Below are 116,564 nucleotides of genomic sequence, written 5' to 3'. Positions count from 1 at the left end.
AGTTGTGATCTCCCTTCCAGTTTTGTAAGTTAACTTACAAGAGACAAAAGAGACAATAAATGGGTTTGCCAGCAATAAAGAGATTAGTACCAGGTTTCAAACCGCAGCACATGGCACCACCACATCCTGTGGCCTGTCTGATGTCCTGTCTCCTTTTAATAGAGCTGTTCTGTCAGATCAAGCATCCTTGTGAAAGCTGCAAGATGCCTGTTTGTTCTGATGCACCTTCAGAGCAGATCCAGTGCTCAGGTGTCAACAAGATTGCTCATCGTATGCAAATACTGAACAGTTCTTAAAAACATGTATTTGCTGTAACAACTGGAAACAGTTTACTACCTGTAGCTACTTGAACATGGAAATTAAACAGCCTTCATTCCTGATCTGGACCAGGATCACTGCTTTCTGCAGCTGACACTCTGGTTGTCCAACCATTTCTAGAGCAGCTCCCACTCCACACCAACACACCAACTCCTATGGCAACAGGCACAGATGAAAACTTAAAATAATCAAAGCCACGATGAACAGAAACACATCTCACTTCAAGGAGCTTTATAATGCAGGAGCCTGATTGAAGTGGAGAAGAGTCAAACAGGCAGCAAGACTGAGATGTGACAGTCGTTTTACCTCTGCTCACACGCCCGCATCGAAGGCACACCAATGACCTTTCAGCCAGTTCAGCAGCTGTCCTTTATCTGTGAAAGTTCAAGTCAGTTGTGCTTTGAATAAATACTTCCCCACAGTTTACACCTGAACTGCTGCATTCTACACCAGAGAGAACACACAGTGCCCATGCACAGCCCCGGAGCACTCTGAGTATAGCCCTTGCCAGGTTAACTCATGGACCAGAGGTCGGAGGCATCACCAGCACACACAGATGGCAGGCACACTCCCACAGACACCCAGGATGGAAAGCACAACTTGCTTGTAGGTGTTCAGCATTCAAGGTTACTACTGCAGAGCCCTGACCGAGTCGCTGTAGTAACTACTAAGAGTCTCTGCTAGGAGAAGCTCGCTACTTGAGTCGATGGTTGGATCCTAACAGGACTCTTCCAGAAGTACTTCAGGCAGCAGCTGAGCTTATTACCATTCACCTTGTTACTTACTTACAGTTAGCACTTTGTTCATTCTCTAAAATCCCTCCCTTAAGCTTTAACAGAAATTAAGAATAAGAAAATAATCCAGTGCTTAAGACAGAGACCAGCAACTGAGTTTTGTAAGGCTTTGGGCTGACTCTGACTGGAGCCCAGTGCTGCTTATGGGCTTTCTAGTGCCATCGATAGCACACTCAGTACAACAGCAGCTGTACAGATCACAGCAACCCTGAGGTAATAAAAGTATAAAGGAAGAGATGGAATACACATGAGAATGTGTCTGATAATCTTGCCACCTAGAAGAGATTCTGAGAAAGACACTCTTGCTAATTACACAACAGGAGCAGCAGTGGAAAAAAAAATAGTCAGTATATTTCAGTTTTTCCATTGTTTTACACACACACACACACTCTCACTCACTCCCCTTACTGGTATCCGTGCAGGCTTCCCTGCAGAGCCATCACTAGTGTTAAGAATCAGACCTTCAGTCTGTCTTTCCATCTGTACAAAGTGCAGTTGGAATCGATTTTGATCTCCCAAACTGGCTGCAGAAAGGAAAGGAAGCCTTTCCCTCCCCTTCTGCCTAGCACACTCCATCCTAGGTCCCCCTCCTTCTTCAGAAGTTTTTAAAAATTGAAAGCCCTAATTAAGCATGATCAATGATCAACTGGAGATTAGATTTGTCATCTTCCAAAAAAAAAAACCAAACAAAGAAGAAAAAAAAAAACCCCAAAAACACACAATCAATGCCTCACCCACCTCAAAAACAATAGTTCCATTTAAAAAAATAAATAAATAGTGTGTATATTTCATGCTGGAAAACAAAAAATAAAAGAAAAAGTCACAGAAAGGATTCATTTTTGGTTTTCCCTCCCCCAAACATGACACCAGGCATTTTCTCCCCCCTCCCCTGACGTAGACATGATGGTATATTCCAACCAGCAATGTGCATCTGTGTTGAAAATGAGTTTCTACTCCTGCACGGTCCCACATGCATCAGGGAGCATCCAGCTAGCTGCTAAAGCAGAGCAAAGGCTTGCAGGTTTTGGGTATGGTCCCTGCCTGTTCCTTTGGTCCTTCTGGTAAAAGGCTCCTTGCTGCTCCCAGGTCTCTGCTCTTGTCTGTCTCCATTAAAACGTGCACTCTGGTCCCCAGGCTTCCCCGGTCACTGGAGCTTCGTACCCAGCTTGCGCTGTCTGTTCCTGCAAGGGCAGCACACAGGGTGAGGGGAGAGCAGCAGCACCAGGTATTGCAGCAAAGCAGGGGGCAAGGGACAGGGGGAAGGCAAGGGTCTGCTCAGCTCTGGGCAAAAATAAAGCTGCCCCCATCATAGTCTGAAGGGAGTCCTTCCTACTCTCTGCCAACAGAGAGTGGTGAGGGGCTGGAACAGGCTGCCCAGAGAGGGGGTGGGTGCCCCATCCCTGGGGGTGTTCAAGGCCAGGTTGGATGGGGCCCTGGGCAACCTTGTGTAGCTCCAGGCCTGGAGGTTGGTGGCCCTGCCTGTGGCAGGGGGTTGGAGCTCTGTGATCCTTGGGGTCCCTCCCAACCCACACCAGTCTGGGATACTCTGCCTTAAGTGTATACAAGCTCCTCTGTGGATGCAACACTCAGGCCAGGGAGCTGTAATTCTATTTAAACAAAACACCCCCAGACTCACCTCCCAGATGCAGCAGTTAACCCTCAGCTCAGTGTTTCTTTGCCCTATTCTACCCACAGCAATCTATTAGGTAATTAATAATTACATCTGGCAAGTCAAACCAGATTCAGGGTCCCCCAGAGCACTCACCTGGCCTCTGCTCTCGTGACTGTGTACTCGAACCACAGGATGTTTGGGATGAGGCTGGTGTCTCGGATTAAAAAGAACTCTGAAATTGGCCTGGAAAGGGATAAAGTGGGGGAAAGGGGATATAATGAGACTTTCTCTCCACTGCAATTCTGATTAACAATATAAAAAAAATAGCACAAGAACTGCTCCATCCTTAACGTTACTGTTCTGTTACCTTTCATCTGGGAAAGGGGCATCTTGCTGATTTCATTAAAACCCCCTCATTTCTTGTCCATATACAATGTTTCCAGATTGTATTACAATTAAACAGCTTTACAATTCCATTAGTCATTAGACCCTCATTAAGAAAGGTCTGGCCTGCTCAAAAAGCTCCTCCAGCACTTCTACACCTCATAGCTTTAGTAGGGCTTTATATGAGATTCACAGAATCATAGGGGTTGGAAGGAACCTCCAGAGATCATTGAGTCCAACCCTCTTGCCAAAGCAGGGTCCCTAGGACAGGTTTATAAATGTAATTGCTTAAACTTCCTCTCTCCAGCACCCATACTGGAGGAGAGATGATCCTTCAGGTAGGTTCCATCCCCACACAGCAATGCTGAATAGAGCCCAGAAATTCCCATTTCTAACATCTGTAACCTCATTAATTCACATAACTCTGAGCTGCCTGGTTACAGTCAAGGCTCATACAGCTACAACTAACATTTTAGAGGCTTAATCACCTTTAAGTTTGTCTTGCTCCTGATGCAAGGTACAATTTTTACACCAACTCATTAGGAAAACTTTCTTTTGCAGGAAACTGTCACACCAGTGGAACCAGCTTGCTGCAAGGGACTCATTTAATGAGCAAAACAGGAGTCCACTAAAGGCAGACTGGCAGGAATAAAGCCTCCACAGAGTAAAGAGACTTACCACGCAGCTATCCTTGGGAAGAGAGGAGTTAGTATCTCCTGTGTGAAGGCAAACCAGGCTATGGCCATAATGCTTCCTGCCACACCTCCATATAAGACTTGGCTCCAGGTGTGGTAAAGCAAATAAACCCTGCAGTGGAAGAGAAGAGTCACCAGACAGGCTTTAAAACAAGAGGAGGCACGACTCAAGAGCTGATGTTTCACTGGACCCTCAGACATTCTGAACAAGTTATCCCCCAGATGTTAAAAGTGGGTATCTTATCTTTTTTATCCATTACAAAGCTGGTTAAAAAGGTGGGGGGGGAAATGTCTTGTCTGCTACAGCAGTTTAACTTAAAGCACTTTTAGTTTGAGCTTAAACTCAACAATCCTCCCCATGCTTCTTCATGTATCTTTGGATTAACTGTGGAACTATCACTAATTCCCACCAGAGACTCTTCCCAAGGGAGTAACAGGACAAGCCCCCTCCAAGCCACCAACACTGGAGCTTAGAAGCTTTTAACACCACAGACAGCATTTTTGTTATGATTTTGCTGCTCTCAAATGTGACAGCACAAAGGTTGGGCTCCCACAGCGTGCTTGCTGTGACTGCAGCTGTACAGAAAGCTGCAGCAATGCTCTGTTAGTTATCCCTGCACACAAGCTACAAGTCACATGCAAAATTCTTGTCACCCATACATCATAAAGCCATTAAGATCATCTTATCTGACCCTCTGCCTAGCACAGCCCACTGGATTTCCTCAAATTGTTTTTATTTGAATTAGATCATCTCTCTCTTACAAAATTGTCCTGTCAGAATTTTAACCAGTACTAAGGAATCAGCTCTAATTGTAGAGTCAACTGTGTCAACAGGTAATTGCTTTCCTATGGAAAACATGGCTTTATTCCTAGCCTGAATTTGTCTGGTTTCCAATCACTGGAGCTTATTTTATATCTCTGTGTGCATATATATATAACTATATGTATTTTTTAATCTACTAAGGGAAAAAAAGACATTAGCAAACTTTCCTTTCCTTCATTCATCTTCACACAGCCAAACCTTGCAAGTCAAACAGCTAGAAATGTGTTGGTTAACTAATGCCCAAGCCAAACAATCAGTTTGATCAACTGTAGCAATCCACATGCTGCAGATGCTGGTGTGCCAAGGCATGGTGTGATGCTGCCATGGTTAGTGCTGGGAAGAGGGCGAGGCAGTGAGGCTGGAGCGTGGCAATGGAGCCCATGGGGAACTGGCACAAGCTCAGCTGATCCTGGGTTTTTAGAAATGCTTCTGTGAAGCACCACACATGTAGCATCCTTCTTTGCTTATCTGAAGGGTCTCATGGCAACACAGCCGCTTCCACAGAGCTCTGACTCGTACAACTCGGTCGTCAAGAATTAGATCAGGAGTGCAGGGTAAGGAGGGACAGGTCTGCTGGCTGGTCAAGGCCACAGGACTGTATGAGAGCAGAAGACAAACAGTTGCTCCATACCTACTATATGAGACTAGCAAAGCCACTGTGACGAGGCAGATGGACAGCACATGTCGCCATAGTAAATCCAGAAACCTTGCATTGTTTGTTTGGTGCATTCTGAAAGAGATGGAGAGCCATTAGCATCAGTGGCAGGGACCTGAGCAGTCCTTATCTCTCTTCTCACTATCTCTCAAGCCCTAGGAAAGCTGTGCTCCAGTGGGGTCATGGGAAGCTCGGTACCATCCCAGCAGCAATCTCTCCCCCACTGGCAGCAGTCAAGGAGAAGCCAGGAAGCTGTGCTTCTCCCTCTCCAGCTGTTCACTGGGATTGCTGTGATGGAAGGCAGAACGCTCACGATGACTGCAACTGATGTGAAAGGCACATGCTGAGCATATGCAACGGGGAGCCAAGACATCAGAGTCCCTCCATCATCCACCAAGCCAGGAGGAACTGTGAGTGTTGTCTTCCTCCACACGTGGAGCCACAAGACAGAGCCATGCCCCAGCAAGGATTTCAGAAAAAAAAAAGCACAGCACAGCATGTAAAACCAGTACTTGGTAAGGGAGATGAGCTAAAACATCATGCAAGTGGGCAACAGCTATTACCTACAAGACTGCAGACAACCCCACTGACAAAACTGAGTAGACACATGAGAAAAGCAGCTCTTCTTTCCTCCTCCCTATTCTCCCCCCCTCTTCCCTCACACTGGTGGGGCATCATGGCTTAGAAAAAAGCCAGTTGGGAGACCTGAGACAGGCATAGGAAGCCCACCCAAACCCTTCAGCTTTCAGCAATGGTAACTACAGTCCTACATTCAGACTGAGAGACATGCTTCATCCACCCTAGCCACAGAAAACTGTGCAGTTCCTCAGGTTTAATGCCATTATGCCACTTAAGTGGCACACTGTAAGGGAGCCATCTATTTGAGGTGTTCCAACATATCAATAGCCAAAACCTGACATTGAATTTTTACCTTAAATAAAGGAACAGAAAGGAATAGACAGAGAAAAACCACATGAATTGGGAGTGGCTGGACGGCATCCCATATTTTGTGGTCACTGTTGAATGGGCTTCTGGGAAGAGAAGAAGAAAGAGTATGGTCAAGGTCTACTCTGTAGACAGCAGCTGGAATGCTCTAGATGTGAAGCCAGCCCACTCTGCTGCAGAACGTGCACATGAGTTGACAGGACACGTCTCTGCTCAGATGGCTCTGCCAGCCTCCTGACTCCCAAACATCCAAAGCCAACGTGAGGCAAAGAGGAAAATACCCTGTAACTCCCCCCCACACCTCCTCACAGTGAGCATTCCACTCCAAACTCAACCAACAGCAGGAGACCAGTGGGCCATACCATACCTTCACAGGGCCGAGGCTCCCGGATTACGTGTTTTATTAACCAGTTCACTCCCTCGTTGAATGCCAGCCCTCCCAAGAAAGAGATCTGTGAAGGCAAGACAACTCTTGTCATCCTATTTAAAACATCCATCTGCTTCCCAGGCTTCTCTCTGTTAACAAAACCCCAAGCCATATGTTTCCAATCTTCTTTTTCTGACTATCAGAGTTAAAACCATTAGCTCCAAAATTCTCTACCTGAGGAAGAAAAGCATTTTGTTTTCAGCCCACTTTGTCTGTTTGGCATCACACTGAGTATATGCAGCTTTTCAGCAGATGAGAAGGGTTTTTTTCCACAGAAAGAGACAACAAATGACACTGTAGAGCAACTCTGCTGGCATGCTTCCACCAGCAAGCGTGGAAAGTGACACTTAACAGGGTCTGTTTTAAGGGATTGTCTTTCCCCATAACCAACAGGGGGAGTGCCCACACTGTTATTTGGGTAAACAGCTTTTAAAAACGTGACTTTGTAGGCTTTCTGGCTTTTTCCAAGATGAAAATATTCATAGGGAAGTTGCTGTGTGCACTCTAAAATGAAGTCTCATTCAGGACCGAGCCAGACTGATAGCATTTATTTTTACTCTTTAATTACACAGTCCATACACCTCCCCTAAACCAGTCCTGCTGCTGTGCTCAAATTTCCAGCTGGTGGTGATACTCTGCCTCCTTCACACTCAGTCCCATTCCAGATGATGAAGCAATTTTTCACTCTATGTCCTGAGCTGCAGGTCAGGCTGCTGTTAAGTCAGCCAGTGTCTCTCTCCAGCACAGTGGTGACTTCCCACGTAAAGAACTGGGAGTCAACCTCAACACTTGCCTTGCTGCCAACACCTCACAAGCCCCTGTATTCAATAAGAATTTGTGCAACAGCTATGACAGCTTATTCTCCCTTTTAAGTCAGTGAGAAACCTTTGAATTGCCAAAATTTAACAGCTGCCCTTCCTAGCTATCATCAGCTTAGTAACCTAGAAGTCCCATTCCCAGGTCCCTTAAGCCACTGGTTCCCATGACACCATGGCCCTATATTAGAAATCTGCTGCCAAAATCCTTTTGCTGGCCCCATTTGATCTGTTTTCTGAGGGCAGTTGTTACAAGAGGTTTATATCTCCTAAAGGGAATTTATCCATGGCACTGGTTCCCAACTACCTGTCAGAGCAGACAGAAAGCATTGTGTATTACAAAAAAAGCCAGAAGTCCCTTATTGGGCATTTGTGCAGAAACATGAGTCTCTCCTGTCCCTGATATTTGATGTGCAGCTGGGAATCAGCCCTTAGAGACAGCTCTACTCCCTCAGGATTCCATTTGTTTTATTTCATATCCCATTTTCTGCCTCACCACTGTTCAAGGAAAACACATCCTACTGAGCTGCAGACACCATCTCCTGCATACGCTGCCCATCTTGCAGGAACCCACTAGTGCTATCATCTTACTGGATATCTTGGGAGTGTTCCCACTCTGCAATAGGATTCTTTAGTTCCTCAGACATCTTCCTCCATGGTTTTGGATACATAATGCCCAAAACACATGGCAGAGTAACAGAAGGGTCAGCAAAGGCTAAGCAGTCTCTTAGCCACGTACAGGTGAGAAGTGTCTCCTGCTGCTCTTTGACAGGATTGCCTTACCCAAGCTTGATCTTTAAAGATGGAAAATGAAGTGTGAATAGAGGAGCAGCAGGTGAAGCTGGGTTGAGGAGGACTCACCGTGTGAAGCTCTCTCTTGAAGATGATGAGTGTTACAAAGCCAACAATAATGAATATTGGACCGAGACTCAAGTAAGCTAAAAGCTGCCCAGAGAAATCACCTAGGGAAACAAACAAGAGAAACAAATCAGTTTGAACATCACAGGCACTTGCCTGCCACCAAAGCAGGGGTCGCTTGGTGCTGTGAATCACTGGGAGCAGAGGGGCAAACTCAGCGCTGCGGCACGTCTCCAATGCTGCTCCAGTGTGACAGCAGCAGAGGCAAGGCAGGCAGCAGTGCTCACACTCAGGCTGAAAAAGCAGGGATGAGAGGAGCTTGGCATCCTTCTGCAGAGATTACTGCTGGCCAGTTTACAACAAGGACCATGGGTGTGGGCCCAGAGTCACTTTAATCCATCATGAGCACAAGAGGCAGCGTTTTTCCCTCCCGCTGCCTCCCTGTGCCAGCAGTTCCCAGCAAACGCTCCCTGAACCAATCCTTTCCCACTCCCTTACTAAAATGGGTTAGTTTTCAGCTGGATCAGCTCCCTAAATCTATCTCACCATGTGTCTGCATGAACACTGGCATTAGCAAAATGGGGAGGAAATAAATAGCTCAGCATAGCAGGAGATATGGAACGAGACACTGCTTTTTAACCAGGAGCCTGCTGCATCACACAGGGAAAGCTTTGGGCTTCCACCCCAGAGAGCTAGTTATTCCCCCAGGGGGAATCAGGGAGCAGCAGTGGGACCTCAGAGGAGGTCATAAGGTACCTCAAAACCTTTATCCTGAACTATTACATACACAGAATTAGGCAAACAAGGTAAAGAGCAACTATGTCTCTTCAGTCTAAATTTCTCTTGCCCCTATTCCCTGAAAAAGGGCACAGAAGTATTTGGAGAGAAGGTATCAGCATAAATTCCAATAAAACAAAAAATTATCAGAGTAATTTTGCTCCAAGACCAGCAATCCACATAGGAGAGTAAGAACTATCCACCAGAGAACCTTTAAAGGCAGCAGTCACTACAAAAACATGGTATGACCCCCGTGAGCAACTTCAGCGACAGCACTGTCTATATTGGCTTGCAGAGACTAGTTCTTCTCCATCCCATCTCTGAAGACAAAAGGATCAGCCCCCACATAAATTTATCCTTCCTCCCTCCTCTCAAAAGGAAACAGGATGCCTCTGCATGGCTGAGCATTGGATTCATTCCTGGATCAATTCCACAGCGAGACACAGAGCCTCCCCAGCCCACACACCCTCAGCTCAGAGCAGCTCTTGGCAAAAGGGACTTTAACCTCAACCTCTGAATACCAGAGCTGATAAAAAGAATAGTTACCACACTACTACAAAGTTCACCCTGCTGATGTTATTGCCACCTAGTTGTAGGTCTATCAGGTACAGCACACAGATCTCTTGAATTCCAGGCTCTGGGTTAGATTTGGGGACCAGCAACAGCATCAGCAGGGATCAGTGCAGGAGTTTTAGCTTGCAACACCAGTGAAATGAGGAAGAGTTGGAGGACAAAACCCCCAAGAATACTGGGTTTCACTGGAGTGAGGTTCTGTCTTGTCTTTAACCTGAAAAGCATTAGAAGACATGGAATTCAAAACTTTCCTTGCACCATGTGGCAGGAAACCCTTGCATCAGGAGAGCTCCAAGTGCTCCCAAAGCAGGACAGCAGCATGGATGCAAGCAGTGGTACCCGTTACCTGGCAAGAGAGGATCGAGCCTCTTCTGGCCTTCTATAAATCACAAACACTCAGCAAAACAACTCCTGTCTTAAATGATGAAGGAATTCACAGGAGAAGCTACCAGAAACAACAACTACCCTGAAAGCCTTCAGAATCCTTCCCAATAGTCTCAGTTCCAGCACCACCAAGTGAAGACAGCTCATCACTGAGGAATCACCATGCCTCAGATCATTCACTCTGCTAATCCGTGGCACATAAGGGCGTAGCACTTCCAGACTAAAAGCTGTAATTCTGTCAAGGAGAAACCAAACCAGATTATTTATCTTGTCAGGGGAGTTCTATTCCTTGGGCAGACTGTGGAAGAATACTTAAGAAAGTAGTCTTTTAATTAAACAGCAGCAGCATCGAACTCAAGCTCTTCCATGATAACATACCCAATACATCAAGCCACCCAGACTCTGTGGGTGCACACCCACATTCCAACCTGAGGCAGAGAACCAGATTCTCCTGGCAGGCAGAGCACTGGGTCCTTTACTCAGTCTCAACACCATAGCTCCCCGAACACTTCAGCCAGCCATTTAAAGCAGAACAGAGAGAGCATTAATAATATTTCCTATTACTGTGGCTAACAGCAGCCAGAGAATCCCACTCTGAAGCTGCTTTTTTTCCCTAGGGAAGGAGGCAAATAAGAAGCTGCACGTGAACTGAAGATGGTGCTTTTGCTGCACCCCAGGAGCTACCCCAGGAACTCACTAATGCCACCCCACAAATGGACTTGCTTAGATGAGTGGTTCAAGGCAGAGCTGTGCTAACTGAACCAGCTCTGAAGTGATTGGAAATCCCCAGTGAAGAAGGCAGAGCGAGCTGGGAGAGAAAAGCCCAGCACAGCACTCCTGGGGCCTCAGAACGGGATGACTTGTGTCAGTCCTTATCTACGCTCACGCTCCGGCGCGCTCAGAGACCCATTCCCAGGGAAAGGGGGCTTGCAGGAGAGCTGACAGCTTGGATTTTAAAGCAATTCCTCCATCCAGTAAGAGCAGAGACAAAACCTCAGCAAAAATGCATAAGGAAAGTCCATTTTGGTTTTGTTCTGTTTAAAATCCTGCTTTTTTTCAAGCCCAGCCTTCTGCAGGCAGCATCTGGGGCTTGGGATGCAAGAAAGAAAGAACCCAGCTACCTCCTTTTTAAGCAGCCAAGAGTTAAATAGGTGAAGCACTATAGATAGCTCAGAAGCAGGCTATTTTTCCTCAGCCTTCATTCAGCATCTTCTTCTGCTCCAGTTCATCATTTTACCCAGCATTCTTTCAGTGGAAACATCCAAAGCTTTACCTGGATACGATGTGAAAACGTGAATCAACAGCACTTTAACCACATCCTACCACAAGATCTAGCTTTGCCACTGCCACTTCCTATTGAAGGATCTATTTGTGGCACTGCTGCTGGTGGTATGTCCTTGATGAGACACATACATGCAGTGTGTGTGTGTGTGTGTGTGTGTGTGTGTGTGTGTGTGTGTGTCACAAGCACTCACACCAGTAAATATTCATCCTGGATTGTCATTGCCTCTATTTGTGTACATCCTGGTATCACAACCTGTTGGACAGTAAAAATAATCTTCATGAGGCTTTAAATTATGGTATAAGAGGCATGAAACTTCTGTGGGAGGGTAAAACTTCAACCCTGCATTAAAGCAGCTGAACAACTGAGTGTTATCTGTTTCTTTCAACCAGAATTAGTTATGGAAGGAGCCCTGACTGGTGAGCTATCACCCCAAACACAAATCATGGGAAGGATTATCAGAACAAACATTCCTAAAGGAGCAACACGTGCTGCTGATACCAGACAGCAAGGAGAACTGCTGAGCCAAAGTACACACTCAGCACGAGCACCTTTGCTCTGGTGGGTTGATTCTGCTTCTCCAGTGCTGCCTGACTGTAGTAAACACCCTTCACAACTGAGAAAACAGGAAGATTCCCAGTCATCCTGCAGAGAATGGGTTTGGCACACCAGGTCTCTCTCCTTAAAGAATTTGTCCAATGTGAGAAGAGGAGGTCCAGACACTCCCAGGGCTTTAAGTATCCCAGCTGCACTGAAGAGAGGAAGTTTGGGGTTTTTTTCTTTTAATTTTCTCCAAATAATAATAAAAAACCACCAAACAAACCAGGAACTCAATGTTTCTCCAGTGAAACTCACCCTACAGACAGGAAGTCCCTGAAGATGAGTTTTAGGTCTGCAGCAGAGTCACCCTGTGAAGAGCAACGCGCACGGGAAAAAACAACCCTAATTATACACACACCGTGACAGGAGGCAGTTTGGTTGTTATCAGACAAGGAACCCTCAGGCTCAGCGTGAGCCAATACCTTCAGAGGGGTATCCAGTGCTCTGCAGCAGTCAAAAAGGCAAGGAGAAGGTTTTTAAGATCAAGACAAGTTGCTGTTACAGCACTACTGAGATGCAGTATGACATTCAGCCTGGAGAGGAGAAGGATGTGGGGGGACCTCACTGCAGCCTCCCAGTCCCTGAAGGAAGCAGAGGAACAGGAGGGGAATCAGCTTGTTAAAGGGCAGAGACTGGCAGGACAAGGGGATGGAGTGAAGCTGGAGGAGGGAAGGGTGAGAGGAGATATTAGGGGGAAGTTCTTTCCAGAGAGAGTGGTGAGGGGCTGGAAGGGGCTGCCCAGAGAGGGGGTGGGTGCCCCATCCCTGGGGGTGTTCAAGGCCAGGTTGGATGGGGCCCTGGGCAACCTTGTGTAGCTCCAGGCCTGGAGGTTGGTGTCCCTGCCTGTGGCAGGGGGTTGGAGCTCTGTGACCCTTGGGGTCCCTTCCAACCCAGCCCAGTCTGGGATTCTATGATTCTGGTGTCAGAGTCTGAAAAGGGACAGTAAACACAGAAAAGGCAAACAGAGAGGACAAAGATAACAAGAATGAAGTGGGAGCCACACAGAAAGTATCAAGTAACACAGATTTGCAGCTGAAAAATGAAACCAGAGGACACAACATTGCCATAAAGTCATGAATGACAGGGAGAGAAGGAAAGCAAGCACTTGGTACTGCTCAGTGCAGGTCAGAGAGCCCGTTGGATGAAGTTACTGAGCAGAGTGGACTTAAAAGCAGAGAAGGAAGAACCACCACATTAAGAGCTCAGTGCCAAAGACACTGAGAGATCCAAACAGAAACGGGTTCAAAAAGCAATTAGACACATCCAGAGTATAGCTTTTCTCCATCCATCAAAGGACTTCACAATCCTGATGCAATCACCAGCTGATTACTTGCAAGACACACAGAAGAAGGATTATTCCTGCCTACCTGCCAGCAACCCAACACTATGCCAGATCATTCCTTGGTCTCAGCAAAGCACCAGGACCAAAACACTGCTGAAAGCACTATCAGGATGGTATTTTTAAAGACTGTCCTCTTCAGCAGCATGTTTAACACACTGACAAGTTACACTGCCTTTGGTGGTTTCTTCTCCCTATGTTTAATCTTGACATTTAACTGTGGGTAGTATTTCAGGTAGGTCCCCAAGATCCCTTGTTTCAGACCAGTTTGCAGCTGACCACCACAGCGTTCATCCACTGTTTCACATTTGATCTTGCTCAAAGGTGACATGGTAGAAAACCCTGCAGAACCCAGCAGCTCCACAAGCAGTAAGGATGGGGGTTTGGTGGTTTGCACTGTGTCCAAATTACACCACTATTGATAAGGGACTGAGAGAGAAAGACAGGGAGGATAAAGGCTCTTCTGGAGACACATCTCCCCTTCACAATTACAAGCAGAAGCCCAAGATGTACTTCACCTGCCAGACAGGAATCAGCAGTGACTTGTTTCAGTAAAAGCAGGATCTATTTCTCCTTCTGACCCCTCTCTATCAGCACAAGGCTACATCAAGTCCACTGTGCTGAGCACGCTGCCAACATTGCTGTTTTATAAATAAGCATTACCTAGCAGCTTCATGGACCTGGCCTGAAGCTGTACAGAGGCAGAGCAGAAACAGCTTTTGAAATAAACTTAGAGCCCTTTCCCCAAACTCAGGTAGAAGTCTCAGACCTACCACCTTACTGCAACTCATTTTTCCAGGCCAAAATGAGAAAACTTTGTACCTCCAGCTAGTTTAAGTCCTTTCCCTCTGCTTTTTTCTCAGCCTTTCATGTTTTATCCAAGACAAACACAGCACATAACCCTAATCTTGGTGGTGATTCACCCCCTCCAAACAATCAACTTCCCCCCGTTTGCCTGTATAAAAGCACTCAACACAGAGAGAAAATAATCAGGTTATGTCGGATTCTTGAAGATCTGACAGATAACCCTCGTGCTGCAGCTGCAATTACCTTCACTTCCCAAGCCAATCCAGCAAACAGCACCCAGGACGCTCTGTGTACACTGCCAGGTTCAGATAAGGAGGTAAGATATCAAGATGAATGTATCAGTATCAGTGGATGGAAAGATCACTTCCCCTCCACCCCCCTTCCCCAAATTGTCACATTAATAGATTTGAGAAGGGGGATGGCATAAGAACATAGAGGGTGAAGAAAAAAAACACAAGGCAGAAAAGGAAATGTCAGCCTTTCACAAGGAATATCATACAGAAAACCCCAAACCAGCCATACTGGGAGGGAGCAGGGAGAAACAACCTATTTCCAGCACCAGATCTTTTTGGAGCTGTCACTTTTCAAGTCTTCTGACTAAATGGGTACTTCAAACCCAGAAGATCCCTGAGCTCTTGAGAAGCTTTAGGTGTTGCACTACAGAGAGGAGCTTTCCCCAGGAACTAAAAGCCCAGCTATTGAACCAGGCCACACAGCAACACTTCATGGCAAGCTAGGGACCTGCTAAGGGAACCAGCAAGACTGCCAACAGCGTCAGCACCAAGCGTGGATTCTGACCCGTCAAGACCAACACTGACACTCCACACCCGGCTTTTTCTTCCCCTGACAGAAAGCAGCTCAGTAAGCAGTGCCAGCTCTTCCTACCCCCCGCGGAACCAGCGCGGCGTGAGGCACCCGGGGGGCTGCTGACGGGGCCGCTGTCCCAGCACAGACCCGTTAGCTCGGGACCTGTCCCAACCCTTGGCCAGGCTGCTGAGCGCAGGGACGCGACACGGGACCCCTGTGACCACACCACGGCCCCTCCCTGCCCACCAGCACCCCAGCTGCCCACCACTGACTGAACCCGAACCCACCTCAGCCCGGTCTCTGGGAAGCCAACCACCATCCCCCCCTCCCCAAGGCCACCCCAGGGCTGTGGCTCCCTGTGATGCCACCAGGCAACGCCAGGGCCAGCGGGTCCTGGGAGACGCCAGCTGAGCCCCCCCAGCACCATCCATGACAGCCGGCAGCAGGGAGAGAGGGGACAGGAGGGGACAGGCGGCCCCGCCCGGGGTGGGACCCGCACCTCGAGGCCCGGGGGCGGCCACACGTGGCCGGGCGTGCCTGGGGGCTGCGGAGGGGGCCGAGACAACGGTGTGAGGTGGGAAAGGTGACCGGGAAAGGCAGACCCGGCCGCGGGGTCCCACTGCGGAGGGACAGGGCCCCGCCCCGCCGCCGCCCCCGGCTCCCTTCCCCGCCCGGGGCTCAGCAGCCCCCCGGAGCACGGCGCCTCCACAGGGCGCATGCGCAGCGCCGAGTGCTCCCCCCCCACCATGGATCACTATCCGGCAGCGAGTCCTACCACCCCCAGCGCGCACGCGCGCCCCGCCGCCTCAGGGCGGCCGCTCAATGGCTCACTATTTGGCAGTCGCCAGCCCGGCCCTTAGGGGTGCCGTGGAGCGGCGGGCGGGAACCGCCCAGGAGAGCGGCGCGGCGGCCGTCCCGGTAGGCCGGGCGGGGCCGAAGCGGAGCTTTACCTGCGGGATACTCGACGTGAGTGAGGGATACCGGCCGCCACGGAGCAGGGAGCGAGCACTCTCCGACTGCGGCCATCTTACCCGGATACCGGGCCGGGCCACCCTAGCCAATCGGAGCGCACTTAAGGGGCGGTACGACCAATGGGCGGAGGCGCGGAGAGCGGCGGCCCAATGACGCCGCGCGGCAGGTGAGGCGCCGGCCAACCTCCAGCCACCCAATTAAAAATCCAACCCGGGGAGCGGCAGGACCAGTAGCCTACTAACACCGCCGCCCAATAGGAGAAAGACGCAGGTAGCGTCAAAAGCCAATCAGAAGAAAGGCGGGCGTCATTGCCCTTACTCATTGGCGAGTGGGGCGATGCAGATTAGCCAATCACCGTCTTCCATTGCCGCTCGCTCTTGGCCAATCAGCTGCGGCGCTGGGGTAGCTGGCACGGGGGGCTGAGGAAGGGGCTCGGTGGCGGGCTGGCGGTTAAAATGGCTCCTGCCGCCCTGCGAGCCCCGCTCAGGGCCCGGCCCGGTGTGGGGGGAGCAGGAGGGCCCCAGGGAACGGCTCCTTCTCCCCCTCTCCCCGCCCCATCGCCTCACGGGCTCCTGCAGCCGTGCTTGCAGTCCCTGCCGTCTGGGGGCTGGTTTGGGACCGGTACCTGAGGCGATTCTCCCTCCTCACCCTCACTGAGTGACACCCGAACGGGCCTGGGCTCCTGGCCCCTTTTTGAGGGGGGAAAAGATCTCGTTTTACAAAGGAATCTTTCATTTTGTGAATGGTATCCGTTTATACCATTTATTTATTATTTATGTAGCTCCAGACACTGCTACATAACGACCGGTTCACTGAGGCGAACGTTTTGACCTGCCCCTACCCAGAGTGCCTGAGCAGCAAGAGCTAACCCTCTGCTGAAGATATTTATGCTTGCCTTTTAAAGGAAATAATTATAGCCACATCTCCTTCACAGCTCTGCGTGAACACGCACATGTGCAATTAAAGCATTAAATAACAAAAGCCCTCGCAGGATGCCAACAGCGATGAGGATACGGCTGCTGAAGCTCCCCACAGCCCCTAAACCACATTGCAAAGGCCAGGGAACACCTGAGCCAGGCAATAACCTTTTTTCTCACACCCCAAATACCTTTGGCTATCAAAACCTCCCAGTGTGAAGACCAAACCAAAATGAATCTGTGATCCCAGAGAATGCCACTTACCTGAGGAAAAAGCAGAACACGATGGGTGCAGCACTGCACAAGAGATATACAAGAGCTTGTGGAAGGCGAATACACCTTCACATCCAACCAGCACAATCAATTCCATCTTAAAAAGTAAAACAGACTTATATAAAAAAAATAAATATGCAAGAACAGCGCAATAAACATAGGCAAGGGGGTGCTTTTAATTTTTATATGTCAGGAAAGCACAGGGATTAGGATTTCTACCCCCTAACACGGCCACCTTAAAGGAAGGTTTCAGAACAGGGAGAAAACTCCTTTTTCCTGCCGTTGTAATACACCTGTTTCCAGATAGCAATTCTAATTATGTCCCATTAATTTCAACAGCCTCTTCAAAGCTGACACTCTTCCTGGCATTGGGAGAAGAAACATAGCATTAAAGTCTCATTAGTTGGAAAGAAAGAGCAAATATTTACCGCCGTTCAGTTCATTGCAGAAGGCTGCTACAAGGTAGCATGAGTGATTTACCGCTTTCATTATTCAAGTTAAATAAATCTCCTCCTTTCCAAGCTATTGAATATAGACTTAGGCTGGCAGAGTGGATTACATTTGATCTATGTACCATGACAAGTACTGAAAATTGTGGGCTTCATTGCTATATTCACCCACTCCTTCCTGAACAGAGGAAGAAAGTGTCAATACAGAGAGCAGCCTTTGCTCTGTTCCTCCAGCATAAGAAAGCACAAAGCAGCTCCGGAGATATAATGAGTATACAGTCTGACACCATGGAAACCAAGATAAACTCCTTTTAACTCTTTCCACTAGCCTTCAGGGTGTGGCATGAGACAACGATTTGCCTATTCATGAACATTTTATTTGCATATATCATAGTCAGTGACAGGCTGGCATTAACGCTAACAGAGGCCTTTTTTTATTAAATTGTTTTAAATCTTAATCACCGTGGAAGCAAACTGCCTATCTGATTCAATCTGGTTTCTGTAGATTTGAAAATGAAAGTATTTAAACACACTGTTACTACTTCAGAAGAATGAAAGGGTGAGTTTCCTGCCTCGCTCTGTAGATGGGCATCTCTGATACCAACCCACAGTTTTCACTCTGGGTTTCTTTCACACAGTTTGGAAGGCTGATGAGTGTGTTGGAAGGAGTTGGACAATGTTTAAAAGGTTCTGCTTTTTACTGGGATTTCTGTTATCACTTTATCACAGCCTGCTAGCCTCCCCACGCCACACCCAAACACAAATCAAACCACCATGGAAAAAGAAAAATCTGAAAAGTTAAACCCCATTGTTTTCAGCCACTGCTCAAAGTACACTGGAGCTGTCTTGGGTGTTCTACAGCCAGCTTCACCTATGGACTTGTCTTCAGTAGAACCAGGGAGACACTCCACCCAAACAAACCCCTTAAACTTACTTGCTGTGAGTTTAGCATTTTGACCCTAGGAAGAACAACCTTGTTTCATACCATCACTCTAGCACCAGGAGGTGTCACCACAACCATCACTTAAATTGAAAACCAAAGGCTTGAGTTTCTGGCAAGTTTTTTCCAGGAAATTTAGAAACAAAAAACCACAATAACGAAGAAAAGTTTTATTTGACTTGTAATGCCCACATCCTAAGATTAAAGGTATTACCAAAAAAAAAAAACAACAGGGAAAACAAAAAGCTGCAAAGAAAAAGAAAGCAGCAAAACAAGAACAATTTGTACACCTTTAGGAAATAAAGAAAAATGAAACAGGCACAAGTTTACATTCGTTAGATTCAGATATGGCAGAGGAATGTTCTACTGCAGAGGGGTAAATAAAATCCTGCTTCCCCACCTCCTTGTATGAGACAGCACAAGTCGTGCTCTTCAAAGCCACACTGATCACATAGATACAACAAGGCAGATTTCCTCTCTTTCATTAATGTATTTGTGCTTTAGAGATCATAAAGACCCTCCTGGAGCCATCTGGTGCAGTCTCTACAAAGATACTAAAGTACTGAGTATGTACTTTAACCACTGGCGAAGCTTGTTACAACTTCCACCTAAAAACTGAGAGTCATGCATATTTGAAATTCTGTCTAAGCATCAGAAACTACTGAAGGATTTTGTTTCATAGCTGCTAAGCCATTTTAAATCCCCATCAGGGTTAAAATCGTGCAAAGTGTCAGCCCAGAATGATTTAACCCCTTGAGAATAAGGCTTTATTATAAGAGAGGCAAATATCTTATCTCTAGAGATTCTACCCGAATACGTATCTCATCTGCTACTAATACTGAAGAGTTTCTGAGCACCCTTCAGAGGCTGCAAACACTTCACTTCTGCCTTTCATCTCAAGCTACGCTGGGATTGAGGAGGGAGACAGAGCAGCAAAGACACAGCAGGGGAAAGAGGCTGTAGAGAAGTTTAACATCCTCCCCAGTAATGGGAAAATCGGTTCATCTCAGCCAAGGTCCTCGGTTGTTGCAGGAGCAAATTAGTGTTGGCAGGTGGAGGGGGAGAACTCAACCTTCAAGAAGCTGTGGATGTTCTTGGAGAAGATCCCTCTTTACCTTCCCTGGGAGGGCAGCGTACCCCACGTGCAGTAACAGCTAAGGGAAAGCATAAAGCTGTAATAAAACTAGGTGGGGAGGGTGGTTCCCCTCTCCCCCCCATTGGATTGATTAAGAATTTACAATTTCTTAGCTTAAAAAAGCCACAGTGCAAGTTAGTGTTTGCTTCATGGGGACCCTGTTTTGGTATTCTCACCTACCAGGATGTGAAAAGATCAAAATCAACAGCCAGTGTTCTTGTCTGCACACAGAGCAGGCAGGCAGACCGAGCACCGAGACCAGAAGACACTCAAAATACTAAATAAATACACATAAAACAGCTCTAAAACCCTGAAATTAAACAGCATTGATCGTTTAGAATTACAATCTACCTTATTACAATAATCTTCACATTTTAGCATCTTTTTAACCACTACACAGAACTGCTGAAGTTACTCTTCCTTCTAAACCAGCCGCAGGGAGAGCACACACCACTGTCAACAGCCACTGGGTTCTGCCAGGGGACTTGCTGTCAGAATACACCGTGCTTTCAGGTCACAGTTTACACAGAGCCGGTGTGCCATGCTACCACATCATCATCCTCTGGTTCTTCTCTCACTGCACGCTGCCAGGAGCAAGGCACCTCAGAGCCCTGCCCTAGTTCCAGCTGCTGTCTTTTAAACCCTTCTCCTACCAGTGTATTCCCTGCAGCCTCACTGGGGTCAGCTGCTCGGCACCTCTGCCTGGTTTATGGCATTAATCTGGGCTGTGGGATAAGCCACATCAGTCTGATGTGCTTCCACAGCAGCAGATGTTACGTGCTCTACACTTACCCTCTTGCAAGCATCTTGTGAGCATTTATCTGCTCCTTTTACATCCTCCTGTTTACTTTTTTTCCCTGCTTACTTCCTTCCTGCTTTTACCAGCAGAATCCATGAGATAGCTGAAGAGGAAGAAGACATTTGTACTCTCCAAGCCCATGCACTGACTTCCTACTCACATGGAAAGTCCAGATTCTTACTTTTTTTAACTTCCCTTGCCAAAATATGGCTAGTTAGCACCTACACCTTTTACCTGGAACAGACAGAAGGGATAACCAGTCAGTCTGGAGAAAAAAAACAAACAGTGAAGGCTATGTTTTTGTGAAAGTCCTCATTTTCTTCTCCCTGAAGAACTCCAAATTCCAAGGCCAGGGTTTGGGGCTGAACCAGAAGACAGCATAAGCTGCACCCTCAGCCCTCACCAAGGATGCAGCACATCACAGCAAACCTCAGACAAAGGGCAGGGCTGCCTCAAGCCCAACACTCTGCACTGCCCCATCCTACCCTAGTACCAAACGCAGGCACGTCCCAAAGCAGCCAGATCTCCAGTGCCAGCTGTGCAGTCAGCATCACACCGTGTGATAAGAGCCTGCCCCAGCACTACGAGCTCTCACACACACATGCATTTGAGCTACACCCACAACTACACTGGTTCTCAGGTTTCTCAGACTATTAAGAGTCGTTTCCTCTCTAGCAGCATGATCCCAGCTCTGCAGCTACCTGCACACAGAACCCCTTCTGTACATGACGTCCGACATCTGTACCTCACTACCTTGTGTGTAACAGGAACAGGCACCACACTATACCAGTTCCCTCTGCTTGTGTACACCCCACACCTCCTCCCCAGAAAACAACCTGCTGCTGGCTCATTCTGAACTACAGCAAGGCACTTTGATGGCTGTTAAAAGACTTCATGCACGCACAGGCAGGATGCAGATCCACCCCCTCCTCACACTAACTCGCTTTAGGGGCAAACATAGACCTCAGCAACCTCCTAAGTGAGGATGACCACAGCACAGAGCCCATCATTTGGCCTGCAAAGAGCAGCAAAGGAACGGACTGACTTCCTTAGAGCTTCACTCTGATTACCAAAGTCTGCATTTCACTTCAGTGCTTTACAGAAGTATTTCTTCCTCCCTGGGAAAGAAAGCTTTGCTAGTCACATCGTGCACCTTAACACAGGTAAGGTAAAATCAGCAACAGTGTCTGTAGAAACACAGTAGAGAACAAACAATAATAAAAATCCCAAAGCAAACAAGCCTCCTTGAGAAGCTAAGGGTCAAGTGCAGAATTTGCCAATGATGTTCCTGCTCCCACACACAATGGTAAACATCAGGGATCACCTCCCAGAACACACACAGGCGAAACGGGTACATACGTTGCCCTATCCAAGAGAACTGGGCAAAAATCTGGGCCCAGGCAGTTTGTGGTTTGTATGACACATTAAAAAGAATAATAATAAAAAGAACAGGAAGGTGGAACAAATAAGAAATTCAAACCATAAGCTGGCAAGTGGTCCTGGATCCATCCCAGCATACACTACTGGCTACAAAAAAGCAGAAGGTCCCACCAGGATGCTGTGTGTTGAGATAGTCTTGCTGCTGCCATTGAGCACTGCAGGTAGTTTTATCCGTCTCTGGGAGGAAAAAAAGGTCCTTGTACAAAACTGTTTTCCTCCCCTGACATCAGATGAGCTCCTTCAGTGGCTCGTTGTCAGCAGGAAGCATGCCGTTCATCTCAGGGGCAGTCTCGGTGCCCAGATATCCCAAGAGGATCTCGCTGCGCCGCCGCGACAGCTGCAGAATGTCTTCTGCCAGAGACTGCACTGTTGTGTATCTCACGTTGTCCAAGTCAAACATGTCCTTCAGATACTGCACTATCTGGTGCTGAGAAGACAAAAGGAAGGTTTGCTGTAAAGAAACAACGTCCCACCTGCCAATATCAGCTCCCTAGACAGCAGCAAGCGGACAGCCTGTAAGGAACTGTGCAGATCCAAGCGGAGATCTGCTTTAGGCTGGGAGTTACTTTTGTGGCTAGATCCCCTCACGCCTCTGAAACAGGACAGCAGAGCTCCTGAAGTCAGGAGGGCAATATCCATGCAAGCAAGCAGTTAATTAATGCAACACAGCCTCTCATGAGATTATCCACAAGAAGAAGGGGACTTAGGCTTCGAGATCAAATGCATAACTTGTTAAGATGCCACGTTCTCTTAGATAACATCTTTCAGCATATGCACCCATAATCTCCTCCAATACTGATGGTATAAATTGATCTCATCAAACATTTTTGTTATCAGCTATGGAAAATCATGCTGGGAATTCTTATCAAGCTGAATCCAGCAATCTGCATCTCCAAACCAATGGTTTCTGGAAGCCTTTTGTACAGAGCCAGCTTTCTTAATGCCACATCCGTCATCAAACACACACCTGCAACTTTATGCCAGAAGACAGCAGGAGTCCCACAGAGACTAGGTATGGAAAAGCCATCTTACCTTGAAGAAAGTACAGACTTCAGATAGCTGCTGCTTGGGCCCCAGAAAACCGAAGGCTAGAACAGGACTGACATGCTCCGATACGGAGTAGAAATGAGAGATAAAACCATCTGGTACCTGCCACAGGGAAGGGAAGAATTGGTTGGTCTTGGTTCTCATACAGAATTAGCAGCTTATTCCATATCAACTACTAAATTCTGTGCCAGAAAGCACGGTGCTTTGCTCACTCAAGAGCTACTTAAGAGCATCTCTTCCTGCAGAACTACATTCATCTTTCAGATCCCTTGAAGGACAACTAGAGCTTTCTATCTTCATGTTTCTAAACTACTATTGCAGGAGGAAAATAACCAGAAGAAAATGAAAGGCAACCATCAAGCAGTCTTTAGAGACTATTTATAATCTCCAGACCAAGCCAGGAAGAGACATGCAAATACCCACAGCAGAGCTACTGCGTGACAGCAGCGATACAGCTTCCAGCGCTCTGGTTCCCCTGTACTATCTCACAAGGCAAACCCTGGTTGTACCATGTGGGAAATGAGTTGAAAGCTTGCCAGAGGCCACAGACCCCGTGGCAAAACTGGGGTTGTGAAGCTGCGGCTTCCTGTTCCCCAGGTCCATGAACTCATCTGCTGCGATGCTTTAGAAAAACCACAGATTTAAAGGGAACACATCAATAGCCTGCCAGCAGTCAGCGCCGAGAGGCACATGAGCCATTCACTGCGCTGCCAGCAGGGAAGCTACAGTGCAGGAGCAGCCCCTTGCTGCTTGGTGTCTGCAACCATTCCTGTGGTACTGAGAGCTGGGAGAGGCAACACCGGACAGGCAACGTTGGGTTTTGGATCCTCACGTTAAGAAAAGGGGAGAATAAAGTCAAGAGTGATGCAGTAAAACACTGGCATGGTACTGCAGCAGTGATGGCCAGACCCCAGTGCTCTAAAGATCAAAGAATGCAGTTCAGTTCCACCTTAAACCACTTGTTTGGCATGATCTAGGTGTTAACATTGCTGCTTCAAATACAATCAGATCCCTTCCCTTTTAATTAACTTTGCTTACCATCAAAAGCCTCCTTTTTGCTTTCAGAACTGACCAGCAGGCAGTTGCTAAAGCCTGCAATTAACAGAGAGAGACCATCGGTTACTGGGATTACTTTTCAGCAAAAAAGCACTTTACCATCACATTGCTGCCACAGTACCAAAGCAAAGGCCCTTCTGTGCCAACAACTCTAAAATTAAGGACAAAATCTAAGTGAGCTGCAAGCAGATTTGGCTGCTCCAGCCCCATTCCAGGAAAGCCAACGTGTTTTTGAAGGTTGCTAATATGACCCAACCTAGCCCAGAACACAGCCTGCAAGCAGACAGCTGTTAAAAGGTGCCTCCCAACCACCATCCCTTCAGCCCCTGAAACCAGTCAAGACTTAAATACACAGCTGGGGGCCAGGACTAGAGGAAGGAGCTGTTATTTGAGCCTCAGTGTCTGCTGAGGTACCACTAGAATGGATAAACCACCGGCACTTCTCCCTACATTTGATCCTCTTCTCCTCATTCATGAAAACACACGTCATCACCTTTTACAATCTCCATGGCATCGCTGATAAAGGCCTCTAGAGGAATTAAATCTCCTGGAGCCAACCAGATGCTTTCAAAGCTTTCCTATAAACAATTTACATGTACCAGAAGATTGTTATTCAGCCCTTCAGGAAAGCATGGTATTTCTAAAGAGAAATTTCAGCTCAGCCAGGACAGCTGAGGTGATACTCTGTCCTAGGCTTTGGCACTGAGCTCTCAGGCTCAGCACAGGGACCCCCCAGTTAACACACCGTCTCCTTGAAGCTGTCGGAGAGCCATCGGTTGCGCAGCACAGCCAGCACGGAGGAGGGTGGGTTCTCCAGATCCTCAAAAGCATCCATGAGGATGAAATCCAGCACAATATCAAAGAAACTCATGCACACCACCTGCCAGAGAGCAGAACAGTCTGTAAAGGAAATGGGTTTCTAAAAAAAAACAAGGAGATGGACTTAACCAAGCAGGAGGACTGAACTGTGTACGCTCAGTTCACAGCTCCTAGAGAGGAGCTGGCTGTGAGACTGATTAATCCTGCAGCCAGGAAAAGCCCAGCCAAAAGGCAAACAAATTTTACAGAGCTACAGACAGTAGTTTGTGGCCTCTAGAAAAAGTTGGGATTTTGAGTTGGAGTTCTGGGTTTGTATTGTTTCAACCACTATAGTGCTGACACTGCTGAAGGAAAGACTTGCCATGAAATTTAAACACCCCAACATCCAATCTTCCTCTGCCCTCCCCAAAATGCCTACACATTCGTTATCCTCCAACCCCTCTGCAGCTTCCTAGAGAGAACATCTTTACCAACCCCTCTTCCCTCCAGCTCCTGCTGTGTGGTCGGCCAGGTCTCTTGCTTCAGTGCATAATGCAGCATCTCCTCGTAGCTTTCCAGGAAAGCTTTGGGATTCTGGCAGAGAAACAAAACACTTCAGAAGGTACAACAGTTGTGGGCACATCTCACCAAAGTTTGAGCCAATGTCAACATCACTGCCTAAGACTGGCTGAAGTTTTAGCCAGAATGCTTTTTGTGTGGACAGAGGGAATTTATCTCTGAGAGGTGTGGATGGCCCCAGGTTCAGCTGTGGCTCAAAGCACTTCCCTCAGGGAAGCAGCTAGAGACACCAGTGAGCAAACCAAGCCAGTAAGGGACTAATGCTCTGCAAGCAAGGATCCTGTTTAGGGGATGCCCAGTGACTAAGGCAGTGATCTGAGAGCTTATTGTGGTTGGTGCAAAGGTCAGATTCTCTTTTCCCTTCCCTATGTTCCTTGAGATGACCCATCACTGATGCATAGCCTGTACCCCCTGTTCGCTCCAGTGAGGCACAGTATCAAAGTGTGCACAGGAGCTGCACAAAGTTGTTCTTTTGAGAGAATTTGGTTAAATGAGATTAAAAGCACAGGCATTTTATTTCTCTCAGTAGCCACCAGCATAGAGATAAAGTGTTCTCCTTCCAAGACATTGGAAGGAACTCTGGGATGAGATGAAGGAACAAGAGCTCACAAGGCACAACTGCAAGTTTGTTACATAAACTTCCTACCTTTTCAGCCTTTGTCATCAGTCCTATCACCATTTGCTTCCCCACCTCCCCAAAAAACAGTTGATTGCTTTCATCCTCCAGCAGCTCCTGCAAAGGGAACACAAGGGGTCTCCTGTGAGTGCCTATGCCCACACGAATTCTGAGTTGGGAGGGGGGAAAAAAAGGACAAGATACAAAGCAGCACAATGCTGCATACACCAGTATCATTAACCTTCAATACGCTGGAGTCTAGAAAACAAAGCTGCTCTCTCCAGGAAATGAGTTTAAAATTAGGCTGAAAGACTGGAAGTGCCAAGAATGGAGCATGGGAGAGACAGAGCACAAAAGCTGCTGTTCAGGCTCTAGACAGACATTGCCAGGATGCAGATCACAGTATGGAGAAGGAAACCTTGCTCCTCCACTTCAGAGGTTTGACTCCAGCCCAGTGAAAAGCTCCTAAGTGGGAGCAGCAGCTCCGAAATCACCAAACCTTCACTTCCCAGAACTAAACCCCTGCCAGTGGCCATGTAACCACCACTCAAGCTGGGCACGGGGACCAGGGGACCCTCTCCAAATCGAAGGGATCGGGACAGGTTTACAGAGTTAAGCAAGGAGCTGCTTCTGCTTTTCCTTGCTCCAGAGGGGCAAAGACTTTACTCATGCACTGAGGAGAAGGTGCTGTTGGCAGCAGCGTGCCCGGAGCTGCCCTCACCTGGAAGGCCTGCCTGACGCAATGCAGCTTCGCGAGGAAATCCTGGTCGCTGTAGCAGCCAAGGAGCTCTGTCCTAGAGGGAAAGGGCAAGGACTGCATAAGTTCCAGCTCTCCTGATGCCTGCATTCCCAACAGCTATGCCCCACTGAAAAAAAAACCCTAACTAATTCCCAGACTGTGTGTAGGAGAGAGCACTGATGGCATTCCCTCTGCACAGGGTACCACAGCCCTGCTGCAAAGGCTGTCACAGCACAGGACCATGCCAGGCAGCCACACAGGACAGGCACATTTCTTATCACTAAATTACCCTTTCCCAACACACACCCTGAAATCTGGGCTTAGTTCCCTGGGAAGTCCAAACCAGCAAGAAGGATGCTAAGAGTTTCCATGCCCAGAGGATTATTCTGGTTACAGGGTTGCTCAGAACCAAGCGATGTGTTCACACAGCTCAGAGCAGCCTCCACACAAAGACCCACAACCCCAGCTGGGCCTTTACCTCAGCGTCCGGCACGCGACTTTCCCTTCTTTCACTAACTGCAGAGCTTCTTCATACGCTGCCACAGGCTTGGAGAGGTGGAAGGGTATATCTTCAAAGTGGAGAGAGTCAAAGAGCTGCAGAGGCAGCAAGTGCACAGGAAGAACAAATGGATCTCGTTAAATATTTGCAAACACTTGGAGGCTGCATGCAAGCAGGATGTGCCACCTTCAGCTAGCGAGTTATTTCATGCAAAGCTACTTCTTTCCCCACCAGTTTCAAAGCTGTCTCAGCTCTGACACACACACACAGCTCAATATGCCCTAAAATTCATACAACTGAGCCACCCTACTTGAGATTTACAGTACTTTCCCAGCTGTTACGGCATGTAGATAGGAAGATGACATGGAAACGCTGGTTGGAAGGGGCTGCACCATGACCCTAAGGAAACAGCTCTTCCAGGAACCTCCCAACTTGGACTGTTGCTCCATGTTGTATCACTTTTCTCTACCAAGATAAGTTTGGCTCCACTGCATGGCTCCCTTCCAAGCACCTGCACTGCTACACACAGCTGAAACTTAAGTCACCTCTGCTGCAGAGAAGAAGGAGTCCTCAGAAACTGAGCTGTCTTCATCATCTGTCCGAAGCCTCAATGATCCATCGGTCAATGGAAGCATCAAAGTCTTCTCTGGAGGAGAGGAAGAAGTTGTATGTGTTGGAGTTTATGGACTCTCAGCCACTGTGCTCTCCCTCCAAACCCCCAAACAGCACTTCATCACCTAGCTTACAGGAAAAACCCATCAAATCAGAAAAGAAACTGGTCTTCTAAAGCATTTCAAACCCACTGCCATACCCAGATCCAGCAGCATGCTGTCTGACGGGAGCGAAGACCCGAACTCTTCCTGGAGGTGGTAGGCTCGGTGCAAGAGGGACTCCAGCTTCTCAGCAAACTCCCTTTTCTGGGACTCCTCCTTGAACACACAGAAATGCCACCCTTAGTTAGACAGCTGGGCAGGGACAGATTGACAGCACAGATATGGGAAGAAATTTTCAGTAAAATGGTTTTTTTTTCAGATTAAATAATTTTAAAAAAAGGAAAAAAAGTCAGGACACATTAATCCTACAATGCAGCTAATAACAGAGGGGAAGGGAAGCTTCTACACCACCTATTCTGGCTTTTTAGCTTTACAATTTTGTTTTCCTGTTAAAAAAAGGAAGAACAGATTTAAGAACTTTAATCTGCCATCCAGAAAACCGGGTATTTTAATGAGTTACAGATTACTTAATTCTCCTGACTCGTAAATTCAGCCTTATATCAAGAGAATGTCACATCAGAAACCCTGTACTGAATCCCATGGAGCATCCAGAACTGGATAACAGAGTAACAGTCCTCAAGTTAAGGTGCTGGGTGTAAGCAAAGTTTGCTGTAAGCAGCACGGGGAGGGTAAGAGGGGGAGAAAGAAAAAAAATAAGACTTACACTGCATCTTGCCTTCATGCCCCTGTGTCTGCATGAGTATCTCACCCAGAAGGCAGAAGCATTAACAAGAAGCATGAAATCTGTTTTGATAACCAATCAACTGGTTTTGTGTCAGTTTTAGAAATGCTGCAGGGCTCTTCAAGGAGAGACAAACCCAAGAGGATCCAGATTTGACTTGGATAAATATTATCCACCCCAAGACACAAATATCCCACATACTTACAACACCAGGCCCTGTTTGTAAGAAGCTGGGAACACTTTTTGCCAGCAAGAACTCCTGGAGAGTTGGCAGTTTAAGCTCCTTTCACAGTCCTGAGCTACAGCTGCTCTCTCCAGCTTTGTGACTGTCACTGACCCTTTCTAGTTTGGATGTCCTCTTAGCAGAGGTCTTCCCTGCAGAGTCCTCAAGTTCAAGACAAGGTGTTGTCCCAAAATACTTGTTTCTGTAGCTGTAGGCTGAACATGTTACACATCTCCCTGACCCATTTGCTCAGTGAGCAGGGGCATACTTAGCTCCTACCAAGTTACCACTTCACTTTACTCGTTAACACATGCAGGGACCTGGCCTCTGCTCCTCCACTCAGCTTCCCAGGATGTGATAGTGACCACCAAGACTTTCAAACATGTTTCAAAGTTACAGACACAACATTGACAGGGGAAAAAAAGCTCTTTCTCTCTGGTGCTGAGCTGTTACAGCCTTTTCCTACCACAGCCTCTGCTGCTGGAGGACTTGTACAACAGTGACTGACAGGATGCTGGAAGGTGGGTAGAAAAGCTGAGGGATGAGGGGGCGAGACTTATTAAAAAGAAGAAGAAATTAAAAACACCCACTCACATTGCATAAGGAAGCCAGAGATATAGACAGCTCTTTAAACAGAGTCTAGCCCAACTCTGCCCTTAATTTGGTCTTCTTTTAACCTCCTAATTACCACTTCCAGCAACCAGGCTGGTCTTGCAGCATTGTTCCTCAGCTGGTAAATGCAAGGGAAAAGCGGAGACCTACCTCTGAGATGTTCTCAGACAGGCTCTCTTGCTGTTTCTTGCTGTCCCAGGGCACAGGGGTGCTGGTACTAGCACTGTCCCTCTGCCTGATGGTCAGTGCCTGCTCCCACTTCTGCAGGGCCTCCTCAAACAGCTCCATGCCTGGCAATGCAACCAAATACAAGCCATGAGAGTCCCAGGCCACTTAGGAGCAAAGTGATACAGTGTGAGTCTTTGCATGCTCAGACAATCCAGTGAAGAAAGAAGCTTCTTCCCAACTGATAAGAAACCATAAATGTATGCTATTTCTCTCCCTTTTACGTGTGGGTTAATTGGGATTAGAGGTGAAGGAGAACATCCCAAAACTGGTTCAAACATCAGCCACGTTACTTCCAAAATACTGATGCCCACACAAGGTGAGCCCCTTGCTCCCAGAACAGCATTCTGGAAGCAAACTGCTCACTGAGAAAACAAATTACTTAGGAACAGATGGGATTTTTATAACAAGTGGCTGAGTTTAAGTTGGAAAGGGGAGAGTGCTTCCTACCAGAGCTCTACGCTGGGCTGCTGATGCTCTGCACCAGTTTACACCCTCTTTTTGCTCTCAGTGATAAACAACCCCCCCATGGGTGATGTCACCCTCATGCTTGTTTACCTTGAACATAGAGGCTTTCTGCACTGGAATCACCAATGGCTCCAGCATCCCCCACTGCCTGGGCTTCCCACATCCCTGCTGATGCTGGTGTTGGACTCGAAGAGTTGACCACAACCATCTGCAGGAAAGCAGCAGAGAGCAGCAAACACCTCCTGAATTGTCTCCAAAGGTAGCAGCATGAACACCACACACACCCCTCCACCAGTTAAATCTGAAGGATAAGCCCTTTCCCTTCCCCACTTATGCTCCCCCTTACTGGTACTCCTTGGCCTGGGGAAGGGGAGGGTATCAAGGGTTACTGGCCTGCTCCCACCTTAGTTGACACTATGCTGCAAACTGCTGATAGCCCCACAGTGCTTAGAGGGGAGGGGAGGTGAGAAGTCATCCCCTTCTCCACCCAGCACCACAGTGGTGTCTTTGAAAACACAGAAAATTGTGTGGGAAACACCTTCTCAACCAATTTACACTGAAGCTTCATTAGGAAATGGCAAGCTGTGCAAGGTGAGCACTGATGGACAGCCCAAGAAAGCGCCAGAGCAATCAGTACAAAGGCACAATGAGTTTGAGAGAGGGTTCACTGCTTACACAAAACCCACTGGAAGCCAGGAGAAGCGACCAGATAGCAGCAAAAATCTAGCTGAGGACTTCAGCCAAGGGGATCCTCACTCTTTGTAACCAAACCTTCTCCTGGGAGGGCTGAGTGCTCAGATCCACACAGCAAGTTGTCACCCTTCTCTAATTTCATGCCAGTGCATAAATGTCTTTTAAAGGGCTGGGTTCAAATGCTACCAGTGACCAGTGTTTTCCTATAGCTTAGAGAAAGATGTCCAAATGTAAGCTGATGCTAGGAAAAAAGCTCCAATAATGGGCTGCCAGATGAGTCCTTGCCCTGCCTCCATTGATTAATCTCTGGGGAATGTTAATGAATCACCTCCAGATCCAGAACTGCAAGTCATGGGTTCCCTGCTGCTGACTTATTTACTAGACAGCAAAGAGGAGCCCCAGGAAGCAGAGGAGGGAGCAGGCAGAAGCTGCAGCAGTGCAAAGGATCAGCTGTTTGCCCCTCAAGTAACGTGAGAGCAGTGAGGGCAGTGTCAGGACACTCAGCTGCCACACGGCAGAGGGGGTACAGGACAGACCCCTCTCCCTGTGGATATCCCCTCCCATGCATCAGCAGTGGAAAAAGGAATTTGGATAGATTTCATTGTCTAAAGAGAAACAGACTTCAGCAATGCAAACCCCAGGGAGAAGCCACAGGGGAATTAAGTGGACGTGAGTCCCTGCAGGAGTGGGGAGGCCAGAGCTCCACACAGCTTGGTCCAGATTGACATGTCCCATCATATCCCAGTTACCCCAGGGGAATACTGGTGCAGGGCTGCATTCCCAGTGCTGTACACCCAGTGCTGTGCCGGCACTGCCGCCTGCTGGAGACACACTGTGGCCAACACTGATTTTCTAGTGCTCTGAGAGTACTGAACAGGCTGACACACAACAGCGCCTGTATACACACATTCGGGTGCTGCTGGCCAGCAGCTCCTTTCAGAGGGGTGACTCCTGCTCCCCACTCCTGCCCCAGCATTGCCAAGCAGCCTCTGAGGCTGGGTGCTGTGGGGGGTGACACCAATGGGGTGTTTTGCTGTGGGTCACAGAGCACGAAGCTGCAGAGGTTCACTTCTGCTGCACACTGCTCCAACAGCAGCAGGAGCAGCTTTGAGCAATGGGGATATAAAACAGGTCTTAAACCCACAAACACTGCCCAGTCCTTCTGTGCTTGGTCTGACAAGAGGTGGCTGTAATCAGTAATGGCTTCTGCTGCCTGGTCAAGCCTGAATTACCTGTATTTATAGGCTGCATTTGGCTCTGGAGGAGATAGAACTAGGCTGGGTTCCCAAGCTGCACTGTTTCCTGATCAGAGCCATCAGGTTTTGGCAGTTAATTTGGTTTTAATGACCAAGCAGCTTGTGTGCAGCCCCAGCTCAGAAGGGTTGTGCTGGCACAGGGGCCACCCAAATGCCCACCGTGGAGGGAAGTGAACAGTCTCCCCATTGCTCTGAGGCCCAGAGACAACTCAGCTTTGCTCCTGGAGGAGATCACTAAGAGCCCTGAGGAATCACAGCCACGTCCCACACACAAGTCCCTCCTGCAGCCCATTGTTGGCCAAAGAAATGGGGTGTGCCCTGGGGAGCTTGGGCACAGGAAACTCTGCTCTGATTTCATGCAGGCAACCCCAGACACTCACTACAAGGTTAATACCAGGACCCACCCTACAATTATTCCACGACCTGTTCTGATCCAAAAGCTTTGGTGTTGTCCAAGAGCCAGTGAAAGCCCAAGGACACTGTGATCTTGTCACAGGTAGATGCACTCACACCTCCCAGCCCAGCCAAGAATGTCCTTACCGAGGCAAGGCTGTGGGAGGAACTGGAATGTTTGCTGGGCTCGATGGAGGAAATCCCGCTGAGTGTGTCATTGCTCTTGCTGCCAGGACTCTGGACTCTCTTGCTGGAGTATCCTGCAGTTGGGAAGGTCACACAAAAACCACAATTTTAGGCTGGGTTCACTGCAGTTGTGAAAAGGGAAGGGAACATCACCCTGCCAAGTGTGACCAGAGATGGGCACAGCAGCATCCAATACCTAGAATTGAGTCATGGGTCTCCTGTATGCCCTGTTTTGCTCTGAGACACTAAGGGGACCTGAGGCTGAGGAATGAACATTTATTCACCATTTATGGATGGCAAGAGACAAGCACAAGTGGAAAGCATCAAGGAGAAAAGTCCTTCAGCTTCCCTTAGGCCAGGCAGAAGGCAGACCTTGCTCCTTTGAGTTATTATTAATAATGCTTAAAGGTTTTCATGTTTCACAAAACAAATGCTTAATCCCTGAAGTGCTTTGCTGAGGATGTGAGTCAGTCTTACCCCCAATCAGCTGAAGAAGGTACCCCAGGTCCAGGAGCTGCAGCAGGCACTGCCTCCTCCCCAGCCTGGGCCAGCCCACTCCCCATCTGCTACCCAACCTCACTGGTGTGGCTGTGTGCCAGCACCTCTGGGTCAGGCACCGTCACAGCACCACCAAGATCAATACGCAACCAGGTCACCGCCTGCCCCGGGCTGTTGTTATCAGGGGATGGTGTAACAGGCACACAGTCTGTCTGCAGGAGGGGGATGGGAACTGTAAACCTTGCCAGAAACATCACTGACACTTTTTTTTTCCCCCTCACAAAGGCTTTGAGTTCAGGATCTCTCCCTTTTCTCCCTTAGCCCAACGCTCATGGCACCGCACTTCAGGCTCCTAACTTCATTCTGCATGGATACACTAAACCAAAGGCTTTGCTTTCCTCTCCCACCAGCTGCCAGGGACTCCCCAGCACTCCCTGCACACCCAAAATTCCCCAAAGGAAATGGCCAACCACTTCCTTTGGGAGGAGAGGCCAACCTTTCTTCACGGAGGAGACCCTTCTGGTTGGCAGGATGGGCACTGTGATCCCTCCAGGCTTAAAGCCACACTTCTCCGGAGCGATCTGCTTCTTCCGACGCCGACGCCGCTTCAGCTGGTGAGCTGCAAGAGCCAAGGCAACTGTCCCAAGAGCTGTAGCAAACAGCACCTTACGCAGGCCTGGAGAGAGCCGCAGCTGAGAGAAGACAGACTTTAAACACAAAAGATAGGAAAGAGCAACGGTGAAAAAACAATTCCACCACCCTTTTTTACTTTAAAGCAGTTTGAAGCATAGGACACCTGGGCATCCCCCTTCCCACCCCCAAAACACTGCCCTGTGCTACACATGTAAGACTTAGCAGCAGAGAAACTGCAGGGCATCATTAGGACAGAACCTGGAGGACTTGGTCTCAATCCTCATTACCAAAACACTGCAAAATTCACACACAGCCTGTAACAGATGCAATCCAGGTAACCCAACAGATGCAATCCAGGTAACCCAAATTCAGCTCTGAAGCCCTGGAATGCAGCTGAGCGTTATTGCCTCAGGGTCACTCTACTCTAAGTGGGAACTATTACTCCTCTTTAAAACAAAAGGGTTTTTTTAGCACCTTTGATGAAGAGAAAGGTTGGACCTGGGTGTTCTCCCAGGTAGGGATGTGGGGAAGCCCTTCTCTCCCCTCTTCAAGCCCTCCCCCTGAGCAACTCTCTCCCACCAGCCCAAACTCCCTGCACAATTCTCACAAACCTCCAAGCTCCCCATGATCACCCTGTCATGCTCCTGTCCCTCACAACTAACACAGCCAGCCCCCAAAGAGAAATCCCAAGGAACTCAACAGAAAAGCCTTTCCTGCTTGCTGTACCTGCCCAAACGTCGTGTAAACAAACACGGGGATCTCTGCCACGGTCATTGCCAGGGCCTGGATGATGGACATTCCCTCTGTCCTTCTAAATGCCATGTCTGCACAAGGATCTCGGTGCCTCCAGGAGCCAGGAAGGGGAAGGGCACTTGTGGATGCTGCGTGAGCTGCTCACAAAGAAATCCAACTTGTCTCTGACGTCTGGCTCCTGGGGTTGCCCTTCATCCAGCAATCCTCATCCTGCAGGAAGAGGAGAAAAACCAGGTGAGTGAAGGGAACATGTGACCTGTGCCTCCTTGTACTGCACTTCACAAACCACACACCAGGTCACTCGGAGCAGAAAGCTAAAGCCAAGTGAGGGACCTAAAGCATCTTCTCACCAACAGCAGAAATTTGTTTGCTTGTCCCACCAGCCCCAGGAGTCAAGGTCCCCAAACTGCTCTACAGCAGCAGCATCCTTGGACTTGAGAGCTGCTGGAGGCTGGAGGGAGGGAGGAGTAGCTGCATGGAGTGGCTGCACGTGGTTGGAGTGATTTTGTTTGCAGCTCCCATATTAAAAAGAATTCTACCAATAACCACACACACCATGTGCACTGGCATCAGCAAAGCTCACGCTTGGCTTTTCATGCATCAGGAGCCAACAACCAAAGGCTGCTCACCCAGGAGGCTCCAGAGCTGCTTTGAGTTTACGCAGAGCTTTGCTGGCCGTGCTGGGAGCTGGGGAGGAGGGACATGCCTCGTGTCAAGGACAAAGCTACAGAAGAACGTACAGACACCAGGAGAGATGGCCTTTTAAGCGCTACAAAGTTATAAACCCTTTGTCCCTGCTCCCTGCCCGGCCAGCCTTCGCAGCAAGCTGCCCCTGCCCCTGCCAGGGGACGCTGCTCTGGCCTGTGGCCGTGTGGGTCACACGGGGCTCTGCCATCAACCCACACCACGAGCTGAAATCACGCTGGGTGTCACAGTCATGCTGTGACACCCCCTCACCCCACTGCAGCCTGAGCCCAGGGCTGGCAGCGGGCAGCCCGTGGGTTGGTGTAACCCCGTCTGGGAACGGGCTCGGGGCGGCCGCAGCCCGCGGGGACCAGTGGCGGGGGGCAGGGCCCGTCCCCCCCCTCCCCTCCCCAAAGGGTAAACGCAGTGCGGGATGGAGAGCAAAGGATTGGAGAGCAAAGGGCAGGGAGCGTCGGGAACAGCCCGGGAAATCCCCCTGCCCGCCCGCTGGCGCTGCACCCGCGGCCAGGCGGGGAGACACGCACAGGACACGCAGCGCTGCGCCCGGCCAACGGGGCTCCCGCAGCCCCGGGCACCCCCACGGCCCCGGCCCTGGGGCGCTCAGGCCCCTCGCAGCCCCGGCGCGTCCCCCGGGGCGCCGCCCGCACCGCTCCCCCTTCCCCGCATCCCGGAGGTGTCCCGTCCCGTCCCGCGCCACCCCCACCCCCCAAGCCCCAGGCCCCAGGCCCGGTTCCACCCGGGGGTCCCCGTGCCCACCCCAAGCCCCACAAAGCGATGGTGCGGTCCACCGGGTCCGGCCACCGGCAGCCAGCGTGGGCAGCACCACTCACCGCGGCGGGGGGGGGGCCGCGCAGCCCCTCTCGGCGCCCTCTCCCCGCGCCGCACGCCATGGCCGCGGAAGGGCAGCGTCTCCTTCCCCCGCGCCGCAGCCTACCCTGAGCAGGGGCGGGGCAGAGCCCACGCCCCCACCCGGCCCCCCTCCAGCCAATAAGAGCAGAGAGCTGCCTGCCCGCTCACCAATCAGAGCGCTTCCCTGGGCCCGGCTCGAGGACCCGGCGCTAAGTACGGCTGAGCCGCGAGGGGAAGGGGCGGCGGGGCGGAGCGAGCGCCCATTGGGCGGCGGCTGACAGCTCCCTCCGCCGCGGCTGCCCGGCTTAAAGGGGCCGCGCCCGCCGCCCGCGCCCCGCCGCCTTCAGCCGCTCCCGGGAGAGGCCGAACCCCCGCGGGCCGCCGCCCTTTCCCGCCGCTCCCCTCCCTCCCCGGCGCCGCCGCTCGGCCGGTTGGGCCGGGTGCCGGGAGTTCGGAGCCGGCGACACGCAGCCCTTTTAAGAGGCCGCGGTGCGGCTCGGGGAGGGCATCGCTCGGCGCTATAAAGGGCGGGCGCGGGGCGGCCGCGGTGACAGCGGGGGCGCGGCGCGGAGCAGCGCAGGCGGCTCCCCGGGGCCGCCATGGATTTCAACGTGAAGAAGCTGGCGTCGGACGCGGGGGTCTTCTTCTCCCGCGCCATGCAGGTGAGGCGGGCGGGCCGCGGCGCCATGGCAACCGCGGCGGGGGGGGGGGGGGGGGAAGGGGTTCGGGCCTGGCCGGGGCCTCCCCGCGGCCTCCCGCCCGCCCCCCGCGCACGGCGCCTCTTGCTCGTCCTCGGGGGGCTTCGCTCCCCCGCCCCAGGAGCAGCCGCCGCCGGGGCGTCGGAGAGGCGCTGAGCGGCCCCCGAGCTAAAGCCGGGGCCGCCCGGTGAGGGCTGAGGCAGCGCCCGGCCCCAGGGGCGCCTGAGCCCCCGGCCTGCGCTCGGGCGGGGGGAGGACGCTGCTGGGGAAGGGCTCATCTCCCAGACGCGGCCCAGGTACCCGCGCCCAGCCCCGCGGGGGCCTCTGCCCTTCGCTAGGGAGGCGCGGGAGCGGCGGCCTTGCAGGTGGCTGCGCTCCGGCCCCCCGGGGGCTCGGGTCAGGGGGGCTCCCAGGCTCTGACAGGGCACGGTAGGGAGCTGCTGGGGCTGGGCAGGGGGCGTCTCGGAGCGAGGGGTGTGTGTGTGTGAATGGGGCGTCTCGGAGGGGCGGGTGTGTGAATGGGGCGTCTGGGGGTGTGAATGGGGCGTCTCGGGGAGGAGGGGGGTGTGAATGGGGCGTCTGGGGGTGTGAATGGGGCGTCTCGGGGAGGAGGGGGGTGTGAATGGGGCGTCTCGGGGTGTGAATGGGGCGTCTCGGGGAGGAGGGGGGTGTGAATGGGGCGTCTCGGGGGGTGAATGGGGCGTCTCGGGGAGGAGGGGGGTGTGAATGGGGCGTCTCGGGGGGTGAATGGGGAGTCTCGGGGGTGAATGGGGCGTCTCGGGGGGTGAATGGAGCATCAGGACCCTCCTTCACAAACGAGTTCAGGAGCTGCTTAGGGATGCAACGCCCAGGAAATCTGGAGGAGCAGAGTTTGCAGAGAGGCGGCTGCCGAGCCCAGCTGCTTCTTGGGCACCAGGAGTGGCAGTGGGCTCTGGGCTGGGCAGGAGGAGAGGGGCGAGTCGGAGTTGGTTGGGATCCTGCCTGAGAAGTGCAGTCCAGCCACTGGCTGGGCTTCTCCTTCCACCTATTGCATGGGGGAGGCTGCTAAGCAAACAGAGCCACGTCTGGTTCCAAACCTTCTGTGCAGTGGAGTAATTCTGGCTCTTTTAGGAACTGGTCCCCTGTAAACAGATATCACCTCCTGTAACTGTGCCAGTGAGTCATATGTTATGAAAAAGAGAGGTATTAACTACAGGTGCAAAACAAGGAGCAGATGGAGAGCTTAAAGATGCCGTTCTCATGCAAATGACCTTGGTGGCAGAAGAAAGAAAGAAATGCTGCAAAGAAATCTTGTGTTTAGAAATCTCATTGTAAGTCTCTGATAAGTGGCTTTTAAGCTTCGAGGCGTAGGAAGGAGACAGGCATGGGAACAGTGTCTGCACACAGCAACTCCAGAGCAAGGAGGCGTTTATAAATAGCGGCTTCTGCCTGCTACACCTACTCCACATCATCTCCTGTATGAATATTCATATGACTAATTACAGTAGTAATTTCTTGAGACAAAATGGGTGCTGGTACTTGTGGAGGGTGCACAGGTTTGGTTGTGTAAGGAGAGGAGCCTGGAAGGAAGCTAATTGGTGAGGATGGAAACCACTTTGAGATGGAATTGCTGGGGGAATGGGCTTGTTTGGGCTGAACCTGAAGAGTTGGGGTTCAGCTGTGGCTGAGCCCTGCACTGGCTCCACCAAGAGCCTCCACCAAGAGCAGAGGTCTGCTGTTGGCAGTAAGGATTGGGTTTGTAGCGCTCTCTTGCACAGCAGATCTTCCAGGAGGGGAAAATCAGACCTGTCTGGAATCAGCTTGGTTTTCTATAGCACTGGAGATGCTTTCTTCAGCTCCAGGCATTTAACAAAGTGCTGTTTTACTGGAACTGCAGCCACTGGGAGATAAATGGACTGGCCATTATGTGCTGTGCCACTCAGACAGCATTAGCTAGTGCTGTCTGGCTGAGGTGTCTGGCCAGCACATGAGAGCTTAACTCAGACTGGAAGAAGGGCTGGTGGCATTGCTCAGTGAGGGGAAAACAGGGCAGCACAGGTCAGTGCACTGCATCTGGGGTGACTTCCCTGAGGCTTAGGGCAGGAGCTGTCCTGGCTTGAAACCTATCAAATACAACCTGGTGTAGGTGCTGGCTGAAGGATTTTGGATGAGGTTTGACTTTACTCATGACAAAAAAATCCCCCAAGAAAAGAACCCACAACCTCAACAATCTACTCCCTCCTTTCTGTGGCTTTTCCTAGCTCAGGTGCCAGTTGGCAGGACTCCCAGCTGAGGAGAAGCTAGGCAGCTTGAAGGGCTTGTGTGTGCTCCTGGCTGGACACCCCTGTGCCTGTCTCCAGCAGGAGCAGGGCAAGAGTGGCTGTGACAAAGCAGCTGCAGAAGCATAACTGTCTTACCAGGCTTGTGTATGTGGCTCCCTGACCAGGCAGTGTCCTGGGGGCTTCATGGCACCTCTTAATGCTGCTTGGAAACAAACCAGGGATGAGAAGTAGAGGAGGGAGGTGGTGGTGAGCAAGGAACACGCTTCTAGGCTTGGGCAGCTGCAAAGATAAAGAGCTTTTGTAGGATCCAGCATCCCACTGGAGGATGTGCTGTACTGACACTTGCACCACCAGCCACAGCCATGGAGTGGATGTCCTCAGAGGGGGTGCAGCACGTAGCTCCCAACAGCTCCATCACCTGCAGAGGTACTTCAGACAGGTGATGCTCTTCATCTTCACTGAAGACTCAGGCCTTTCTCTTTGATCAGATGCACCTTGCAGGTATCAGGAAGTGGGTTTGATCCCAAAGCTCTGCTGACAGCTCCAGCTTTCCTCCAGCACTAGCACCTTTCCTTCCAAAGGTAGCAGGTCAGGTGTCTGCTCTAGGCAGGCTGCAAGCCAGACTCTGAGATGCCTGCAGATAATTGTAGGTGTCTGTCTCTTGTCAGGCCTGATGTAAACTGTCTCTGGGTGGAATTGCCCAAGTGAGAGGACAGATTCTGGGTGCTCATCCCACTGCTAATCCAATTACTGCTGGCACTGGGAGGTTGACTTTGCCTGTCTCAAAGCTCCTGAAGAAAGACAGGCTCCCTGTGTCCCCACTCTGGTGATAATAGACTTTTTCCTCTCTGCTTGCTGACCTTACTGGGGTTGATACCTTGGATTTTAAGAGTCAAGAGAACATGAAGTGACTGAAGAAAAGGGTTTTAAAGGCACCAGGAACAGGCCAGAGCATGTTTCCATTTGAAACGTGCCTGTTAATCCTGGAGAACAGTGTTTTTTCCTCTCCTGCATGCCTTGCCCATGAGTTAACCAAGCTGTCCTGTTAATGGCTTCCTTCTGTCCTCTAGCACAGTTTCAGTTGGCTCACAGCTCAGCTTTCCTGACTCCTGGTGACTGAGTACTTGAAGCACACTCTGTATCCTGTCCAGAGCAGTTGAAATTCAGGTAGTTTAGATACTGACTGTGGCTTCTTTCCCAATACAGCCCTGTACAAGGTGGAAGCAGATTTGCCTCAACCCATTCTGCTCTGCCTCTGAGCTCCACAAGAGCAAAGGTCCACAGCCTGGGCATTTTGGAGGCTTGAGAGAAATCCAGTGGCTCCAATCTACTGGCAGGTTCAGGGGACTATTCCTGCTTTAATTCTCCTGGCCCTGGCTTAGTGTTTATGATTTAAGGTGGAAAATCACAAGTAATGTCTTGCTGGAAAAACTGGGGACCCTGGAAGTGGCTCAAGGGTCTGAACTCTGCTACCAGGTGCTCTGCAAGGGAACTGCAGCTACCCCATCATTGCTCATAGAAGCCTGTGAGGGGAGAGGGATGGGGGGGAAAAGCCATGCCAGCCTGGAAGAGACACAAGTCAACTTGTGCTGCATTGTGAAAACAGCTGTAGTGTTGGCATAGCTCTGTGGGAGCACTGGGAATTTATTGGCCTCACTCCTAAGAGGAGAAAGGTGCTAATGCTCCAGCAGAGAAAACAACACTGCTATTTTAAAGCCTGATCCCCATGGCCTGGAGTCTCTGGGGTGATAGGCACAGCCTGTCTGACACTGTTCCTGCAGTGCAGAGGGACCCATCCAGCTCAGCACTGCTGAGCTCCTGACATCCCAGCAGTGTCTGTGCCAACTCCCTTGGGGAAAGGGGACTCTCTGCCCCCCAAAAGTGGATGCAGGCAGCTGCCCAAACTGCAGCCCAGCACAGTCTTGCTGCTTCTGGGCCTGTTGCCCAAGTGCTGCTCTCCTGATCTGTCAGCCTGCTGCCCCACACAGGCCCTGATAATGCATCTGGCATTTCTGCTGGCCAGCCAGAGGAAACCCAACCTTTGGCTGAATTATTGATGCCCTGGAATGCAGCACCACTCTCCTTCCTGGAGAGCCAGAGTGGCACTGACAAAAGGCTGCCCTGCATTATTTATCACCTCCCCAGCACAGAGAGGGGACTGGTGCTCAGCTGGGGCAGCTGCAGGGACGCTGGGCAGGATCAAAGGAGCCTCTCAGGATGCAGATCCTGGAGCTGGCTCAGGGCAGGGCTGTTGACCCAGCCATCAGGTTCTGGAAAACAAATAGGAGTAGTTTTCCTGCAGCAGGAAACTGCAGGTTCTCTGCCCACCTTGACTCCCAGCCTGTGCTAAAACCAGGACTCCCATCTGCAACAGTCTGGAGTATTGGGGCTGCAACAGACACCTCTCAGTCCTGGGACAGGAGGACACAGAGTATTTTTAATCCGTCTTTTTGGAGCCAGGAAGCACGAGTGGATGAGCAGTTCATCTCTCCCTCTGCATTTCTCAGCCTCACAGTGAGCTCTTATGTCTGCTCAGCAGAGAGGGAAGATAATGACATTTCTGTGAGTGGGGTGGGAACAAATTCCTCAGAACAGAAGTCCTTTATGGGGCAGTTCTGCTTGCAGTGCTGGAGCAGCCAGACTTCACAAACTGCTGCTGTTCTACCCTGCTTTTCACTGGGGACACTGGCTTGGGCAGCCACTTCAGAGGGGCTCAGACCTGTTGCCACCTGAAAGCTCAGATCTCCACCTGCTCCAGACAAGAGGAAGAACCAACTCATGGGATAAGGTGGTGGGACTTACCTCTAATCTTCTTCCCTGGCTGGGCTTTCATGAGAAGCTGCATCTGATGTCAGTGCAAGAGGTGGTCCTGCTCTCCCTGCACCTGATGGCAGGTCCCCAGTAGTGCTGAGCTCTCTGATCCATCTCAAGAGTCCCATTAGAGGTCAAGCTGAGCTGGATCAGTGACTCCCTGTGCACAGACAAGGAGGTAGAAATGTGTTAGAGGGGAGGAAATGAGCACCCAGTGCAGCAGCCTGCAGTGAGGCAGTCCCCACTGCCCCTGGGCTGTGCCTGGGACTGGGCTCTGGACTTGTGGGCAGGGGTGGGGGACATGTTGAGGGTATTAAGTGCAGTGACAGTCTCCCAGCATGTGAGCTACAGCCCCCTGTGCCCTTGTACCCCCACTTCATGACATCCATGCCTGCTTTCTAACTCTGAAATCAAGCCTGGATAGGAGATTGATTTCTGTCCTGACCCTCTGGAGCCAGAGGCTGGGATCCCTGCCCATCCTCCTGCTGGGGCACAGCCTGGGCTCAGAGTGAGCACAGTGGGTCCCCTCAGCCCCTCTGCAAGGCAAACAGCTTTCAGCCTGACCAGAGCTGCTTGGAGATGCAGTGTGTGAAGATAGCTAAGGACCCCAGAGCTGGAGCCATCCCAGAGGCTGGCAGCAGCACTGTGGAGATGCTGGAGGGCTTCAGCAGTGTCCTGACTCTGCAGCAGTGCTGTAAGAAGCTGACACATTCAGCTGATAAGAAACTGGGTTTAGGCCTGACAGCTCCAGGGCAGATGATGGTGCAGGAGAGTCTAAACTGCAGGAAGAAGAGCTGGAATTGAAAGTGAGATGAGACCTTAGGAAAGGGGGGCAAGGGAGGCTGTGCTGCTTGCATCAAAGAGTCTCTTGGCTTGTTTAAGAAAGCTCTTAAACAGATGACTGGAGAATTGGTGCCAAATACCTGGGAAGCCCCAGTTTGCTGCATGGCAGTGACTCAGCCCAGCCTGGCAGAGCCTGAAAACAGCCCCAGGCTTCCAACAGTGAGGGAGGAAGAGAGCTCAGCCACTCACACATGGCTGGTAGCTGTGTGTGTCCCCCAAAGACAACCATCTACATCAGGTACAGAGCCATACAGACACCCTCTCACCTTGAACCTGCTTTCAGCCATGTCCAGCCACGGGGCCAGGGCAAGACTGAGCTGAGAATAAACACCAGGAACCAGGAGCAGAGGAGCAGACCAGGGAAGCAATCCCCTGGTCATGAGTCCTGGGTCCCCACAGGGCTGCAGAGGGGGGAGTGTGACTGTCCCTGCAGCTGAGAACCCACCACCACCATCCAGCAAAGCAGATCACTGGCTCTAGCTCGACTCCTACCCAAACAGGTCACTGTGTAAACATACCCCCAGGGCTTTATCTCAGCCATCTGGATTGTGCAGAGCTGGTAACAGGACTCCTCAGGCTGTTTACCTGCCTCCTGTGCTGGTTCTGGGCTTGCTCCTTATCTCAGCCTGTTCCCAGCACGGGGCTGGATGGAGCTGGGGCTGTTGGGCAGCTGCAGGGACAGAGCTCACCACAAAGCCTCTCTGGAAGGGCAGCAGGAACAAAACCCATGAAGAAGGCATCTTGGCCCACCCAGAGCTGAGCTGTGGGATAGGGGAGGGGAGAGAAGGTACAAGGGGAAAATTAGACAGGAGCTGTGTTTAATGTAAGACTTTTAGCCAGGCTTTAATCTCTTGGCACCCAACTGTACCAGGTATTGTACAGTACCACAGCCTGATAACTCAACAGTGGCACCAGAGCCCAGAAACAAGGACTCTGTAACCTCTGTAGGATCCCAAGCAGCATAGCTGTCTATAAAGGGGTGTCTTAGTGTGGTCCCACAAGATGCTGGTTCCATCAAGAGCAGGGAATTGTGCTTAAAAATACACTGAAGTTGGCCAACTTCACTGAAAGGAGTGACTGGAAAACGGGGATGGGGTGGGAGGGAAGGGGCTCTTCTCCCACAAAACCCCCAAGGAAGAAATGGGGGTGTCCTGGCCATCTGATGCTGCCCCACACTGACAGATCTCTCATGCCAGATGTGGGATGACACTGCTGTCTTGCCCAGCCTGCTTCTCCCTGCTGCCAATTTTAACCTTAAAAGAACCACAGAGGGAGGGAGAGTCCCTTGCCAGCACAAATCTGAGTGCTGAGACAATTCAGACATGGCTGTGTTTCTCTCACCCTGCTTCACAGCATGGCCTAGAGGAAGAACCATTTCCTGGAAGCATTTTTATCTAAATCCAGAGTTTGAGCCTCCTGGAACCTCAGGTGCTCAGCTGGCAGCTCATGAGCAGGGCAGGAGGTGAGCTGGGAGGCAGGGCTGGGCAGTGGGTCTGAGCTGTCAGAGGGCACTCCAGCCCTGGAGCAAAAGAAGGTGTCTGATAACATGAGAAGCAAATGTGACTTGGGAGGTGGTAGTGGCATTCCTGGTCCCCCTGGGTTTGCAGGACAGAGCTGGTTAGGAGGAGGTGAAGGGAGCTGGTGCCTTACCTCCCCTGTAGGATGTCTCTTGCTCTCCTGATGATGTTCTCCAAGCTGTGTGCACGGTTAACAGATCCATCACAACAGGAGTATTTCTGTATTAAAAGTTACTTCTCCCAGAACCTCTCAGACCTGGGCTCTGTTTTTAGCCCAAGACTTGTTCCACTCCTGGGGAAACTCTTTGTCCTCTTCCCCTGAAGGATGCCTGGGCTCCAAGAATGACACCTTGGAGGCTTTTCAGCTCTGCTGAGATGAGTGCCTGAGACAGAATAAGCCTGGGTGTCTCCTAATAGCCCTAAAACACATTATCATTTTGCTTTAGAAGAACAGGCCTTTAATGACTGCCTTCTTCCTGCAGTTTACTGAAGAAAAGTTGGGCCAGGCTGAGAAGACTGAACTAGATGCCCACTTTGAAAACCTTCTGGCCAGGGCAGACTGCACCAAGAACTGGACAGAGAAGATCTTGCGTCAGACTGAGGTCCTGCTACAGCCAAACCCTAGTAAGTCAGGTTCCTCTGACTCTTGAAGGACAAATACCACTTGCAGCTGGGTGTTAAAAGACGTGCCCTCTGGCAGAGATCCCTGTTCCAGGGAGTTTGTGGGGGTTGGAAGAAACCTGGATTAGCAGGGCCTGTCCTTGCTTCCCTGCGTCGCTGAGATGACTGGCTGCTGCTCTGCACTGCCTGGGGAAGGAACACCTTATCCTGGTGCTGTCCAGCACTGAGGGCTGCATGGGGTGGGCCTGCCAGTTCCAGGGGTCCCTCCTTCTTCCTCCATCCTGTAAGCACTGGTGTCATCCTCACTCCAGGTGCCAGAGTAGAAGAATTCCTCTATGAGAAGCTTGACCGGAAGGTGCCTTCCCGGGTCACCAACGGGGAGCTGCTGGCACAGTACATGACAGAAGCAGCTAATGACTTTGGGCCAGGGACACCTTATGGTAAGTCAGCCTGGCTCATTAAAAAGCCCTGGTGCTGCTTTGGGTTGACTCCTGCAGCATGTCTCTTGAACAGGGCAGGTTGGCCTGTTCCCTCTGTGGCAACCTGCCTGTTCGTGTGCCAAAGCTAATGCCAGAGAAGGGTCTTCTCCAGCACAGAGGCAAACAGCCCACCTGGAGTAGGAAATCACTCTTGCTCCATGGCAAAGCATCCTCCATGCTGGGGGTGGAAAGGGGCAGGGGTCTCCCCATTCCTTGTACAGCCCTCAAGTCTGTCAGAGCCAGAGAAGAAACAAAGACACATGGATCCAGCTGGTGGAACTGGGTACAGGAGGCAGAAACTACTGTGTGCTATTTCTGTGGCTTTCTAAACTGGCCTGAATGGGGAGTTGCAGTGAATGGCTTTAGCTTTGTCCAGTTGGAGCATGGTTGTAGCTTAAGGAGGTGTCTAGTTGCAGAGTTTCTCTGGATTGAAGGGGAGAGCCATCCATTAACCGTGTCCTGCAGGTGGAGGGTGGAAACCTGTCTCCAGCAGTCAGTGCCTGGCCCCTTGACTTCACAGAACGTCTTTCTGCTCTTAAATTCTAACAGTCACCTTTTTTTCTGGGGGAATTTTGGCCTTCTTTAAGCAGCAGACCTGCAGAGAGGCACAACCTTAACTTCCAGCTGTCCTTGCCTCTGCCATGAGCTTTGTTACTGCTCTCCAAATCAATAGGTGTTCAATAGTGAGTCCTGCTGCAGGCAGCCCAGCTGTAACTGTGTCTGTAGCCAGCACTGCCTCATCAACTCATCCTTTCTGCTCTGGTGCTTTTTAATTTGCTGCTCTGTTCCTGCTCCTCTGTTTTATGAGACAAAGAAAGATCCTTCTGCTCAAGCAGATGTAGCAGTGAAAGGACATTAGTGGAGTAAGTGCCTCAGCAGATAGATGAGATCAAAGCTGCTCTAGAGCAGCTGAGAAGAGGCTTCAGGCTAAGAGCAGACTGTAGTTAGGACCAAGGCTGGTGTGGCACAGGCATAATCACCTTGTTCAAGGAGGGTACACTGTGCCTTTGTCCCCCAGCACTGGAGCCTGGTAGCTCTGGGTGGGTTGGCACTAGCCAACACAGTGGTAGCTGGTTTCTCCTGGAGTTGAAGGCTTCTGTCCCTGCAGGGAAGACCTTGATAAAGGTTGGAGAGGCTCAGAGGCGCCTTGGTGCAGCAGAACGAGACTTCATCCACTCTGCCTCCATCAACTTCCTCACCCCGCTGCGCAACTTCCTGGAAGGGGATTGGAGAACCATATCTGTAAGTACCCATATCAGGGAAGGGAAGGGGAAGCTTTGTGTCCCCCAGAGACAAGGAGGGCAGGGGGACACAGTGCTGGAGGACCTCGTTTCCCTTCCCTCCTGAGAAAGGAGGGCTTCATATCTCTCCCTCAAAGAATGTAAGGATAAGGAAAGACCAAGCCTAGATCTGCCCAGGGCTCCCTGCAGCAGGGAAGGGCTGCCAGGTGAGGAAGGGATCCCCTGCAGCTTGGTGCCAGGGCCCTGCCCAGGCTGCCTGGTTCAGGTGGTGAGCCTGCATCCCCGGCACCTGACGAGATGAACACGCCAATTACATCCCAGCAGCACTTTGTGCTAAGGAAACAGCTTCGATTGATAGATGATACCTTGTCCCTTCCCTTCCCCAGCAGCTCCTAAGCAGTCTCCTCTTACCCCCCTTTCTGTCCCTGTCAGAAGGAGAGGAGGATCCTGCAGAACCGCCGCCTGGATCTGGACGCCTGCAAAGCCCGGCTGAAGAAAGCCAAAGCTGCCGAGGCCAAAGCAGCGGTAACTCCTTCCCCCCTTCCCCCCTCCGTCCTCTGGCCCCAGGGCTTGGCTCACATGAGCAATGCCACATCTTCTCTGGACCAAACCAAATCAGGCTGCCCTACTGTGTCCTGGCTCTGGCAGGCATGGGTGGGGGTGTTGTGTGTCTGGCGTGCAGGGAACCGGGAGCAGGAGCCACGCGCCTGCTCCTCGGGTGTCCCCCCATGGCAGGGGTGGGATGGTCAAACAGAGAGTTTGGAGCTTCCAAAAGCTGGAAGCTTCTACTTGACCCAGGCTCCTGTCTGCTGACTGACAGGAGTTGCTGGGTGATTTGTGGTAGTAACTCAAAGGCTGCATCTTCTGAGGACTCGCTGCGTCCCTTGGGGGGTCTCAGAGCAAGCCAAGAGAGAGCTGAGCTGGGAGGTGTGCAAGGGAGAAGCACCCTGGGGCTCTGCAGCAGTCCCAGGCTTTCAGACCAGTTAGGATTTGGCCAGCTCAGCCTTCCCCAGGCAGGAGTGCCATGGGAGCCTGTGGGGGTGGCTAGGGTCAGTCTGTCTGTCCAAGGCCCTTCCTTCAGGGATTCCCCCAGTCCCCTTCTGAAGGGGATGGTGCCCCCAGTTAGTGGGAAGTGGTGACCATTTCTTTATCTTAAGCTGAAATCAGAGCAGGGATTCAGATACCTCCTGTGCTCCCTCCCTTTCCACCCTCTTTACCCTGCTTCCTACATGAAGTGATCCCAAAGCTTCTCACCTGCACACAGACCCTTGGGTGAGGGACTTCCCTGCAGCCAGAGCGCTTGGTTTCCCACTGGGACATCCCAGGCAGGACACAGAGCCAGTCTGAGCTTTCCAGGGCACTCACCCCAAGCCATGTTTCAGCCCCTCTCCCTCCTTGAAAGAGATGAGCAACCACAGCTCTTGTGGGCACCCATCTCTTACCCAGCTAAGCTTAAAGGTGGGGTCCCTGGCTTCAGGATGCCTCAAACTACTAAAAGACAAGGCACAAGTGGGTACACCCAGCATGGGGTGGGGGGAGAACAGCTGCCTCTGCTCTAGGTGTGCGAACTCATCACTGGACCACAACATTCCCTGTAACATGCCTGGAGTCCTGTGTCACCCCTCTCCATCCAAACCAGCCTGAAGCACCACACCTCTCCCAGCTCCCCCCTCTGTGGTGCCAGCTTGTGTTCCCACAGCTCGTGTCTCATGACTGCCCCTCCAAGCACGCTGCTGCCCAGCCCCTGAGCTGCTGTTGGAGTGTCTGGGCTTGTGCATTTCCCCTGGAACTCCTGCTTTGTCCTTCCTGTTGATGCTGGTTTGTTTACTAACCTTTTTGTTTTGTTTCTTTGTAATTTGCTCAGTGTGAGGGAGATGTGAGTATTGACTGTGCTAACAGTGCTGTGATATTATTTCCCCTTTAACACCTCTCATTGTCTCTTCCCAATTTAAAATGCCAATTTGTTACCTCTCTTTTCCCCCTGGGACTGGCCCTGGGGCATGTACTGAGCATGGGCAGGGCTGTGGCTGCCCAGGGAAGGTGCCCTAGAAAGATGGAAGTGCCCATCAGCTGCCTGCAGCCCCCTGGAGCATGCACTGTCCCACCAACACTGCCTGCAAGCAGTGCTCAAGGGGGGGCCTCCCAAAAAGACCCCCTCAGGCTCCTCCAGCTGCAGGCAGGAGGAGGTGGGGTTGGGTGGCCAGTCCCTCTCCTGGAAGGGAGGTGGTGCAGAGACAATGACAGGCAGGAGGTCTGGCTGTGGTGCTGTTCTGTCCCCCAGGCCCCAGGGCTCTGCCCGTTCCCCCCATCACAGGAGCTGAATGGGGAGGGGTGGGGGGTTCATTCTGCCCACTGCTTGCAAATACAACTCGTCCATGTGTGGGAGGGCAAGAGCAGCTTGCCTCCTTCATCCCATGTGCTATGACTACTTCTGGGGCTCTCTGGAGACCAGGGAATAGGAGGAGAGGTTTCTCCAGTTGCTCTTAATTTAAACAAACCAGAAACAAACAACAACATAAACCCATCAACAGCTACTTCTGTGGAGCATCTCCTCTCCTTGCAGGGAGGGGTCAAGCCTGGCTGTTGTGCTGCCCTCAAGCCTCACTGATGCATTTTATTCCCTCTATTTGGGTTTGCCTTGTAATAGGAACCACTCCTCCTTATCCCTTCCTCCAGCCATCCCCAAAACTCCTGGATGGTTTTAAAAGCAAAGTAATCTCTTCTTGTTGGGACTGTCTGACTGCTCTTCCACACCCCCTGGTCACTGATTCCAGCTCAGAGCCCAGCAGATTGGGTCAGTGTGTATCAGTAGAGCTGGGTGAGCTGCAAGGAGATTAACCTGGGAGAGGAAGTGTGGGGTGAGAGAGGATTCACAGCATAGCTGGGTCACAGCTGCCACGTGCACCAGCCTTGCACACTGACCTGCTGTGCAGGGGGATGTCCTGATCATCATGTCAGCATGGTGACCCTGATGTAAGCTAGCTGGTTGGCCTGGCTCTTTAGGTGATGCTACAGCTAAAGGCCATCCTAGGAGGAAGCCAAGACTTATCTTAGCTGAACTGAGAGACCATGTTATGTTATGTTTAGTGAGCCCACAGCTGTGGGGGGGGGGGTGGGCTGCATCCCTTGCACTCCCAGTGAGGAGAACCTCTGGAGCACTGAAGTCTTCCTGCCCCAGGACAGAGGTTTAGCTATGGAGAGGGTGGCTTGGAGGTTCTGTGACCTCTGGGAGGAAGACTCATGCACTGCCTGTGGCACCAGGAAGGCTCTGGGCTGGATCTGCCTTGGCTCTGTGCTGTACTGAAAAGACCTGAGCCTGTTAGGAGGAAACACACCTAGAGGCTTGGTGAGGAGAACAAGAAGTGTTTCTTTCAGAGGCACTATGGAGAGGATGCTGTGGTGCTGGTAAAGGTGCCCACTTTACAGGGACACTCCCAGGATGGTAGGCAGGAAGGGAGGGGAAAGAAGGTCCTGTCTGCTGGGCTGTGTCATGAGCAGCCCACAGGCTGCAAAGGGAAGGGACACACATCAGGGATTGTCCTGTCTCACTGCACTCAGCTGTGGGAGCAGGCAGCTGTAAGTTCAGGCAGAATTCCTAACAGCAGGAACACCAACAGCTTCCCACCCACCACTGCCCAGGCTGCTGGGACACCTCCCTCCCTCCTGCCATCCCATCAGATCTTGAACCAAGCTCCCAGCAGCCAGGAAACCCCCCCCAGTGGTCCCTTCCTCCACCCACTGCCCAGCTCCCAGCTCCTCTTCATGACCTGTACCTGACCCTCTGTTCCCCCCAGGCTGTGCCTGACTTTCAGGAGACTAGACCTCGTAATTACGTTCTCTCCGCCAGCGCCTCAGCGGTAAGACTGCCTCCCCCTGGAGATTGCCTCCCCCTAGATGTTGCCTCTCCAACCTCTTCCTGCCCCTCTCATCACCCAACTTAAAAACTCAGCCCCAGTGCTCTGCTGTTTTCAACATTTTAACCTGACCTGGGCTGCCTGGTGTTCCTCTGACAGCCCAAAGGGTGCAGATCCCAGGCTGCACGGTCAGGGTCTGGCACCTCTGCTCCTTCCCAGTTCCTCTGCCAGTCCATTTCCACATTTCTAATGAGGATCTCCTGAGTGGTTTTGCTGCTAGTGGAGCCATTGAAAGCAAACCCCAAAGGCCAGCCTTTCTGGATGGTTCCACCTCACAGGCACGACTGCCCATCAGTACTGGGGTGTCAGTGCTCAGAGGCTTCCTGGCTGGGGAAGAGAAGCAAAGGTGGAGGAATCTGCCACCCAGCACACCAGTAACACAGTGGGCTGCCAGCACAGGACTGTCTATCCTGCAAAGAGAGGTCAATCATTCTCTTTATCTCAGGGCCTGTTACACAACTGGGTGTGCTGGGGGTGGGCACCTAGCCCCTCATAGCATCTCTACTGCATAGCACCCAGCAGCTGCAGGCAAGTGATTGGCTTCCCATGCTGTCTTCACTGCTCCCCACAGCACAAGGTCCCATTTCTCGTTAAAATGTTGAAAACTGACCCATCTTGCTTCCTAAATAGCATTTAGAACAACACTGATGCCTGTTGATAGAACAATCTGGAAGTGGAAGGGCTGGGGAGTGGGATCTGCAGATGTGAAAAAGGACAGCCCAGCCTTCTAGCCAACAAAACCCACCCTAGAAACCAGTTGGATTTGGTTAATGGGCATCCCATCCCACGTGGAAAAAGAGGTATGTCTGAGCTGATAGCATCAGTGTTAGTTCCCAGGGGGATCTGTCCTGACCTTGGAGAGGGATGCTGGGATCAGAAACAGCTTCACACAACAGCTAGAAAAGGATTAACTGGCCTGGTGAGGAGAGTCCTGAAGAAGAAGCTGGTGCTGCTGTAGCAGTTCCTCAGTTTCCATCTCTCCTAGGAGAGCCCATAACTGGTTTCTCTCTGAATCAGCACAATAACAGACTAAAACTGAGCATTAGGAGAATCAGGAGAGAAGCTGGGCTTTCCCTGCCTCCAGCTCGCTCTGAGTAGACCAGAGTATCCTGACCATTCCCAAAGCAGACCTGAAGGCAAGTGTCTCTGTAGGATGCATTAGCATCTTGTAGAGCACCCAGAGCTCAGTTGAACATGCCTGGACACCCCCAAACTGCAGGCTGATCTGTTTGCTGTGTAGCAAAGCTGCTCTGGGGAGGAGATACCAAGCACAGACACAGGACAGGAGAAAGAGATTTTGGGGGGGTGGGGGTTAGACCACAGGCATCTACCCTGGCACTTCTCTGCCTGGCTCAGTGGTGCCTCTTCAGAGCTCTGCTAGAGCAGCTCTGACAGCAGTGGTGATGACATGGGACAGGCAGAGCAGGGCTCTAAAGCAGCCAGCACTGACCCTGATCCCTTAATCACCTGTGCTGGTTGCACAGCAGGGCCTCCTACCAGGAGTGCCTGTAGGGAACCTGCCAGCCAAGCCAGCAGCAGTCCCCACACCTTCCAAAACCATTCCAGAGGCTGCAGCTGCTGGTGGAAGGGCCACCTGAAGCCCAGCTGCACTAGCAGGGTGACTTGAACAACAATTAACATCCCTAATCAGCAGAACAGGGGCTAAGCCCAGACCACCCCCCAGCTCCACACAGGCAGGATGGCTTCACACCAAGCTCTCTAATCCCAGCATCCATCCCAAGGGCTCAGGTGCTGCAGCAAGGTAGGAGCTCTTCATGCTGTTGCTCTGCTTCCCTTCCAGGCCAGAGTCCCTGTGCCACTTCACTCTCAGCCTGTACTGCCTGTGCAGGGCAGCAGTGGCTGCTCACCTTGGGGCTGAGCTCTGCTCCCTTCTGGAGGGAGGGTTTGCTTGTGCCCAAGGTCACAGCTTTGCCTTACAGGTGAGCAGCAGGTCAGCTCTCTCCTGGACCACGTGCCCTCAGCAGGGCCCCCATTTGGACTCTAAATTCACGTTGTTGGTTTTGCAGAGAGGTGGATAACATGGTGCTTGTGGGTTTTTTCCCCCCCCCTCCTCCCAAAACAGGGCTGAGGTGGAGGTAGACCCACCTGGGGATAAGCACCCCCCTTGCTTTGGATGGGTTGGAGGCTGAGGGGCCATTTCTCCTCTCTCCCACACTGACCTGTTGGTTTTTGTGTACGTGGACTGCACCAGCCCCAGGACCCCTTTCCCTCAGCCCCTGCCCCTCGCTGCACACCCAGCACTGATCCCAGGAGAGACACGTTGAGTGCCTTACACAGGGGGCCTCTGGCTTGAGCTGGGGTGGGGGGAGATGGGTGCAGGTCACAGGCTGTTCTACACCCAGAGCTGCCTGAAGCACTTCTGACCAGATGGTGCTTCAGCCCAGGGGTGGATGTGGGTGAAGCTGGAGACCCCCCCAGCACTGGGGGTCACAGCTGGAGGGTGCCCAGCAAGGCCAACAGAAGAGAAACAAACCTGGCTATGAATTCAGTGGGTGCTGCAGCAATTAACAGGGCCTGAAATGCCCAGCAGCATCCAGGTTAGAAGACCTGCAGCCAGAGGGAAAGCTTCCCCTTGCCTCTGCAGGAAGCCTTCCTCCAAAAGCCCAAGATGTGCTGACAGAGGCCTCGTGCCAGAGCAGCAGCTCAGGCTGGGACCTGCTTCTCAACCTTCCACCACCCACCTTCCAGGGTGGGTGGGAGCTCTCAGCCTGAGGAAGGGAAGGGCCTTGTGTCCCCACACACAGCTGAGATTGCCCACACCTTACCTGAGCCAGCTTCTGACCTGCTCTAACAAAACACCCACCCAAAGGTCAGAGCAAACACCCAGCCTGGGCACACTGAGGAGGAACAGCCTGCAGGGACCAGCCACCATACCACCAGTCAAAGAGAGAGAGATGCCCATGGGCTACCTACCCAGCAGGAGCAAGCCAAGGCACCTGGCACCACACCTCCCTGCTTCAGACCTTCACCAGGGCAGGCAGCTCCTCCTCATGCTCCTTTTATTGCCTGGTGGAGCTGTTTCTTGATGGGCTTGGTGGGTTTCAGGTGGGCTCTGGTAGCCTGTCTGAGGGCAGCTGCTGGTGAGCAAAGCTCACCAAGGCTCAGCTGGGAGAGCTTGGATCCCATTGACCCGGGGTGATGTCTCCCCAGGGCTGAGGCAGGACTTGTCTGCTGAGGAAAGGCCAAGCTGAGGACCTCTGGGAAGGCTCAACGTGTTTTTCTGCCTCTTCCCTTCCTTTCCCATTGCTGTGCTTGGGTTTTGTTGTTTCACGTCCTGGAGCCAGATCCCAGCAAGCAGCTGGCAGCGTTGTGCTGCCTGAATGTGCCCCTGTGGGTGAGGAGAGCAGGAAGGAGCAGGGAGACGTCTTGCCTGGCTCAGAGGGAGCAGGAAGGAGCAGGGAGACGTCTTGCCTGGCTCAGAGGCAGCAAGAAGGAGCAGGGAGATGTCTTGCCTGGCTCAGAGGCAGCAGGAAGGAGCATCCTCCTCCTCCTCCCTGCAGCCACCTCGTGCCCGTAATCCTGGCTGGATTACGATCCCATTAACCTGAGCTCTCTGGACCAGTGGGTGAGGAACACTGACCTCCATCTGGCTTGAGCTCCTGGCAGTTCCCACTACAGTTTGTGGGCTCAAGCAGCTCACTTGCCCCTCCAAAACCCTAAAATAAGGGCTGACCTTCACCACCAACCTCTGCAGGCTTCAGAGGACGCGGTGGCCTAATCCTCCTCTTCCCAGAGCCCGCTGAGTGCAGTTGCTGTAAACAGGGAGCACTGCTGGGCTCAGGGGGGGCACAGAGTCACTCTCCCCATTGTGAAAGAGAGCTCAGGGTGTGAGGAATGAGGGGAAGGGGCAGGGGCTTGGCAGCTGCTGCTGGGTGAAGGGCTAGCTGGTCCCTGGAGTTGGCCTCTTGTGGCGGCGGCGCGGCCTTGCCCATCGGTGCTGCCGCCGAGCGCTTCTTGACGTCTCCCAACACTGATCTCCTTTCCTGTTGCTCTGTGGCCCCTGCAGCTTTGGAGCGACGAGGTGGAAAAAGTAAGTACCCAGCCAAAACTGGGCTCAAACCTTCTGGGTGTGCTGGGGGTGGGAGGGGGGGTGGGATCAGGGGGTGGCGGGGTGCTGCGGCCTCCTCCCTGCACACGCGCAGGGGGTGAGCTGTGGGGTGTTACTGGTGTTGGTCCCGGCTCCAGTTCCACAGCTGGATGGTTCAGTGGGACTGATGGCAGTTGGGGAAGAGCCTGTCCCTGTGCCCTGGCTGTAGGTGGGTGCAGGGGACAGCCTGGGCACGCCAGGCACACGTGGGTACTCGGGGCAGCGCTGAGAGCCCCTGCGCTGGGCTGGCAGGAGCAGAGGTGATGCTGTGATGTGGTTCAGCTCTGCTCCTGTGGCAAAAGGTCCTGCCTGCTCTGGTTTCTGCATGTGCCATGCATCAGCCTCGTGTAGCCCCCTGCCTGCTTCTCCTGGGGTCCGAGCAGGAGCTGTGAGCAGAGCTGAAGCCAGGCCAGAGGGTTTTCCCCAGCAACAGCCCCAGCTGGAGGAAGCGGCTCTGCAGGGGGAGGGGGATGTTTGGGGTCTGCTGTGGAGTTGACTGGGGGTGAGCTGAACTTTCTCTTCTGAGTGGATCCACACAGGCAAAGCCCCAGATCTTGTCTCTTTTCTGGGTTCCCTGAGGGGAGTGTGACTGGTCTGAGAACCTCACGGAGGGATGCTAGTGAACTAGAGACCAGGGTGAGCTCTGTGTGGAGCTCCAGCATGGCACAGAGCTTCCAGAGACCCCCTTCTGGGATCCCAGTGCCTTTCATTCCCCAAACTCCCCCAGCAGCCCTTAGCCTGGGGGTCTGAACTGCCTGGCACGTTCCTGCATGCTGTGCACGGTACCACCCTCCTCCTGCCTCCCTGTGAATGCATCCCCCCCGCTGACCGGCTGGTCTTGCACCAGCTCATCCTGTGTGTTAGCTCCTGCTGTCCCTCAAGGAAACAGGCTGCCTGTGGGCAGCAGTGAGTGTGCAAGGCTCTGGTCCTGGTTGGTTAGACCAGGGTATGTCAGTAAACTTCAGCCTTTGCTGTGTGTTGGAGAAGCACAAGCCTGGAAGGGACCTTCCAGCTGGCAGCCCCGTGGGCTTTAAGGGAAATTACACCCTGGGAGCGCTCAGAGCGATTGGGGAGAGGCAGCGGGAGGAGTCCCGGGCAGCGCTGAAGGGAGCCTGTCACCAGTTTCGAGGAGCTCTGCTGCCCCTGCGGTGCGGGGCTCGCTGGAGCTGGGGGAGGCACCGTGCTGGTGGCTCCTGTTACCGTCCCCTTCGCCTTTAAATAATCCCTCTCCTGCAAAGGAGGCAAGAAAATAGATCAGTTGTGGCTTAAAATAGACAAATCTGATTACAAGGCAGTCACAGTGTTTCTTTGTCCTGGGCTGGCTGCTCAGCAGAGCTGGGGATGCTGTTCCTGGATGAGGGGTGGGAATGGCCCCACGGCAGCTCCTCTGCTGGCCCTGGGTCTGCCTGGGGTGACCCTGCTCAGGGGCACCAGCGGCGTGGCCTCTGCTCTGAGACTCCTCAGCCCGCTGGGTCAGCTCCCTGGGGTCAGCTCCAGGCAAGTCACTCCTGTGCTGGAGCGGCTGGGGCACTCCCAGAGCAGCAAAAGCAGCTCTGTCACCCCTCTGATGGCTGCAGCCTCCTGGGGAAGGGGGTGCAGAACCTGTACCCCTCTCCTTCCAGCTGAGCACGTCACTTCTGTGCTCCCAGTCACCACACACCCTCCCAGGGAACAACCAGGGTGTTCCAAGGCCTGAACAACCAGGTGTTCCTGCTTGTCACCCCTTTGCCTCTGGCACAGGGAGGGGACAGCAGGCACCAGAGAGCACCCACCTGCTCCAGCACTCTGGAGCTCCTCTCCCTGCAAGGATCCACCTGGCCCTGCAGAGCTGGTGCACACACGCTGTTTGCTGGGGGAAGAGATGCTCTGTCTGTTCTGTAAATGGGGCTCCTGGAATTCCTGGTGCCTGCTGTGTAGCTGCCCTCTAGTAACCACTGTTTAATTCCTCCAAGCTCAAAACAAGCAGCTACCTTCAAAGGAGGGGTGTGACTGGGCTGTTCCTCTCTGGGCTGTTCATCTCCACCACAGAGAGATGCAGTTGGCAGCAGCGATCTCATAGATGCTCCCTGGCCTCAGCCTTTGTCCTGTGGTGACAAAAAGGGTGCCAGCCACAGTTCCCCTTCTGGAGAGAAGCCTGGGGAGGGTGTCAGGTTCCTGTGGCTGTTGGCTGAGGGATGGCTTGTCAGAGCTGCACTGCTGTGGGCTCGTAGGTGTGCTGAGCACAGGGACTGTCCTGTTCCTGTGACCTCTGCAGGGGACAGGTACTGGTGAGCAGCACAGGCTGGCAGTGCTCAGAGTCCCACAAGAGCAGCAAAAGGACCTGGGCTGGCACAGGACAAGATGACAGAGCCTTTCCCTGCTCTAGTCCTGTGGGAGTAGGAGCTTCCTAGCTTGATGCATCAGCCTTGAGCTGCTGTTCCACAGCCTGCTGTGATCCAGTGAAGGGTCAAGCAGGAATGGAGCTGAAATACAGCCAGAGGCCTCTGGGATCCCCACCCAGGGTGTCCTGTGCCCGATGCTGAGGTGCACATGGACCCTACGAGCCAAGGGCACGCTTGTCTCGGTGCCAGAAGGGGGTTTGGTGGAGGAGGTGAGGGCTGCCTGTCCCTGGGAGGGGCAGAGCAGGGTCCTTGCCCTGTGCTGGCTCGAACACCCTCTCCTGTTTGCAGGCAGAGCACGAGCTGAGGCTCACCCAGACCGAGTTTGACCGCCAGGCAGAGGTGACACGGCTGCTGCTGGAGGGGATCAGCAGCACACATGTGAGTCTCCCAGGTAACGGGGGGGGACAGGGTCTGTGGGCACTCTTGGCTCCTTTCATGGAAGACACCAGGAGGGTGCTGGAGCTCTGTACTGGGAGCAGAGGTGGAAGAGATCATAACTGGAGGCTGCAGGAACCTCCTTGTGAAACCCAGAATACTCAAACCAAAGCCCCAGTGAGGCACGGGCAGGCAGTGCCGCTCTGACTCCTGCAGCTCTGCAGCCCTCTGGGGCTTCCAAGCCAGGAGAGTTGTGGTTCTGCCCTTGCTGGAGCTGTGGACAGCCCACACTGGCATGGCAGGAGCAGAGAAACGAGCGTGTCCTCATGCACTGGACTGCACGAGTCTGCTCCCCGTGGGGAGGTGGGTCCCGGGGTACCCACAGAGCAGCTCATGGTCCTTCTCCCTCCAGGTGAATCATCTTCGCTGTCTCCATGAGTTTGTGGAGTCCCAGACCAACTACTACGCTCAGTGCTACCAGTACATGCTGGACCTGCAGAAGCAGCTGGGCAGGTGAGACAGGCACCTTCTGTGAGGACTCTAAGGGTCGCTCAGGGGCTTCCCCCAGCCCAGGCCCCCTCCCCCAGCCCATGGCACCATTCAGGTAGGACTTCTAAAGTCCTCTCCAGGCTCTGACAGCCCCTGTGCTTACCCCAGTCCTGCTGGTAGTGCCTTCAGAGCAGCCTCTGCCGTTGGCTCCATCTGGGGTTTATTCATCCAGCTCAAAGCCTGATGGCCACGAGCAGTGGAACATTCTCCCTCTAAATGAGTTAACTCACATGGGAGACAAGTTCCTGTTGCCAGGCAGCGAGCAGGAGCGTGCTGAGCTGCACAGCAACTGATTCTGTGCTGCTGGCTGTGCATCCCCTGGGCAGGGGCTGGGCTGTTTGTCTGTCAACCTGTCACCTCAGCGTGGTGACCCAGGAGGGGCTGTTGCTTCTATGTGATCACTCACTACTCCTCTTCCATTCTCTTGCATGCTCGCAGCTCCAAAGGAGAAATGTAAGTAGGATGTGGCACAGGACTGGCTCTAAGAGCTTTTCACCCCAGCCAAACCCTGGAGTCTCTGCAGACTCACTACAAAGGCCAGAGCTGCACTCCCTTAGTGCAGAGTGGAGTATCTATGGATAAACTACACTGAGCTCCATGACACTCTGTCCAGAGAGCCCAGAAAGCCTGGGAGCCTCCAGCTGTGGCATCCAGCTTAGCAGCACCAATGACTGTCCCTTCCCTGAAGGACTAGCAGGCTGAACAGGTAACACAGCCCTTGTGAGAGCAGGGAAGGGCACAGCACGAGTGAAACAGCTGCAGAGCCAAGAGTGGCACCTGTCCAGAGCCCTCCCCAGCTTCAGGCTCCTACTCTGCACGCTCAGTCCCAGTCCTGCAACGGGACACTGGAGCCCAGCGCAGCAAACATGACCTGTTGTGTTGGCTCAGCACCTGAGAACTGAGGGTATTTCCCCACAAAAGGGCAGTGTAGATGCTACAGCTGAGAGCTGGAACTCCTGAGTGTCAGTTCTGCAATGTGACTACAAGAATGAGCTCGAATGAGCCTTACTGAGCTGCTCTCTCTCTCTCCTGTGTAAGATTTTCAGGCACATTCGTAGGCAACACCGAATCCACGTCTCCCCCAGCTGCTACCTCTCCTCCAGCCGTTGCTGCTGCCACACTCCCTGCTGTGCCTACTATTCCAGTTGTGCCCACGATTGTTGGGGTGCCTAACACCGTGGCAGAGAGCGTACTGAACCCCAACGAGGTGAAGCCTCCTGCCAGTGGCACACGGAAGGCCAGAGTGCTCTATGATTACGAAGCAGCCGACAGCACGGAGCTGGCTCTCCTGGCAGATGAGGTTGGTAGCTTTCCTCTCAGTTCAGTTCAGCTGGAGCTCCCAGCAGCCTGTTGTATTTCCCTTTCCTAACCCTGTTTCTATGGAACTGGTAATCATCTTGACACCAGTACCCACTGAGCTGCAGCGAGCTCGTGCTCACAGCCAGTTGTGGTTTAAGACCATCCCCCCCAGTAACTGCCCCGTTCCTGATGGAGCCTGGGGGTACCCCCAACAGAACACCCCCATACTCATGGTCTGTACCATGACTTTACCCACCAGCAGTGGGAGAAGCTGCTGGCAGGAGGCCTGGCTTAACCCATGCTGAAAAAAAGGGAAATTCAGCTGCTGCAGCCTCTTTTTGTTGACCTGCTGGAGCTGTTGTGTTCAGAAGGGCTGACACAGCAACCCCACACTGCCCTGTATGCCAGAGTACCTTAAACTGATTCGAGAATGAAAAGGCAACAGGGCCAGCACTGGGCAGGTTGCTGTAGCTCTTCTGTTGCAGGCAGCAGCTAAAAGAAGCCCAGAAGGGTTCCTTGAGACCCCATCTGCCTGGGCTTGTGGCTCAGGCTGCGGGGTGAGGTGCTGCCTAACGCCACCTTCTCTCCACAGATGATCACTGTGTACAGCCTGCCCGGCATGGACCCCGACTGGCTCATAGGGGAGAGGGGGAACCAGAAGGGGAAAGTTCCTGTCACTTACTTGGAACTGTTAAGTTAAACATCTCCAGGAAGACGAATGTCCAAGCAGAATGCACCCCTCATCTCCTGGCACTTCTAACGCCGATCTCTCCATCCGAGCCCATTGCTCTCTCCAGGGTTGACACTCCATTGCTAATGTGGGAATGGTGGGAAAGAAGTGGTGAAACTGTTACAGGGAGTTTTGGGAAGGGGTTGGTGGCACCCCAGGCTGAGCTGGGTCCCTGGCAGCACAGCCTGCTTGAGGGTAGTCTCAAGATTCCTTGATCTCTTTTTCTCTACCCTCCCTTTATCACGCTGTCTCCCTCAGCAGCTGCTCCTGGGGTTTGAGTCCCACGTCCCTTGTGTCTGCTGGGGGGTTGTGCCCATCTCACTGTCCTGTCTGCTCCTCCTCAGTGGGAGAATCACCCGAGTCAAACCCTCAGGCACTGTGCTGGGCAAGGGTCTCACCCACCCAACCCCTCTGACATGCTCTTGCTCTTAAGGAAGGGGAATTTAAGAAATAAGAGCCTGTTCAGTGCATCCACCTTGCTCACAGCGATGCAGAGCTCTAGGAGCCACACTTACTCCCATGGTGCCGGATGGTTTCAGTCTAAAACTGTCCTCTGAAGCTGGAAGGAAATCTCTTTGTGAAGACCAACTTAGTAATAGTGTCTTGTCTGTGGAAGCTCAAACCTCAGTGCAAGGGACCATGCATCTTGCTTGCATTTCCTCTGAGAAGCCGCTCTTGGACTGCAGAGTTTACAAGCCTTTTTACAAGCTTCGCTCCCTGTGTTAATTGTCTGGGCTTTTCTCTCAGTGTGTCTGTTCCAGGCATGTTTTAGCCTGACTTTACTTTCACCCCCAGCTCACCGACTTCCCCACTCCTTCCCCTCCCAGTCTCAGCAGTGAAGAGCCTGGGTGCATCCCCGTACCGTGAGCAACACTCCCACTTGCTGGTGTGTCCGAGGAGCTGCTCCTGGCCATACACACATTAACCAACGCCGGGTGCTCTCCATGGAAGGGGTGTTTAGCACAAAGGGAGCACCCAGCCCTGCTAGAGCTCACCTAAAGGACTTCCACTGCTGCCTAACTCGTTTTCCACTCAAGCTGGATGGAAGAGAAACTCACCCACACCAAGCTCTGCGTTCCCTCCCGTCCCCTGGGTATGTCAGAACTCTGCTTGTTTATTGATCTTTTGCACTTTCCCCGACCCTATCGCGACCACTCTAATGTAACAGGGCGCCGGGCACCTCTGTATGTAGGGCTCATGGTTTTCAGCACTTATTTGCCAATAAACAAACTGCCTGACCTCCTGCCTCAGCATCTGGTGTGGGCTCAGGGCTGCCCTCACTGCAGGGACAGCCTGGGAGGGGAACTAGAGGGGGGGAGCTGGGCCCTGCTGCCACCCCAGGCTTGGAAACCGGGTGTAAAAGCAAATCAAAGCTGCTCCCTCCTTCCTCTCCCAGCTGGAATTCCCACCAGGCCTTAAGGTTGTTTGTGTCTCTCGGTTCCCTTCCCAGAAAACACATCTTGGTTGCAAGTAGAGATTCAAGAAACAAAAAGCTCCTCCTCAACCCCAAGCAAAAATAGAGCAGCAGTATGACTTCAGCTGCTGAGAGACTGGAAATCTGTCCTAGAGCGAGCACAGACTTTATTGTTGTTATGGAAACTACATCTGCTAATTGAAAAGCCTAAAGCCTTGTCCCTCACACCCAGCTTGCACAGAACTCCTGGGAAAAGCAGCTGCTGAAGTGCTCTGTAGTGTGGAAACAGCACTCAGGTTTTCTACAGTTAAAGGAAAGGGAGTGGGGAAATCACATCACACTCCTGGTCAGTTCTACAGCTGCCATGCTGACCTCAGCCACAGTCTGACCCTCTGCAGACCTGTCCCTGCCCCTGTCCCATCCCATACCCCTCTCTCAGGCCAGTGACACCCCCTTTCCCTGCTGTCCCTCTCCCCGGTGCATTAGAGAGGAAGAAGGAGCTTTAGCAAAACCAGCTGCAGCTTAATGATGCAGAGAATGGTGTCTCCTCCCTCGGCACAGCCAGACAGGAGCCTCTGCTGGCACCCCCTTCCCTCTGCGCTGGGAAAGAGCTCAGGCCAAACCCCTCACTGCTCCCAGCACAAGGTTCTCCTGCTGTCAGGGTGAGGGGCCCTCGGCTGGGGGCTGCTCCGTGCCCCTGAGGGGCGGGTAAAGGCCCAGCTGCAGCTGCAACACTGCAGCTCAGGACAGGAGGCTCTGGCTGCATCTGCTGTTCTTTGCTGCCTGGCACCAAGGGCTCCTACCTGGCATCATGAACTTTAGTCCTAGAGGAGCTACCCAAGTGCTTTACTTCTCCCTAAATTCTGTCCTATCCATGCTTGCTGGGCACTAATAATGCAATTAGCTTGCTGTGCCTAACAGGAGTCATCAACCCCCAGCCCCAAGCAGAATCACAGAACCACAGGGGTTGGAAGGGACCATTGGGTCCAACCCCCCTAAATACCAAACTTGCCCAGAGGTACCATGCTCTGGCTTTACTTCCACGCCTCACAGCTGCCTGTCACCACACTGCACCTTCTCAGTGCTGGTGCTCCCAGCTCCCCATGGCAGGAAGCATTAAGTGGTTACAGGTAACCCCACCTCAGCTCCCAGCCCTGTCACACAGCAGCTCAGCCCAGTTTCTGTACCCCCATCCAGCTCAGCTCCCGTCTGCTCAGGGCCACTCTGCCCCAGCCAGCTCAACTCCCCCCAGAGCCACTGGGGCAAAGTAAAACCCGATCAAACACGTGTGCTACAACATCCCCACCCTTCAAAACCCCCTCAAAGCAACATCACCTCACTTTCTCACTCTCATCTCTCAAAACCATCGAGATTAAAAAGGTTCTGATGGGTAAAGCAATCAGGTGTCTCCCTAGGAAGGAACAGGAAGGTTCCAGGCTCACAGCTACACAGAGATTTGACTTCTCCCCTTGGAAGTCTGCTGCAACAGGCAGAGTAGCAGCTGGGACCTGTGTGCAGGATTGTTTCCAAGGAGTATTTTATAGTGATGCTTGTTTAAATCCTCCTACAAGGGTAAGAGAAAGGGAGAGGGGGTGGGAAACGTGAGGGAATCAACCTTAGGTTCTACCAGCTCCAAACAGGTGCAACTTGCATCTCTGTCAGCCCTGCTGACAGAGCAGAACCATCTGCTACATCCAACACAAACCCCTCAACCCAGCTGCTGTCTATAAAGGTTTTAATATCAGTATAAATAGGGCACAGTTACAAAAACCTGCAAGACTGGAGCAATGGAATCTGGACTTAAAAATTTGGGAGCGAGGCTTTGCTCTTCAGAAACACACACAACACACAGACTGCAGGGCGAAGGGAAGGCGTGAGCACACATACACCATCTTGCCTTGAACCATTCAGTACAAAAATAGCAGTAGAAAGATGGTCTCTGAATTGCTGGCTGATCCCTCGGACGTGCCTGAACTGCGGGGAGAGGTGGCTCGCACCGCGTGTGAAGAGCAGAGCCGATGCCCAGAGGGAAGGTTGGTCTCCTCCCTCTCTCCATCCAGCCACAGCCTCCCCAGCTGAGGTACAAGCTATAAAAATAAAGGTTCTGAGTGTTCAGCGCTTGTCCCCAGCCAGGGTGCTGGAGGAGATGGAGCAGGAGGGCTGCACACTGACCCCCCAAGAGCCTGTTCACTCTGCTACTGGGCTGCAAGAGCTCACTGGGACCTCGCTGCTGATGGCAGAGCTGGGCTCCAGCACCGCCCGCACCAGCCCTCCCTCCAGTTCCCAGGCACGAGCTCTGCCAAAGGTGATGCCTTCCGTGGGGATGGGAATCGCTCTGCTGCGAGTCCTGGAGAGGGAGGCAGGGGCAGGGCAGAGTCTATCTCTGCACGTGCCGGACAAAGGCCTGCACGAGCTGAAACAAAGGCTCCTGCCCCTCGGGACCCAGCTTGGAGGCAGATTTTCCTTGGGGAGAGGGAAGAACCCCGCTGGCAGGAGAAGAGGGACCACCGCGGCGGAAGTAACGAGACAGGCTGGAGAGCAGAGTACTCTGAAAGGAGAAGCATGGAACACGTTAGCTGCTTGCCAACTCATCCCTCTCCCTCCCCAAACAAGGCTCCGGTGGTGTGTGCAGCCCACTGTGCCCCCAGGCTGTTGACTGGGAAATGGGCTTTACTGGGCAGGCAGAGACAGACTCCCTTCTCCCCCCAGACAGGCCCTGCAGGGAGAAGGGGAGGTACAAGCTGCTCACCAGCTCAGAGCTGAGCTCCTGCTTCATCCGTTGCTTATCACGGGGATGCACAGCTGGGTCTCTCAAGTACCGAACAGCCTGGGAGATGAGCAGGTAGAAGCAGTTTTCCATTGTAAACATGAGCAGGGACCTGCACAAAGAAACACAGAGCAGCTGCAGCAGGAAAGGTCAGCACACTCTAGCTCCAAGTTGAAAACCTCTTAGAAAGGCTTCACACACAGTGTACCTACACGTGAACACTCTTACTGTGCATAGTCTGCTCCAGCAGTGATACCCAGAAGTGATGGTCTGTGGGGTGGAAACCCCTCTTGGCCATCAGGGAAGTCTGATTTAAATACATGGGTAAGTAAGGATCAAACAACGCTGCATCTTGGGATGGGATGGCTTCATACCCCATCATAAAATAACCCCTGGTTGCTTTGGAGAGCTCCTCATGGGTAATCTGAACTCCCTGGATTCAGAGTGAGCAGCACCAACGCATCTAAACCTCAGTTCTGATCTGCAGAGCATCAGCCTCTGCTCCCTGGCTGTGACTAAATTGATAAGCTAGAAACTTACTTGAGGGTTTTGGTCCCCTCTTGCATATTCAGCCCTGCAGCCTGAGGGAAAGGTTCTTTCTTCTTATCCAGCTTAAAGGGAAAAAGGGACAGGCATTAGAGACAAAGAGGGAATACTCCTACTCTTCAAAGTATCAACTGAAGGAGTGTTCTGGGATCACTGAAGCTGCTCTGCTCTCCCAAACTAACAGCAGTACCTCTCCCAGCATGTTGAGCGCCACGTTGACTGTGGCAAGGAGGGTCCCAAAGGAAGGTGCGACATCTGAATCGAAGGCTGGTGTGGTGAAACTCAAAACGAAGAGCACGTTGTACTCAGCAAGGTCCAGTGACTGTGGAGAGACAGCACAGAAAGAGTGAGTGACCCTAGGGCCATTGTCACAGTGAGGGGAACACCTAGTCCTCCTAGCAAGCTTTTTGTATGGAGAACTAGAGGCACTGAGATCATTTCCCAAATCTCAGGATACAGAGGGAGCAGCAGAGCGTTCTCTACAGCACTGTGCAGTCAGGCTGTGCCACTCTCCTCACATGAACAAGCCTTTCCCAGCTCCCAAGCTGTACTAGCTTGCCACTTGGTGGTTAGCTAAAGCAATGGCTGTTTCCAGGGTGTTTTCAGATGTCTGGGTGTAAGCAGAGGCACAGGACAAGGCAGTTAATTATCCATGCAGGGCACTGCCAGAAGGAAGGACTAAACCTTCCTTTTCTGAACTTGGAGGATACCAAGCAGCTGCCTTTTCTGAGCAGCAGCACACTGAGGATGCAAACCAGCTGGGTTATTAGTCCCCTCCAGTACACTGCTGAGCCTTCCTTTCACACTGATCCATACCCAGCTCCAAAGGGGAGCCCCCTGAGTGCCACCTCCCTGCTCCATGCAGCAGGAGAGATGTATAGCGGGGTCACTGCCCCAAGCAGGACACCATCCCTCACCACACACCCCGAAATGCTGGAAACAACCCTCTTCAGAGAGCAGCATCCCTCCTCCTCTTTCTCTACCTGGTCCAGGAGGATCTGGCAGACATCAGGGGTGAAGTGGCGCAGGGCAGCCAGGGACTTGCTGAGGATCTTCAGGAGGCTGTACTGCACCGTCAGCAGCGCCTTCTGCTCCGCCGCCTCCGACTCGGGGCTGGGGTGCTTGGAGGAGGCTTGGGGGTTGCGCTGCACCCGTGGGGTCACGCTGGATGGAAGGGAATCCCCGTTTTTTGTCTGTGGAGAAAGGAGCATCTTGAATCCAGGAAGGTTTATTTTGCACTGAGGTGAATACTTGGAGGGGAATAAGAGATGCACAAAAGAAGTGAGGAAATAAAGCACCCAAAGCCTGTCACCAGCCTACGCTTGGTGTGCACCAGGGGCAGCACTGCATTGCAGGGAGGCAGCTGCAGAGGCCATGTAGATTTCATTTTCCAGATAAAGAATCTCTAATCGACTCCCAAAGCCTCAGCCACAGCGAAATAATGCAGCAGCAGCAATGCAGCGTCCCCACCTCGTGAATCCAGGGGTTCCCCCAGAACAACAGCGCTCTCGCTCTGTCTCTCTTGAGCAAATTAAATCAGATCAAGGACACCAAGTCAATGGTGGCTTAATTAATGGCACTCCAGAGTACTACAGCGATGCAGCCTTCTCACTGCAGTGTAAGCAGCTATACAATGACACCAGCACCATTCAGACACAGGCTGCTCTCTCTCTAGGACTAGCTTTACACAGCTCAGAGTTAGAGTCCAGACTACACTCTGCTTATTTTGAGAAATGCAAATCATAACCACTGGTGGGTGTCAATGATCACCACCTGGATTACTGATAATCAATTCACTGTCAAATTGGATATTGCCAACATTTTTGCCTTTTAACAAGGAGCATGAGCCTGCAGCAGCCCTAACTCACAGCCTGGTTTAGGGTCCCCCCCCTCACCTGCAGGTAGTGCTGGAGCATTTTGCGGCTGTGCAGGAGGGAGGTACAGGCCTGGCACAGGTAACACAGGTTCACCTGAAACACAGGGAGAGAGAAAACTCTTAAATGCTGAAAAATAATGAAAATGAAAAGATCTATTCAGCACCACTGGTGGAAGCTGGAATATCCACTGAACAGAACATGGTGATTATCAACACAGCCCCTTGATTCCCCAGTATTTTCTGAGTCACTCTCTTCTTTCAGTGCCAGGTAAGGCACTGTATTCCCCAAGTTACTCTTCCAAGCTCTCATCTCTCTGTCCCCAACAGTTATCTTTTCTCTCCCAAGTCAAACAAAGAACTGACAGAACAGACACTGAAATGACCTCAGCAGTAGTCCCTATGAAAAGAGCAGTTAATAGGAAGGTGATGCAATGCCATTTTCTCTGAACACATCCAAATCCCCGAGCGCTGAGGCACTGTATCATCCACAGCAACATCCTGACTCCTACCTGCATGTCCCTCATAAGCTGTGGCAGGTGGAAATGCCACTCCTTTGTGAAGTTGGAGAGCTGAAGAATGAAGCCAACAGTGTGATCGGCCTCTTCCAGACAGGCCAAGCTCTGTACGGTCCGTACTGCATTCAGGCACTGGAAAGGAGAGAGCAGTCCATCAGGCAATGACAGTTAAATCACAGAATAATCCATTTCCCCCTCCAGCAGGAAAAACTGAGGATGCAGAGTTCTGCCTTCATGGACACAAAATGCATTCATGAGAGCAGCTGCACAGCAGATGGGTCAGACTGAGTAACTATATTCTTAGTCAGAGGTCAATGCATTTAACAAACTGTGCTGCCATGCAAGCTGTGTCTGGCAGACAAACTAGCTGTTTGCCTAGGGAGCAGGGATATAAGCAGGTAATTCAGCACCTGGGCATGAACAAGGCTCTCTGGCACAATGTCTGCACTGACACAAGCCAGGCAGCTCAGGTATTTCAGCACCACAGGATGTGAGAGCTCGCTGACCCAAATGGTGACTGAACCCTCACTGTTTGAGCCAGGCTGAGCTGAAGCCACCTCCAAGAACAGCTCCTGTACTTTTCTTTCCAGAGCACAGAGCCACACAGGGAGCTCCCAGCAAGCTCTCACTTCTGCTGCTGTGTTCAGCAGGCACATTAAACACCTGTAGCAAAGTTATAACCCCAAGAGCGAACAGGATGTGTCACCAGCTCTAAGAAGTATCGTAACAATCATCCTACCCAAGCAAGAATATAGGTTGTATATTCCCTCCTCCCTCTCCCACTACTGAATTATTTCTGCTGTAAATCTTTCTGAAGCAGGAGCCTCTTTTCAATGCTTCAACGCTGACATGTTTTCACTGCTGTTGCACCACACAAGCCATCACAGAAGGGAGTATGTGACCTACCTGAAGAATCCTCTCCTGGTGGACACCCACAAAGTCCAGTGCTTCTGTCAGGAAGTTGTATCTGAGTGTCTTGAGGAGGCGTTCCATCAGCGACATGGAGAGGCGATAGACCCCCGGCCAAGACGGGGCATCCAGGGACTTTCGGGATGAAGAGGTCTGAACAAACGGGATACAGGTCAGGGACTGACAGTGCTGCCCAGCGTGGCACACACCTCAACCCCTCCACACCACTTTGGAAGCCTCCAGTCTGCTGCTGTCCTCCCAGACTGGTTGGGCTCTGCTCCTGGCACCCACCTGGATGGCTCCGTTAGCACTGAGCTGGTACACGCTCAAGAGGGGCAGGCAGACACTCTGTGCGACACCAGCTCCAGCCACTGCTGCTGCTCCCTAGGAGACACAGAGCAAACTGCTGTTAGAAGGTGCATGTGTGCCTGCTCCCTGAGCCTGAAGAGGTATTGTTTTGCATTAGCTATGTCTGTCCTTTGCACTGTTGCCACTCTTCTAGACAGCATTCCTCTACACACACTTCTGCATGGTTAAAAATTCAGTAATGAGAAAAGCAACACTGTTCTTCCAGTAACATCCAACAGCTCTACTATCAACTCCCTCCATATCACCTGGTTTGCTTCAACCTCATTGAAGAGGGCTGGCTTCAGAACGATCTTGCTCATCTAAAGCCCCACACAAGTTGAATTTGTAGTAAATAAAATGCTGTTGAGACAAATGAGACAGCAGGTTCCAACTCTTAATGCTGTTTGAACTGGGGGGTGTGTGTGATTTGCACTGCAGAGGAATCCATTCAGTGAAAGCACCCACTCTGAATTCCAGGTCTGCTCTGGCTGGCTCAGCTCCTCCATCCAAGACATCCCAGTACTGAGAAGAACAAGGCAAATGAAGCAGACACACAGACAGGACCTGCTGCTTGCCAGCCTCCAAAAGAACCCAACAACCCTTTATCTACAGACCATCATTCAGCAGACAGAATAATGAGACAGATGGTTCCTGTTAAAAATGTATAGCTGTATGCTGTCCTTGCTCTGCATCTCTCACCTGTTGAGTCCTTGCTAAGGTCAGCAGTAAATGCAAGGAGGCCTCTGTGAAATGAAGGTTTTGTTTAACTCTCAGGCTGATCTCCAATGCAGCAAAGATAGTAGGAAGCACGGGGACTTTCCTAGTGATCTGTAGCCAGCAGTCTCCATCTTCATCAACTTCACAGAGCTCTTTAGCCAGGTGCAGTCCCAGAACACAGACCTGCAGTGACAGGGAAAGGAGAATGAGTTGCAGGCTTAAATGGAGACCAAGAACATCTTGAAAGCCGTTACTAATACAACCTCAAGTTTAATCATTCTCAGGATAACAAATTAAGGCACTTGGTATCCCTCACATTACACCCTGCACACTTCCTGGCTGGATTAGTAATTGTGACATGTATTCCATGATTCTCTGATTTCAGGAGAGATCTGAAAGACCAGCAGCAACAGCCAATTTCCCAGACTGAAATGTGCCAAAAAGACACGGGGTAATTCTGTAGGAGAAACTCCAAAGCTTTATTTGGAGTTTTGGCATCAGGCTGCAAAGGAAAGTTGTTCCAAACACACATGGCACTTCTGCCTAGAGAGAAGAAAAAGGGCTGTGAGGCAGCTGAAGGTGTCCTTTACCCCATCGCGCTGGTCTTTGTGTCTGACCCGAGAGGCATCGTCTGTTTCCATGCTGTCCTTGTCATCTGCAGCATCTCCTAAGGTCAGGCTGTGTCGAGTCTGGTCAAAGAGAGCAATGACTTCATCCTGGAGGGTGCCACACACACTCAACACCAGCTGGGAGTACTGTGGGATCTCGTTCACTGTGACACACAGAGTAGACAGCAGTTAACACACAGCTCTGTGTCCAGCATCCTGTACCACTAACACCGTATGCATCTTTATCTTGGAAGCACTACAGTGTCAGGGTGCTCTTGTCACCTGTACATACAGCACCTCACCTTTCATCTCCTTCATTTGCAGCACAGTGATAAGAGCTGAGAAGACTTTGGCTTTGGTTTTCTCCATCATCTGCTGATCTGCCTGGAGGATTCCCTCCAGAATCTGCGTCAAGGAGTTGATGATTTTATCCACAGAACCCAACTCGCTGACAACAGAAAAGGGAGAGCTCTTCAGATGAGACAGGATCCATCAAGAAATGCACTGGCTTGACTGAGCTGTCTATACCCTACTTTATATGACCCACACAAATAAAAGCAGTTCTCCCAAGTACAGTTGAAGTCACCATCAGGCTCTCACTGATGATATTCCACAGCATAATGACAATGCAGGACTGACTAGTATCAAAAAAGCTCTTCTGATGCACGTTTCACCAGCAAGCAGGAAGCCAAACCACACATGTATTGCTACCAAAGGCTTCTGCAACAGCCACAGCCCTCTGCCATCCCAAAAGAAAGTTCTGTAAGGTTTTCACTTCCTCCCCAAATCCCAATAGAGCAAAACACTTAAACACCATCTCCAATCTCCCAAGTTTAGCCGTTTCTATTTTATTTAGAAATAATTTAGAATTATCCAAAGCACCCACCTCTTCCACTGTTTGAGCAGGATCAGAAGAAGGGTACACAGCATAGACCCCAGCTGCAGACAGGATACTGACACAGGAACTAGAAGCTAAGAAAAAATACTGCAAGAGTTACAGCTGCAATAATCACTTGAGAAATCCTCAGCCCAAGCAGTTACTGAATAACCAGGTCTGCTCCCAGCAGCTAGCAGTGCTGAGGGAGGCAGAGTCAGGATGCTCTGCATGGTCACCCAGAGATGACAAGAATAACACATGAAAAATAAAGATTAAGATGTTCATCAATTCAGGGAGAGAGACTTTGTTTCAGCCCCATTTCACAGGGTCAAATGCCATCTATGATGGCAAGCAACTGCAGAAATAGAGCTCCTCAGAGCACAAAGAGGATGAGCAACTGGGAAATGGAAGAACTGTGAGGGGATCTTATTAATGTTTATAAATATCAAGTGTGGGACACAGGGGAAAATGGCCAGCCAATTTTCTATGGCCTGTGGGGACAGGACAAGGGGCAGTAGCTTCAAGTTGGAGCACAGGAATTTCTGCACCAATATGTGGAAGAACTTCTTCCCAGTGAGGGTGAGGGAGCCCTGGGACAGGCTGCCCAGGGGGTGTGGAGTCTCCTTCTCTGGAGAGATTCCAGACCTGTCTGGACACCGCCCTGTGTGCCCTGTCCTAGGGACCCTGCTTTGGCAGGGGGTTGGATCCCATGGGCTCTGGAGGTCCCTTCCAACCCCTGTGACTCTGTGAAGCACCACCTACCAAAGCCTTGGTCCCGTTGAGCACATCCAGAAACAACTGCTGATGAACTGCAGGATCAGTCAGGTGCATTATATCCGCCTGAGAGCCACAAAGACAGAGATCAGTCAATCAAAGATGCACCTTCCTATCAGCCTAACATCAGTCTGCTGTTTGAATGTGTTAGTTTAAGAATTCACCACATTTTAGAGCATTTTTCAATTTTTTAGAGCATTTTTAGAGTGATGCAGTTTGACAGAAATCCCAAGTTGATATTATGTTACTCAAGACATTAACTTCAGATGATCACAAAAGGTGAGGTGGCTCTTACGTGACTAGTAGAGATAATCAGCAGCATCCTCCAGGCTGAGATGAGCATCTGATACTCTGTGAGGGAGGCACAGCTGCTGCCCTCTGTCTCTGCCACGTGATAAGCCAACAGCTTCACATATTCTGACCAGTAGGAAAAGCGCTTCTTGGTGGAGAAGTTCTTCAGGGTGTCTTTGAGGGACTGATCCAGTGAACCTCTGACCAAATCAAGACAAGAAGTGATCTGCTTTTATTCTTTGGCCAGAAAATAGACTTAGAAGTACTAGTTTCAGGTAGGAAAGCCAAGGGTTCAGCTTGCAAGTGTAGGTTATTCCTCATATTAGACCTGTGCAGGGTCTTTTGAGATCAAATGTGAAGGTAAAAATATGAGTCCTGTAGAAAATCTATCATTCTTTAATTTTTTTTAAACAGAGATTTTAGTTAATTGTGTTTTTTTCATGTACTGAAGGGCAGTTAATGTTCAAGAGAACAAAATGAGTGGAAAAACCTACCAAAATGTTACTCAGCAATCACTACAGTAGGTGTATTTGGCTTAGCATACAATTAGCTTTAATAAATACTGTATATTCTCATTCCAGGATGCAAATAAAGTACTAACATTCACACCCACAGGCTAGAGAAACACCCTAATATCTCTTCCTGCAACTGGTGACTGCAAGAATGGCAAGCACCCATCTGTAACTCGTTTACAAATCACTGCTCTTCCTGAATTTTCACAGGATTGCAGGTGCTTTGTCCTGCAAAGCCTGCACAGTCCAAGATTTAACACACACAGTTTAGGCAACTGCAAAGGAGTGGCTACCAAAGACTCACTTGACAACGTAGTAGATCTCCAAGCAGATGATTTTCATGATTAAGGCACAGGTATCCAAGACACTGAGCTATAAAGACAAGAAGGGAAAAATAGAAAAGCAAAACCTGAGCACCTAGTTCTCTGCAGGGGAGTGGAACCCAATTTACCCCCAGATTTACCCCCACCCTGCCACTCCCAGTGACAGATGCTCCAGTTCTGCAGGACACTTCTCACCCAGCAACAGTTATGTCAGGGACTGGTGATAAGGAAAGAATGCTGTGTTCAGTGAGAGCTCAGGACTTCATAATGAAAGGGAAAACTCCCCCAGGAAAGAACAGTGACAAGAACTGAACTGATTTCCCCTGTGATACTGATCAGCCTGAGTTATGCCTAAAAATTTAAATTAAAAAAAAAATAATTAAAACCAATTTAATTTCTTTTGCCAAGCAGCACAGGAGGCACAGTACAGATACTCTCCAGACAGCATCCCTTCCAGAGTGTTACCACAGATGCTAGAAAACATCTGGGTTCATTTCTTATGCAAATAAAACCCAAAGAATTTCAAAAGACAGTTCATGGCTGTTCAGTCTCTGCAAAGCCAAGAGCATTCACTTCATCTCCTGCTTGCATTTTTTGAGCACATTTCCTTTCAGAAAAGTGCAAGTAGAAGGAAGAGTCACATACATCATATAAAACCTTTCCTGAAGTGACAGAAGTGCCTTCATTTCCTTTGGATATAACTTACCTCTGATGATTCTGAAGGTGGAGGAAGGGTCCCAAAGAGGGGATTGGTTAAATTCTCCCAAAACTTTGGCCTGAAAGATAGGTACAGAAGTAAAATCAGCTACCTTCCCCACACCAAAGGCCTAGCAGCATTCTGATTGTTCTGCAAACTTAGAAAGCATGCTTTGTTAAAAACAGATTTATGTAGTTTTGTATGGAAGAAACAGAACAAAATACAATTTGCCTCTGAACATGCACAAGAAGCAAAGTCCAGAGCCCATACGCTGCAGACCCTGAGCAGGCCACACAAAGACTAACACACAAAGATCTCTGAAAAGTCTGATAAGCCAAAGAAAAAGTGGTTTGGAAAAAAAAAATAGTAAGGAAAATGTGTTGTAGTAAAAACCAACAACTCACTTTGTCCTGAGCACCAGCATGGCACTATCTCGACGGTCCTGCCACAGAGCATGCAGGAAGGCAATGGCAGCACGGTGCAAGAGGGGAGGGCACCAGTACCTCTCCTGCTGCTTGGAGTCTATCAGCTCTAAGACTACTTGAAGGCAACTCCACTCCCCTAGGCTGAATTCCTAAAAGGAAACAAGAAAATCTACATCACCACAGAACCAGTAAGGAGGTACCTTTTTAGAGCAGGATGTGCTTGATTCCACTTGATCAATACACACATAAATCTTGAGTACACGATGCTGTCATTTATTGTCTGTAAGACTACAAGGAATGTAACACAGGAGAGGAGAAAAATATTTTTAGGTGAATAAAGAGTGAGCTAAGACTTAATAAGACCAACAACTTTCAAAAGGTCCCAATCCAAGGTGATCTTAACCTGCAAAGCACCAGAATGAGTATTCTGGAAAGCTGATATCGGCCTCTGTAGCTCAATCTTCAGGTTTCTCACTGCCTGCCACTGTCAGAGCCAATAGAGTAAGCCAAGGGATCTTTGGTCTGACCCAGTAGATGTTCTCATGTTAACTCAGTATCTGCCTTGAAACTGGGGAAAGCTTCTCTTTGGTTACAGGGAGAAGTGAAGCTGGATAGGAGCAGACCTGTCAGCTGCAAGCACAAGCTGCATCTATCTTTACATTAAGCCCATCAGATTTTACAGACTGCGCCATGGATGCTACAATAAAAGACATGGGTGAGTCTTTGGGCAAATATCTGCTATTCTACCTTTGATCCATCACTGCCATCCTTCACTTCCAAGTTCAGGAAGAGCTCAATGAGCCCAGGTTGTGTCTCCACTGCGACTGTGAGGAACTCCAGTATCATGACCTTGATCCGCATGTCCTCAATCTTGCTCTGCAGGCGGGTGAGGAAGGCATCGCGGATGGCAGCAGCATCACTGCCAAGGCAGGCATAAACAGACATGGGTGCAACCTGCAGGAGGAAAGAAGCATCAGAAACCTGAACAAACAACTCTTCAGAATGCTTCTTGATTTGCATTTCAAATTGAAACTCCAAAATATCTGATATTGAACCTCCACATGTATGTGCTCAAGAGTAAGTTGTCATTAAGTAGGAAGAAGCCTGCAAAGTGATCCAAATTTTCCTCTTTTGGCAGTTCTGCTCTATCTCTCCTCACCTACTTCTCAAGGGTTATGACAAAACTGCAAGATAAAACCAGGTTTGGAATAATGTTTCTTGAAATAAACCCAGAGCTTGATTTGTATGCTTTAATACCACAGCACACACAGAAGTACTGCAGCCAAAAAGCCTACGTCTCAAAGGCAAAGTTGAAGGATTCTGATAAAAACTTCAATGGGAACCTCTTCTCTGTGAGATGTTAAAAGTTCCAGTTAAGAAAACACAGAAATTGTATTTCAAAATTCCAGTTAAGAAAACACATAAATTGTATTTCAAAATTCCAGTTAAGAAAACACAGGAATTGTATTTAAAATTCCAGTTAAGAAAACACAGGAATTGTACTTAAGACTGGGACTTGAGAAAGTTACTCAAGAAGTGGAAAGAGGTCACCTGGAGGTGCAAATACTTTGCAGAAAATACCCCACTCAGTGTGAAGCCTCTCAGGGAGATGCTGAGTGACTTCTCCAACAGCAGAGGGTGATGTTAAACTGCTAAGGGCCTTCATAGGATTTATGTGCTCTGAGTCCTAGCTTCCAGCCCACACTGCCTTCAACTGACTCGCATTAAACTCCTGGATACAAACAAGCCTGAAGAAGTTATCCTGAAAGAATTTCAGTGATGAAATCAGTCCCAAAGGGAGAAGCAAAGCAAAGGCATGCTTGTGTGAGCCTCATCTTACCGTAGCCAGTCGTTTGAGCAGCTGGATGGCCAGGCGGGGCAGCGCAGGGTCGTGCTTGTGGTAGATGTATTTGGCCAAGACTGCAATAAGGTTGTTTCCATGAGCACCTGGAGAAAACATCATTAAAATCAAAGAGAAGGAACTGCAACAGGATCTGTTAATTAAATAATGACTTCCATAGCATAGGTTAGTGTCCCAGAAGAACAAAGCATGGGTCCAGAGAGGTACTAATGGCAGCTGATGGATATATTCTGCAATTACACCCCATCGAATTACAAAGCAGCAAACAACAAGCCATGTTTGCTTAATGCTCAGAAACTTCCAGGGAGGGGGCTGAGTCACCTTCCCTGGATGTGTTTAAAAAAAGAGTAGATGAGGTACTTAGGGATATGGTTTAGCATAGGATGGGAATGGTTGGACTAGATGATCAACATCATTGAATGGTATGGGTTGGGTGGGACCCCAAGGATCACAGAATTCCACCCCCCCTGCCACAGGTAGGGCCACCAACCTCCAGAAGGTTGATCTTAAAGGTGAATTCTGTGATTCCAGAGGAGAAGAATGCCTTAGAGATGGGAGAACAGACTTTCTCCCATCACTAGAAACCACTTTTTGGAACCCTGAAATCTTAATTAGTTTGTAATGAGACAAACAATGAGTAGTGGCACATAACACCAAAAAAAGCAGAGGTTCCCAGGCTGCCCCAAGGAGAAATACCTACCATGCTGAGTAAGTGCCTGTTCTAACGGGGACACCACGCTCGAGGGGGGCTTCAGCCGGATGACATTATTGGTGACCGAGAACGCCAGCTTCACTGTTTGGATCAGCAGTTGACCTTGGCCTTGTGACTCATCACTGTGTTTCCAAAAAGAAATCAAGTCAGTAACTGTGTTGACAAGTGACATTTATTATTTGCAGAACATTTAAAGAGGAAATTCTATGCTCTGTCGATTTGGGGTTACAAGACATTCTTACTCAGACTGTTGTCACCACATAACAGCTGCTGAAATCAAACCCCTCACAAATCCACAAAAATACTGTCTAGCCAGCCCTGAGTTTACAGCATCAAGCAAAACAGAAAGAGAGCCTGCCAGCCTATTGTTACTTTTGGTTTTTCTCTTGGGGACAGAGAAAACCAAAAGGTGTAAGACAGAAGAAGAAACAGTTACAGAATGAATCTCATGGAAATTAGCGAACCAAAACTGGATGAGGAGAAACAACTGGCTCCAAGTCTGGTGTTTTTCTAAGATTTTCCATATCAGACACATTCTACTGAGACATTAAAGCTGAAAAGGCTTCTCAAGCAAGTTTCACTTTCTCCTCAACAAGTCTGGGAAGTTTTGAAAGAAAAAACCCAGCAGGCTATTAGAAACGACCTGCCAGAAAGTTTGGCTATGTGTCAAGTTAATTTGGCCAGGAAAAAAGAAGAGAGGAAAGGGAAGAAATTCAACCACAGCTCAAAGAAAAGAGTCAAGCCTTCAGAAAGCCACATATGGACAGTGAAGTGCTCAATACTCAAGGTATCTTCAACCCTTCCAGAATACTTCAAGCCGCCTTCAGAACCACCCTGAACAGACTGAAGGTATCCAGCACTTCCAAAATTCCAGCTCAAGCTTCACTACAATTTCCTCATGAGCACAGTTTGACTTGAATGCTGGTGTTACCTGAAGACACACAACTCCTAACTCTGGCTCATATTCACTTCTAATTCAGACACACAAGATTATAAATTGAGTTCAAGTGAATTCTTTACAAAAAAAACCCATTAACTGCTGACAAATGTTAAATGAGTGAACACACTGACACCTGCTGACATGCTCCAGGTGTCATTGAGAAGCAGAAAACTAGAACAACTGTCTGAAATGGAGACTGTACAGCAAAGACTACACACAGATCTGGAACAAGCAAGCTTGTTCCTCCAGAACAGGCGAGGCAGGCTGTCCTGGCTAGCCACTATTCCAGTCCCCCCTTTGAATGCAATCCATTGAAGCTCCCTTTGCTTTTCCCCACACTACTGGAAGGGGAACACACCACTCACCTACTGGACTGGGAGGCCATTACCATGTCGATGGTGTCCACTCCGATGCCCATGATGTTGATGACAGCTTGTCCTGCTTCCGTGTTGGCCAGGCTGAAGATGCACAAGGACTGAAGGCTGGGGGCACTGCTGAGAGATACAAGCACCACATCAGCACTGACAGCACCTGCAGGATTTCCCCACCTAGCACTTAGAAAACTACCACAAAATAACCTCTTAATTCCTACACCCCCAGCACTGAGCCCCACGTTATTCTCCCTTCTACTTTCTTCAGGGAAGGGGATAGCACTCTGTCCCAAGGAATCTCTTCACTGTTTTGCTCTATCTTCACCAAGTGTTCTAAAAAACAACATCCCTGATCTTCTTCTGCCCTTCCTGTACTCAGTAACACCGAAAAGAGCTGAAACCTGCACTATACAGCCATGCCAGCTCAGTCCCAGTCATTTACATTCAAACACTGAAGCAAGAAGAGGGCCACCAGAGCCCTCCTGCACTACAAGCCAGGCTAGCACAGATCTGGAATCCATCAGCTGTCTCACCTGCTGCGAGGATCCATTTCAGGGCATAAATTCAGTATAGCATGGATCAGCTGCAGAATAAGGCATCCTAAAGGAGATGAAACAGACAGTTCAGGAAGATCTGTTGCCTAGTTCCTAATATTGCAAATAAATCACAGCACCTAGTGATGCTGGTAGACACACAAAGGAAACCCCAAACAGCTACTAGAAAATGTATGATAAGGAGTAAAACTTCACACATTGTCTCTCTTCCCTCCTTTTTCTTCCACCCTCAGCATCCTTACCAATTTTCTCTCTCACTCCATGAGAGTTGTAACGCCATTTGTGGTAATTTGGTAACATCTCCTTCAGGACAAACACAATACAAGGCACAAGTCCTTGGCTTTGGGTGCTACCAAGCTGTCCCTAGGAGAAGCAGAAGTGTTATTGTCCTTCTTCTGGTTAAAAGGATGTTAAATCTTTTGCAGAAAGATATGCCATATGCCTTTGAAGTGTGAGAGCACTATCACAGATTTACAAGCAGCTTCTATTCTTTTGTACATCTGATGAACTAAAACAGTTTTTTGAAAGAACCAAACTATGGAGAAAGACAAACAGCAGCACAAAAGACTGTCAACCAATGATCACTCAGAGACCTATCTCAAAGGGCATCTCAGACAGGGCTGTATTTCACTTTCCTGCCCTAAGAGCCCACAGCTAACTCCACATGCAGAGTATTCCAGAAGCACTCACCCTGACAAGAGTTGTGATCAGGTTCAGGAAGGAGATGGTAACACTGTACTCGCCTTGAGGCTGTTCTATGCTCATCAGCAGGTTTCCATAACCCCCAGCATTCATTCCCTCTGCACTGTGAAATGAGCAAGAGGGGTTATTACAGGAACAGCAGGACTCTGATGTGACAGAGAAGTCAGAAGCATAGATTTCACACTGGTAGAAAGTTCTTAAGAAAGGTTATGAATAAGGCAGGGCGAAAAAGCAAACAAAAAAGGGCAGGGGGATCAAGAATACCTAATCATGTGATTCATACTGGACACTGGATTGGCAACAAATGGTAAGAACCCTGTATGGTGAAGGTCAGTCCAAACCTGCAAGAGAAGTACAGATACTCCTCTCATTCTCATATACATGCCCACTACTTCCCAAACCCAGCAAACCCAGAGGGTCACTTCCTCACCTTGGCTGGCATCCGAGCAGCCAGTACTGTCAAACAATTGACACAGGAAGCAATAACATCCACAGGGGGAGAGATTACAGTTGTTAGCCTAGGAAAAAGAAATATCATGCATAAAAAGCACTGCCACCTGTGGCATAGCCTATATACTGTTGCTCTGTTAAAAAAAGAAGTACAGAAGTATATAACCTAACCAGGCAAATACAGACACCACTGTCTGTACTTTCTGTCTAGACTTGCCACCTCCCCCTCACACCTGAGTCAAATCAATTTACTGCAAGAGGGGAGGCTGGCAAGACAGGAGACTGTCACAGTGAACGATAATTACCCAGCAGCACATCAATTCCCAGGCACTTAACACTTGAGAGGAGAGTTAATAAGTACAGCTTAACCCCTGGAAGTTACTGCTCTAATGATATGTTCAACTCCCCTTTCATGTAAATGCTACCAATAAGAAATCCTTTTAAATGGGTAACATTACACAACAGTCAGGAAAGAGGTGGAAGAGGGGCCATTCTGCTGCATCAAAGTGTTACCCAGTGTGTAGCCACAACAGACATGAGAACTGAATACCAGTCTTGGGGAGTTCAAGCAGTGAGACAGCTTCTTCCAAAGCAAGACTGGTAATTAGCCATTCTTCCAGCTCATTTATCTTCTCAGGTACTTCCACTGTCAGGGGCTTCATGCCAGTCAGTGATTTACCTCTGCAGGAGCATGTAGATTCGTGATGTGATTGGCAGGAGGCAATCTGCTATCGATACATCAGTGCTGATGACTTTATGAACCAGATCAATGATTGGCTTGACCCTCTGGCAATGCTGAATCACATCTGGGGAAGAAAAATAAAACTTGAATGCAAAACCGTACTTAAGCAGTAATCAAACCTGGAACAATGCACAATAATCTTATCACACATCCTCATGATCATTCCCCACAGCAAAAAATGCATTTATTTTTATATATCTCAACTTCTCCCTCATCAAAAATTTATGTCATCTCACTACATGCTCTTGGCCTTTTGCAGTGAATTTTACAGCATTATAAACACTTTAAAAATCAGGTTCCTTTCAAAATTCTTCAGAGCTGTTCAATCCTATTACCCTCAAATTGATACCAATCAACCATTACTTATTCTCTTTTCTATTCCCAGTCTCTCTCACCTGCTGTGGACACAACATGGAGCAGCATCTCAATCTCACAGGTAAACAGTGTCCAGCTGCTGTAGGAATATTCCCACCGGACCAAATACGCCCGATCATCCAGCATCACTTGGCCCACTGTCCCCTGTGGGATCCGCAGATTTGTCTGACCCACTCCTGAAGATTGAGGAAGCACGTGAAACAGAGTCACAAGCTGACCCATGAGTTAGAAGCCAGATAAAGAACTAAATTCCCCCAAAGCATTTTGATAAGAAGAGGTCAGGTGCAGTTTCCTTACCAAGAGGGTAGAGGAGTTTTGGAGCCTGCCTTCGCCAAAGCGTGCCGTCTTCATGGGAGATGACATCAGGAGGTTTACGTTTGTAGAGTTCAATATAGAAGCACATTTTATCCAGGAAACTGTACACCTGTGTACAGAGAGAGCTTAAATAATACAGCCAAAGAGCCAGACCTTTTAAAAAATTAATCAGCCAGGTCATTTCCAGGAACAGACAAGTCTTCTTGACATGGACAATAACCTTCTAATATATCATCCCTAGCAAAACATTATTAGACAGCTGACTTGTCCAGACAAGTGTCCAACTAATGAATGAGGAACTTCTCATTATATAACCTGAAAAATTAGGCAGCAGCTTCATTTTCAGCTGCTAGAGTTGAAAAGTTTTCCAAAAGCCAGAGAACAGTCCTGCAACAGCACAGGAGCTCTTCCTAAAAAGAAGCCCTGTCCACTGCTCTTAGGCAAAAGCTTAGTGTCTGTTATCTAAGACTGCAATTGAAAGAAGCACGTGCAATGAGAAGAAAGAATCACCACATGGCATGTTATCCCTGTCATCTCCCAAACACCCAGAGAGATCCTGTACCTTTTTTGCAGTAGATTTATCAGACACAAGGGCTTGGAGCAGCTGAAGGAGAGGACTAAGAAGATGGGGGAACATCCCACATACACTATCCAGGATAATACCCAGACCTGCAGTAGGTTCCTGGTGGTGGAAACAGAAAACAAATGTTCTATTAGTAAAATGAAATGCTAAAATGGTCTCAGCATCACACAAGGACACAGTTCTTTTTGAAATTGTACATTTAACATGATCATGCACAAAAGTACCACTCCAGTCCTTGCACAGACTAAAGCATGAGGCAGTGTGCAAGTACAAGGCAGGAAATACTATAATGCATTACATATCATCCTAATTCTGTGACAACAACAAAAAAAAAAGCATAATGCTTTTGCCAGCAGTTAGTTCAATCCTTGCAACCCCAGCCCTGGTTTAAACTATCACCTATATTAAAACTTGTTCCAGTATCCTTCAAGAGTAAAGCCAAGGCTGTACCTAAAAGGCAGGAAAGGGCAAAAGTAAATCAGAGATAGATACAAGTGAACACTAGCTCCTCATGCCCTCCTAGAAACTAACTAATTACAGTCAGTCTGTTCCTTTCCCCAAACATGATCTTTTATTGGGTTTTAGTTAGAAGTAGGGTAGGTTAAAGAAGTTGCCAACACACTCACCGTCTTCCAGAAGAGCTGAGGAATGCTGGAAGCTGCCAGAACTTCACATGCAGCATCAATTATATCCTTCAAAAGAAGAGAAACACATACAGGTTAATTTACACAGAGGGACTTCATCCCAACTGAGTTCTGCCACATCTCTGGACTTTAAGCTTCCCTTTTTACCAGCTAAGATGTAAGTGCTTCCTCTACTCAAGACAGCAAGAAACTCCCAACACACAGGCAGCCCAAAGCCACGCTCCTTATCATGAATGCACCAGCCAGGACAACCCTGTCCATTGTATCTGCAAAGGGCTATCTGATGTCTTCTCAAACTTGGAAATGGAGTATATATTATTTATTAGGTCCAAACCCATAGCACTAAGTCCAAGGTACTCTCTGTCATTACTAATCACAGAATCCTAGGGGTTGGAAGGGACCTCAAGAGCTCATCAGCTCATCTGCAGAGGTGTTTACTATGTCTGCACTGTGTAAATGCAGTAGGAAAACCAGCAAATCACTCTTTTAGATCTATGTCAAATACAGTTTGCAGTCTCCAACACAAGACTACAATTTAACACAAGTCATTAGCATCAGTTATGATAAGTTATTTTATATTAGGTAACAGCTGCAATGAGCCTTGTGTGCTTACCTGCTGGTTGCCCAATGTATGTAATTCCAGTGATGTCAGGACAAAGGAAAGAAGTCCATAAATACACATACAAGCTGTGCTGGCAGTACACTGGAAAGAAAGAACACATGAGGCTGTTATAGGGGAAAAACTGTGTGTTACAGAACACACTGTGACCTCTCAGTCTGCTTTATAAACTGAGTAAATCCATCCTCACTGCAGTCAGCCCAGGGGCAGCACATCAGGAAGCAGTCATTAGTTAAGCTCCACATTAACAGGACATATCTGTTAATGAAATGAGAAATCTTGCCACTACTGTTATCATTAGACGTGCCTTCCAAACATCAGAAGAAGGATTTGCTCTCACTGGTTTCTGCCTACATAGTTTACTCTTCCTCATACAGTGTTGTCTAGTGAAACCATATACAGGGAACAGCGCGAAATTAAATCATCTAATACTCAAGATCCACAACAGCAAGTAGATTTATGAAGGGAAAACAACAAATGTGATTAAATGCAGTCTATTCTGCTCAAAGGAGATGTAGTTCCTCCTCAACTTACAACAGCTTTTTAAAAATCGTTCTTTGAGGATAAAAATCTGTTTAATTTCAACTTGATCTCCACTGAAAGAAGGTAAGATGATAGAACATGCTTTAGTGAATACTCTGGTGTAGTTTGAAGGAACGGTGGTTCAAAATCATCCGCTTCCCATCATACATTTCCATCAGCAGTGGTTACAAAACCTCCAAGAGCTGACATACATGATTATAGAAAACTCACATTCTTCCCCCCACTGCTCAGGGAGCGCAGCAGCTTTGTCAGGTACTGGAAAACATTCAGCTGGATAGCAGTGCTGCCCATTCTCCTGATAACACTCGTTGACTCCTCTGGGTTTACAGTGTGACGGAGCAAAGCCCAGGCCAAAAGCACCAGGGCATGATGTGAGACATCTCCTAACTGCAGCAGCTGATTGTCCATCTCCTGTGCAGACAAGACAAAAGCAAAATCACTGCTACCTTCTGAAAGGAGCTCATGCTCAGCATACAGCTGTTCCATCTCCTGGCTAACAGTCACCTTCCCCTTACAGACAAGTATTTCAAACATGCAGCTCACCAAATTACATACTTGCAGCCTCAGTCTGTTTTTCTGCAAGGTTTAATGACTTAAAGATGGCCTAACCACAGTAGTTCTGTACTGTTAGGCCTGATGAGGGGTTACTCTGCGGGTGTTTTACCTGGTGGATGCGGTCGTTGTTGGCTAATTTGTGCTCCTCTGTCCTGTCATCCAAAGCACGTTCATGGAGGGAGTCAATTTCCATGCCTTCCACCAGAATGAGAGCACTAAAGTAGCTACAAGCAGCAAAAGAATAAAAACAAACAGGTCAGGAACTTTAAGTATTCAAGGTTGGGTTTTTTTAAAATTATAAGTGGACAAAAATAACCTTTAGTTTGCTTTTGTTCAGCCCTTCTTTAAACCAGTAAGAATTTACACAAAAATTAACAGCAGGTCATCCATACTTTATCTAGAAACACTAGTATATGGCAGATTACAATCTTCAGGACCATCATTTCTGGTTGAACAGACAAAAAATGGCCACTGAAATTTGAATATAGCTTTTCCAGCTTTGGAACTCCTTGCCACCTGGATGGATTTTCATTCCCCCTAGCCACAAGTTCTGCCTGATGGAGCAAAATGAAGGCATTACTGCCATTTACAAGCAGCTCCACAGTAGCTTGAGCTGAGGCAACACAGTTAAGAAGAGAGGTCAGAGAGAGAACACTTGCCTGCATGCAGACAGTAGCCAGACTACCAGCACAGGACTGTGAAGACACAATTTCACTTCACCACTAGACCATCTAAGGTGTGGCACTGTGTCTTCATTGACATTCTTACCAGAGGCAAGATTATATCCTAGATTAAGGTGAGTATCTGCCTACCTCTCTACTTTGCAATCACACCTTCATTTTGCCACAAACCTCCAACATGACCAGAAAACTTATTTTGCCTTCATCACAATAAGCTCAGCTTGAAGTAAGAAGCAGCAAGAATTATAAATGCTTTTTTTTTTCCCCTGAGGAAGACAATTGCTGTGAGGTCCACAAATAAACAGGATACTCACCCAATGCGATCCACCAGGTGATCCATGCTCTCATCCACCAAATGCCTGTTGGTTTGTCTAGTTCCAAACCCCTGTTCTTTGAACATCTTTGCAAACGCCAGCAGGTCATCAGGTGCCATCTCAAAGTAGGCATAGTAGAGGAAGATGACTTCCAGGAGCATGGACTGTTCGCGGAGGCATTGCACAAACCACCGGGAGACCTGGCGTTCTGTCTGCACAAGGAAAGGTTCTGCTGTGGGATGCTGAAGCTCACAGGTCATTCTAAGCAGTTAGAGACTAAGTGTGGAGGCACTCCCACAGCTTGTGTAACCAGCTGTTTGTATCAGTGGCTGTAAATACAGACACTGTATTCAATGATGCAGAGAGATTACAGACAGCTACGGAGAAACAAGATCTGTTAGCCTAGGGGTGTCAGTGGATTTACTGCAGGGAACACCAGGTTCCATGCAGTTCTGCTCCTGAGTAGTGTGCTCTGTTACAGAGAAAACAAATTCTTGAACCAGGAGAAACACCCTTTTTAACTGCATCTGCACACAGACTCTTTCCAATACAGTAGGCATAAGGAAAGACTGGTAAGTTTGATAAATAATAGCAAGAGACAAGATACCATGAGGTTTCCATGTGTTTCCCAAGTAGGAGCTTCTGCTTTGTACAGGGCTTCAAACTGTTTCCTGTAATTAGGAACTAGTTCCTTGTCCAACTTCTCAACACACTGGAAGTATTGTGCCTTAAATAAAAGAGTAAATGAATGAACCTCTCACTTGCACACTCCCATACTTTTTACAATCACAAGTGGTCAAGTATGACACAAATGACATATTTAGCCTACTTCAGTGACATCACATCCAGGAAAAGGTGCCTGTACTCACTGTGTAAGGATGCCTCTCATCCTGAAAATAAGTGAGGAGGTGGAGTACACAGCGTAGAATGCAGATCCTCTCTTCATAGTAATAGTCAGCAAGCTGTGAACACACAGGGCCACTGATATCAACTTGTTAATGTCCAACTCCCATACGCTGCCAAGGCCTTCATCCCAAGAATATATAGTGCTCAAACATGACTATAGGAGCTTCAACTAAGCAGTTTTGAGGTTATCTGAAGGAAAGTATACTTAATTAACTTTATAGAACTCAGTAAAACACCTCCATAGGGACATGACTATAATTACACTGCTAAGTGAGAAAATTTGGAAAAGAAAGGCAAAACCAGAGAGAGAGATAACCTCTTATTCCTTATCCCTATTACCCTGTCAGATGTGTCTCCATTTCAGAGCTGTCACTTCAGACAGTAACATAGAAACCTCTAAGCTTTTGGAAAACACATGAGTGTCCATCTGCCAAGCTAAACTGTCTCCTATTAAGCCTAGAGTTTCCTTTCTGTAGCAGCTATTAACACTGTTCAAAATCTGTTCCTTATGTGAAGGAACACTTGGATTATTCCAAGATTTTCTGGATTTATATTGGTTCTCCGGCAAAAGATCTTTTCAATGGAAAATACAAGTGGAAGTGACCAACCTTCAGCATCAGAGCCTGACTCTGCCTTTCATCCTGAAGAACTGTCTGTAAGCAAAACAGAACATAAACAATCAGCTACAGCAGAGAGAGAGACAAAACACAGACTCTCAAAAAGACTGATACAAACAGAAGACAATTTTCTTTCCCATTTCTTTTGGAAAGACAGATTCCAAAAGTATAAAGCTAAAACACTCATTTGCAACTGCATATTTGTTCTTCATCTCCTCTCCTTCACAGATTTGTGGTTTTCCTGTATTCCTGCAGGGACTCAAGCACGTTGGCCTCCTAGAAAGTTAGGCCATGACACCTGCTACAAATGTCACTTTAATTTCCTTAAAGTGACCTGTGAGCATTGTAGGTTCAGAGAAAAGCAGCTACAAAACCATTTCCAAATCAGAACTCAGACTCACATGTGACCATACACATCAACAAATTACTGGTACTAAGGAAAGATGTGGAGTAAATAAAACATAAATGGGAGCTATGGACCTTCAGGGAGTCCCTGGTTCCTCTGTAGTCCTCTTGAAGATAACACTGTAACAACTGCACACTCTGCTCTTCATCCAGACCCTGAAAAAAAGAGAGGCTCTGAAATTAATAAATGCCACCTAAATTCATTAAAGATGAAGATTCTTTCAATTATTTGGGTAGCTCTTCTTCTCCAAACAATTAAATTCCAGAATTTAAAATGTCTTTACATTTAAAAAAAAAAATATTCATTAAATAAAAATTTCTTCCAAACAATTAAATTCCAGAATATTAACTCTGCCTCTACTCAACATCAAGAGGCTTAAACAAAAGTCTCCCAACAACAGTGCCTTCCAATTGCAGGGATAAAAAGTAGTTAGAGCAGCACCTTCACTCACCAAAAACTTGCTGACCCTCAGACCCAACTCTTTTAGTGGAGCAGCTACATCTTTATCAGCTTTTATTTTTTCTGCAGACGTTGCACTAAAGAAAAAAGAAGAAATTTCAGCCATGAAAAATGCAGCAACCCCCAAGAATGAACTTCAGAGGCTTAATTTCAAAGTTCTCAGGTCTATCAGTTTAAAGTGAACACTTGCTTTAGGACTTATATGTCCTTCAGTATTTCAAACAATATTCTGTAATCTTCCTGCCTGACAAAACTGAACACTGTTCACCATTATTACTGAAATAGATGCAGAGTACTGTAAAATATGCAGACTATATCCATTCTATCTCCTCCATTAAGGGAATCTGGGTATCTTTCTGGGATGACTGAGTGTCAAGAGGATTCATTTCTCCACAGGCTGCACACTTGCTCGTGATCACTGCAGCTCAGCAGAGGGGAGGGTTAACAGCTACCCATCATATCAGCAATAGCAGCAAAATCTCCTCTTACTTCTTTATAGTCTGCTTTTTACACCCAAAAATGTTATGCAGATAAAGTACTGTCTCTTACTCTTCCTCTTCTGGCATTTCAAGCCATGCAAGACAGTAAAATCTATTTTAACTAATCAGAGAGAAATATTTAACATGTTTCTCTACTTATTAGGAGTGGTTTAGAGATTAATCTCTAAATCAGACAATTACTGTACCTTGGTGGTTTATAGTATGAAAGTCCCTCTAACAATCTCTGCCAGTGCTTGTTCAATTCTGCTGCAATCTGTGCCTAAAAAAAAAAAAACCCAAAAAACATATACTGCTGAGTGGATTCCTCAACACATGCTGCAGAGTATCAGATTTGTTAAATTTAGGTGAAGCAAAGAAATTCCACCACCACAAAGAGTCGGGAGCACCACAAGAGAAGCATCTGTGATTCAGAGTGATTCCAGATGCACAGTGTATGAGAGAGCTGCCTTGCCTAATCACAGGAAGGGAGAGGAAACAGGAGGCAATGGGCTAGGTTCAGAAACATCTGGATTTCCAACCTCTGGGCAAATTCTTGAAAGCACGGGCTCCATCCCAGAAAAGAAGGAAGCAGGCTGTACCACTCATGAATACCCCAGGCCAGCCAGTCTAGAAAGTAGCACTTGTGTCCTCTCCAGAAAGGAAACCACCTTTCCACATACACCCTTCCAGGCAGTTCCTGAAGCAGCTACAAACAAGGAGTGGAAGAATGAACAAGTAGTGGAGACAGAGGAACAAAAATTGCACTGAGAAAGAGGGGAAAAGCAGCAAAACTTATTCTCACTAATTCTGAAATGATGAATGACACATTCAGGCATGGAATCCATTCAGAGATGGGCAAACCTGCCCAGGAAAACATGGACTTACTGGTTCTCTTAAAGCTGATCTGCCCAGCAGAATCGTCCACAATTCTCTGCTGCTCCTGCAGAGGAAGAGAAAAGGGGGAGAGTATTTTAATGATGAACACTACTTCAAGCCTCCATTTAGCTTACACCTTTTCAAACCTACCATTAACTCAGACCAGACCACACTGCAAGGTAAGAAAACTGACTTAAGGAACATTATTTTTAGCTGACCAGTTTCAGATGTCCCTAAAGAACCCAGGAAAGACCCAGAAGGTGACAACTCATACAGCAAGGTTTGCAAACTCCTATCCAGGAAGCATCACACTTATATCAGTTTATTAGTCTGGTTTGATTTTGCTACTTCTGAGTTTGAGTTTAGTAAAGAAAAACCTAATGGAAGTACAGAGCAATACTTTATTCACTTATATTCAATGCTCTCCTCCCAACAAATTCTTCCATAACAATTTCATCCTTCACTCTTAAGTGGAATATCATACTGCATTAAGTGAAGAACTGCAGCACCTTTACATAAGGCAGAACAACGCGCCACAGGTCTTTATTACATTTATCCTTAGCTTCTTTTTCCTTCCCCAGAGCTCTGCAGCAAAGCCAGTCTGCACCATAAAGTATTACAGATCAAATCCTGAGCATGGCATGTGCACCCAGAAAAACAGGTGTCCCTACACCAGCTCTGAAAAAGCATTACCTGCCAAAAAGAACATTTCAGGAACTCAGACAAATGCTGATTTGATAGCAACCCCACACAAACCTGGGGTTAAACACTGCAGCTCCCCACACAAAGACTCTCTGCAAAAGCAAGAACACTCACCAACTTATTTTTAAAACAGCATCATCAAAAAAAACCCCTCACTATGGCAGTGAAAGTCATGTGTAACTTCCAACACAAGGTGCTATTTAAATGGTAAGACCTATTGCTTCCAGTATGTCCATCAATATAATTTCTACCTACTGATTCCTTGATAGCCAGGCATACCTCCCTGTGTACAAGCTAACAAACCCCACCTCTGAGCAAGCTCCCCGGCCCACACAGAGCACTGAAAGGCCACAGAATTTTACCAAAAATAGTCATAATCAATCACTTTGTAGAACTCAGCTCCAGCCTTGCAGAGCACCAACCCTTCCACTTTGCATTCCCTCCCAACCTCTTCTGTGAATAAAGCAGACGGTGGTTTGCCATCAGGTCGTTCATTAGACTCCAAGACAGCTAGAGAATCAGAGTCACAGGACACCAAGAGTTAGATGGGACCTTGAAAGACCCAACCCCCTGCCAGAGCAGAGTCACCCAGACTCAATCCCACAGGAACACATCCAGGAGGGTTTGAATGTCTCCAGAGAAGGAGACTCCACAGCCTCTCTGGGCAGCCTGTCCCAGGGCTCTGTCACCCTCACAGGGGAAAGTTCCTCCTTATATTCACGTGGAACCTCCCCTGCTCCAGCTTGCCCCTTGTCCTGCCGCTGCCACCCCTGAGCAGAGCCGGGCTCCATCCTCCTGACTCCCACCCCTTTCCATGGCTATAAACATCACTAAGGTCACCCCTCAGCCTCCTTCTCCCCAGGCTACAGCGGCGCAGCTCCCTGGGCCTCTCCTCACAAGGAAGGGGCTCCCCTCCACCCTGCCAGCTGCCCGGAGGTGACGGGGTGTAGCAGGGGGGTGTTCTCACCCCCGCCGGGGGCTACCGGCAGCGACACAAACTCGCCGCCTGACCGCGCTCCGGCCCAGAAACGCCACGACAAACGCCAGGAAACGCGCTGGGGACTAACGGAGGCATCGACGTGAGGCGGCCGCCGAGCGCGGGGCGCGCCGGGCATCCTCCTGGGCGCGTCTCCCACATCTCCGCCCGGCCCTTGGTGCCCGCGAAGCGCCGGGGCCCGGATCCCGCCCCCCCGCCCCCCCCCGCCCCGGGCGGCGGGGGAAGGCCCGGCAGACGGCTCCGGGACGCCGGCGCAACCCGAGCCGCGGCCCCCGCAGCGGCTTTTAGCCACGCGGGTTGGACGTTGTACGTCTCCCCTCCCCGGCGGGAGAGCCGCGGGGCCGCCGCGGCCACCCGCTGCCCGCCCAACGCCTCAGGGAGAGGCGGGGCCTGGCTGCGCGCCGGGGCGGGGCCAGCCCGGCGCGGGCCCCGCTGCCGTTAACCCTCCGGTTCCCGCTCCCCCCTCCCGCCCCCTCGGTGCCGCCGCGCTCCTCCCACCCCCCTCCCCGGGTCTCTCTCCGCCTCCCCCCTCGCCTAACAGTGTGTGACCATAGGCACGGGGGCCGCCCTCGCCCGCCACCGCCTCCCCACTCCCACGGAGCAGCCGCCGCCGCGTCCCGCACCTCGCGCACGGCCCGCCCGCCGCCATCTTCGTTTCCCCTCTCACGTGACCCGCGGCGCGGAGTCATTCCCTTCCCTCCCCCCCCTCCTCCTCCTTCCCGGCGCCGGCGTCACGTGGTGGAACCGCAGTCCCGCCTCCGGCCCGTTCGGTGGGTCATGTGACCAGGCGGCGGCGCCAAGATGGCGGCGTCCTGAGAGGTGGGTGCGCGCTCGGCTCGACCTGGGGCGTTCCTGGGCAGAGCATCCGAGCGGCTCCGAGACCCTCCTCCTCCTGCGGCTTCCCGGTAGCGAAGGTCGAGCTGCGTGCGGGGCAGCGCGGCGGAGGGCGGCGCGGGAGGACAGGGCGGCGCGGGAGGACAGGGCGGCGGCGAGCCCGCGGCGCTGCGGGGATGCGGCCGGGAGCAGCTGCTGCAGCGGGGTGAGGGCTGCCGGGCGTTTGTGGGCAGGGCGGTGCGCAGGGTTCCCCAGCCGGAGCCACCGGGACGCGGGTCACGGAACGGGCGGGCACTGGGGGAGCTTCGCGTTACCTGACGGCGGGGAACGGGGCGCGAGAAGACGGTGAAACCCCGTGTTGCGGGGTCTCGGGGTAGCGGCTCTCAAATCCGCAGCGTTACAGCGGGGGATCTGGGGCTCACGGCGGGTTCCTCCCGCCCTACAGCCCGGCTGGCCGGCAGCCTGCTGCGGGGGGCTGTGATGCAAGAGCTGGGCTGCAGCCTTCAAGCCGCCAGAGTGAGTGTGAGGTATTTACCCTGACCCTCTCTAGTAAGCCTGAAGCTTCCCCCTTCTCTATGCTCAAAAATGAGTGGGACCCCCCCAGACCCTTGCCAGCCTGGGGTGGGATGCCCCCCACCCAGACCCTTACCAGCTGGGATGGATCTTGCCCATGATAACTCTGAGGTGTTGATTAATTCTTCTCCTGTCCTGTATAAAAACAAACTGTGGTAGCAAAAATATTACAGTGAAGGTAATGAAACTGTTTGGCAATCAGGGATTTCAGGCTGTACAAACAAGGGCACAAGGCAGCAATCCTCTAATAATGAGCTCATATTGCACAGGGCGGCGTCCAGATGGGGCTGGAATCTCTCCAGAGGAGACTCCACACCCCCTGGGCAGCCTGTCCCAGGGCTCCCTCACCCTCACGGGGTAAAAGTTCTTTCCTGTGTCGGTGTGGAACTCCCTGTGCTCCAACTTGCAGCCATTGCCCCTTGTCCTGTCCCCACAGACACTGAAAAGGGGCTGCCCATTTCCCCCTGCATCCCATACTGAAGATATTGATAATCATTAATAAGGTCCCTCCTTAGTCTTCTTCTCTCCAGGCTGAACAGCCCCAGCTCACTCAGCCTTTCCTCCCAGGGGAGATGCTCCAGGCCCTTCAGCATCTCCGTAGCCTCCTCTGGACTCTCTCCAGGAGATCCCTGTCTGTTTTACACCAGGGAGCCCAGAACTGGACACAAACAATTGGCACCTAACTATCAGTTTAAACTGAGCTTTAGACAGGTGTAGAAAAGCTTTAGCTTTAGCTTTTCTAGTAACAGCATTCATTGTTTGCCTGTTTCCCCCCCCCCCAATAGGAATTGCAGTAGCACGAAAGGGAATTCATCCCAATGGACAACTACTGAGCACAGCAGGACTCCCGAGAGAGACTTCGGAAGCTTCAGCCCCCCTTGGACTGGAACCATGCTCAACAAGCCAGTGCTGGTGGAATCCCTGATCGTCTTCACCCTGGTTCTCTCCGTGCACGCGGCGGTGTGGGACCGGTACTCCTGGTGCGCCGTGGCTCTGGCCGTCCAGGCCTTCTACGTCCAGTTCAAATGGGACCGGCTGCTGCAGCTGGGTGGGGCCGTGTTCCAGTTCCGCGCCAGCGCCAACAGCGGGCTGCTGCCCGCCAGCATGGTCACCCCCTTGCTGGGCATCGCCATGAAGGAGAGGTGCAGGTCTGCTGGCATCGTGTCCTTCGAGCGCTTCGGCGTAGTGGTCGCCTCCTCCGGGATGCTGCTTGCCCTCTTCCTCTCTGTCATCGCGGTCGGCGTCACGAAACCCGTGCCAACCAACACGTGCATCCTTACTGGTGTGGCTGGCAGTGTGATTATCTATACCATGAAGCACTCCCTGACTGTTTCAGAAGTCATAGAGGTCCTAGAAGTGCTGCTGATTTTCGTCTACCTCAGCATGATCTTGCTGTACTTGCTGCCCCGATGCTTCACGCCGGGAGAAGCGCTGCTGGTTCTGGGAGGTGTGAGTTTTGTTCTCAATCAGCTCATTAAATGCTCACTGAACGTAATCGAGGGCAGGGGGGATCCCATAGACTTCTTCCTTCTGGTAGCAGTTGTTGGAGTTGTTCTTCTTGGGCTCTTTTTCACCGTGCTCTTCCTCTTCATGGATTCGGGTACGTGGATCTCCTCCCTGTTTTTCCACATGATGACAGCAGTGCTGGGCTTAGGGGTCATCATGCCCTGGCTGTACCGACTGATCCAGAGGAACCCTTTGTTCTGGCTACTCCAGTTTCTGTTTCAGACACAGACAAGGGTTTACCTGCTGCTGTATTGGACCTTTCTGGCTGCTTCAGCATGTGGTGTAGTTTTCTACCAGAACGCTAAGAGATCATCTGAATCTAAAAAGCACCAGGCCTCCACTGTCACCAGGAAGTATTTCCATTTCATTGTTGTAGCTACATATGTTCCTGGGCTCATTTATGACCGCCAGCTTCTCCACGTGGCTGCAGTGCTGTGCCTGGCAGTGTTCATCTTCTTGGAGTACATCCGGTACTTCAGGATCAAACCATTTGGCCAAACCCTGAGGCATCTGCTGTCCCTCTTCTTGGATGAAAGGGACAGTGGACCTCTCATCTTGACTCATATTTATCTCCTCCTTGGCATGTCCCTCCCAGTGTGGTTGTTCCCCAGATCTTGTGCTCCTAAAGGTACCTTGCCTGGGGCAGGAGCGCTGGTCCCCTACTCTGGGGTTCTGGCAGTGGGGGTAGGAGACACGATCGCCTCCGTTTTTGGCAGCACCATGGGGGAAATCAAATGGCCAGGAACAAAGAAGACCTTTGAAGGGACAATGACAGCAATTTTTGCTCAGATCATTGCTGTGGCTCTCATTCTGATCTTTGACAGCAGCGTGAACCTGAACTCCAGCTACGCCTGGATTCTGGCGTCCGTGAGCTTAGTGTCTCTTTTGGAAGCTTATACTACACAGATTGATAATCTGCTGCTGCCCCTCTACCTCCAGATAATGTTTATGGTTTAGAAGCACTTTCAGGACCAGAAGTTTCTCCTTCTCTAGAGAGAAGTGATAACAGAGTAGCGGTGTGGTGAGAGCTCAGAGCCCATCCTAGCACTGCTTTTGGTACAGCAGATCACATCGTTAGGAACAGGAATGAAAAGGATCTATTTAAAATAAAGGTTTGGGTTTGGTCTTGGTTTTTCCCCCCTGTTTAATACAGCATGGGTTGGTTTGCCTTCTCAGAAGAACACAAGTGTGATGTAACACAATGATGATTGATTAAACTATTCTCACATCTCTTCTGGGTGCTCTGAGGTAGAGGAAGAAGAGGTAAGTCACTGAGAGACAACACATCACCAAACCTGACAGATTTTGGTACCTCTCTATTGCATTGGAGCCCAAACTCGTTTTACTGTACTGAGCCCTGCTGTCTTGTGTCCCTGCACATGTGAACTCCTCATTTTTCTTACCAGCACCAGTTAAAGTGTGGTTTATAAAAGGGTGGCCACCATCTGCACCCAGTGAATACCACTGTCCCCCTGTATCCAGTCCCTGGCAGCAAGAGCCCCACCAATGCACTGTGACATATGAACACAACTCAATACCTGTGGTTCTAGATAAACTTTATCTGGAGCAGGAGGTTTGGGAATGGAAGGGACTCTACTCCAAGCAGTGCTGATGTGAGTTGGAGGTTTAGCCCTGGGGGTTTATGCAACAAATAAGGAGGTTTTATCTTCCACAAGATTTTAAGCTCTCGGTTCATTCAGAATAGCAGTTGCTATGGGAGGGGGGTGGAACTTGGCAAAGTCACAGAAAAACTAATTACACCTTAATCACAAACAGAAAAATCTGTTAAAGTCAATAAACTTATTTAATAATACTATTGCAGTCTTCTATTTTCTACATTTTTTTTTCAGCTAGGTGGTTAATCAAATACTTCATAAAAATGCTGCTGTCAACAAGCTGAGCAGAGCTGTTTGATTCAGGCCATGTAATTACAGCTACCATTTTGTGGCCAAAAAACCCACCCTGATTTTATGGATTGAACACTTCTGTACTGACACTCTTCTCACCAGTTTGCCAAGTGCCCCTTGTTCCAAGACACAAGATGTGAACCTCCCTGCCCCTTCCCTCCCCTGAGAGACATCCAAGCAGATGATTTGCATTCCAAGATCCTTGTTCCCAGGACAGAGTTAACTTCTGACACTGCTTTTTACTCACTTCTGTGAACAGTTTTGTGTGCCACACAATTCAGTCCTGCAATCCTAGCCCTGAGACTGCATCTGAGGAGTGGGACTAAGAGTGGAGGAGGAGTGAAACTACTGCTCCTTGCCAGACAAGAAGACAGCAAAATTGGCCCCAGAACCCGATGTTTGTCTCTGCAACAAGCCTGGACTGAAACAGCTGAGAGACTCAGATAGCCCAGGGGCAGCGTTGCTCAATTCACCCCCTCCCAGCCTGGGCAGGTCTCCCCAGATTCGATCCTTTTCCTGAGGATGTCAAAATTCTCCAGAATAACACAACAACTTTCTCAGCTGCTCCATAGGAAACCAGACTCAGGGATTGTTTCCTTTGTGTTTAACTGGAAATCCTGCAAATCCAGTCCAGCTTCTGCCTTCTATTGATGCATTAACTAACTAGAAGAGTTGACATTGCAGTAGTGGTGGCTATAACCAGGGAACAAATGCTTGCTCCTCAGCTGAAAGGTGCTGTGCTAAATTATTTACTCTTCTAATGGAAAGAGAAGGGAAAAGCTTTAGCTGCTTCCACAGCCTTCACTGTTAACATCATAAAATAAGGCCAGAGTAAAGATCATTTCCCCTCCACCCCACTCAGCTTTCAAACCAACTGCAGGGGGAGGGCAGCAGCCTTACCTGCAGACACCGAGCTTGGCATTGGGGCTGTTGCTATTTCCCAGCTTCCTAATTCCAATTACAGCCACCTCATCACTCCTCTACCACGACTCCTCCACTGTACAGAACCTATTGTGCATCACAACGCCCCAAGGGGCTGAAAGGAAACGTGTTCTCATAAAGAGACCAAATGAAACTGTTTCACATCAAATCAGAGACGGGCAAAATACTTCTGGAAGGGATGAGTCAGACTAGAGACTCTGAGTCTGACTGGTCTGGGGACCCTGAGCAGCGTTAAGGTTATTACCACATCAATTAATGTATTGGTGATACTGGGCTCCTATCTCAGGGTTGTCACTGCACCACTGAAATGACACCTACTTGCTCAGCTTAGGATACAGGCTTGAGCTTGCCTCATGTGTAACATAAGTTTCTTAACACTCAGGAGGTTTCACCTCACTTGTTTGGTTTTGTTGGGGTTGTGGGGATAATAATTGCTCTTGAGCACATGGAGAGTTCAAACCCATCATCAGACACCTTAGCACTGGCCCCATCCGGTGGAGAAGGACAGGATGTGTCTTCCTCAGAGAAGAGATGAGATGAAAAGCAGAATTTCTATTTTTTTATTGGAATGTTATTAGTTTGATCAGAGTGTTTCCAGAATTTCAACATTAATCTTTAGGAAACTGTAGTATTTTTAATCAATGCACCCACAGATCAAGCACTCAGCTACAGCTTGCTAGAAATACTTCAAAAGATTGGTTGTAAAAGTAGACTTCCTGCTTCATTTTGCCCACAGAAGAATTCTTTCAAATCACTATTATTCCAACAACAGGACAGAGCCCTAACAGCAAGGTCATCATCTTCATCATCTTCACATGCCATTCCCCTGCACTGCCAGGACCGACACAGCCAAGAAACACACCAGACAAGCTCTTCACATAAACAGAAGAAAACACAGACTACTTGCAAGAAGAAATACTTCCTAACTGGTCCCAGTCAAGGTTCGCTGGTGTTTAATGGTCTATTGTCAAGAGTCTGAAGGAGTTTCCTTGCCGAAAGGGCTGGATGACTATGCTGATCCTAGTAGGCCTCGTGCGCTACTGGAGGTTAAGGCAGGAGTGGGCCTGTGATGAGGGTCCTCGTTCTGAGGAGAGGGTTAATTAATCTTGAGAGCAGATCTAGTGGAAGTTGGATTTAAAGGGAACATCAGCAGGGGATATTGATCAGCTATTGACTCTGGAAGTCAATCACTAACTTCAAGTGTAGAGCGATGGAAAAGGCAGTTCGGGAGTTGGCTGGAGCCTGGGAAGTAAGGAAGAGGTTAAAGGAACCCAAAAACGACCAACTTCAGAGACTATTCCAGTTCTACAGGTGTGAAACTACTGCCAACCTAAGTACTCCCAACAGAAAGGCCACCATGAGAAGTTCATCCTGGCTACTGCAGTGAAAAGGCTCCAGTTCCCTCAGCTGCCCGTTCGGGTGGTGACCTTACTCACCAGTTCTCTTTGCTCCAGCTCGTGTCTTTGGCTTCCATCACGTGGAAGGTGAACACGTGGCGAGAGGATGCTGAGCTGTTCAGTTCACTCTTATGGACGACTTCACCATGGATGAGAACAAGTCCACCTGTTTGAAACACCCATAGGGCTTTTTTTACAGGTTGTGCTGACTTTAACGACATAAGGGAAGTTGAAAGTGCTCAAATAAGGGTTTAGCTCTCGTTTTTCTTGAGCTGGGAAGCAGCCTTGTTTGGGTTGGGGTTTTTTTACCTTTACTTACAGGCAGAGGTATGAACTGGCTGTCATCATAAGGTGGCTCCGACCCTACAAACTCCACACACGATGAGCTACCTGGAGCTGCACGCACCATCCTCCGGGTAACTCCACCTGCAAACCCACAGAGTAAGCAAGCACACAGGAAAGTTTAACAGCCAGCTACATTCTGCACAGCAGAGGAGCAGTACCTCTGATTTTTCTTGGTAACAATAGGGACTTTGTTATAATATCTTCAGGTTTTCCCTGCATAATTTGTGTGGGGTTTGGGTTTTTTTTACATTAAGCAAAGATTTGGGACTTTCCAGCTGTGGCAGAAACTGATAAACAACTTTTGTTTGCCTTTCTGGCTCTGTGCATTGCAACACAGCCCATCAGGGACACAAATAGCCATACACTTATGCAAAGGCAACCTTTGGTCCGTTTCTCCTTTCTATAAGAGCATCAGTTGCAATCAGAGCACAGGCAACTCAAGGGATGAGTGCTTTAAAAGTCTCCAGAGCACTGTGATTACACTCCCTAAGTGAATGTTGAGGTGAGCAACAGTTTAAAGCTGATTAATGTGCCCTAGAAGTAGTGAAAAACAGAAATCTCTGCTGGGAATCCAATGGTGGTTACACACACAGAGCAACTACAGCCGGTCACAACAGCCACTACACCAGTCTGTGCTCATCTGGTTCCCCTGGGACACTGACTCTTCTCTGATGGCTTGGATGGTGTCCAAGGGATCCTTGCAGAGACTTGGAGGCTTTCCTTGTCTGCTGAAATTCAGCTCTGAGTGTGTAAGAGAATTTTATTCCCTGTGCATAGGGCTGTCAGGACTAAAAATATTGTTGGCCAGGCAAGAAAGGGGGTCTTTGTGAAGGGGGTGTGACCTAGAAAAGAAATGGGTTTGTGAGTGGACAGGGATAAAGACACAAGACAACAGTGATTTCTCAGCATATTCCTACTCTGGAAGGCAAAAGGAGGATTATTACTATTTGCAGCCCAGCTCAGATGAGATGAACAAGTTAAAACTGTGAAAACAGCCTAGCAAAGACCTGCTTCACTGGAGGATGAAAGGACCTGGTGGTTTAAGACCTTGATGTTGAAGTGAAAAGAAAAGACCCAGGAACAGCTTTAAAAGGGCTCAATTTCAAAGATCATGTCTATAGCCTATTTTTTTTAAATTTTAAAACATTCTAAATCTGTTTATAATGGGCTGACATGATGGTGGCCAAGAGCAAAGCAGAGCAGCTCCCAGCCTGCTGGAAGATGTGGTTGTAGATTTGACAAGAGCCCAGGGATGGATCCTTGTAGTAAATCAAGTCAGCCTCTCACCACACAGGGACAGCAGAGTGTTTCTGCAGGCACTGGTGGTGCAGAGAACACAGCACAGCCCCTGGTCTCCTCCACCCTTAGGACCAGGGAGTGAACTATCAGGACTCTTACTGGTGTGTGAGCCGGGAATGAACCACAAGCAGCCGTTCTCCTGTGTGGCATCTTCCAGGGCGATCCAGAAGCCCAGGACTCTGCCCAGAGGCTCCGTGTGCAGGAAGGTGGCATCCTGGTGTGGGGTCACTGCAACGAGACACAGGTCCTTTAAGCCCCAAGGAATTCAGTATGGTATGGATGATGGCAGGCTCGTTCTCCCCTTGACTTGACCACCCTGCCCACACAGATTGGTCTGGGTTGGGAGGGACCCTAAGGATCACAGAGCTCCAACCCCCCTGCCACAGGCAGGGACACCAACCTCCAGGCCTGGAGCTACACAAGGTTGCCCAGGGCCCCAGCCAACCTGGCCTTGGACACCCCCAGGGATGGGGCACCCACCCCCTCTCTGGGCAGCCTGTTCCAGCCCCTCACCACTCTCACATTAAATCCTACATCAAATTATCCCCGTTCACTGATCTACACAAATGATGTAGAAACATTTCTGGAAAATATGGGTGGTTTTTAATCATTTTAAGGAGGTTTGGACTGCAAAACTCACAGGCTTAAGTACGATTCACCTGGCAATACTCTTCCTAAAGGAGCATTACCTGCAGTGTGATACAGAGAGAACACAAATCTCACCTTCACCGCCAATGCCAGGTTGCTGCAAGAAAAGAAAGGTGATGTGTGAAGAGTTTCACAGCTTCCCACCCAACAAGGTCTTATTTCTTGAGTGACAGGACAACTCAAATTACTGTACCTTGAAGATATACATGCTTTGCACAACTACTGGTCTCTCAAGGCCCAGTTTTCTTCCCAATTCCTGCAAGAAAACTTCCCAAGATTTATGTTTGCTGCTTTCTGCACACTATTATTCTTTGAAAATATTTAAATTCATTTTTATGGACAAAATTACTCTTAGACATTTAGAAAATTAAGATTAACTACTCTGTAATGTATTTTTTTCTCCCCAGACCATTCTGGGAAACAGCAACAGCTCACCTGCACCTTGGAGGAGTGGGTGATTTGCTTGAAGACAGGGTCATGAGCATGTAAAGCTAAGAGGAAAGAAGAGGCTCAGGTGAGCTGCAGAGGTGACAGCCAAGCAGGATAAATTGCAGCCAGAAACTTTCATCCCTCCCAAGAGTGGATGTAACGTGGCTTATGGTGATGTGACACTTGTAGATCTGTACAATCCCAGACTGGTCTGGGTTGGAAGGGACCCCAAGGGTCACAGAGCTCCAACTCCCTGCCACAGGCAGGGACACCAACCTCCAGGCTGCAATAAGGTCCCCCCACAGCCTTCTCTTCTCCAGGCTGAACCAGCCCAGCTCCCTCAGCCTCTCTCCATAGGGGAGCTGCTCCAGCCCTCTGAGCATCTTCATGGCTCCTCTGACCCCTCCCCAACAGTTCCCCATCGTTCTGGTGTTGGGGGCCCCAGCTTTGGACACAGGAAAATCTTCTTTAGAGACCAAAAATACAATTGCTTCCTGGCCACAAGCTGCAGCTGTGTGAAATACAGTGTATAAGAGGGAATAAAAATTGAGTATTATCTGCCTGGTTTATATTATGCAAGTGACAGCCACTGTGTGTGACCCTGAGGCACAGAAGTTAATTCATCCTTAAAAAAAACCCACAATCCTTAAAACCTAACCAAAAAGTAATTACTGCAAGATATAAGCTTGAGTTTATCTTTGGTGCCTTTCACAGAGGACCACAGCTCTGACAGAACCACAAAGCAAAGACTTGGAATCCTGCATCCATCCCACAGCATCAAACCAGCCGTGAGGACACACAGCCGGGTCCAGCAGAGGCTGCTCCAGAGCAAGGGATGAGGCAAAGCTCAGCCAAAAGGAGGCATTCCCAAAAAAATAAGAAGCCTTTGGAGGTGCAGGGTCAGCACACAGCTGGAGCTCTTTTCACTTCCCCTGGGGCAAAGCATAGCAGAAGGCAGGGGCTGGGAGGGGGAGAACGTTCTCCTGAGGAAACCAAAGAACCAAGAACTCTCTGTACTCCGTGTCCAAGTTTAGTAAAGTTTAATCCGAGCAAAGTTCATGTGTTTGGAGAGGCTGTGAGACCTGCTCTCCACTTCAGGGAGTGGTTGAAAACAAAAGGGATCAAACCACAGGTTTGGTAGCTGGGAGAGAGGAAATCAGAGTGTCAGGAGTTGGAAGGGACCTCGAAAGCTCATCTAGTCCAACCCCCCTGCCAAAGCAGGATCACCCAGACTCAATCCCACAGGAACACATCCAGGAGGGTTTGAATGTCTCCAGAGAAGGAGACTCCCCAGCCTCTCTGGGCAGCCTGTCCCAGGGCTCCCTCACCCTCACAGGGAAAACATTTCTCCTTAAATTCCCATGGAACTTCCTCTGCTCCAGCTTGCAATAGATCAAATAGATCAAATCAAAACCAACAAGGGCAAAGAGAAGATGCTGGTGACACCAAAGGAGGGAGAACAGCTTCAGCACTGGCGACCCACCACTGCACAGGGCACCAAAGACACAGTGTGATCTGTACCGACCATGCCCAGCCTTAGGTGGTGGATTTGCCAGAGCAATCTCTTACATAAAAGACACAAGTGCTGAAGTCCAAACTCTCCCATGACAGTGACTCTGTGCCAAATTTAACACAGAAGCCCAGGGTGAAGCAGCTGGGGGCTGCAAAGACAGGTGGCCACCATGGCAAGAGGGAGTGAGCTTTGCAGTACTCGATGCAGTGGTGTCCAGGAGGCACAGAGAAGCAACACAAGAGGGAAGAAGTCATTTCTCTGCCTAGAAAGGTTTCAACTCAGATGGCCAAGGTTATTTACAGTGAGCAGGTCTGGAGAAATCTCCTGTCTGACCACCACATCCCTTCCATCCATCCCTCTCAAAACCCCATCCTTTAAACATACCGTGGCCAATCTTGCTGATGGATTTCTCCTTTGGAACTAGAAAGTTACCTACAAAACAAAACCAGGACTTAACACTGTTTGCAAAGCAGGAATCATCCCTAAGAGCTAGAAACCAGCCCCTGGCCCTTCATCCAGCCTTCTCCTGACCCTTCCCTGCGGCTCACTCAGCCCAGAGCTTACCTTTCTCATCCAAAACACCTTTCTCAAAGAAGAATCTAATCTTGTCTCCACTGGTTAGGAAATAATCCGAGCTACCCTGCCAGGGATAAGAGCCCAGTAAAGAAAGCATCCTCGAGCAAACAGAAATGAACCTTTGATCAAAGTGTTACTACTCACCTGCATCTTTATTGCCCATCGAGCCGCAGCATAAACAGAACAGAGTCACTAGAAATCAGTCACACAAAGGCTTTCCCCAGGACTAAATCCCCCAGCATCGATTAGGACTTTACAAGAACCTCTCACTTACAGGCTCCCCCCTGCTTTCCTTTTCCTGGCTGCCTGGAAAATACCGTAATTCTCTGTACAAAGTGATGTGTGAGAGCTGCTCGTGGGGGCTCGAAACACAGCAGAGCCCCACGCACCCCCCTCTTCCTCACCACCCACCCCCCCAAAACCACCCCGGAGCATTAGCAGCAAGCTGGCTTAGGGATGCCTCTCAGAGAGTTACATTCAGCTGGAAGAAAAAGTCATGTTTCTGAGCAGCTGTTTGCCTTTTCCCTTCCTCTTCCCAGCCTTCCAACCAGGACAGCGCTGCCCACCGTGGTACCTGTGCCTGGAGCTGCTCCCCTTCCTTGGTGGAGAACTCGGTGCGGCAGTGCGCCGGCACCTCCATCTCCGCCACGATCCTCTCAATCTGGCTCCTCATGCTGTCACACTCCTCCACGGTGAAAAACCGCTCTAGGACAAGGAATCCATCCTGCTGGAACTGGAAGAGACGTGGTGACTGCTCTCCACTGAAGCCAGGAGGAAGCTGGCCCTTCACGGAGCCTCCGCACAGCTGGAGAAGCTGCCCAGCTGCAGCTCCGCGGTTGGACAACCTGCTCTTGATTTCTATTGTGAAAGAGATCCTTCACTAGCAGGCTCAGATTCCACACAGCCAAGAACAACAGATCTCAACCCCTCAGTCCACAGACAGAGGAAACACCACCCCTAGAGCCTTTGTGGCTTAAGGGTATCTTATCTAAGATGTGTGGCCAGCACCTATTTAATTACAGAGCCTGCTAACGCGATCAGAGCGGTCACACTTGAATTCCAGGCAAGGGGAGATTCCTTTACAAGCTGCAAAGCATTATTTTCTCCAAGGGAAAAGTCTCTGGGTGATTTCTCACAGTTGGCTACACAATCCCTTACAGAGTGAAGCGAACTCCAGTGGCATTACTGTTTCTTTATATAGAATACCCTGGAGATTATCCTTTGACGGGCAGATTTCAGCTTCAGGGATGAGAGCTGAGCAGCACAGACAGACAGAAGGACACAGGAGAAATTCCTCCAAGAGCTCTGAGGGATGAGGTGCTCTCTGGAACAGAGTGTGCAGCCACGATAGGGTGCCCACACACTCCAAATGAGCGGGATTCAAGCAGCTGAGAAGACTATAAAGTGTGGTAAAGCAGATCTCTGCTGAACCTGGTCACGGGTTAACCAGTAGCCACTACCTCTTACATCACCCACCTGTGGCACAGACCTGCCCCTTCCCCGGGGCGCAGTTCCTTACCTTTTGGATCTGCTGCTGGGTTACAGATGCCATCAGGGACAGCAGCTCCCAGGATCCCACCAGCAGCACCCACGAAAAGCCACCCAGGCTCTCTGCAGGGCTGACTTCCCCGCCTCTTCACGTGATCCTTTTCCCAGCATGCGACAAAAGCGAGCGCCAGGCAGCTGGGCTGGGTGTGCAGCCAGGAGCTGCCTCTCGAGGAATTCTGTCCTCATTTCTGTCTGTCTGTTCTTGGCAGGGACGTGTGGGGCTGCAGAGTTTTGCTTTGGCTCTTGCTGCTACTTACCACGCACAGAAATGTCCTGCTCCAGCACGATCTCTGCGCTGCCAGGAGGAGCCGTGGCTTTAATTAACAAGCCAGATTAAAAATAGAGGAGTTAAGCTGGTAAATGCAGGGGTAGAATAAAATCAGGGAGGTAAAATAAGATTTCAGGGGAATGAAAAGATCTGAAAGTTTTGGAATAAATGGGAAGTGGTGATTTGGCTCCTCCAGAGCCCTTGTTTGCTCAGTCAGGGGGTCCTGCCAGCGCTTCAGACCTGGAAGGGCCAGACTCCAGCAACCCAGGAGATGACAAGTGGCAGACAAAAGGGTGTTAAAGCTCAAAAGCTTTCACTAAGGAGTCAGAAAAAGTAATGCAGAACACATTACCTTCATTCATGGCTGGTCTTTGATGGTTTACTTACACCTTCACTTGCTCCTGCAGCTCCAAACATGTAAGCAGGTGGCACCCAAACCCACAGGTACAGAACAAGAGAGAAAGAGCATGAATTGGGTGCAGAGGGCAGATGTGGGTGATGAACAGCTGCCAGCCCAGCAGTGGCAATCCCCCCCCCCCCAACATCTCTCCATCCCCCTGGAATCCCTGCAGAAAGTTTTGGTTCCCTCTCTGGAAAAAAACCCTGTTTGGTTTTGCAGGAACCACTGAAAACATCCTTTCAGCAGCATTCTGTAAAGAAACAACATCATGGGGGTGGGTCTGTGTGTCACTCACCCAGCCAAACACACCAACCCCCTCCAACAAAATAACCCATGTAAGATGCTCGTGGGAAGGAGCTCACTCCCAGGTATCGTTGCTAGCAGTAGAAAATCCACCTGACAGAGATGTTATCTGAAAAAATAGAGTCCTCTGTTCTGTAAGGGCATCAACACTGGGTAAAAATCCCACCCCACCTTGTTCAAGGTTGGGTTTGGGTTTTGAGTGAACAGTGGAATTGGTGTTTTCTCTTTTTGAGAGCGTACAGGTCGTTTCCAAGCCTCCCCACACACCAGAGGGTATGAGTTCAGTAGGTGAAAAAGCTAAAATTTGGGAGATAATTTAATCACCAGAATTTAAACAGTCAGCCTCTGGTGCTGCAGGGCTTGTAAAAAAAATCATCAGGTAGTTCCTCCTTCCTGTGAACAGGCTCTCACCAACTGCTGGAGCCAAAATGTTTGAAGAAGACGTGCAACCAGTGGGAAAAATCCCAGACCCACATCCCCCCCTCACCAGGAAGCAGCAACCCTGGAGCAACACACCTTCTGCAGGCACTGCCTGGCTGCTCCTCAGCCCCTCTCCAGCTTACCTCCAGCATTCCTAACGTCATCTACTGCTCATTCCCAGTCTTTTCCCCCCACACACACAGCAATTTAGCACGTCATCTTCTCCACTCCCCACCTTACGCACACGTGATGACCTCAGAGGCTGCTTTAGTTCCTACGCATGGCAGCAAACCACAGCTTTCCTGTCCCCTGGATTGTTTTGAGCAATATAAACACAGCACAGCACAAAAAGTACCAGAAAATAGTAACTGATTGCATGAACTAGGGGAGGCAACCCATCCTCCTTACGGGAATGCTCCTCAGTGCCTGTCCTTAGGAGTCCTTTCCCACTCCAGACACGCTCCATTTGAGGCTCAGAAAAACCTTTTCAGAAGAGGAAAGCCCCCTCCCACCACATAATGCCCCCCCAAAAAAGTCAAAGCAAAGGATGTCACCTTTGTAAATACCTTCTCTTCCAGTAAGTTTAAATAAGGAAGGTAGAAAGTACTGGGACAAAGGTGTAAGTGACCCCCTGCTCCTTCCCTTCCCAAAGCTCTTTGGCAGAATAGGAAACGTTTTCCTCTGCCAGCTCTGCAGGAGAACTGCACTTCTGGCAAAGTCCATCAGAGGCTGCCAAAGCCCATCCCACGCCTGCATGGAAGGCACAGGAGTGAGCCCACAGCTGGGACAGGGACAACCCCACAGCAGACAAAGCACAAGAGTTCCCAGCACCTTTTTGAGTGGCAGGATTATCCTCGTTTCCTCCTCGAGAAGAGTTCCCAGTGAGCCCAGTTGGACCAAGCCAGCTTGCCAGCTCTCCAGAGCCAGTCCTCATGCTGCTGTGGGAGCTGCCAGGGTTATTAGACAAGGCAAAGCTTCAGCTAGATCTTGTCACCTCTGCTGAAGACTTTGATGTGATCAGGAACAAGCCTCAGGAGGATTTAATGAGAAACAGGGAGCACAGGAACAGGAACAAGGTTTGAATTGTGTTAAATAAGGTATTAGCATCTGTTTAAAATGGAACAGATATTGGAATTCTCTTGTTTCCCTGCATGGGCAGTCATTTCTTTTGAGTTATCAGGAGCCTCAGAACTGAAGTAAGTTTTCATCAAGAGAACTGTCACTGCCATCAACAGGTGAACCCCAGAGGGTTGGTTACTTTCTTCACCAGTCAGTAAGGTGAAAGGCTCACAGTGCAGCTGGGCCAGAGGATTTTCCTGGAATAAAGCCCATACAGCTCCAGCTGCCTCCACTGCACCCTCATGCCTGCTAGTAAGCTATACAGAAAGTCTGGAGTTAGAAAGGTCAAATCTTTCTCCAACAGACAGACCAGTTCTTACCCACAGGCTCTTCCCCCACCAGGAACCCAGCACACACCGGTGTTCTCCGATGGCACCTTTCATCCTTCTCTCTTGCTCAGCTGTTCAAGGAGCTGGTAGATCCTCCCCAGAAGGAGCTGTGGCCCAAGTGAGCCATGGCTGACAAGGGGTATTTCATCCACTCCTTTCTTGGTTTGGTCCCACTAAGTGTTTCATTAAAACCCATCATTGGCAACAAGCAGCAGCTCAGGCTACCACCCTTCATCCTGTCTCAGCCTGTGCATGTCTTCTGTGCCCAAAGTGGGGACAGCATCACTGTGGTTGTGTAACCCTGGGACAAAGGAAGCAAGGGAAGGCAAAGCACAAGAGAAACACCTTTCTGCACAGTAAATGAGCTGGACAAACTCAAACCATCTTCAAAAGTTACCAACTGATTCCCTAGAACACATCACCAACATGCTCAATTAGGAAAGACTTTACACATTGGCATTTCCAGTTGGAAAAGTGTGTGGGGTGCAGCCAGCTGGGCAACACCTCAAGAACTTGTTACCCATAGCTGGCTGAAGGCACCATTTCTATGGCAACAGGCAGCTTTCCCCAGCCCCTGCAGTCCCTTTCCAAGGGAAGGGGAGCACAATGTGCAGTTTGAAAGCCCAACAGAGTTTCTCTGGGGCTACACAAGACAATCAAAATGGCATGGGTTGGAAGGGACCCCAAGGATCACAGAGCTCCAACCCCCCTGCCACAGGCAGGGCCACCAACCTCCAGGCCTGGAGCTACACAAGGTTGCCCAGTAGTTTTATATTTGGCAACATAAACCACTTCAGCTGTTGGTTAACGTGATGAAGCACTCAAAGCAGTCTGGGCTCATCACCGAGCAGGATGTCTTTTGCTGTACACCTACTTTTTGCTTATTCATAAAGAAATGTCACAAAGACTCATGTGATGAGTAAAAAAAAACCCCAGTAATCCTACACAATAGCTGGAACCATTAACATTTGTCTTCTGCAGAGCGAGATGGTGAAAGGCCAAGTGCCTCTGAGTACAGAAAACAGACATGAAAGGGAAAAAAGCAAATTAAAAATTAAAACTTTTATTCCATTAAAGTGTCCAGTCTTACAAGTCTTTCAGAGAAAACAATAGCAGCCTTCAGTGCTTAAGGTGGAGGTGCTGTGGAGCAGCTGCCCCAACAATCCCAGGTACAAAGCGAATGTCACGGTGCTGAGAGGTTACATCAAGTCGCAGGGCGCAGGTGCCAAACCACAACCCTGCTGGTCCATTTACAGAATGGGAGTGAAGGATGGTTAAGCCATGAGTAGCCTCTGACTTAAGCAGAGACATCTGTCAGCTGTAAAAGATGACTCAGGCTCATTAGCCCCCTTCTCATTAAGTCTCCTGGAGAAAAAGTTCCCCCCCTTGTTCCATAAACTTCCTTTGAAGGAGCCAAGAGGGAAAGAAAAGAAATTCCTGAAATCCTGAATTAAGGGGTTTTATTTTTCTTTGTGGAGATTCACACAAAGGTGTCACTCACCTTTGCTGCTGGGATCCAGCAACTCACATACAGCTACTTTGGAAAAGGGATTTTGGAGAGGAGATTTCTGGTGGATCTCATACTGCTGAAGCAGTATTAACCTACCACTGGAGCTGGAGGGATGGAGGGAGAAAGGTCCAAGTCAAACAACACTCCTGCCCAGTCCCAGTTGTGCTGCATGCACTGGTAGAATGCAGGTAGGGCAGAAAACTCACACTGTTTTGGCACATGCTTATTAGGAGGACTGGAACCACTTGTGTGGCCAAACAGGGGAGGGGAGGGAAATGATTTTAAAATGCAATGAGAAAAATAATCCAAAGTCCAAGTGAAGTTCAAGCAACACTTGTTAACAATCACACAGCCTCACCTTAGGGGTCAGTCAGAGTAGGTGATGCTGCTGTTCACAGTCTGACAATGTTGTCAGTGGGGAGTCATGCCAAAAGTCAAAAAACATCTCTCCATGGTTGAAAGAAAAAGGATCTGAGGGAAGTGCTGGCTTCAGACACTGTTACAAACACCTCTGGAGGAGCAAGTGCCTCTGTGGAGAAGTTAGATTAATGTATCTCTACAGAAGGCACTGCCATAAATGAGAAAAAAAAGTTACTTTTCCCCTGAAGGAAGACCAAAAAAACCACTCCAAAAGAATTCCAACCATGCAAGTCCCTTCCCAAAGCAGGAAAAAAAAAGGAAAGGAAACAATGTCACAGCTGTTGAATCCATAATACTTGAAGCTTTTTTTTCCATACACCTCATTCCCTGCAAAGGATGTGTTATTGTTCTCAGAATTCCTAGACTCATTTGGTACAGAGGAAAAAACAAAAACAAAAGCAAAAGAGGATCTCAGTGTGGTTCAGCAACAGAAAGCCACCAAAATACTATTTATGGCAATGAACAACAAGAACTTACTTGGAGTTAAATGGAGCCTATAAATGGTAATAAGAAAAAATTAAAAAATGAGGTAGGATAGTATCAGGAAGTGACAATTAATCCCAAAGAACACCACATGATGAAAGATACCTGTAACAGCTATTTAACCATCCTGACAGGCAGGGTAAAGTCATTCCAGCTGCTGAATTAACTGGGGACCAAGTAATAGAACTCAGGAAGCATTCTTAAAGAACAACTTCAGCTAACATTCCAGTGCATAGTTACAGAGACACAGCAAGAGTCAACACAGTTCATGGCTTTGGTGTTCCTTGCCTTACAGCTGGTTCAAAAGAATTAGTCACAACTTAGTAGTTTTTGGGGTATTTAGCAGGAAAGGTAGAATTCAGTTTCACTAACCTTCAGTCCTAGCGTGCTTGTGATCTACAAGGGCTCCAGGAACTCATTCAGCTCAGAAGTGCTATTAAGGGAATAGTTGGGTTTAATTCAAGTCTTTGTATGGTTTAATAGCTAATAAAGAATCTGGTTTGGTACTACAGAGTGCTTTGAAAAGCCTGTCAGGAGAACAGGACACTGACCAGACTATTGATTGTCTGCTTAAGATGAACTTTTTTCCTCAACATCCAGATCAGTCTCTGAAATAAAACTGCTGAACTTCAGCTTGATGGAAACTTAAAGGAAAAAAATGTCATGTACATGGAGTGGAGACTGGCAAATGGGGAAGGATTGTTGGTGTAAGCTCATCCCTCAGACTGAGCAATCCAGACAAGTATGGGAAGTGGATGACTCACTCTGCTGTGGGTTGAGCTTTGCAGGAGTCCTGAGCAGTAAACACATTCAGGACCTCACAGTTTAGACCCTATCCTTGAAGTTCTAAAGCTTCTTTCATCTCATCAGACAAGACTGAGACTCTAGAACCAGTATCTATTTGTGGGAAGACCAAGAAGCAGGTTATCAGGAGTAAATAATACATATTGCTCTTCCAGAGTGGCAGTGTTATTTCTGTGCCACCTGTGTTTCTGGTGCAAGAAGTTATCAGACTGCTCATCCCAGTTTAAGCCATCTCAAGCCTTAGCAGCCATGAGTGAGAAAATTGAGCTTGGACTATTGTTAAGAGCAGCACAAAGCTAGTGTTCTCATGCAGGATCAATACTGGCCTGTCTTATAATTGCTTTGTAGACCTCAGGCATAGGGCAGTCTCTACCCAGCAAGCAACAGGACTATAGGTCTGTTATTAAATAAGAAGTTAGAGACAGTCTCTGACTTGTAGCAGAGTAACCTGATGCCCACACGTCCTATGGACTCAGCACTGTGATACATGCCCATTCAGGAGGCTCATGAGCTTCCTGAAGTGCTGCAGCATACTTTGAGAAGCTGCTTATAGAAACTCCTAGCCTAGCTGTGTACAGTTTGGTTGTATTACCAGGATCACATCTGGAATCAAGCAGCAAAGCACTCATTTACAGCAATCTAGGCAAACAGGAGAAATCTCTCTGCTCCTATCAGCTAGGTGACAATTCTGCAAGGTGCTTTTGCCCTTCCAGCCCTGCCTACCCTAGAACAGATGCACTGTAAACCAGTTACCCAGTGGCCTTGAATACAAGACAGTTCAAGCCTCTATTCAGTTGCCATTGCTCCCCAGGACCATCTTTTGGCACAGAGTAGGGGAAACCCAAAAAGTTTCCTTCACAATCCAAACAGCCCCCACATCCACCATGAGGACCCAGCTGGAAAACATCATTAGTGTAGCTAAGCCTGAAGCCATTCCTGCTTTACTTCAGAAGCATTGAGCCCTCCTAGCATCTTCTGTCCCTTCTGCTGTCCCAAAACACTCGTGCAAACAGAACAAGCACAAGCCAAGAAGCATCAGCACTGCCCCATCCTTTCAGCAGTGGCCCCAACCCTAACACAATTTCAAGCCACTAACCCTGTTAGAAACAAGAAGGGCTTTTACAGTACCTTGCCTTCCAGATAAGGAGATTTAATTATATTATTCCCTGGACTGTTTATACTTTTCATGATGAATGGACTAAGGGAGGCAGAATTTACATCTTTCTTAAAAGCAGTTTTATAAACAGATCTCCTGGATTTTTAATGTAGCTTTATTTAAGCATCTGAACATCAACAAATCCAGAGCCCAGTGAACATTGTTCATGGTTTCAGCACGTTTAGTGTATATATTTCATATCTTACAGCTGATGAAGAAAGCCACAGCTTGCCTTATTGCCACAACATCCATGGGATCACCACAATCTGCTTGCCAGGAATCACTGTGGAGATGGCTGCTGCTTCCCCCCTTCCATGCTCAGGAGAGGCTCCCAGCTTCACATACCTCAGCTTGTAGGACTCCACCTCAGAGCCAACCTGCTGGTCTGATACCCAGTATCACAACCAGGACCTGCAGGTACACGAGTCTCCTCCTGATGGAAAAGAGCAGCACAAGGGTGTACTGTGGGCACACCTTAACCACCCCACCTTAAGGACATGATTATCAGGAGCTAGTACAAGTTATCTGCTTCTGCCAGTGCAGAAGGTTGGCTTGTTGGGTTTTGGTTTGGGGTTTTTTTTCCTACCCCCCCCCTCCAAACAGGTCAGACTTGTTTCAATAAACACTGCTCTGTTCCAGGGATCTAGAGGAGCTCAGTCCACAGGGGATTCTCATACCACTCCTTAATGCCAAGAGAATGAAGAGGGGAACAAACAGGAGGACAGGTTTCTTTTCCAGCACCAAGTCCAATCAACATTAGCCTCTTATTTAGGTCAAGAGGTCTAACAGGAACTGACAGCTGTTAGAGTGAGGAGGACAACAGAAAAGAACCATCAAGCAGCTCTGTAGACTGTGTTCAGGAAAAACACCAGCAAAGCATCTGACAGCTTAAGAGGGGTGGGGGCACAGCAGGCAAGAGGTGCAGAAGAAACCTGGGTGTTCCTCTTCACTACCACCACCAACCCCAGGAGACTCCAACACACTGGCCAGTTGTATCTTCATGTTTGATACATGACAAAACACCAGGAATTAAAAAGTAGCTTAAAAACTTTTTAAAAGCCAGATCCTGAAGCAATTCAGTGCTGCCAGGAGAGCAGATTAGACAGTCCAACTGGTTTTTTTTTTTGATCCAAATCTTCTCCTACTTGTGCTACAACCATCCATTTCAGAACAGGCTAAAGCTCTGGAATGACGTCAGTTAGTGCCTCCAGCACAGCAGCTGGAGGATGCTATGTGATCTACTCACCAACACAGGTGTCTTGAAGTTGTTAAAATAGTGCAATCTTTAAATAAAAAAAAGAGCAAATAGAGCTTGGGGGTTTGGTTCCTTCTCCAGGGCAGAGGAGAAGGTGTGGAGTGCAAAGGAGAAAGACAATTAGTAAAAATAAAGAGATCCTGCATTCAAGCTGATGTCTGAGAAGTTTATCCCCCAAATAGTAATGCCAGCATCTAGATCAAATCAGCTGTCTGTATCCTATCCTGCTCCATGGTGGGGCCTCCCTGACTGAATCTCCAAGTCAGAGGGGAACAGTCAGAGATGGATGTTCAAGAGGTTTCCTGGTCTCTTGATCTTTGCTTGTAGAACACTGGACACACTCAGTCCCTGACATGTGTAAGCCCCATTTGCAGCAATCCCTGCATTTTTGTTTTCCCCTCCCTTCAAAGGTTATTTCTTCTCACCAGCACCATCCACCTCACCCCACCTCCTGTCCAGCACAGCAACATCTCTCACTCCCACTGCCCCTTGCTCTGAGGATGACTAATCTGTCTTGATCCTCCTCCTGACCCCAAGCCTCCCCCATCCTGCATGTGAGGCAAGAAGCTACCTCAGTCAGGGTCATGTTTGTTCAGGGACTCCTTGGCTAGTCTGGTAGTGATCAGAGAGGAGAAGAGGGAGGATCTGGGGAAGAAAGGGACTGGAATGGCCTTTTGTTTCCTTCTAGTTGGTCAGAGCCTTTTCAGAGCCTTTTCCCTCTCGCCAGGGGTTCAAGCTTGCTCTTTGTCTGCCCTCCACAGCCGCTCTTTGACTTCCAAGGGCAGCGTGTTGAACAGGTCCTCCTCTACCACCAGCCCACTGCGTTTCAGCAGAGGGCACTCTCCCAGCTCCACGGGCAGGCACTCCAGGCGGTTCCCTCGGAGCTCGATCTGCGACAGGTTTGTCAGCTCTCCAACCCGGGAGGGGAGTGACTGCAGCACATTGTTTCCCAGGTTCAAGGTTCTCAGCTTCCTGCACTGGAACAGCTCTGGTGGGAGACTCTCAATCTGGAAAGAAAAAGCAATCAGTCATGGGCAAAGCCACCAGCAAAGCAGGACACACGGTCACGAGACACCAACAAGCCCACACAGTGCTTCAGGGTTTACAACAGACCACTGTTTCCAACCATGCACTTGTCTCCCTTGAGCCAGCTCCTCCTGCTTCCCACCATAAGGGCTGTTCCCAAAGTAAGTCACTGCACTTTGTATGGATTCCTCTTTCAGTCTGTTATGTTAGGTACAGGAGATCAGCAATGACTTCTTGTAGAGAAGCAGAAAACATCACCAAGAACAGGATTAGAGGACCAGAAACCTGCTCACAGCTGGCATGTGCTGTGCCACATGCTCCCATCAGTATCAGCTTCCTTCCATCCCAACCCCTCTATATCATCCTTGGATCACAGACTGTTGGCTTTACGTGCCCACTGAACAACTGGTATTATACAGAACACCATAAAGACTGGATTTAGCCAGCACTTTAGTTTTGAAGTAACAAGAGCAGAGGCTCCAGAGGCTCCTGGCTCCGAGCATCGGGAACACTCTTCCATCAATTCTGCAGGGCTTTGAAGTGCTGCAAGGACTTGCCAGACTCCACAGCACTGGGTTTGGGGCTTCTTCCCACAGTGCCAAAATGCAACCAAAAGAAAAAAAAATGAAGCCACCAGCTGTTTGCTTTCCCACCACCTTCATGTATCCATGAGTCACTAATTTAATAAGGCTTATTTCTATTAAAGCCTTTTAATAGTCCAGTCCTCCCAAAGAACCTCTAGGAAAGCAATGTGGCAAAGGTTTAACAAACACTAGGCTATGAACTAAACTGAGCAATCCCATGTTCTTCCCTTAATTCAAAGGCTCATCTTGGAGGCTATCATTTGCCTTTAAACACAGCCATGTCTTTTTAAACACTTAAATTATGCACAATATCATTCATGGCTAAATTAGACTGTAATCAGTTCTGAATGAGCTGGAAACCAAGCAAAAGCCAAGACACCACCAGACTAATTAAAGACAGTTCAATTCAGGCTTTGTCCACAAGTGTTTTGCAAACAGCAACATGCAATCAAGGGATCACAGGCTCTTGAAAATAATAGAGTTATTTAAGGGAGAAGGATTGGTTTAGGAAGGAAGCAGCGTGCTGTAACACACACAGCCCTGCTTCCCAGAATGGCACACTGGTACCAGCCCATTCCAGAAGTCTCCACTGACTGCTGAGCTAGGAGAGGACACTGAGAGAATCCCTGGCCTTGGGAAACACCAGCCTACCAGCCCTTGTGTCACTGTTTACTGGAAGTAACTGGGCTGGCAGAACCCCAGAGCAACTGTGGCCTTGCCCAGGCACCTGCAGAAGGTAACACAAAGAGCTTAGGTGTTTCACTGGGTCCTCACCACCTTCTGCCTCAGAACATGCTGGGGGGAAGGTGGCTCCAGCCTTCCTCCTGCATTAGTTTTGTTCTGTTGGGTTTTTTGTTCCAGAGAAATGGGTGGTGCCACCTTGTGCTGCAGAAAATGGAGCTGCCTCCAACTCCTTTTCATCCAGGAGAGGCTCCACCCCAAGACTGCAGAGGAGACGCTGCAGATGAAACCTCAGGAAGCTGTGCTAGGAAGGTTACCAGAAGTGCACAGAATTAGCCAAATTCTGAACAACAGCTTGAGAACCTTTAAAGCTCCCTCAGCTTTGGTTAATGCCATCCTCAGAAACTGCCCATATCCGCTCCACTTGCGCCCAGAAAGCATTTTCACTTTTAACTTTGTGGTATGCACACATTTCCTTCTCAGCTTACCACAGCCTAGGCCACCCATACAAAGAGATGCACAGCCACCCAGTCTGTTCATGCTGGGCAAACTGGGTGAGCAGCTATTGAACTGGGCCAGCTGAGCAGCTGGCTGCTTGTCTGCCATCGCTCTTCAGTGACACAACGCAGACCTGAACCTGCAAACACGAGCTTCAAAACACTGGCTGGAACGCTGTGCAACACTGATCTGCACCAGCAATTAAATGCTTGGTTTGAGAGTGTTTCCCCTGTGAAAAGACAAACCACACACGAGCTGCTCTGCCTGCCTCTCACAGGCAATCTGACAGGGTTGTGTTATGAATATGTCTTGCCAACAGCAGTCAGGATCGTGATATGTGACAACAGAGACTAGGATTGCTCCAGGACAACTCTACTGTGTGTTCCCTGAAGAACCCAGAAGCCACTAATTAGATCTGTTTGCAATTTGTAGTTATGTTAGAGCCTTTTGCAGCTTGAGGTTGTAAACTCCAAGAGAAAGAGAGCCTCCCAGGAATTCACAGGCAGAATGAATCAAAGTTTCAGCAGGACAGTCAGCTCCGCACATCCCAGCACACCAGCCTGCACAGTCCCAGACTGATCTCATGGTAAGGAGCATCCTTAATCCCCAACACAGGAACAAAGATTCAGGAAAAAAACCACATGTACATTTTGCTTTAAGCAAATGAATGGCCTCCAACACAAGGCAAGAAACAAGCTTGTGGTAATGGGACAGCAGAACGCCTCTGTCATCCCCTCCCACCCACTCTGCACTTACACTTTGACAGTCAAGATTTAGATTTAACTGGGATTACACAAGCAAGTTTCAGCCATCAGATTCCCTGCCTGCTGAAAGCCAAGGAGTGGCCACAGTTCACACTTTCAAATTTGACTGCCAGCTGATACACCTGGTTTAGCTCACTGCCAAGAGTAAGGATACTGCAGAGAGCAGAAGAATCTTCCACAGAGTCACCTACCTTTGTGGAATGACAGCACAGTTGAGAAGTCAGAGCTTAAGGCACACTTTTTGTAACCCTGTCTATATCCAGCATCTCACAAAGTGTGTGCTATAAACCACAATACAGAGCAGTCCCTGATAACAGAGTGCTATAAGCAAAGCTGTAAGCCACATGCATACGTGCCCTAGATGGCTGCTGCCACAGTATGTACTTAAGCTGCATACATAATCTAGAACTATACATTTAAGCCTAAAACTACAGCTCCTCAGCTAGAGGCTTCCAACTGCTGAGAAAGAGCCAACAGGCAGGATCCAAACAGCCTCCAATTGCCCCTCCAGCTGTTTCACTGTTAAGCCCTACAGAACAAGCACTGCTGGAAGAAAGGCTTGTCCTTGGAGTTAATCTGCAATGTTTCACCTTAGATAAACACCAGGGAGAGCCTGAGAATTTAAGATAGAACAGCAGTGCCAGGAGTATTTCACAAACCATTGCAGCATGTTCTGTCACGCAGACAACAGAAGTGCCAGAGTTACTCACACAGGGGACGCTCAGCTCCTCGCTCACTTACCCTGTTGGCTGTCACTGCCAGGTTCTGCAGGTTTTGGAGAAGTCCAACGTCTGGTGGTATGAAAGTCAGGTTGTTGTGGCTGAGATCCAGGTACCGAAGCTTTCGGCAGTAGAAGAGCTGGGTGGGGATCTTCTCTATCTTGTTACGGTTCAGGTAAAGGCGCTCTAAGTTGGTTAGGTTGCCTATTTGCATGGGGATGTAGGCAATGTGGTTGTACCACAGTTTAAGGCAAGTGAGACGATGTAAGTGCTGGAAGCTGATGATTTCCTCAATGGTCTTTAGGTTATTGTCCTTCAGGTCTATCTCCTGCAGATTGTGGAGGCTGAAGATGGAGTGAGGGATGCGCTCTAAGTCA

The 116,564-nt window shown here is 49.8% G+C and overlaps 7 protein-coding genes and 1 long non-coding RNA gene across 12 annotated transcripts in view; 2 read left to right on the top strand and 6 right to left on the bottom strand.

The window, feature by feature from the left end:
* Nucleotides 1-1,847: 1,847 nt before the first annotated feature.
* DOLPP1 (dolichyldiphosphatase 1) lies at nt 1,848-15,924 on the bottom strand. Its single transcript, XM_084272579.1, has 8 exons — nt 15,846-15,924; nt 8,330-8,430; nt 6,594-6,678; nt 6,213-6,312; nt 5,258-5,356; nt 3,787-3,915; nt 2,878-2,967; nt 1,848-2,293 (listed from the first exon to the last, which is right to left on the bottom strand). Exons 1-8 carry the CDS (start codon nt 15,919-15,921, stop codon nt 2,257-2,259), a joined length of 717 nt encoding a protein of 238 aa, XP_084128705.1. The 5' UTR covers nt 15,922-15,924; the 3' UTR covers nt 1,848-2,256.
* A 2,677-nt stretch (nt 15,925-18,601) lies between these two features.
* Nucleotides 18,602-21,931, bottom strand: LOC311198628. The gene is made up of 2 exons (XR_014617707.1): nt 21,861-21,931; nt 18,602-19,600 (listed from the first exon to the last, which is right to left on the bottom strand). It is a non-coding gene; the product is annotated as an uncharacterized lncRNA (long non-coding RNA).
* A 115-nt stretch (nt 21,932-22,046) lies between these two features.
* MIGA2 (mitoguardin 2) lies at nt 22,047-34,618 on the bottom strand (the record flags this gene model as incomplete). 2 transcript variants are annotated; one of them, XM_084272639.1, is made up of 15 exons in its annotated part: nt 22,047-22,247; nt 22,853-22,969; nt 23,906-23,959; nt 24,669-24,803; nt 25,217-25,315; nt 25,947-26,033; nt 26,638-26,710; nt 27,134-27,249; nt 27,700-27,800; nt 27,966-28,083; nt 29,595-29,734; nt 30,228-30,345; nt 32,627-32,739; nt 33,660-33,870; nt 34,523-34,618. In XM_084272639.1, the coding sequence occupies 15 exons, from the start codon at nt 34,616-34,618 to the stop codon at nt 22,047-22,049; spliced, it is 1,779 nt and encodes a 592-aa protein (XP_084128765.1). The 2 variants fall into 2 exon arrangements, with proteins under 2 accessions (XP_084128765.1, XP_084128766.1); XM_084272640.1 differs by having other exon boundaries at nt 27,966-28,080.
* Nucleotides 34,619-36,689: 2,071 nt separating this feature from the next.
* SH3GLB2 (SH3 domain containing GRB2 like, endophilin B2) lies at nt 36,690-61,159 on the top strand (the record flags this gene model as incomplete). Of its 2 annotated transcripts, XM_084272660.1 has the most annotated exons (13): nt 36,703-36,765; nt 44,716-44,857; nt 45,166-45,294; nt 46,442-46,575; nt 47,007-47,099; nt 48,439-48,450; nt 50,369-50,431; nt 54,516-54,539; nt 57,266-57,355; nt 57,765-57,865; nt 58,340-58,354; nt 58,940-59,201; nt 59,793-61,159. In XM_084272660.1, 13 exons carry the CDS (start codon nt 36,703-36,705, stop codon nt 59,898-59,900), a joined length of 1,236 nt encoding a protein of 411 aa, XP_084128786.1. In that variant the 3' UTR covers nt 59,901-61,159. The 2 variants fall into 2 exon arrangements, with proteins under 2 accessions (XP_084128787.1, XP_084128786.1); XM_084272661.1 differs by lacking the exons at nt 48,439-48,450; nt 58,340-58,354 and having other exon boundaries at nt 36,690-36,765.
* A 1,912-nt stretch (nt 61,160-63,071) lies between these two features.
* Nucleotides 63,072-90,599, bottom strand: NUP188 (nucleoporin 188; the record flags this gene model as incomplete). Of its 2 annotated transcripts, none has more annotated exons than XM_084272594.1 (44): nt 63,072-63,892; nt 64,094-64,223; nt 64,652-64,722; nt 64,848-64,979; nt 65,641-65,850; nt 66,553-66,627; nt 67,043-67,180; nt 67,955-68,110; nt 68,249-68,341; nt 69,005-69,205; nt 69,613-69,794; nt 69,933-70,078; nt 70,517-70,602; nt 71,270-71,347; nt 71,577-71,772; nt 72,389-72,456; nt 73,114-73,183; nt 73,509-73,678; nt 74,277-74,483; nt 75,370-75,476; nt 76,091-76,224; nt 77,408-77,536; nt 77,947-78,013; nt 78,210-78,330; nt 78,658-78,772; nt 78,934-79,010; nt 79,100-79,187; nt 79,799-79,925; nt 80,257-80,412; nt 80,534-80,660; nt 81,114-81,233; nt 81,761-81,826; nt 82,392-82,481; nt 83,151-83,351; nt 83,605-83,719; nt 84,490-84,701; nt 85,097-85,216; nt 85,359-85,451; nt 86,004-86,048; nt 86,493-86,573; nt 86,870-86,954; nt 87,563-87,636; nt 88,242-88,296; nt 90,555-90,599. In XM_084272594.1, 44 exons carry the CDS (start codon nt 90,578-90,580, stop codon nt 63,722-63,724), a joined length of 5,211 nt encoding a protein of 1,736 aa, XP_084128720.1. In that variant the 3' UTR covers nt 63,072-63,721. The 2 variants fall into 2 exon arrangements, with proteins under 2 accessions (XP_084128720.1, XP_084128719.1); XM_084272593.1 differs by having other exon boundaries at nt 80,257-80,409; nt 90,555-90,580.
* A 1,627-nt stretch (nt 90,600-92,226) lies between these two features.
* DOLK (dolichol kinase) lies at nt 92,227-93,801 on the top strand (the record flags this gene model as incomplete). The annotated part of the gene is made up of 1 exon (XM_084272471.1): nt 92,227-93,801. The coding sequence occupies exon 1, from the start codon at nt 92,230-92,232 to the stop codon at nt 93,799-93,801; it is 1,572 nt and encodes a 523-aa protein (XP_084128597.1). The 5' UTR covers nt 92,227-92,229.
* Nucleotides 93,802-96,232: 2,431 nt separating this feature from the next.
* Nucleotides 96,233-103,494, bottom strand: PHYHD1 (phytanoyl-CoA dioxygenase domain containing 1). Of its 2 annotated transcripts, none has more exons than XR_014617701.1 (11): nt 103,420-103,494; nt 102,475-102,633; nt 101,889-101,964; nt 101,709-101,756; nt 99,818-99,873; nt 99,576-99,638; nt 99,458-99,479; nt 98,834-98,962; nt 97,410-97,516; nt 97,130-97,256; nt 96,233-96,935 (listed from the first exon to the last, which is right to left on the bottom strand). XR_014617701.1 is itself a non-coding variant. In XM_084272505.1 (11 exons), exons 1-11 carry the CDS (start codon nt 103,450-103,452, stop codon nt 96,890-96,892), a joined length of 876 nt encoding a protein of 291 aa, XP_084128631.1. In that variant the 5' UTR covers nt 103,453-103,494; the 3' UTR covers nt 96,233-96,889. The 2 variants fall into 2 exon arrangements, 1 of the variants encoding a protein (XP_084128631.1); XM_084272505.1 differs by having other exon boundaries at nt 97,400-97,516.
* An 8,968-nt stretch (nt 103,495-112,462) lies between these two features.
* LRRC8A (leucine rich repeat containing 8 VRAC subunit A) overlaps nt 112,463-116,564 on the bottom strand; it is a gene marked incomplete at its 5' end in the record, with an annotated part of 5,904 nt that continues 1,802 nt past the window's right edge. The window contains 2 exons of the mRNA XM_084272495.1: nt 112,463-112,922; nt 116,210-116,564. The exon at nt 116,210-116,564 is cut by the window's right edge and continues 1,802 nt beyond it. Of these exons, the coding sequence (XP_084128621.1) occupies nt 112,647-112,922; nt 116,210-116,564 (631 nt within the window). The 3' untranslated portion in view covers nt 112,463-112,646. The remainder of the gene's footprint in view (nt 112,923-116,209) is intronic.

This window comes from Gallinula chloropus, assembly GCF_964237585.1.
Source record: "Gallinula chloropus genome assembly, chromosome: 18".
NCBI classification, from domain to species: Eukaryota; Metazoa; Chordata; class Aves; order Gruiformes; family Rallidae; genus Gallinula; species Gallinula chloropus.
The sequence above is the reverse complement of the archived record's forward strand: the minus strand, read 5'-3'. Positions and strand labels throughout refer to the sequence as shown.

Coding starts and splice junctions, on each gene's coding strand:
- DOLPP1 (XM_084272579.1), bottom strand. CDS start 15,921: ATGGCCGCAGTCGGAGAGTGCTCGCTCCCTGCTCCGTGGCGGCCGGTA. Junction 8,431..15,845: donor TCACGTCGAGTATCCCGCAG/GTAAAGCTCCGC, acceptor TTGTTTCCCTAG/GTGATTTCTCTGGGCAGCTT. Junction 6,313..6,593: donor GGAGCCTCGGCCCTGTGAAG/GTATGGTATGGC, acceptor TTCTCTTCCCAG/AAGCCCATTCAACAGTGACC.
- PHYHD1 (XM_084272505.1), bottom strand. CDS start 103,452: ATGGCATCTGTAACCCAGCAGCAGATCCAAAAG. Junction 101,757..101,888: donor AGGTGTTTTGGATGAGAAAG/GTAAGCTCTGGG, acceptor TTTGTTTTGTAG/GTAACTTTCTAGTTCCAAAG. Junction 97,517..98,833: donor CATTCCCGGCTCACACACCA/GTAAGAGTCCTG, acceptor GTGGGTTTGCAG/GTGGAGTTACCCGGAGGATG.